The sequence below is a fragment of the Neolamprologus multifasciatus genome, chromosome 15, assembly GCF_963576455.1.
Source record: "Neolamprologus multifasciatus chromosome 15, fNeoMul1.2, whole genome shotgun sequence".
Classification (NCBI taxonomy): Eukaryota; Metazoa; Chordata; class Actinopteri; order Cichliformes; family Cichlidae; genus Neolamprologus; species Neolamprologus multifasciatus.
In genome coordinates, this window is record NC_140453.1 from 3,557,037 (window position 1) to 3,667,316 (window position 110,280).

The 110,280-nt window shown below is 41.6% G+C and overlaps 3 protein-coding genes and 1 long non-coding RNA gene across 5 annotated transcripts; 1 reads left to right on the forward strand and 3 right to left on the reverse strand.

Annotated features, from left to right (window-relative positions):
* Nucleotides 1-55,987: 55,987 nt before the first annotated feature.
* On the forward strand, nt 55,988-57,547 carry irak1bp1 (interleukin-1 receptor-associated kinase 1 binding protein 1). The gene is made up of 4 exons (XM_085134008.1): nt 55,988-56,328; nt 56,906-56,987; nt 57,071-57,201; nt 57,289-57,547. The coding sequence occupies exons 1-4, from the start codon at nt 56,057-56,059 to the stop codon at nt 57,545-57,547; spliced, it is 744 nt and encodes a 247-aa protein (XP_084990134.1). The 5' UTR covers nt 55,988-56,056.
* Nucleotides 57,548-57,956: 409 nt separating this feature from the next.
* Nucleotides 57,957-61,858, reverse strand: LOC146501313 (uncharacterized). Its single transcript, XM_085134009.1, has 7 exons — nt 61,718-61,858; nt 61,309-61,450; nt 61,012-61,101; nt 60,717-60,811; nt 58,375-58,535; nt 58,173-58,289; nt 57,957-58,096 (listed from the first exon to the last, which is right to left on the reverse strand). Exons 2-7 carry the CDS (start codon nt 61,431-61,433, stop codon nt 57,974-57,976), a joined length of 711 nt encoding a protein of 236 aa, XP_084990135.1. The 5' UTR covers nt 61,434-61,450; nt 61,718-61,858; the 3' UTR covers nt 57,957-57,973.
* A 412-nt stretch (nt 61,859-62,270) lies between these two features.
* On the reverse strand, nt 62,271-106,429 carry phip (PHIP subunit of CUL4-Ring ligase complex). Of its 2 annotated transcripts, none has more exons than XM_085133992.1 (40): nt 106,236-106,429; nt 106,064-106,122; nt 105,949-105,978; nt 105,738-105,797; nt 102,294-102,444; nt 101,957-102,055; nt 99,433-99,593; nt 95,997-96,218; nt 95,071-95,171; nt 94,112-94,182; nt 93,677-93,777; nt 92,853-92,893; nt 91,427-91,525; nt 90,127-90,283; nt 88,497-88,631; nt 85,331-85,459; nt 85,004-85,229; nt 84,474-84,617; nt 81,659-81,842; nt 81,457-81,559; nt 81,191-81,328; nt 80,944-81,041; nt 80,602-80,809; nt 80,347-80,457; nt 79,986-80,093; nt 77,646-77,770; nt 76,503-76,585; nt 76,283-76,394; nt 74,116-74,177; nt 73,860-74,033; nt 70,651-70,771; nt 70,450-70,575; nt 70,184-70,259; nt 69,928-69,987; nt 68,689-68,841; nt 68,053-68,205; nt 67,738-67,949; nt 67,404-67,648; nt 66,961-67,104; nt 62,271-66,868 (listed from the first exon to the last, which is right to left on the reverse strand). In XM_085133992.1, the coding sequence occupies exons 1-40, from the start codon at nt 106,273-106,275 to the stop codon at nt 66,165-66,167; spliced, it is 5,526 nt and encodes a 1,841-aa protein (XP_084990118.1). In that variant the 5' UTR covers nt 106,276-106,429; the 3' UTR covers nt 62,271-66,164. The 2 variants fall into 2 exon arrangements, with proteins under 2 accessions (XP_084990118.1, XP_084990117.1); XM_085133991.1 differs by having other exon boundaries at nt 73,860-74,015; nt 106,236-106,336.
* On the reverse strand, nt 78,497-79,979 carry LOC146501315 (uncharacterized). Its single transcript, XR_014869581.1, has 2 exons — nt 79,599-79,979; nt 78,497-79,046 (listed from the first exon to the last, which is right to left on the reverse strand). It is a non-coding gene; the product is annotated as an uncharacterized LOC146501315 (long non-coding RNA).
* Nucleotides 106,430-110,280: the final 3,851 nt, after the last annotated feature.

Sequence of the window (110,280 nt, forward strand, 5' to 3'; positions counted from 1 at the left end):
ACAGTACACCTGAAGCTGGGCAAACACTGCGATTTTCAAACTGCACGATTGGCTCGCATGGGTTATAAGTTCGTAGGTCACGATGCAGGATCTCACACTATACCGCCCGATGCTCTGATGCGACCTGAGTCACACTGTGCCTCCATAAAATGAAGGTTATAACAGAAAATCTGTCGCTCGCTCTCCCTCTCTGTCTTTCACTCACACAGACACACACCGCCATCAACTTTGCTAAATTACTAATGACAAACATGATCAGGCAGCTGTGATTGAGCAGCAATGTAAATCCAACTATTTTCACGGTTGTTGTGGTCGTGATAATTTGGTGATGCCACATCGAAAAGGCTCGGATGAGCTTTCCAAAGTTCTACAAGTTGTGCCTCCATCGCTTGTGTCCAGATCACACGCTGCACAGCCGTGCTGCTCCGTCTTTTTCACCGACGTTTACGTGTTTGCGCGTGAGCAGTGTGAGCGGCTGCGGTGACACCCTCACGAGCGATTGATGATCGGGAGCTGGTCGTGAGGTGTTAATCGCTTCTCGTTACCCCACGTATACTACACTATGCACGATGAAGGCCAAAATCGGGCCGATCACGACTCAAAAATCGGCTCAAAATGGGCCAAAAACCGCACAGTGTGAGCCAGGCATTAGACCAGCAATGTTTGTGCCTCTCAGAGAAAGAAAAAAAGGCTGCAAAAGTGCAGGGAAGAATGGGAAAAGGAAAACACCTGGCTGGAAAAGTTCACGATAACACCTATAAAGCGCACTGCACTGTGTGCCGGCGCACTTTTTCCATAGGCATGCTTCTAATGGTGGGCACATGAAGAACATGAGGGGCGTGAAAGCTCGGGGAACCCTTAACCAATTTTTGTCTACCAGGCCACGGCAGAACCAGATATGGTAAACACTGGTTTGTTTGTTTTTAAACCCTCTGGTTAAGGTTAAAATGGGCATGTGCAGTGAATATCAGCGCTATGTGGCCAGAAGTGTGATAATATAATTTATTTTGTGTAATAAACAACTGCAAGGATAGATGATTACAACAAATAGATGAGTAATACATAAAAGTAATACATAGATGAATAATGATGATGAGTTATGATGCGTAATCATGGGAACAAGTGGGTTTACAAACGGGAGCAAAAGCTGAAATAATGCCTCTGCTGAAGCCAATTGCACTAAATGCACTAAATGTGCACTGTTACAAGAATATTTTTCTTTCTATTATTTTCTATTAATTTATATAATTTTAAGTTAAGCAGGACAGAGTTCTTTTAAAGAAAGATTTACTTTTATTATCAAAAGTTAAGCATGACAGGCTTCTGTTTAAGAAAGAGACCTGTTTTATTGTGTTAATGTTGTCATTTTGAGCTAAAAATAAATGGCTAAATGATTTTTGTTTCCCATGTGTTGATATCACAAAGGATACGCATCTACTTAAATCAAATTCAAGTCAAATGGTTAAAAAAAATAATTTCACACACAAAAAAGAGCTAAAAAATTCACCACACTGGGAAGGGTGAAGACAACTGGGTCGCCCGGCCCTGGCCACGAGGTGTCCCTTATTTATTTCTCAGGGAGTTGGCAACCCTATTCACCACAAACAAGACATTTATCATTAATCGCCACTGCTGTAAGTCACTTTTATAACATCTGTTTATATTACCAACCACCCAGCTTACCTGTAAAGACAGAAAAATGTCTGATTAATCAGTTCTTTCGGCGCGCAGACCGTACGCTGCCTCTTCACTACTGACACTACTTCTAGTGTAGCGTCAGCTACCGATGCGTACAGGACCGAGCGCCCTCTGCTGGTGGAACTTATACAACAGTAAAATTGACATTACAGTGGCCTTACTAAAAGAAAATGTCTCTGAGCATAAAATAAAATGGGGGGCTACTATTTTCATGTCTCTGTCTTTAACATAGTGCCACACAAGCACTTTGGCGACAGTGGGAAGGAAGAACTCCCTTTTAACAGGAAGAAACCTTCTGATACAATGCTAATGGAAGGCTAATCCTCTGGTTCAACAGTTTATTTATATAGCACAATTATACAACACTCACCTCCAGGCGTTTTATATTGAGAGCTTGTCAGATACAGAAAAAGCCTCCATGTAGCAACAGTGGGAAGGAAAAACTGCCTTAACAAGAAGAAGCCTTCAGCAGAACCAGGCTCAGGGAGGTGAAGCCATCTGCTGTGACCGACTGCAAGTGAGGCGAGAAACAGTCGGACTGGGATCTTTGTGTAGAAGAATCATGGCAGTGGCTTGGGAAATTTATACATACAGCTTGGCTGAAATAAGGAAATGTAGGTTTGGATTTAATGTTAACTAAAAGTTCAAAGCTTTAACCCGTATAAAACACAGTTTTCGGTTTGGTAATACAGTATTTTACAGCTGTTTTCTGAAGTTATGTACACAAATCTGTGAAATGTTTCAAATTATAATGTACTTTATGTGTGCAATGAATCCATTTATGCTTTTTTTCCTACGGGCCAATAAAAGCCAATAAGAGAGGGCAAAAAAATAAAGCAAAGGAAATGAAGAATCAGGTCAATGAAAAGCTCCCATCAGGAATGACTTACTGAGTCTCCTGTCACCGCCTCATGTTAGTGCTCTTCATTCCCACGACCAAGACGCTGCAGGACATGCTGCTGGGAAGGATACGGCGTTCGGATACCAATGTAGCATGAGCCCTTCTTGCAATAAGAACCATACAGACAATCAGACAAGCGTATACGTACGCAGCGAGTGTGTACGCGCGCGCATATTCATGATATCATCTCCCACTGCTGCTGTTTCCCACACCTCTCCATCCGGTTTAGACCCACGACCAAATAAACAGCATTCACACTCCATCCGAGTCCGCACACACACACGCACACACACTCACCTATATGCACAAATACAAAACCTTGTGTGAGTAATTGAAATAAAACAGTGTGGGCAGAGGTTATGACTCAATGGTTCCGGCAATATGCCATAAAATCTGCTCACCCACAGAAATATGGTCTCTCTCACTCTCCCTCCATCTTTTCATACATGGATTCACTTGTCATCAATATATGTTTAACATCTAACAAAAATACCTCTGTGTGTGGATTCTTGTTGGACTTTTAATGAACCCTAACAGTTCACCTTTTCTTACTTTTCAGCGTTTGAATTGTGATGGTCTAGTATGACAACATCATTGGGGCTTTAAAATAATAAATATGCCAAGAGAAGGGCTGCTGAACTGAGTTAATGTCATGTAAGGTTTATAGCTGACTGTACAATGTAAACACATGCCATGCCAGTCCTCTGAGATATGGACATGTGGCTACACGGTGATGTGGCTGAGAGCTAATATCTACGTTTTGGAAGAAGATAAAGATTTCCAGATTTTTTTCTTTAGTTTTATTTTTAGTGACGGTGCAATTAAACGCTGCAGCTTACATGTGAAGAATAAATGCAAAAGTCATGAAAAAGCACAATTGAGATGTAAACCTAATATAAAGGGAGCTAACTTAACTGTAGTTAAAACTTTAGATGATCTGATCTGCTTCAGAAAAAGGGCCCCCCCCCCCAGCAGTCTCCCTCTTCCTCTCATTTGCTTTCTCTCAGTGCTAATCTAAATTCCTCATGAACACCTTCCATCAGGCGGCCGATGATCCGTGCAGAGCGCCCTCCCTGACGAGTTTCATCACGGCTCCAATACACATAGACACTTACGTGCAACACACACTGCACGGAGCCGCGAGCCTTGACCTTTGACTTCATCGCCCATAATTCCAGCGTGTTTGGATCCCACACACACTGGCCTCTGAGCGCTAACAGATAAATCCAGAGGACTTTCACCAACATAAACAGGAGAGGCACACACAGACACCACGAGGCGATGGTGTGCGTGCATGTGGCCGGGACGCTTCTCCCCTTTGAGACTCAGATTTAATTTAGGACCACAGCTACGACTCTCTTGACTGCTATAGGCGTCATGCCCTGTAACGACACGGGGGCCAACGGAAGAGAGCACGGGAGAGCAGGCAGACATTTGTGAAAGTTTGAGGCTAACAAGTCTAAGGTAACTTTTTTCAGCCGGTAAAAACAACGGCGCAGGCACCAGACCTCTCATTTATTCAGACTAATATGCTGCAAGCTTGTATTTGTGCTCAGTACCAAAGATTCCTTCATGCATAAATAGAACAGTCTGCTCATCTAGCTCAGTAATATTGAACTTTTATAAAACATTTAAAAAATTTAAGGAGTTAAAAAAAGATCAAAACTAAAAATATCTCTTCTAAAAATCGGATTTGTGATTAATAGAAATGTTACCAATGAGCAAGTTCAGCGTGCTGCTACAAAACCCCAGATTTCTCTTTCTTCACTTATTTTTAAACCTTTATTTATTTTTTACTGTTAGAGGAACAAATCCAGTTATGCTCTTTTGATTGCATCGGCGCACGTTATCCAGATCTGCAGAGAGTTACACGGTCAAAAATATAAAATTAGTAGCTGGACGCAAAATGTCTGCATCGACCTCCTCCACGTTGTCGTCTCTGTACGTGTACCGTCTCACCTCAAATCCAATTAGCACAACAGAGTGTGTGTTGCGTGCATGCGGGCTGCATGGATGGATACATATAGCATGCCTCCAAAAAAGCATGTACATCCGCGCGTGTGCGTATGTGCGCTCGCATCTGTTGTTTCTCTGCCTATATGAGTCTAAATGGGGCCGTGTTTAAGCCTTGTAAACACTAAACATAGTGGGGCTGTGACCAGCACTCTGCCACGCTGCTTTTGATTAGCAGGTTACAACAGAGTGATCAGAGACAGCCAGGCGAACGGAAACCAGAGAATGTGTTTTATGTGGACCTTATTTTAGCATATATTTCCCAGAATTAGCTCCAAACGTGGCGGGGGTAATTTCAGACACGGGGATGTAAATGCTAAATATAACACGGCAAACATCTAACAGATGCAAAGACAGAAACTAATAAAATGCCAAGGTTTCCTTGCCAAGTCTGTACATAAACGTGCATTGATGTGGAGCGCATCCGCACCCACCCAGAAAAGGCGCGCACATGTAGCAGATGATGTGGGGGCAGCATAGATGTTGCTATAAGCGTTTCCTGTAAAACAATTTTCCCTGAAAACAAACTTCTAAAAGATGATCGTAGACATAAACGAGATGCCTGAAATACAAGCATGTGTGCCCGTTTCTATTTGTGTCTGTGCGACAGCTCCGGCTAACAAACCCACTCTGACCGAAGCTCTGAGGTGTCTCATTATCAAGTTCAGAGAGTTCCTACCATACAGAGGTGCTAACCAAGATGGCATGGAAGGATCAAAAGGGGTCTAGACTGAGCAGCCTATTACCACTATAAACAACCACGCACACACACACACACACACTCAAATCTTCAAGTACCTCTTACCCCCCGGATCAGCCCTCTTTGTGCTTCTGTTGCCCTGTTGTTTATGTCTGTCAGCAGCTTCCCCTACACACACTCCAGCACCACTGGCACAAGAGCATATAAGGAGTCAAAATAAAGTTATCTGAACGTAAACACGGACATATCGCAAAGACCGGGAACGAAGGGAGGAGGAGGATGAAAGAAAAGGGGGGGGGGGGGGAAGCCAGGGAGAATTGTTATCTGTTGCCATCAGCAAGAGAAAGAAGGTGTTGAAAGGAGAAAGCCCCAAATCCTACACATCTGTATCTGAAAGAGCAGGAAATGCACATTGACACAAAAGGAAATTAACACCCCGTAACCACAAAGCACATTAGAGCAAAAAACACAAGAAACCGCTACAGGTAATCGCAAGTTGGGGCAGATGCCATGGGTGTGTTTCAGCAGCAGCCAGCGAGGCGTAGGTGACACCATACAGTCGGTCGGGATTACTGATATAATTACACTAACGCAGGCAACACAACACTGTCCAGCAGCAAAAATCGAGTCGGGGAACGTTGTGTGTGAGAAAGCTAACGGCCGGGCTGCGACAGCTTTGTATAAAACCAGCAGAGTGTGGGGCAGGAAAGGCCAAATCACTTACATATTTTAAAGACTTCAAGGGGGGAAAGAGAGGAAATGAGTGGAGGGGACTAACAAGGGCTCTACGTGAGTGTGTTGTGAGGGTGACAGCATGCTGGCAACACCTCCAGAATTAACACCTTATTATTCACACATACATCATTATGTGTGTGTGTGTTTTTGTGTGGAAGGAAGCAAAAGAAGGGTTGTTATTCGTCCTTTAAAAGTTTTGCAATCTTTCTTTTCACAGACTTTGACGAGAACTCAAGTCCGAGCACTAAACTGTATTTTAGTGAAAGTGATGCGGACACTTGCATGAGGTGAAATTAGGTTTAAACGAACGTTTTGCTGATGCCGTTCACAGGAAGTGAGATTAGATTTGACCGACTCATCAAAGCGAGGCCCCATTAGTGCTTAAAAAACCTACTGAAAGAAAAAAGATGATCTTTTTAACAAACGCGGTGTTTCCTCAGATGATTCCCAGACTGACGTGTTTCAGTTTTCAAATGATACGAGCGAGGTTCGGTTGCGTTCGGCGCTCGGTTCACATCGTCCGTTTGAAACATGCGGCGTTTTCAACATTTACCCTCAGCTTCATGGTGCATGATAACAAAAACACAGGAATCATACGTAATTTAATAAAACTTTTCCTTCACTGCGTTTGAGGCGGGGGGCGCACAAGAAGGGCCGATGCTTTCTTTTTGAGGCACGGCAGCTCTGCGTGTTTACTGAGTAGACCAGGAAACTGGAGATGAACCATGATCTCCCCTTCCTCTATGCAACTCCCTGTGTGAGTACAGACCCAATCATCACCCGACCTAAACCTGTACCCCCCACAGCCACGTCACACATGCATTTCAATGTTGCATGCAGGGCTAACCAGTTAGCAACTGTAAAAATGTGCCTCAGTCGTGTGTTAAATGTATCTTAGCTTAATTGATGATTGTATTAATGATCAAACTGATAGATATCTGTGGATTCAGCAAGCTGGGATCATAGGTTATAATGGTCGCTGCCACTTCCTCTAAACCCTGAGTCATTTATAACAGCAACTCAACAGTTCCCTCTCACAAACTCCACTCCTCCTCCTCTTCTCACCGCGCCCTCCCTTCCCTAACCTCTCTCCTTCTATCTCTTCCCCTGCACCTCCCTATCGCCCGTCTCTCCTCCCCAGTCCTGCAAAAACTGTGTGAATAACTTCAACCTTCATACACAGAGGAGATAAGTGATAAGTGTGTGTGTGTGTGTGTTTATGAGTGTAATTAATGAGCTTGTGGGGGTGAGGACATCGTGTCAGACGGCTGTCTCCATGTGCAATCAGTTGTTACCTTAGAAACACAGAGAAAAACCAGATTTTCATTACAACACGACGCAAATCTTTGACGGAGGCAGACGAGCAGCCACTCTACTTTTTCCAACATTTATCCTGTTTCTGACCTTTTAATTGCACACAATCAGGGAGACAGATACACTCGTTTATCTTCTTTGTGGCTTTCCTCTCTGTGATATCACAAAGTCTGTATCCACAGCTATTAGCCTCAACTTTGGGGATTGCTCGCTGTAGCTGGCTCTGTCCGGCCGCTGTCTGTTGGGTGAGGCCGCCGTTATTTATCACCCAAAGTTAAAATGGAGGGGGGCTCGCCCGGCGCCCGAGCCTTATTAGTGAGATTTACAGTGTGCAGGAAAAGCTCTCATGGGGGGAAACTCTGCTCTAAGCACCATCAGCTGTTCATCAGATAACACCCAGAGCAGTACATGGTCCATGCATGGGAGCTCAAACACATACACAGAAAGGTGCAGCGGAAACGTGCCAATTTCCCACTGGGTTCAAAACATGGACCGCAGTGACCTTTCCACTTGTGTAGCGGCTGTTGTTGATGGAGTTCAGTATGATTTTTCTTTTCTTTTCATCCCATAAACGTACTCATAACATTTTAATTTATGTTTTTTTTAATCTTTAAAGTAATAAAGTTAATTATATTTTACCACTATGTTGCTTTCTTTCTGTTTTACTATGAATGTCAAAAACATACGTGGTGACTGCCAGCAGCATGCGTTGTCCATGTTCACTCGATTTTTAATCATCATTTTAATTGCATCCCTTCTAAAATTAGCAAAGCACAAAAAAGGTTTTAATACCGATGAGAAGACTCGTGCTGACACAACTAATGGCAGAAAGCCAGTGAGGGATCAGGTTATTCACAGTTTTCTGTCATGTGACTTAAGCAGAGACCTGAAGGCCAAACACTGTTAGACCACGCCCCACAGAATAAAAAATATATATATGTGAGCAAAGTGCAAATTTTGGGTCCACATACACTAACTTATTGCAGTATTTCTGTTCTCTTGTAGATAATCTGATGATAAAAGGATGTAAAATTTTAGACACTGATATGTATTTTAATGTGAAAGGGTCAATACACTAATTTGATATCAGTCTGATTGATGGAAAACTGTCAGTTTTTACGATGACATCATAGAAGCTATGTTAGCAACATTAGCCTGATAACAGAAGTGACATGTAAACAAACTAGACAGAAGATAGTTTATCTTCACCCCCGCCCAAATTAGGTAATTACCTTATAAGCAAGCACACATCAGTGGGAAGGAAGAACTCCTTTGCAACAGGAAGAGACCTCTGGTGAAGCCATTTCCAGGTTCCCAGGAAAAGGGACGCAGAAGGCAAAAAATCTGAGCACTGAGACAAAACACACACAATATTATCATCACTGAAATGTGATGAAAGTAGAGGCCTCACAGGGGAGGTATCTTAGGCTACGTTCACACTGCAGGTCTTAAAGCTCAATTCCGATTTTTTGATCAAATCCGATTTTTTGTCTGCTCGTTCACACTACAAATAAAATGCGACAGCAAACGCGCTCTAGTGTGAACGCTCAAAGCGGCCCGCATGCGCAAAAGAAGACGTCACACACAACGCGCTCTGTTTAGACCCAGAGCAACAGTATTGTTCGACTGATGGCCTTAATATAAAGACTTCGGACTTTACTTTTCCCAATTTTTGCTTTAAGTTATTTTGTTATTTACATAATAATGTAAATAACCTAATAATGATCCTTATTGCTGTTTTAGAGGAGCGGAGCTTCAAAGGATAGCTGCAGATTTCTGTCAGAATCTGCAGATTATACAGAACAAATAAAATGTTCACGTTCTCCAACGTTGTCTTCCCAACAGTTTCACCGGATGGCCAGTACGCGTTCGCGATGTCTTCTCCGGCGCTGAAAATTGGCGTCTGTCTTGTGTCAGTGACGTAAAAGACGGATTTAATGCGACTTGACCGTTCACACAGCAGTCGCTTTCTGAAACATCGGATATGTATCGGATTCAGCACCACATACGAAAGTGACCCAGATCGGATTTGAAAATATCAGATTTGTGTCGTTCACACTGTCACACCATGATGGGATATGGGTCGCATAGGGTCAGAAAAATCGGATTTGATGCGCTTTCGCCTGCAGTGTGAACGTAGCCTAAGATCCAGGAAGTCAAGATGATATTTCATTATTACTCATTTACATAGTTTGACTTGTTTATCAAAGAACACACCTTGTAAAGCTGCAGTTAATTCTTTACTTCTTGCTTGGCATTAAATCAATAAGTTAAAATAAAATCAACAAAACTTGGAAAATATCCTGGATGTGACTGAAAAAATGCTCAATTAAAGGTGTGAAGAAGTTTACTTTTGATTTTTCTTTGTAGATGAACATTAAGTGTATGTCAATAGGAAGCTGTAGAAACAAGTCATTGGTATATGTTTGGTGAACATTAAAAAGAGCTATAACACTGAGATTTGAGAGGTAAATAACAGGATATTCTTCATTTTGTAAGCAAAGGTTAGAGATGATTAGCAAACATTAATGTAAGGTTTCCTACCACAGATCTATAAGGAGTTCCTGTAGTCAGTGTCAAATACAGTAATATCTTGATTAGATTAACACAATCTTGTCCCATAAATCTAACTGAAGCATTTTGTTTCCAATGTCTGGTAAAATATTCCTAAACTTTAAATGACTTTGTTGCCACTTTGAGAGAGATTTGCTGGAAGCTCAGCCACATTGACTTTTACACTGTGTTCATGCAAATCAATCAAATTAAAAGTAGATTAATTTGATCATCAATAAAACAGACAGCAGCCTGATAGCAAACATAAAAAGCAAGCAAATCTGTCACACAGCCAACATCAGCTGAACAACCATCAGCTGAACAACCATCCTGCGATCGTGGCTCAAGAGTTGGGAGTTCGCCTTGTAATCGGAAGGTTGCCGGTTCGAGCCCCGGCTTGGACAGTCTCGGTCGTTGTGTCCTTGGGTAAGACACTTCACCCGTTGCCTACTGGTGGTGGTCAGAGGGCCCGGTGGCGCCAGTGTCCGGCAGCTTCGCCTCTGTCAGTGCGCCCCAGGGTGGCTGTGGCTACAATGTAGCTGCCATCACCAGTGTGTGAATGGGTGGATGACTGGTTGTGTAAAGCGCTTTGGGGTCCTTAAGGACTAGAAAGCGCTATATAAAAACAGGCCATTTACCATTTTAACTGAACAAATATGGTAAAACTAACAAAGAGGAAGAAGTTTTATTTTTCCCTCCAGGTGGGCATTACTATCATAACATGATGAGAAAACTATGAAATGCATTTGTGAGTCAGACGACCTGCAGAGAGGGGAATATCATCTGTGTGACCCACCGTGTACCTGAACAGCGCTGGGCTGTGGAGGATTTTTGTTTCAAATATCTTTTATTATTAGGAGCAAGTATCATGGTTGTTACAAATTGATAGAACTTATGCCCCTTTTTTTCTCTAAGCTTACAAAACCGACAAATAAACAACATCAAAAGAAAGAAAGAGAAAAAAACAAACAAACAAAAAAAAACCACCCACTATGGGCCCCAATCCCCCGACTGCCAGAAAAAAAGAAAGTTTATATTTTCCCAAGGTATGTAAGTAAAGGATGCCAGATTAATTCAAAGTCTTTTACATTATCATTCATGGTATATCTTATTTTTTCAAAATGAAGAGTATTTGTAAGTTCTGTAAGCCACGTCTTTAATACAGGAGTCTCTTTGCCTTTCCAAAGCTGCAGGATCAGTTTCTTTGCAATAATCAATGCATATGACATAAACCTTTTTTGAGAGTGTTGTAAGGGCTGTGGAGGATTTTTGGTGTCACAGTCAGAAGTACAGCCCAGCTGACCACTGTAACTGAAACGGCTTCTTTTAAATTTTAGAAATTACAAAGTATCACAATGAAAATGCATCTCAAGTAGAGTCCCCACAACATCAGTAACACCACTGGTAGGAAATAAAAAGCACAGAGCACAAATATAAGAGTTTAGTGTTTATATGTTTCTGAGTGCAGGCTTTGGCTAAACAAGATATGAATTGCTCCGACAATATGAACAACAATTAGCTGCATGCCAGAACATTAATTGGTAAGTCATTTTTGTATTTTTCCATCTAAGGTTATCAAAATTGTCCTAATTTATTTTTTTTTTAATTTATTTGTTTGCTTTTCTTAATATTGTTTCAATTAGTTCAGGTTTGGGCCTTTTGATTGGCCAGACCAGGCTTTGTAAAGTTGCCACTTGTAAATGTTACAGAAACCTACTAAAAACCGAACAATCAAAAATTACAATCATCAGCATTTAGGTAAAATAAAGATTTGTAGTTGTTTAGTATATCTTGTAATTAATTTGAGGATCTAAATCTTCTTCCACTAAATAATACACAATCAACACAATAGCTTCTTTTTTTTTTAATGAATTCTGATAAAACTTTGTAGGGGTGTAGAGTGGGCTTACAACCATCAAGGACTTCAAGGTCACCTTAATGATTTATTGGTCAAAAACTGATTTAAAAAAAACGTATAAACATTTAAAATATCATATCATGTTTGACCTCTGAAGTTATCTGGAGGTCAAAGTGGTTAAAATGTAATATAGAGCTATTTAAAAAATATGTTTCTTACTCCCATTGTGTGTATTGACAACATAGAGGCATATAGGAAAAGATATATTATTATGACTTATATAGATTACAGTAACAGCTTCTAACATAATAATTTAAATAAATGTTACTGAATAAGAATAATCTATTTGGAAAACAAAGTCAACTTTTAATGAAATGAATCAAAAAAGATAATATAAAATAACTGTATTCAAAATTATGTCACGTGTATTCAAATGGATTTCAACAGAGAAAATAACAAAGACCTGAATTATGTGCTTTTTTCAACTAAAATTTAATACTGACTTTAAAGTAAAAACTCCCCAGAGAGTGAGCCGGTGGAGGTTTGCGCTCTCAGGGTGTTTATTTTCCCTGCTTTGGGTATTTCTCGTCAGGAGTGGGTCTAACAGTGCATCTCAACTTATTTCCAGATACAGACACAAATAGCTTGCGGTAATGTGCTGGCCGCTGTCACGGCCCAAAAAGCCCGTCTCACCCACCTCAGTCAGTCCAAGTGTTAAATAAGTGCTTGCTATATCTCGTGTTGCTAAACGGTAGGCTTGCACACTCTTATCGGGACCCTTGAGTGCTGTAGTGGGTGAGAAAAGACAAACAGGGTCTCTGTCATGTGTCTCTGTCACAGTCTCTGCGCTCAGGATCTGGCCCGATAGCCATCGAGAGCATCATTTGTCACTTACTACATGCGTAAGTGTCGCGTGACAAACAGACACCCCGGCTGCAGTCGCATATTTAGCCTACGCGTACACACGCTTGCTAACATCTCTCAAACATTTAGTGCTTTTGGAGGGTCACTAAAGCAGTTTGTGCAACACGTGCCCACCTCACATTACCCACAAGTAGAAAAATGATTCAACAATAAGTGCCACTGATTGCACTATAATGTTATCAAACTGCCCGGCAACATAGATTTTCTCTGCAAAATGTGTTTATTGAAATATTTCAAAATACTGGAGCAGGCGTTGCAGTTTTACTGGCATCAGACAGGCACAAAGCGCTGGACCAAGACCGCAAATTCTGATATCAATTCAAGTTTTCAGCTGTGATGTTATATGTATGAGGCCACTAATCAGATCCTGTGGAGCACTTTCGCTATCATCCATATGCAGTAGCTTTTTTCCTTCCTTCCAGACAGTGGCGGTTGTGTGCTGGATGTTCCTGTCGAGCCGTCTCCACCAGAATCCAAAGGAGCCGGAGTGATTTCTTAAGCTGTTTTCTTGGCCTTGGCTATGGCTACGACAGAGAAAGTGTCTTTATGTGAGTTAGTGTGCGTCTGTGTGTGTGTGGATATGATAAGTATAATGGGGTTATGTTAGAATCAGTTCCTCTGCTCCACTGAGGCTGAGACAGAAGGGCAGGATGCGGCAGAGAAACAAAACCAAGCATGACTTTGTGTGTGTGTCTGTGCGTGCGCGTGTGTGTGTGTGCATGTGTGGGAATACAAGCTGGCTGTATTTACATGGCAAAAGTTCATTTCTATCCTTTGAAGTGGGGAGTATCAGTGTCTTAAGAAAACACACAGAGGAAAGGCCAGTTGGCTGGGTGTGCGTTTGTGTGTGAGAGGGAGAGGAAAGAGAAAAACAGAAAGAGAAAAAGAAGAAACCATTAATAACTTCTTTATCACAGAGGTCTCTCTTTGCCTTCATCTTCTCCTCATCCTCCCGTCATCCCTCTTCTGCTCCCTAATCTCACCGTCAGCATTTCTTTCACTACTTGTCTCATAGCAGCAGAATGATGGGGCTTGGTGACTCCAGCCATCATAAATATGACAGCGGGCATCTTCATTAATGTGAAACTAGCCCCTCCCATCTTCCAGTGCATGTCTATGTGTATTTGAGTAAGCCTCGGTAGGGATGTATGCGTTTCCCCTGTCCTCACCCTTATCTTCGCTATATACAAAAAGGTCTCGTCTCTTCAGAGAGGGGAAAAGATTATGCATACAGAAAACTGTCGGAGAGACAACATCAGACTATGATAGATGTTAGCTGGGGTGAGAAAGAGAGGTCACCATATCAGAGGCAGCCGTTTTTTTTCTTTGGGCATAAAAATAATATCTCATTCACCCTCAGCTGTTGCTTGTGTTTTGTGTTAGGAAATGTTAGTATGAAAAATTAAGATGGTAAACATAACGTCTGATGACAATCAACCTTGACTTTAAGCATGTTAGCATGCTATTCAATGTATAAAAGATGGATGTGGCCGCCGTGATACAGACTGTTGGTTAGTGAAGTCCCATCTAAGCAACCTTGACTTGAGCATCTTGATCAGCTCATCAGGGAAGTGTTTACTGGCCTCATAGATCAACTGTGATGTTTCTTTGTGCCTGACTTCTATCCGGTCTTTTAGTCTGACATCATTAGCCGTGCCTGGGCCCAAACACCGCTGCAGGTCCCTAAGTCATACGATCACCACGGCATCACTGAGAGTTAAAACTGTCTAAATTCTTGAATCTGTAATAAAATGATCAGCGTTGCTCTACCAGGTGTAACAATTAAGTTTAACATCCAGGCATCCATGAAAACAGGATTTATTGAATTTAAAGTTAGACGTTAGCGGGGAGTTAGCTCGCTAGTTTCCATCTAAATATAAATTACCATGTTCTGACTGAGAGATTCTGAAACAAATTAACATGTACAGCTCTGGTATCACTTCTGATATAAATGATGACAGGGTTACTGAAGTTTGGCTAGCTGGTATATAATGATGTGCGTGGTGGCTAGCTACACAGCTATGTTAGCATAGCATAAACACAGCAACGCTGGAGGATGAACGCTAACTTTTTTCCACTCGATAAAAGCTAACGTGAGGGTTCCCGATGGTTAGGGACAAATGCAATCGCATGGCAGGATGCTGTAAACGGACCAAACTTCAGTCAGGAGAAAAACTGAGATAATCCATCCACAATACGAGGTTAGTCATTCATATACTGCTACATGGGCTGGGCTGTAGTTACAGCGTAAGGGTTTAAAAACTGAGCTTTAAAAGGATTAGTGGCAATAAAAACAGAGTGATCACTGACTGTTTTTAGGCGCTTGTTGAGATTAAATAGAACAAGATACAAAGAATTAAAACATGTTAAATACACAACAGCCTTATTATTAAACTCAGAGTAGTTTGGGCCCGGAAGCAGGATTCATCACTTCATCACTAAAAGACCGGATACAGTCTGACTTCTTTTTGCAGTCTGAGATGTTCCCCCTGCTGGTCATTAGAAAAAACACATATAAAGCATCCCAAGGCTAAGTGTATCTTTCATATGCAGTCAATAACGCTGAAATGCATTTTTCTTTTTACATTTTCTCCCCACATGTTTAAACACATTTGCAGAAACTCTAAACCCAAACTGAAAAGATTTAACCGCTTTGTTAAAACTCCACAGAAGTCTTGTAAAAAGAAACATGGCACCAAAAACCATGTTCTGTCTTCTCAACACTCTCCTCCTTCCACCAAAACAACACCGAGTTATCTTACAGGCGTTGATTTGATCTGCGGCATCAGTGGAGCTGTGCTTAGACTTGAGTCATATTTCTGATGCATCGGTGTCACGTTTTAAGAATTGTGCTCAATTCTTTGCGTCTACAACTCTCAGAAGCACCTCTGCCTGCACTACACAGCATTAGCATTGTTTCACACCATCACCGGTGTGACCGTCTATGCTCCATCTCAGGTTTTGTGTCACACTACATTACTGCAGTTTCTACCTACAGTTTCTTGCTTTTCATCCAAGCAAAGACCCCTCAGCCTTCACCCTGTGAGCTTCACGTCATCCAAAAAGATCGCCCGTAAAAAGTTTGACAGGCATTAGAGAGACCTCGGACAATGACAGCGCAAGATCACTTTCACATACCATTTGTCCATTAATAGGAATAAAGGCACGCCTGTACAACAACACACTCTCAACACGTGTGCACAGGTTTCACTAACTTTATGACGTCTTGTAATATTTTTTATTGGAAGCGAGAGGGGAACGGAGAAAGATAGGAAGAGTGAGGCAGACAGATGGAGACAGAGAAGTGGGGAGGTCGCTCCATGAGCCAGTATCTGCAGATAAAATAATCTGGTTATTCTCAGCAGCGCCAGGAGGAGACATGCCTTGTACGTGGCGTGGCTCTGTGAGTGTGCGATTAAACGTGTCTATGTGTTAATTACATCTACAGGGAACAGATACGTTACATGAACTCCAACTACATGAAAAGCTGAAGAGAAACGGTGGGTGTGTTCACTTTGAGTGTCCTTTAATAACTGCTTCTTTTTGATGTAATCATTAAGCCGTGATCGTACGCATATAAATGTTATTTACTGCTTGTTTGTGTCCTGTACTTTACAACTTTTTATACTTTTTAAATGCTGTTACTTTTTATCACAGTTTCTTCACATACACAGGAAAATGTGATGTTGTGAACTTTTTCCTCAGATTCTTTGTCTAAACTCAGCAAAATAAGAAGCACCACATATTTTACGATTTTACCAAATACAATATGCTCGGTGTCTTCTCATTTTTTCTGTATGGCAAAAATCTAGAAACAGAAAGTCTCTGATTCATATTCTTTTAGTGTTGAGGCCAGAAGTTGGTAAACCTCTTGCAGGCCTGGACGAAGATCACTGTACCTCAAATGTTTATGGAAAACAAGACTGAAGTATTGAGTGGATTACACTGGTTGATGAAAGTAATGTCAACTGCCATTTTTACTGTAAATGTTTTTTGGTTTTTATGATGGCCAAGCGTTTTTGAACATTTTTGTGGAATCACAAAAAACACAAAGTCTGTGCTGTTTTTCCATCCCACGAAAGAATCACTATTTTTCTTGGTTTTTACTGATTATGTATGTTATGTATATTATGTAATTGATCTCAAAGAACTTTTCTACTTAAAATAGTACTACTGCACAGTGACGAAGTATTTGGCTCCCTTCCTGATTTCTTAGTTTTTTTTAATATTTTCTATTTAGGTCCTCAGTCATTCAAGTCATTGATATCTAAGGAGCTTGGAATGAAAAGCAGCTAAGACCAATAAGAGATACATAATGGATGACGATGTTGTTCAGGAACAGCAGGTCCTCGATGAGACAAGAATCAGCTGTCCATCTGCATCTAAAGGATAAAGGTCGCTCTTTCGAGGATGCCAATGTTCACAGAGAGAAGACAGACGCTTTGAAAGAGGAGTGAAAGAAGCCATCTATGTCCACTGTCAGTCACATGACAGGGTGAGGCAAGATCTCACAATAGTTTTACCCTTAAACTCTACTGATGATGACCAGCGATGGGAATAACGGCGTTACTAACGGCGTGTAGTTAATGTGTTGTCTTGTGTAGTTAGCGTGTGGTGTTGTGGATAGTTTTGTGTTGTGTGTCAGAACAATGAGGCGACTGCTGTCTCCAGGTAGAAACAGCAGTGATACACCTGCTGCTGTCAGACCTGCAGGTATCAGGCTGTGATGTTCTTCTTTACAGTGGACAGAAATGATTTTTTTGGAGTGGCACAAATAATTTGTGCAGCATCTTATTGAAGAACAGCTGATTGTTCTGTAAATAGTTTAAAATGGTTATTTTTAAAAAAGGTAAACGGATGCAAATAACTTTGTTTGCAAAACTTGTGCATTTGATTTTAAAATTGACAACTGCATTTAAAGTTATGAAAGTTATGAAATATGATTCAATAAACATGTTTGTGGTTGTTATAGTAAAAATATAACTTTTTCTACTCGGATTTTATGTTTTTTGTCTGATTTTAGATCAACTGTGTTAATACAGTTTGTCAAAATGAAAACATGACTGTAAATTCAGACACGTGAGGTTGTTCTGAAAAGGATGATACCAAACAAGGCAAAGTAAATAGTTTTAAAGGTAAAATGTGGAGGAAACATCAAAAGTAGTAAAAAATGGCCAATTATACCCTGGACCCCAGAGGGTTAAACTTTTCTTTTTTTTTTTAAGTAATGCAATAGTTACTTTTCAAGTAATTAATTACATTTAGAATCTTGTAACATAGTTGCTAACTCAGTTGCTTTTTTGAAGTAGTAACTATAATTAATTACTTTTTCAAAGTAACTTGCCCAACACTGGTGATGACCCACACCATTTCTCACACCTTGGCTCATGTGATGAGGCAAATGATCAATAGTGGGTCAACGACCCTCTTAACTCCCCATGGGGCTTAAAATCTGGGCCCACGTGGCAACGAGTCTCTCATATTGCTGTGCAGGAATTTTGGCCCTCTCTTCTTTGCAGAATTGCTTTAATTCAGCCACACTGGACAGTTTTCCAGAATGAACAGCTTGTTTAAATTCATACCAAAGCATCGCAGTCGGATTTAAGTCTGGACTTTGATTAGGTCGCTCCAAAACCTTTTTGTGAGCAGTCAGAGTTGGACTTGCTGGTGTGTTTTGGATCATTGTACTGCTGCATACACTATGTGTGCTCAAGCTTCAAGCCATCACCTTATGATTTTCTGGTAGAGAGCAGAATTCCTGGTTCCACGAATTACAGCAAGTCATCCAGATCCTGAACCATCACAAGTCATATTTGACGTTTAGCGTGATGTTCTTTCAATGAAATGCTCTGTTAGTTTTATGCGACATGTAATGAGACTCAAAGCTTCCAACAAGGTGACGTTTTGTCTCTTTAGCCCACAGAATAGTTTCCCAAAAGTCTTGGAGACCATCAACATGTTTTTGGTTTTTTTTTTACAAATGTTAGACAACCTTTGTTGGTCTCTCTGTGTTCAGCATTTACTTCCACCTTTTGAGTTCTCCCATTTTGCCCAGTCTCTTTCATACTGAGGCGCGCGAGGCCTGCAGTTCTTTAGAACTTGTTCGGGGTTCTTTTGAGACCACCTGGGTGAGTCATTAATGTGCTCTAGGAGTCATTTTGGTAGGCCAGACACTCATGTAAAGGTTCACCACTGTTCCAAGTGTTTTCCATTTGTGAATAATGGCTCTCACTGTGGTTCACTGGAGTCCCAAAGCCTTAGAAATGACTTTGTAACCCTTTCCACGCTGACAGTTGGTTACTTTGTTCCTCAGCCATTTCTTTAGATTGGTGATCTGAAACAGTGTAACAAATAAGTGTAACAAATATTCCAAAAACCCAAAACAACTAAGAATCACAAAGGAGCCAAATCTTCTTCACAACACTGTATGTATCCACAACTCTTGAAAATGAACCAACTACACTAAATCTTCATTGTTTAGGTAAATCAGTAGCTAAATAGAGCTACGCACTAGAGTACCTCCGTTTTTCAGAGCTGTGATAAACAAACGGGACATTTTATTCCCGGGACATCAAATGCTGCCATTTTGGTATCTCGCAGAGACACACGAGAAGTCCTTTGCCATGAAGCACTGGATCAGAGCAGAAGGGAGACAGATCTGTCACTCCCACCTCATCACATTTGTAAAGGATCGTACCGGGTAGGCGTCAACCTGCAGGATTAATGTTGTGAAGTCTTTAAGCCAAACTGTCATCTTTTATTAAAGTTCATCGAGTAGTTTTTAGTGACAGATGTAAACAGACAGTGAAAGGAAAACTCACACTGATCAGCATATAAAAACTAAAACTCAACCAAACAAAGTGAACCTCGTGGCTGACAAGTGTGCAGCTACTTTGTAGTTCATTAATAAAGTGACGTTATGTATTCAGCTCTACCATAGATGGTGAGTCGAGGCCGTATCAGCAAAGAACACCTTTTGTGTATTTTTATGTTTGTGGGAATGGGATGAGAAACTTTGAACCAGAATAATAAGAAGGGTTTTTTATGTTGTTTTTCTGTTGGAGGATCATTGCATGAAAAACCAGTGAGAGCCACCCATCTGCTAATCTCAAAATCAGCTATTTTCAGCCAGTAATGTCGATGCCCTTATGTTCACGCAGTGTTCGGAACCCCTGACAGTCCCAGAAAGTTGCAGTCGTCACAGCTTTGGTTCAGTCGATCAAACCAACCTGTAAACCAGCAGGTTGTCTGGCAAAGAAAATACAACTTTGTCCAGTTAACTCTCAGTAGGTCAGCGTGCTTTACATGCTGCGAGAAATCTGGTTATCTCTGATGCTACTGCAGTAACTGTCAGCTCTGCTTGTGTAGGCCTCATGTTTTTAAGCCTGAGACCAAAAAAAGATACATAAATAATCTATTGCATCTCTGATAAATCACATAACACCACTATATTTATTTGGTACTCCTGAATATTGATAATCTCCTTACAGCCCTTTTAAAGGGAAGAAAAAAAGCTAAAGACATCATTAACATTACATTAAGCTCACTCGTCTCTTCTGCATGTCCAGGGTTATAAAGCCTCTCATGATGTGACATTCCTTTCAGTCCTACTTAAATATCCTACCACTACTACTTACTGGCTGCATTTAATGACATTCAGATGATATAAATACTTCATTTCAAGGTTTCTGCTCAGGAATTAAATGAGACCTTGGCTGCAATCGTCACATGGAGACCTACCAGCAAAGAGGGCCTGTGACTTATTTCGGGTGCTGAGCCATAGCTTAAGTAACCACTGTCATTGACAGCATTCAATAAGTCTATTTCCAACTGTTTTAGTGGCTCAATTTTCACTGGCCCATTGCAAACAGATTGTGGGGTTAAGGCCAGGAAAATAGTCATAGGTTGAAGTTGCATCCAAGCGTTTTAGAGTGCAGAACTTCTGATGCGGGGTCAAACTCTTTAATAAGCTACTTCTGTTGACATAAATTATAAACTGAAAGGATTTTGTTACAGTTTCAGTCAAAAGAATTGCAGGAGCAAAAAGCAAAAGTGGACAAGTGTTATGAATCACATAAACTTTTCCATGCTAGTATACAACCTTGCTGTCTGTCTGCCCTCTACCTTTGTCTATCTGTGTCGTTTCAGCTCAAAAGCAGATAAAAAACCGACAGCGCTACACTAAATCTCTATCGCTGGCTTCTTTCCTTTTTGTTATCTTGCACTTTTTATGTCCAAAGCAGTATTGCAAGAACATAAAGAAAAGAAAAAAGACAAAGGAAGACATGTAGAATACCGATATGCACATCCCTTGCTCTGAAAAGCCAAGAAATTAGCTCCAAAAGGCCAGGACCACATGAGACTGTGGGAGGTAGGTGGGGTGTTGCTGTCTCTCCATTTGTCTGTGTGTCTTCAGCAAATTTGAGGAGCCTACAAATGTGTGTGACTGGTTTTATCATCAGAATTCTTAAAATGCTTCACTCTGTCTGCACTGATATCATAGCCTAACCCTAAACAAGCTATCAACAGTCACAGTTCACCAACAGCTATCAGCATTATCATCATCACTTCATGTCATCAGTATCATCCTGGACCCCACATTCACCGTGGTACTGCAGCTTTGCAGTAAACAAGGTTGCAGGTTGACGGGGGAAGCCTGAAGGATGAATTACAGAAGAATTTTAGAGTTTTATATCTGCAGACAGGAAAAAGCAAGTGAGTAAAGCTGCTTCCTCTGGTACAGAAATACGTACCAGGCAGATTGGAAATGCACCTGTGGGAGTAAAAGTGTTTTCAAACCCCAGTGATGCGAAGGTCAAGAGTGTCAGTCAGTTGAAAGACAGCAGAAGCATATTTTCAACAGGCAGGACTGTTAAGTAGCTAGATAACCGAGTGTTATCATTAAATACCTTTGAAGGCCACGTCACAGCCTGGGTAGGGTACGGCTGGTGTTCATGGAACTGATAAAAACAAAATCTGTGTTTAAGAAATTAATGTCACTTTGTCTTTTTTTTTTTTTAACCAAAGCCAGCAAAGTCCGCTAATTACGTCCTGTTTGCTGGTACAAAGACAGCAGCTGAGGAGGACTGGTTAGTCAAGACGCACAGCACAGAGTCAGAGTCCACAGAAAAAGGCTGACTGGTTTTAAATGAGAAATGTGAATGCCTTCATATTTAAACGTATCTTTACTTATCTTGTAGGCCAGATAAGTAAAATCTGCAAATTAAATCTAATGTTAAATGTTACAGTCTGGTTCTCTACATCAGCACTTTGATACTTTCTGAAGTAAAAGTATCATTTTGGAAAGAAAACTCGGTATATTTCCAAATTTACCAGTTTTATACATAAAATTAAAATTTTATTTACTTTTTGATTTTATTTATTTATTGTTATATTTCTTCAACAGTGCAATTTAGTAGGTTTGAAACACTTTGTAGTTCTTTAGCGTGTCATATCCAGCTGCTAGTTTTAGTCTTCCAGTCACGGTTATCTATCAAATATCCTCAAGTAAGACAGCAAACTATTGAATGCCTGTTCACTCCCAGGAAATCGTTATTGATAAGGCGCGCCCCTCCTCCCGCTACTCTTTCCTCTCTGTTCAAAATCCCTCCTAGAAGATGAGGATGTGCTTCCTTACATTTTGCTGAATCTTGGCTTCACATGGATTTCGAGCCACTCCACTCTCCCACCACTTCCACAGAGGCTTTTTTTACCACTTATGATACTTTATACAATTCACCTGGTCTGAAAACACCAGTAATCGAGTCTCTTTGTCGTGGGTTAGGTTTTCTAAAATGGAGCAAAAGCTAAAAATGTTTGTTCACTGGTTGCTTTTGTAGTCGTTTTGAACAGTGATGCAAAAATGATGTTGCCTACCCGTTAAGTTGGATACATTAAGTTTTTTAAGCATTAAATATTTTTTAAAGTTAAGAAAGAATACGAAACTTTTGATATTTTATATGTTGTTTGTTGTATCTACAGCAGTACGCACTGTTACGTACAGAAGTCTGTCACATTTTTTCCATTAGAGTTTGTTAAGAGATTTGAACTTTTAAACCAGGCAAGGCTTAAGTGTTCTCGCATGACTATAAAATACAAACAGCTACATGTGCTGGCTGTGTGTCATTGTGTGCGTCTGCATTTTAGTCAAAGTGCTGTGAAGATACACAGGCATCTTCACAGCACTTTGACTGGAATCACGGCACACTGAACGCCATAAAACTGAAGGTGAAAATTCAATTTTCCTCCCTCCTAAGCTGGTGCTGGTTTTGTTATTATGTAGGTGATCAAAAATGCCACACACTTTCTCTCGTTTCCTCACACACACACACACAAAAACCACAAGTCCCTCACAGGCCTATACAGACCTGTCTTTAAGTATTAAAAGCACCTCCAGGACGGACGGTTGGGTCGGGAAAAACCCAACACCATGAAAGTTTAGCTGAGATCTCAAAGCAAGACTGTACTTGTCACATACAACCATTGTTAGTGTTACTATTATTATTATTGTTAATAATAATCTTCCAGCATGGCTGTCATATCAAACAAAATCACCACAAATATGACAGCATTTCCTCAAGGCTTCATTCTCAAAGCATTTTTCACTTTCTCCAAGACGCACGTCTGAAAAATATTCTCAAGTTTCAAAGGAAATACAGCACAGCCCACCTAAAGCTTAAAACGGGTTATTGCTGAAGCAGCTGAATGTTCCACTTTTGTTCTTAGAAATATTAGATAAACAGATGATTTCTGTGAGTTATTTGGTCATAAACTCACTCTGGGTCATTTTTTAGACAGAACATGCACTTTAGTTTGCCACATGGGTTCAGCAACAGACAACAAAAACGACCGTGTATGTGTGCAAGTGTAGATATTATTCATCTACAGTGTAGATATTATACATCTACACTTGCACAGAGGACTGTCAAAGTAGAGTTCTTTTGTAATTTGGTAAAGGACAACATTTAGCATAAAACTAAAACTGTGGTGTATACCAATATAAAAACACATTTTTCTATCAAATCAGGAAGTTTTGACACTCCAAGGCTACGTCCACTCGTACCCGGGTATTTTTGAAAACGCAGATTTGTTTGCACCTTTCGTCCACACGTAAACGCCGTTTTTGGTCACTGAAAACTGAGATTTTTAAAAACTCCGGCCAGGGTGGATATTTTCTAAAACTCCGTTTTTGCGTTTATGTGTGGACGAGAAAAACGGAGAAAACGCAACATCAAAGGTGTGCGCCTTTTTTTGACGTCACAGTGTGCGCCACGTTATTGTTTCGGTAAAATGAATTTCTACAATACTATTAATTTTACTCTCTGCAGTGTTTAAATGCTTACATATACACACACAGTTACTGTCCCTCCACACATACGACTCGGTTCTGCTTCTATGCCCCAGCTTTGTTCACTATTTCCCACCGAGGCTTCTAGACTTCTGATTGGCCAACATTTCTGCACGGTTAGGAATATATCGCCACCTGCTGCTTTGGCATGTTCCTAGCAGCGTTTTCCTTCATTCCTGCCTTTACGTGTGGACGGGATTATTTTTTAAAACAAAAACGGAAAATCTCCGTTTTCAAAAATACCCGTGTACGTGTGGACGTAGCCCAAGAGAGCTCCAGCTAAATCCCAAGGGCACAAGCGGGATGCTGCATCCCTAGCAGCTATGATGAAGGTGGTCTGCAGGTTTTTTAAGAAGATGATCCCATATTGGTCAAATTTAAAACATACGAGGGTTTCTGATGTTTCTGGGCCACTTACCTCAGCTTTTTCCTGCCCTTATTTACAAAACGAGTTATTAACTGCAATCTACAAGCAGTTCAACATTAAAAATGGACTTGCTTTACTTTAAAAAAAATCACATGAGAAGACTCATTTAGCACAGAGTGGGAGCCCTAGTTTAGCGTAAAAGCTTAAACCAGGCAGAAATAGCACAAAAATCCAATATGGAATCAAAGCTTTTCAAACGCTCTCTAATTAGCCCGTTATATCAGCTTGTTTAACAGATACAGAAAGAGAAATGGAAAAACTTCCATTTGTGGTTTTAGGTGGAGTTGCATGCTAAAACTATTTCTTGACAAACAACAGGCAGATTGTTGGGCACTGTACCCAGCGTCTTCTTGTTTCAGTCGCCATGTTCGGCCCCACCGCCCATCGTCTACAGAGCAGAAAGCCAAAATCAAACTCTGCAACCCTGATGGAAGGCTGATTGTTACTTCAGTTAGAACTATAGGCGGTTTAATCTTAATGCTGACCATATCTGAACTCCGGCGAGTTTAGCGGGATATCAATCTTCTTGTCCAACGTTAAGAAAAAACAGGAATAAGTATATTTGTCAAAATGCCGGCCGACTCCTTTCCCATTACTGACACAGAAGAATGTATTCAACTGTGTTCAAGGTGCTGATGCATGCCGAGGAATGCATGCAGACATTTGGTGTAATTCTTGGGAAACAAAGTCCACAAAATAAACAGATTCGAAGTTGACACAACTACAAAGTGGAAATCATCACATTGGCTGAACCACATGAAACAATAACTATTAAGTCATTCTCCTGCCCTCTTAAAATCCATAATATGTTGAGTCTGTTAATCGTTTCCTCACTTGCTGGGACATGATGAAATGTGCTGACAATCAAAATAGCATTTGGTTTATTTTCTCTCCTCATGGTTACCCTGTATACATGAACATAAAACATGAAATGCAACTGCTGGCACAGGCCTCAGAACCCTGCCAAGTAATGAGTGCATGTGTGTGCGCTTTTACCCCGTTGGGCTTCGGATTGATCGTGATTGTTTCCTTCTACGTCCCTTCAAAAAGTTTTCATGTTTCTCAAGGCTGAAACTTTATGTTGACTGTGGTCTCGGGGTTTGGTTATTTTTGAGAGCAAATGCAGAGGAAAAATATCCCAAACATTTTAACGGCCTTTCTTCAAAGGAAGTCGACTCTCTGTTGAATTTAATTAACAGACAGAATCGAGATTGCTCTTAAATAGCTCGGCTTTTTACTGTGCTTTTAAAAACTTCAACATAAAAACCACATTTAGCAGTCATTAAGTCCACGGATCGCCACACCACTTTGCTTAAGTACAAAATTAGGCTAAAATGGGAGAAATCTTTATAAACGTAGCGGGACATTTTTGGGACTCGAATGCAGACGTGTGCACCCGAGATACTCTGCACGGCTTTTAACAGCATCACAAAGGTAAATACGGACATTATAAAAGAACAGAAATGACCCTGGTCAACAGAGCAGGCGTATGTACAGTGATGGATTCGTTCTCCAACGGGTTTTGAATAGTTTGTTTAACCTAAAAAAGCATCAGACAAATAATCACGTCTGAAGAAACCTGAATCGGCGGTTGATACGTGCGCCACAGGATACATCAAAGATTTGTTTTTACGAATCTCATAACATCCTCGCTCCTCTCACTCGAGGCTACATGTTACACATAAATAAGGTCAAGCATGTGCAGCTGCTTCACCTCCCATCTGTTTAACATGAGAAAGAGCTCCCTCCTGAGGCCGTTCTTGGCGCTACCCGTGCTTTTCCCCGGAGAGACGAGAGAAGAAGCGATCCAGATGTGGAGGAGGAGAAGAGAAAGGGTGCAAGGGCAGGTAAAGTGACAGGACTTGTACGTGTGTGATGTCTTCATTGGTCCGGTGCGTGTGTGTGATGACTTAATGCAAGTCCCAGCGGGCTGCAGATTTTAACAGAGCATGGATCACAATTACTGTTCCTCAGAGAGAGAATGGCAAAAAAAGGGACATAAACGTTCTCTCTCTCCAAGTCTCACTCTTTCTCATACATACACACACCACAGGCAGGCACACACACATACATCTGCTTTGTTCCTCAAGTCCGGCAGCTGAAATTCCCATCAGAACTTTTACATCGTAAAGCCCCATCATCATCACTGCAGCCTCTCTTTGGTTTCCTCCTTTGTTCTTCGGCCGCGCTCTCCATTCCTTCGTCCGTAGGTCACACACACTCTTCTCTTGCAATATTTATTAAACAGAAAAGAGCTGTGTTTACTTTCAGCTTCAGAAGGAAAACTGTCGAGAGAACTACTGCGAACGCAGGTTCGTGGCAACAGAAGGTTTTCAACAGATTAGTGGATGTCAGCGGGCCTCGGCGGCTCGTTCGGCCGCCAAGCGCGCCATCCAAGAAGAAAGAGGGTAAAGGTTTTATTCGTGAGAATGCAAAGCTCACCAGAAGAAGATCATAACGCGTTATAATGTGTTGGCAGCAACGTGTGAAAATATACGCGCTGAGACGATCTTTGTTTAAGGTGCCAGAGCTTCACTAGAAGTCTGTTCGGCACGCAACAGAGCGACACAGAGGTGACGGCGGTGATGACTAAAGCAGAAGTAACATCAGATGGTGAAGGACACACACGCGTGAAATAAAGCACCTCGGAGGCAACATATTGCCAGCTCATTACATTCACTTGCACAGTGGCCTTTAACACCGCACACCACCTAGAGAGCTGCGTGGCCCCCCCACGCTGCAGCGTCATCTCACACACACCGACCCAGAAAACAATCTTCTTTATGTGATGTGTTTTTGTCACATTAGCTACACTGCACAGTTATATCAGAGGCAGAAGTTACACCTAAATCCAGTGGTTACAATTATTTATTGCCTCAAACTAAGCCGATGCAATAAGACATAGTCGTGCTGTGGCACACAACGGTACTGTCCTGGGTCGCAGGTCAGAGGTCACAGGTCCCACTGACATTCTGCTGACTACTCCTTCTTCAGCCAATCATCAATCAGCTTCCATTATCAGATCACATAACTGCAGCAACGAGCTCTGTCAGCAGTTAGCTGAAGGCCAAGAAAAAGAGCTGTGTGTGTGTGCATGTGTGCATGTGTGTGTGCGTGTGTGTGTGTGCATTCCAGGCCCTGATGTGGTGTGAGGGTCAGGGGTGAGCCGTATGCAGGCCCTCATCAGCTCTCCTGGGAGGGAGGGGGAAGGCAAGTAAATGCACACTTGTTGACCACTCACTCTGTTTAAGTGAAAGAGTGTAACGATGAAACAGTGGAAACATGCAAAGAATCCACCAGCAATCAGCACCGTTGTTCTTTGCTGGTGGTTTTGAAAACAATTAATTTGACTAATAATGAACGAATCATTTGAATTTAAAAGCTGTGGGTTGCAACAGTGAACTCATAATTGTTACATCAAGGGGAAAGATTTTCTTTCTTGAGTAATAGCCCTCCAGGTTTTTCTTGGACACTGTCATTTTGCGTCCAGTCCTTATACCTGACCAGAGTTGACCCGTCTACTGTAAACTGAAGTTTCATAAGAAACGTCTCTGTGGAAGGAAGGAAGAGGGAGAAAAGCCTGGGATATGCCAAATCACACAAGAACTGGAACAGGTCTTTATGGAGTGATGAAGCCAAATGTGACGTTTTTGGTTGAAATCGTCATCAGTACATAAACACATCAGTGAGTGTCTACAGCCATTTGTAAATCATGATGGAGTCTATATCTTGGTTTGGGGCTGCATTTGCAAAACCATCTGCAAAGCGTTTGATGCATGACAACGATACTAAACAACGGCCAATGCAGAAAACTGCACACTGGAACACCATCCGTCATGGATTGGCCTCCCCATTACTGAAGCAGTGCAGGATCATGCCCAAAAGTTGGTTCTGTTCATCTGGATGTAGCATTTTCAGTGGGAGAGATGTTTCATATTTGCATATTAATGATCAAAAAACTGATTTCACAGCCCATTGTTCCTTCAGTGGGCTGGTTTCAGTCATTATGCAAATGCATGTTTATAAGATTGGAAACCTGAAGTCAGCTGAGACTGAAGAAGTCACCTGGATGAGTGACGAAACGTTTCTCCCACAAAACGCTACGAACAGAATCAACCTTTGGGAATTTACTTACCTGAATGATTGAGCATGCATCGAGAACTGTGGGATCAGAACAGAACAAAAGGCAGAAACATCCAAAGAAGAGCTTTGAATGTCCTTCAAGAAGCCTGGAGAACAATTCCTGAAGACTATTTAAAGACATGACAAGAAAGCTGCCCAAGAGAGTTCTGGCTGCGTTGCAGAATAAAGTTAAGCATCACAATTATGGACTCTGATTTGGATCCATGTGATTGGTTGATTAGCTATTTTCATTAAACAGTTTAATTAACCGGCCAGTGAATGCATACTGAATTAAAAAAAAATTCCACTTATTTAAAACAGTCAGGCTGGCAATCAAATCAAGCTAAACATCAAACAGATGTCGTTTTTACAGGTTAAATTCATTCACTTGTTCCCTATGTGTTCAGTTTTAAGTGAAAATAAAGAAATATAAATGCCATTTTTAATCAACCAGAAGTATAAACCTACATTACCGACTTTGTGCTCGTTACCTTCTCTGTTCTGAACACAGCCACTAAGTTCCTTCACTGTAATTTTCCGTATAGAAACCCCAGAGTGAGAATGTCCACCTGCACAAAATTGAATTTTGTCCACTTTCCCTCCTTTCATCCTGTGTTTGGCTGAGTTCACGCACACATACTTCTGTCACACACACACACACACACACCCCTCTGCTCTGCTTTAAAGCACTGCCTATCCAAACAGGAAGGTGGCCTCTGCCCCTGCAGCAGTTGAGGGCACAGCAGTGGAGATTTCATTAGTCACAGCTAACAGGCAAATTATTCGCTTCAGCACACCTGTAAAACTTTACTGTGTGTCAATCTCACACAATCACAGACACAGCTTATAGGTGAGAGTGGGTGAGTTTGTGGACCTGTAGGTGGGTGTTAAAAGATGGGTGTGTAACTAACACACACACACACACACACACACGTTTTTGTGTTAATATGTGAACTGTGTCGGTCGGGCCTCCCTGGGTATGTGCACATTTTATGTCCAATAGTATGACTGGCATGGGTTATTTATATTTAAGGTAAAGCAAACTCAAAAGCCGTATGATAGTTAAATAGCTGTAATCAACTTTTAAAACACAGACTGAAAAACAAAGTGTGGGGATGCAATAAATATTCTTCACAATTTTACACACAACACCACGCTGGGAATTTCACCCAGAGAATACTGGATCGAAATAATGCCAATTACCAGGAAGACACTCAGATCCGTTATACTCGAGACGCGGGTCAATGATAAAAACAGATTTAAATAGTTGATAATAAATTGTCAATGTAAAAGCACAAGCAGAGATACAAATATACAAGTATTCTAAAAATTCAGAGCGGAGGCTTACCAGTGTGGGGGGGGGACAGGGATGTGACCAGTGTTGGTCAAGTTACTTGAAAAAAGTAATCAGTAACTAATTACTGATTACTTCCCCCAAAAAGTAATCCCGTTACTTTACTGGTTACTTCTTTTCAAAAGTAATTAATTACTTAGTTACTTAGTTACTTTTTAAAAACACGATTTACAACCTGAATAGGTGATAAAGTGATAGATCTTTCAGCCCAATTCTACTTTTTCTGCATAATCATCATACAAAATGTAATCAACTGGAAAAGTCTCTTTTTTAAACTTGTTTTATTAGTTTTAATCTTTTAACTTTATGCATCAAGCAAAAATTTAATTATATGCACCATTCTCTGACTGGAAGAAATTTGTTTAATATTTAAACCTATTTTCTGCACATTCCAGCACATAAAATAAAATATTTTTTGTGTTTACACTCACTCTTTCAAATAGATGCAAGTAAAACACAGCAGAAAATAAATAAAGTCAAAGACTAGCGGCCCTTTTGCTCTATTTTCACCCGTAAAGCAGGATTGGGGTAGGCGGAGGTTTACCCTGGTGCAGGTGTGCCGCGGTCAGTGGAAGAATCCGCGAGTTTCTCTGTGAGTTTCCCATTACGTCGTAGCTACTCGGTGCTTGTTTAGGGTTTTTTCGCTGTAAAAAGAAGTTTTCTTCCCACGCACAACGGACACTAATGCTTTTGTCACTTTTTATGGAATCAAACTTAAAGTAAGGTCAGTACTTCCACGCTTTAAACGCTGCATGCTCATACTCTCTCCGTACTCGATATAGTATCCAATGTTGATCTGAACGTCGCACTCGCTTACGTCACTGTCATGAGACATTCTTGCAAAAAAATCATGGTTTTAGTAACGCAGTAACGCAGCGTTCCTACGGGAAAGTAACGTAATCTAATTACCGTTTTTGCAATAGTAATCCCTCACTTTACTCATTACTTGAAAAAAGTAATCGGATTACAGTAACGCATTACAAGTAACACGTTACTGCCCATCTCTGGATGCCACACACAGAACAATTAAAAAAAGGAAAACTCACCAATACACAAGTGCAGCACACTATCATACACTCACACTAATACAACTGAAAAACACAGGTGTGTCATACTCAAAGGATCCCACCACCAAAGCACCTCAGTCTCCTCCACGTCAGGCTCTCTGCATCTGAGTAAAAGAAACAAAGAAAGTTATAACGTGTTCATAAAAAACTAATATGCACACGCTGGGGTCAGCCCAACTGCAGAAACACACTGATGATCCGCAGCTAGAAAAAGGGCCTCCTACCAGTGGTGTGACAAAAACCAAATTACAAATCAAAACAACAGAGAGCCAGGCATACAAACTAAATTAAACCTTAAATCTGGAATAGACGAGTCACTGTGTTATTCCAAATTGTCCCCCTGCCCCACTACTCCAATCTAATAATTAAGTCAGTCACATGTACACCGGCTGGCAGCAGCAGGGAAAAAGAAACCTTGCAAACTGAAACTAAAGGAGAAAGGCAAAGCAGCAGCACCTCTGTCAGGAAAAGACGCCCACACTTCCTGCAAGGTGTCATTCCATACATATTTACTAAAAGAAAAACAACATCAAGCATGGATTGTTACAAATCAAAATTACACACCGATCAACGGCGGCACTCAATTTACTAACGAGGTGGCTCGTAGGAGGCTCCGGCAGCTACAACCTATGAATAGCATTAGTTTACCACCGAGCGGCATATACACATGCACCAAATAAACACCTACCAGCCACAATGGAGGCTTCAAGAAGGTGATATCTGTAATATGAGTAACACCAGTCAACACACGCACCACCAAGTCAGGCTGAGACAGCAGCGACGTGCACGCAGCTCCTACCTGCAACACCGGGGGAAGTCAGGTGACCGAAAGGATTCGGGGATGTTCAGATGGCCGCTACTATTTATACTAGCGCCCCTGATGCGCCTGACTCAAAGTGGGATCAACAACCTGTTCATCTGAGAGATATCACTTTCATCAGTAGTTGAACTTGGTCACTAAACCCTGCTATTTTTGTGATATTACTCAAGATTTTCATCTTGTGAAAGTGCAGGTCTGGTCACTACAGGCCAAAGTTCAGCCACCATCTTTTTTCCCTACTTAAGTAATGGCTCAGTCACACTAAATGAGTAAAAACAGTTTGGAAAATTAGAGACAGGTTGCACAGGTTTCCTGGTGGGAGGCAATGTGTCTCTAAACAACCGCAGTCCAACTCTGAATGACTTCAATCACTGTCAGGCTACGTCCACACGTACCCGGGTATTTTTGAAAACGCAGATTTTTCTATGCGTTTGCACCTTTCGTCCACACGTAAACGGCGTTTTCGGTCACTGAAAACGGAGATTTCTAAAAACTCCGGCCAGGGTGGATATTTTCTAAAACTCCGTTTTTACATTTACGTGTGGATGAGAAAAACAGAAAACGCAGCAGGTGTGCGCCTTTTTTGACGTCACACTGTGCGCCACGTTATTGTTTCGGTGAAATGAATTTCTACAATACTGTTACTGTTAATTGTTCTCTCTGCAGTATTTAAATGCTTACATATATACACACAGTTACTGTCCCTCCACACATACGACTCAGTTCTGCTTCTATGCCCCAGCTTTGTTTACTTTTTCCCCACCGAGGCTTCTAGACTTCTGATTGGCCAACATTTCTACACGGTTAGGAATATAGCGCCACCTGCTGCTTTGGCATGTTCCTAGCAGCGTTTTCCTTCATTTCTGCCTTTAAGTGTGGACGGGATTATTTTTTAAAACGAAAACGGAAAATCTCCGTTTTCAAAAATACCCGTGTACGTGTGGACATAGCCTCAGACAGACAGGCGATGGTTTACAAGTACTTGCTGTCCAATTTATGGAGGCAAACAGATCGCCAACAGGTTGCAATCAATCTGAGTAAGTCATGATGGACAACTTTACACTATCCAAATGCAAACTGATCTACTGACTCTTTTTCTGTTTTCTTCAAAACCTTCTTGTGGTAACTTTTCTTTTAGGCCTTTGAAAGCAAAGGATACATTTTCAAGTTACAACCACGCAGGCTTTCATCCCTCCAATTTAATAATGGTCTTAAGTTGGTCACATCTATAAAAATAGCCAGTTTCAGCCACTATGGAGTCTTCTTGCTGTGAAGTCTTCCTTTTAGCGACTACAGAGGAATGAACATCTATATAACAGGAGAATTTTAGTCAAAAATTGTAAAGAAAATCATTGTAAAGGCAGACACGTCGGCTCTTTAAAGCATGAGTTGATGGTGAAATGACGCACAGCTTCCAACTAAACATTTAGTGTCTCAGGGTTTAATTATTTTTTCTACACGACCTCTATTTGAATGTTTCTCATTTAATATCCTTTTTTTAAAGCCACACGTGCTGAGGCCCAGAGAAGAAGAAGACAGCATTAATCAAAAGCCCCATTCACCTGTTTGAGGGTTTAGAGTTTCTGTGTTTAAAATAACCTAAAACAGAAAGATGAAGGAAGGCCACCGATGTGCGTATGTGCAAAGAGGCTTTGAGGTTAAGGGAAATTCTCACCATTTTACAGCAAGTGCCAAAAATCTGCATCCTGCCTGATGAATAGAGCTGGAGAATCACACAAAAACGTCCACACACAGACACCGGTACCCCCTGTCTGGCAGCCTCTTTGTAGCCATGTTGTGATTGTATCAGATGTGGAGCGATAGAGGTTTGAAGTATGGGGGTGTTGGTAGGGGCATGTGTGAATTTGTAATGTGCTTATACTGGAACCGCAAAGACAGGAGATAGGGGCTCCAAAGCGGTGCTATACTCCCACGCGCTCACTCAAAGACACACACACTAATACACTGTGGGGAGTGGAACTCTAGCTCCCTGAACTCCTTTCATCTGAAGGTGGAAGTGAGTGCCAGGTTTCCTGGAGTCACACCGAGATACAGCACTCTATATCCTCTGCAAATCTACTGCCTGCTGCCCGTGTGTGTGTTTTTGTGCGTTTGGGTTCAAAGACTTAAAGTGTACATTGCTGAGGTGAGCTGTGTCTGATCTCTCGAGCTACAGCATATGTATAGCACCTCACAGTTTGAATTGTTGGACTAAACCATATAGCACCTTTTGTAAGGGGGCTCTGCAGATGTCGGAGTTAACAGAGAGGATTTTTTAAAACGTTGCTTTACTGTACCTGCGTTGCTGTGATGTGAAGGCTCAACATGCATAAGAGATCAGATGGCCTCCATGTGTGGTGGTGACTGAGGTCCCTGAAGGTCACCAGAAGCTAAAGGACAAGTAGCAAATGGTGTCACTTAGCTTAACGGCAGGTTAGGGGTCAAAGGAGAAATGCACGGGACTGTTGAACTGGACAGCAACAAAATACCTACAGCACGCTGCACTGTGACGGGAAAGAAAACATCCAGTGTGGTCCACAAGGGATTTTAAATCAAACAATCAATGTTTAACTGAAGTGCAGACTTTTAACTTTAATTCAAATTACTGCAAAAGGTGTTTATGAATGGAGTTTTTTTGTTTTGTTTTTTTGTTCTCTATTTCCAGAGGCTCAAAAGTAATTGGACAAATGTAAGGATTGTTTTAATATTTGGATGAAAATTCTTTGAAGTCAGTGACTGCATATACATATAAATATGAGTGTGATGGGTCCTAACAAAGGGTCGATATCTAACAAGTAAGGTGTGAGAATGTGTTTCAAAAATGTAACTGTGCACAGAAAGTGTAACATACTGAATTCTTCAGGCAGATAGAGACAAGAACAACAAGCTCTCAGTCCCAGGATGTCGAATACTGACGTTTATGGCATGAGTTGACTTATGCTACTCAAAGCTGTCAGCAATTATCCTACCTCTGTGCAACTGATCATTTCCTGTCTGCTACCCTTAAATCCCTGAGACAACAAGAGGTCGTTATATTAACTGTGGTAGTGTGGTTAGGCTCTTCTTGCTGTGTGTTTTTGCCTTGTCGTTTGGATCAGTGTTAGTGATTGGACTCACCTCCTCCTATGTGCAGGTGCTTCCAGTCTCAGAAGACTGTGAGACGGAGAGAAAGCTGTCTCCCTGTGCCGCGTTCCCAAACACTCCAAAACAGCTTCATCAACCTGTTTTCCTTCAGTTTCCACAATAAACATGTTGAACTTTTAATCTGTGGCCAGTGTTTGAGTCCAGCCCTCAGTCTCAGCTCGAACCAGACCACTATTATTCATTGATGATGTGGCTGCTGTGCACAGGGCTAAAGTCTCAGCTCACGTTCAGCCCAATGCTGAAGAAACTGATCACAGTGCAAATGGATGAGGCCTTTCAGTTTTTTGAGTGGTTTAACAAAACTTTTTAATCACAATTTCATTATTGTCATACAACAGCCAGCCTGTCCTGGGAGAAGGACGCTATGTAAATACGAGATGCTGACACATAAACACACAGAAGACTTCCTCTTGCTCACTGTGGTCGTGGTATTGTGAGGGTAGCTGGTCTAGCTCCTGTTTCTGTTTCTTCATATAATATTATCAAAGCATCTCTCTGTGTCTGTGGATCTCAGAAAATCCGCCCTCACTTCCTGAGCTGACGTCCTCTCTTTATCTCTCTCTCAGGCTCTCGCTATCTCACCTTCTCTTTCACTCTTACACACATGCACACACCACGCATGGTGATGAAGGATGGTAACCCTCCTTTCCCCGGTCTCCTGCTGATTTACACACACCCTCTTTGACAAAGCACCTGGAATAACACCTCAACACACACTGGCACACATACCAGAAAGACAGAGCCGCTCTACTGTTGCTGTGCCAAGATAACCACGAAGCAAAAATCACACAACAGGACTGTTGCATTAGACATGACTGTGGGATCATTATGCAAACAAAAGGGGGTAAAAACAGTTTCCTTGTTTCTCCTCATTAAGCCATTACCACATAAACTCTCAACATACTGCAGCTGCGGGTTTAAACTGCATATCTTTGACCAATACACCACATCAGCAACATTACTGTCATGGAACATTTCATGAGCTTACATGATTCATTTGACCTTTGTTTCACTTGCTCCTTAACTTCTTCCTCCGCCAAATGGCAGACGCGAGGCCCCACTGGGCAAGTCTGAGCTGGAGGACACAGTGGAACAAATGGAGCAAAGAGAGAACGAGAGAGAAGGCGAGAAACGGCGAGAAACGGCAAGAAACGGCGAGAAACAGCGAGAAACAGCGAGAAACGGCGAGATAGTGAGAGTGTTTTATCTAATGTGGAAGAAGGACATTGGCATGATGGAGAAAAGTGCTTAACTGCATCTAAATGTGCACTCTCTGGGTGTTTTTGCTATGTGGGCAGGAGAGTGAGTAAAGACACCAATCTATGAAGATAAAGCCCATCCTGGTCAGTAGGAGGAGGAGGAGGAGGAGGAAGGGGAACTGGAGGAATAAAAAGATAAGAGAAAAAAAACAGTGAAGCCATTCATAGAGCTTCGGGGAACGTGTAGCTTTGTACTGGGAGGAACTGAGTGAAAGAGAAGGAATTAAAGTGATTTTTAGGAGCTACAAAAATAATAGGATAGCTACAAAAATCAAACGGGGCTGTTTGATCTATATGGAGATACATATACAGTGTACAGTGTGCCATGCGTGTGGTCTCATGCTCTCATCCTGTTTAGGAAAGAGAGACCCCTGCTTCCTTTGGCTCTGAACCCACTGTTGTGACTACATTACAGCTCCTCCACTGCCCCCCCCCCCCCCCCCCCCCCCCCAGCTCCATATGTCTGCCATACTAAAACCCAACAGCAGCCCATGCACACACGGCTACACCCTTTTCAACAGCACCCTTTCTAGCTTTTAATTAAACACAATTAAGGTAACAGTTAAGGTTTAAGAGAACACATGAGAAACGCTGTGCTCTTTGTTGTCATTTTAAAAGCACATATCTGCTTTTAAAATGATTATACTATAGCAGGTCACTGGAGGAACAAGTTCTGGATGCAGCGAGTCAGAAGAAGCTGTGTCCACAGAAGCAGGAGAAGTGACAGTAAGTCCACAAATTTGCTAAACACTGCTCGGTAATTTCAATATTTCCCTGTTACCAGATTTAAATATGAATCCATTAAACTTTAGCAGCGTGTAATCAATTAGAGATACATAAGACTGCTTATGGTGTATGAAATAGTTCAATGCTTTGCAAATATTTGGGGGTTAACAGTGATATACCCTGTTTCGGTTATTCCTAGTGTTTCTTTTTGACAGCACAGCAACTCATAACACAAATAAAAGTCTATTATTTTCTTTCGCTTACTAGCTTGGATGAGAAGTACAATCTTCCTAAAAAGCACATTGCTATATTATGACGGTTGTGTTTCTAATGTTGCTTAGAGCCTAAATTATGGCCAATGGGGACACGTGTCTTATAGCAGGTCACTGGAGGAACAAGTTCTGGATGCAGCGAGTCAGAAGAAGCAGGAGAAGTGAACGCAGGTAACAAACTTTGCTTTTTGTGGTCAAATTTTACTCAATAAGTTCCACCTGATCCTACCACCCAGTTAAAACAAAGCAACAAAAGGAGAGGAGGAACCATTGTGCCTTTTTTTTTTGATTGAAACTAGGCTTAAGAGCAACTTGGCTCTTCACAGCATTAACCGTGCATCACTGAAAAATGGTGTTAAAGAGTACCCAAGGTTCTTTAACCTGACATCAAGTGTTCCTCAACAATTGAAATATGAGACAAGTTGATGGTGAAACTCTTCTCACTAGTGTTATGTACAAACAGAAAGACAGCACATCACAGAAAATATGCCAAAAGCCATCTTAGTCATATCTCTGGGATACTAGCTGCTTTGATTCCCAGGAATGTGAATCAAGGTTATTATTGTTAACAAAAACTAACGAAATAACGAAAACTAGAAGTGAAAAAACATTTTCGTTAACGGAAATAAAAATAAAAACAAATAAAGGAAAACTAACTAAAACTATAATGAGTGCTCACAAAACGAACTAAAATTAACTGAATTTATAGCAAAAATGTGTTTAGTTTTCATTGATGTGTGCGTGTCATACAAGAGTCAAGGGTGAAAATGAAGTTTAGTTTCCAGGTTTTTTTCTTGCTGTGTCTCATTATGCCAGCAGGTGGCAGCACGTTAGTCGAGTCGTCTGTGTTGCTGCTCCATCCACGCGCAGAATCATGTCAGGAAAAGTCGCAAGAAAGCGCCAGAGTGCAATTTGGGATTACTTTGAATATGACTGTGTTTTGGATAAAGCAAGTGTCTTGTAGTGGAAAGAGACAAATTATGAGGGACATTTCTAAAGGGGAAAAAATCCCACAAACCTTAAAGTGCACTTGAAAAGCTCACACAAGAAGGCTAACCTAGCTTACCTAAAACAGAAGCTAACCCCAGGCAAGGCAGCGTGATGCATCCCGAGACAACAGGACGGGGATATCTACACAACTGTGTGAGTCAATTACCTTCAAAAAGTTTATCAATTCACTTGAACCAAAATTACGAACACCCGGTGCTGCGAGAGTTAATAGTCTCATTGGGGCCAAGATATACATTTTATAGTTGCCTGGTATCAATGGTTGTTCATCTGCCTTTATTTATTTATTTAAAGAACCCATAGGTGGGAATGTGAGTTGTCTGTCTCTGCGTGTTAGCCCTGCGACAGACAGGCGACCTGTCCAGGGTGCAGTATGGTAGCTGGAATAGCAACATACCCAAGATAAGCAGAAGAGCATGACTGATATGATGAAACTGGGATTTTGTTACACTTAATTATTGCAAACACAACTAAAACTATAACTGAAACTAATCAAAACTAAACTGAAACTAAGGATTTTCAAAAAAATAAAAACTAAACTAAACTAGCAAACAATTGGTAAAAACGAATTAAAACTGATATAAAATTGAAAATCTGAAGTCAAAACTAAATAAAAATAAAAACTAATGAAAATTGCAAAACTATTAAAACCCTGATGTGAATGGATTGTTTTAGCTGCTACTTAGACATCTTGATGGAAAGAAAAATCCTCTGCTTTACCATGACACTGGCTTCTTTCTACAATTAAACCCTTTCATTTTATTTTGAACCCATCATTCAGTTTCCCAAAGTAGGCGGATGAATTGTACAAAGGCACCGTCCCAGCTGAAAATGAGCAAGAGACGGGGAAGAGCCATGAAAGAGACTTATAAAAGATTCATGGTCACATCCACACCTTCAGCCAATCTGGGATCACTAATTAACCTAAAGACTTACTAATAAACCAGTCCAACCGTTGTTAAAATGTTGCACCAAACCAATTAACAGAAACTTACACATGTTTTTGTTTACAAAAGCGAAAAACAAGATGCACAGCTGATTAGTAACATTTCAAAATCTTTGTGGATGCATGACCGAATAGTAGACGAAGCCAGGGAAACAGTTTCCCTGTGGTTTCGGTCGTTATCCTAAGCTAACAGCATTAACAGAGTGGAGTCGCATTGATCTTTTCATTTTGTGCTCTCTTAGAAAGACAGCGAACTCGGGAATTCCCCCAAAATTTGGAAACATTTTTTAAAGGAAAAAAAAAAAGCTTTTAGATACATAGTAACATCTTTGTCTTAGCAGACGAATAGGACATATACACTGGCAGTGAGGGAAAAAGAGGAAACCTGGAGTGAATTTCTTCATGTTTACCCAAAATATACAAAGCCCAATTCCCTCCTTCCCAGCTGAGCCCTCACAAATCCGCCAACCGCTTATCAAATTAAACCCCCATTAGCAGCATAAACATACAGGCTCACACACACTCGCACAAACAAGCCATTACCAATACAAACATGCTTGTGCCTCACACATGTTTAACTACCCTTCCTGCTCAGAGTGTGTTACAGGCTCTCCAAATAATCGTTCGCAGCAAACTCGACTCGTCTTCACATACAGGTAAACGGCTCTGCGCGTCACACACAGCACGGCTTCTTCACCTGCGTCTTAATTGTCATCACTTGTCGCTCCGTGCGTCCTCAAGCATTTCAGATTTAGCCCCATATTGTCACACCTGATGAGACCCGGCACCCAGCATGGAGTCGGCAGTCTAATTCTTTCCATGTGCACTTGTTAACATGTAGGATTTTCTTTGCAGCCACCATAAAGCAGAGTGCAGGTAACACAATCTCATGAAACTCGGCTCTGTCTGCCAGCTGCCAAAAGGATTTACCTCGTGATGTGGTAATGTAAGCCCCCAAAGTAAGACACCGACGTAAAAAGGACAATTTCATTTGTCCTTCTTCTTCTTCCTGTGTGGCCCCGAGGGGATGGCTGGCTAGCAGTCGAGGGTGAGAGATTGGGGAAAGCGGAGAGTAAATGGAACGCTTATATGCACTCCATCAGCATAAACCAATCAACAGATGATTTTCAGGTGGACGCCAGTGTTTGCGTGCGTTTATGGGGCACGTCCAGGGTACGGATATAGCGGGGGGTATTGGAAAACCCGGGGGCAGAGCTTTTGGTAAAAGGTAGCCAAAAATTCAAACTCTGTAAAGATTGTTTATGCATTAACTCAAGCAGCAGAAGCCGAAGCTCCCTCGGTATGTTTCAAACTATCTTATCTCGTCCATAAAGTTCGTCTCAATAACACCAACTTGAAATGAATCCCTCAAACGTAATAGAAAGTTCATCAGGAGTATCTTCCATTCTTCCCTCTTATTCAACTGATACAAGCAGGAAGGACCGTGTCTCAAGGTCTTTGTAAATGTATTAACAGTTTGCCAGAACTTCTTTCACACATCATCAGTAGCATGAGTTATTCTGGAGGCCTGCGGAAACAGAGGGAACTCGTGCTTCGCTCTTTTACTCTGCATTTGGTTTTGTTTGTAAGACGTTTATGGTCATTTGCTGAAACGTGCTGAAAGAGCCGTTTTGCTGCAGACCCACATTTTAAGTGAAATTACATTACTGACGTTGCTTTATAGTCTGGAGACTTTCCATGATCATCCAATCACCTCTACTTAACTATGCACCCTCATAAAAGGTGGATTAGGAAGCCATTTATATTGTTTATTTGCATGCTCCATAGAGATACACTCTGTGGCTCTTAAATGTTTGGAAAAGGCTCTAAACAAAAACCCCGTAGTCCTGCCTGCTTTCGTCCTCCTCTTTCCTCTTCTTCGTCTTTCTTCCTCCTCTCTGGAATTCTACTTTCTCTATTCTAATAAATCTGAAGGGGCCTCTTCCACTTTTACAGGAACAGCAACTCATTAAATGGTTGATTTCAGATGGCAGAGTGTGAATGTTTTGAGTTAACTTTATTGATCTGCGAGTGGGTCTGTGGGCCAGAGAGTAACGGACGTCCCCTCCAGCACATGGGCAGTAGATTTACACCTCTGCATTTAAAGACACCGCTAAACCCAGATGGCTGCAGGCCTGCTCTCGCCTGTGCCGCGCTGGCAGGGACACTGTGGTTGTCTCTGCTATACGCATACATAAACACGGCAAAATGGGGAAAAAACTATTTTACTCACTTACCTGCATGAATGCATCCTCCAAGGGCTGAAGTGACGAGTAACAGCCTGTGAGGCAACACCTGGTTTGCTTCTGCCACCTTGGAAATTCAGCTGCGGCTGTCTGCGGCACACAAAGAGGTCGTGTGGCAGTCGTGCAAAACAGATTTAAATTACAGAATAATTTATTTTAGCTGATTTTCATTCACAGTGAGAATGAAGGAGAAGCTGCAGAGCCCGGGGTAAGTGGAAGAAACAGAAAACAGATGAAATCCAACTGAATCAAGCCAAATTATTTTACTCTTCTGTGACATGTTTTTGAAATATGGCGGTTGCTCTTTGAGCGTGACCTAACAGTGACACTTAACCCTTTAAGACCTACCATAGAACCAAGTCCGCCAGAGCTTATATTATATTTTTACATGCTGTAGTGCCATTTTTGGGAGCATTTCAATTTGCTATACATCAATACAACCATTACAGCCTAAATTTTAATAATATGTATGCATTAAGTGCATAGTAATTACATAAATTGCAAAAACGTGCAATAAACTACAAAAAAATTGAAAATCGTTTTTGTTTTTTTAACATATATTTCTAGTTAGAGAAATTTAAGAGGCTTATCCCTCAAAACTGTAAATACAAAAAAGTTGCACAAAATAGTTTCCCACCACAGGAAATTTATTTTGAGTGTCTTCATAGTTTTATTTTTGAAATACACCAATTTTTATACACTGAAAATAAATATTATAATGCAAATTTGCAAAAAAACAGCATCTGCATCAAAACAAACTATTTCCAGCAGTGCAATTTGAGTCCTAAGCATCCCAGAAACGACACATAAAGTCATAAAGTCAAACATAACTTTTAAAAACACCAGTATAGGCTCATGAGGCTTTGATGGTAAAAAACTACGTTTCCGCGAAAATGACATCACTTCCGGTTTCTGGCAGGTCATGGCGGACATGCGATAGTTCGCGCTGATGGACGTAGGAAGTGTTATGAACAGCTGGTCGGATCGGCAAAGCGTGTTTCTGGAATATTATGTTTTTGTTGCTGCAAGCGCTTTTTATGCAGTTTTTGCAAAGTTATATGTGGAAGGAAACTGTGACCGAGGACAAGCTGATGGCATAAGATGTAAGTACAACTCCTCCGGTTTCATATGCAAAAAAAAATTATTGCGCTAGCTCACGTGGTTGCAGAGCTACCGGGATTTAAAAGTAGTTGAGCAAAACGGAGCGTGCTGCTCTGACCGGTTTTAAAGGGTTAAGGGGGAAAAGGACCTGAAAGACAGTCCAGTTTAATTAAGGAGTGTTTTTTAGATCCTGCAACTTGTATTCGTCCTCCCTTCACTGTATCAGCCAGAGAGATTTTGGTCTGTCTCCTATATATATTACATCACTCGCTGAGCATGAGCCATTTCCCATAAACCTCTGTGGTCCCCAGGGTTTCCCACCCATGAGATCAGGGAAACGGGCAGGGTGATTACAAAGAACCAAGACTGCATTTTACCAGTAGTGAGTTCAGTTTTTATCTTTTCTGTTTCTGTTCAGCCATCCAAGAGGTTCCTGTGGGAGCCAACCACGCAGCACATTTGTTTTGCATCCGTTTCATGCTCATTTAGTCATGGAGTCCTCATCGCTGTGTGCCGGATTAATCTGTTTAGACTGTCTCTTCCCTTTCTCTCTGCGTATCGCTGCCTCTCTCGCTTCCCCTCAGGGCGGAAAGCTGTGAGGCTGTAAGGTCCTTCTCTTCCCACAACTGCTCACAATCACCCCTGTGACTGTTCGCCTGTCAATCACTTCATCACATCAGACCCACACTGTGCAGATCGAGCCTGCTGGCATACAAACACATATAATACACCGGGACGAAAAAAAAAGAAAGAGTTTACGGGGGGAGTGGAGAGATGAAGGGGGTCCTGTCAGCACCTGCTGCGCCTCACCGGAAAATGTGCACAGATGCACACACATATACACACACCGCAGAGCACGACTCTGTGAAGGTACCTCTTTAATATTGGTCGTATTTACTCAGCCTCCCTCTATGTTGCCTCCAACCATGCTGACCTACAGTGTCAGCGAAGCTACTCTGCTGAGAACCACGCTGCAAAGCGCATACATGCAGAAATGACACGGAGGCGCACAGAAGCATGTATGTGCAACGAGAAACAGGAAGGTCAAACAGCTTGAAAGACACACAAACATCTAAGCCACCCTAAAATCAGGTACTCTCTATGAGCTGCGCAATCACACCGAAATATAGACGTTACTGTTTCTCAGATCGCTTCTTATGAATGCTCAACCTCCCAATTAATTTCATCTGTTTCTGTCCAAACCACACACACACACACACTCAGATGAAACGCACACACACAAACACACACACCGAGTCCATTAGGCTCATGTGTTGGGCCCAAACCACGGCCCAGAGTGCTCTTTCATGGCTCCATCATTACATCAATAAGTCTTCACATTAATCTCAGCACAGCACACAGGCTATTACCAGACCAGCCCTGCACCACAGAGGCTCGCTCCGAAGCAGACACAGAAAAATAGTAGACAAATATATTCTGGATACTTGAAAAACACACTAAGGCGTGCTCGGTTTGTGTGTCCACTTCTGAAGCTGCTTAAACAGCAGAGGGTGAATTACGTATGCCTGAAGCAGTTCAAATGCATGAAACCGTATCTAGATATATTCATCTCCGTCTGCTGTGAAAAGACCTCAAAAAGACTTAAAGAGTATGTTTTTTTAATGTAAATGCTGATTTAATACACAGCCCGAAATTATTTTTGAGGAGCTGGTTTCAATAGCGACTAATAAGATGCTTTCGCCAGAGCCTTTTTGAATCTGTGTAACATAAGATCATGCCCTTTTAATAAAGCTCTTGAGAGTAGTGTGGAAAAAAGAAGCATGGTAACTCTTGAGAGATTACCTTACATTGCTTATTATTAAATCAGTCTTCGGTCTGCAGTAAAGAGCACCTGTAAGAAACAGCGGTTGCTTAATAATCAGTGGGATGAGCTGCTGAGGCAGCTAAGGCGAGGCGGCCGTCACAAACACGTCATCAATCGCATTTAAAATGAAAAGAAAATGACTCGAGACATTCAGAGAAAGGAAGGGTAGAAGGAGAAAACGTGGAAGAAAGGAACCGAGTGGGCTTGAGAGGAGGCCACTTCTGTCTGGACAGGAAAGGGGGTTTTTAACCCCTGACCCAGGTCCACTTTTCGTCTGTGTGTGTCTGTGTGTGCGTGTTTCTTCCCTTAGAACAGGTTCTTTCTGACACTGGTACAGGGACAGATGGTGCTTATTGTCATGGCAGTCCACGCAGGTGCGTATGCGTGGGGTTTCCTGTCCCAAGGTTCAGGAAGGCAGTGTGGAGGGGTGTTTATTATTCGCAGTGCCAACGGGTAGCAGATTCCTGTCGTTCCCAAGAGTCAGGAGGAACGATAGAGGATGGAGGGAAGGGAAAAAAGTGTGTGTGTGTTGGGGGGGGTGATGGATAAATGAAGAAAGTCAAGGAGAGAGTGGTAAGCTGTAAAACTCTGGAAGAGCGTCCGCTTTTATCGCTCTGGATCCGTTCTTGGATGAGAAAAGCTGTGAAGTATGTTTTTCACTCGTCTCTCATTCTCCGCCGTAATAAAAGAATAAAAGAATATTGCCTCAGAAACCTCCACTCTTCCCCCGAATGGCGGCCTCAGCGCCGATGACCTCAGATATTGTTCCGCTGTATTCTTTTATTCTCTTTCAGCGTTTTGGGCCGCAAATGCGAGACGGGAGAACGAAGAGGGGGGGAGGCGTGGCGGGAGCGGAGAAGCTGGGGCCAAGGGTCACTGCTGCAGAGTCTCCCCTGAAGGCAAGTCCGCTACAAACGGGGTAATAATAAACGTTTGTCGTTTTGAGTTTCCAAACCCCACCGCCCCATTACTCTGTCATGTTAGTCTGCAGGCTTCGACTCTTTCACCAAACACACTCGCCTCGACCCATCGAATTCACAAACGCAATCTTAAACGCACGTTCTACAAACTGTAAATCAATAGTTTGGTTTTGGTTAAGTCACTGGACAAATATGTTGTAATCGTTGTCCTCTGAACTCTCACAAGAAAAATCTAACATTACTAACGCCACTTTTTTGTTGTTGTTGCAAGGATTAATTCAAAAATACTAAAAATCTGAAGTTAGAAGAGCAAATTATTATTTTTTAAATGACAATCATATCTACTAAAAACTCCCAAACCTACTAAAAAATAATAAGAAACCTATTTTCTTTTCTAAGAGTTAACCCCAAGCTCAATAAAAATTAAAACTGAAGCATAAAATTAAATAACCCGAACTGATTTGTCCCAACACATGTAAGAAACACATCGACATTTAAGAAATATGTCAGTGCTGTCCGTCTGATCCCAGCTTTGCTGTTTGACTTGTTTGTTTTAGTGTTTACTCAGGAATGTCAGACATCCGAGGACGCGGCAGAGAGGAAGGTCAAAACCGCAAACCTCCAAAGGCTCAACAAACATTATTAAATTCTAATTTGTTATAAAATGTTTGCGGAAAGTGGCGCAGTAAAACTATTAACGATTTCACTGGTTTATGCTCTGCGGGAGCGTGTTCCCTTTAAATCCAAACTACACAAGCCTGATGATTAAATTGGGCAGGTTTGCATATTGAGCTACAGTGCATCATGTTAAGAAACATCACCGCAAGAACTGAGTGCCATGAAAACATAAAACAAAGTCGTAACTGAGGAAGCAAAAATTTAAAGGTATAAAGGAACCTAGCAAGAAAAGCCACAGGGTGCAAAGTTTGAGCGGACAAAGACCCTCAGAGCACATGACCTAAGATGATTTCGTTGATCGTAACTTTTTTCTTTGGAGTCATTTTTCTCAGTAGAAGCGTGTGAGTCAATACCCTGATGAACGACACATTCACCGAGCTTTAGAAACAAAAAGTTGATAATTAGAAAAAAGCTCCCGAGGAGCAGAGCTCTGGTTATTTGAGTGCATCATTTAGCAAGAATTCTGAGATCAGGCTTTCCACTTTTATCTGTAAAAAACAACCAAAAAAACGAGCCTGATCTATTGTGTGGAAGAGAACAGAGGAACAGCGCTGAAAGGGCTGTTAAGTCAGATAGATCTTTTGGCACCCTAACAGACATAATTACTCTAATAATGACGGACTATACAATAGCCAATATCGCTGCAGCCTGCATGAGGGGAACATGTGTTGCTGCTATGTGTCCATTTGTGTGTACGCTGTGTACTCATTAGCGAAAAGCCTCAGTGCAGACTAGCTCCAGTTACAGTAGTAAACGCTGCCTTTGAACTTTTAATGGAGCCCTGAAACCCAACCAGGCCTTAAAAACACACAGATCTGCAGCAGAAGACAAAATGCAGAGAAAAAGGGGAGAAATGGTAACAATAAATAAATTCACATAAAATGCAAGCAATGTATGAACGAAGACAGCGAGCTAAAAACCCGCCGTGAGATTTAGATCCACAACACTGTGATAACATCCAGGCACAAATGCTATGGTTTGGTCCATGTTAACAAAGCAGCTGTTAATTAGCCAACTAATGAAGCACAACATGTTAAATAATCGCACAGCTGTTCACCTGCTGATGGACACGTATTGTAGCTTCATGCTGGAATATCAGGTATCTTAAAATTCTCATTTACACACATCATCATCATCATCAGGGCCCCTGCTCTGTGCGGCACCTGTACCTGTGCCTGCATGCAGTGATTAAATCGCCAACCGGTGTGTGTGTGTGTGTGTGTGTGTGTGTGTGTGTGTGTGTGTGTGTGTGTGTGTATGTAAGCCAGTGGGTATTTATCAGGGTGGGTGTTTGTGCTGCACAATCTCCTGGTATGCATTGCAATAAACAGATGTTGAGTCTTTATGAGGTCTTTACAACAGGTTCAGTGTGTGTGTGTGTGTGTGTGTGTGTGTGTGTGTGTGTGTGTGTGTGGGAGAGAGAGAAAGCCTACATGGGCCTAACATGGAAACCTCTCATCAGTGAGCCAAAAAAAGACAGACCACAAATGGAAATAAGCAGGAAATGCAAATGTTAAGAGAAATACTGCTCATTAAAACATGAGCAGTTTAAACCATTGTGAGAAACGTTAGCAAACAACAATGACAGCAATGCCACCTCTGCTAATTGTTTTATATGTTGATTTGTCAAAGAAAAACTGGATGCCACTACAAAATCTGAATTTTAACTGCCTCAGTGCGTCTTCCCAGTGGGTAAGCATGCAGATTGCGTTATCAGCATTAAACAATAAATTACACGTGTGCTTTCCCTGCTATCGCGTCTCCAAATCTCTACTGAAGGCTCGCTCGGCGATGAGAGCGGGGAAGGCTTGTGAACAGAACTGTTTATTTGACTATGAGCTGTTTACAGAGATGGACGCTGTGGGGCTGAGTGACAGCATGAGAAAATACCTCTGATAATATACTGACATGCAGAGAACTCGGCAGTGAACCTGACTCCTCGCTCAGCTCTCAGGACCTATGGGCATCCCTCCACAGCTAATCGGAAAAAAACATTTTTAATCACGTTCCTAATTCTATTAACTCTTAAAATACCACGATCTCGACTTATCCCAGCAGGAAAAGGCCAGGTGTTTAAATAATATTACCGTGGCTTTGCAAGTGTAATGGCTATCTAATATTTGCTTTTATTATTAGACTTAGTATTGCAGTATTTAAAGCCTTCGTCACACAGGCCTACAGATCGGTCAGTGAACATCTGGCAACCACTGGGGGAAAATATATATTCCACAACTGGTTGGCAAGTGGTTGCAGGAGTTGCTGCATGTCTGTTAAATCAGCTGCTAAAGTCCAATTCACACAAGCCTAGAGACAAGTCAGTGACCCCCTGGCAACCACTGGTCGCTAGGGAAAAGTGCGTACTCCACATCCGCTTGGCGAGCAGCTGCTGGAGATTCCTGGCAGTCAGTAGCATAAAACCGGCCACAAAGAGCTGAACGGTGCTGCACTAAAAACCTCTTAGTTGACTTCTACAGTCGCCAGTAGTTTCTTCCTTGATCTCTCGGCCTGTGTGACTGAGGCCTTATGCAGATGTTTGGATAGGTAAAGAACCACCTACTGCTTTTCAGGTCTGACTGAAGGATTTATAGAATATTGTCAGTACTGAATAGTTTCATAAAAGCAACTCGTTTGCATTTTACGTTGTTAGATGAGTGCTAGAGAAACAAATTCATCTTCTAGATCTTCGTGGTCGTATGTAAGTCTTATAGCGTCGTACTAAAAATATCATATTACATGAGACCACTTTGTTTTCTGAGAATGAAAATGTTCCACATGGAAATGTTTACTTACTCACACTCTTGGACAAGCACATGTAGCTAAGACTTCACCATCCTTTTTGCCGCTTGTTTTTCTCTCTGCCCTTCCTGTCGCACAACAACATAAAGATGATGATTTAGAAATGTTTCAATCCTTTTTCAGATCAAATTATTGAACTTTCTCAGTTATAATGATAGTGAAACATTGAAACGAGTCCATCTCATTTTAACAGCTGGGCCTGCAGGTACAGAATACCTCCTGCTGACAAAACAATGATCACCACCTGAACCTATTGTTAAACAGAGCTGAATACTGCTGCTTTTATAACCAATAAAAGTGTTCATCGGAAGAGTCTGGAAACGTAAACATTGAAAAATCTCCATTTATTGTGTTTTCTCATTCTATCAGCATCTGTTTTTAACAGGGAGAGAGATTTGTGCAGGGAAATAAAAAAGTGAAACTTTACTTCTTTTTTTTTCCTCTCCCCACTTTCACAATAAAGTTCTAGACAGATGACAGCTGTGGACACACAGAGTGCAAGCTGCATGTTTTATCGCCTTCACCCATAAATAAAAAACGCAGAGTGGAAGAAATACAGTCAAAACATACGATTTATGGCAACGGGCACAGAAGGGAGTCTGGAGATTTCTTGGACAATATGAAAATAAAACTGCAATAAAACTGCACGGGCCTTGATTGTGGTCTATGGAGAGACATGGAGGGACTCCAGCGCAGCTAACTTTATTACTTCATCTAAGAGAGAGCAAGAGAAAAGGAGGCACACATCAACAGATTCAGACACTATTACAGTCAAATCCTTTACCCAAAGTGGCCACAGTCTCCATCCAGGGACCCCAGCCCCCTTTTTCACCCAGCAAAAAGGGGCACAGTAGAGGACAAAACCTTCCAATCGAGTTTACCCAGCTCTGTATTTACATAAACCTTTTACAACTTAACTTCATGGCAGGCATCATCAAGTCTTAAACTGATGGTAGTTGTATAAACATTGTGGGGAAAGAAGAATTAATGTTTTAAATAGTAAAACGGACTGCTGTTTATGTAAGTGGTTGGTAACCTTACGGTGATTGCCAACTTAACAAATAATTTACCACCGTTTTCATTTCCCACAACATCACACCACCCAACTCTGCTGCTCTAAGCATTTAAATTCGCTTTGAGGGAGCCATCTTTCTCATCTGGGAGGCGGAGAGGTGAAAGGGAGACGGGAAAGCGTGCATTTTTTAAGCGATTGGAGCAACAGATAACTGGGCGCTAGGCGAAAACAGCCTGATAGTCTGCAGGCCACTGAAAGAAAATGCTCCAGACTTCCATGGAGATTTAGCAGTAAGAATCTTCTCCTTTTCCCTCTTCTCTGAAAATAGGCTATTATATGGTGTTGCATCTTTCTTGGCTGGAGCTTCGCAAAAGATGTAGGGTTTCAGAGAGCATACCGGGGGACCGGTGAAACTGGAGACAATATCAACAAATACGGCCTTGTATTTTTAGGTTGTGATTATAAAGCTCATTTCACAGTTTAATACTCCGGGGAAGCCAAACAAACATGGTTGTATAAAGAAACCAGCATCCAGTATTGGATCAAATCTCTACTTCTCCCAAATGTCCTGGACATACAAAAAAATATGCACATGCAGTATATATACTTAGCACCGAGCCTATGATTTTAATACCACACACTGACGTACAACAGGTTCTCTTTTAGCAAAGGAGTGATTCCTGTTATTTACTTAATGCATGCTATTCTGAGGAAAATGAAGACACATAATTAATTACAGATAAACTAGATCAAAACTGAATTTTTTAATGGATAATTTTCTTTTCATATTTATATTTTTATTTGGTTAATTAAAAAGTCCTTTCAAATATCATGAAATACTCCTTTGAAAAAAATATAAATAAATACGAGAAAAATAAATTTAATACTGCCAGAAAACAATTATTAGTACTTTTTTTACTCTTTTTATTGGCCTCTTCATTCATCTAATAGAAGCAATTCAGTTTTAAATTATAGTTTTACATCAGCGGGAAAAAAAAAACAAACTACGATGCTATTTCTTTAAAAAAAAAAATATTTTTTTTTAGATCGGACAACAGTGTATGGTGCGTTAAAAAGGCATGACCATTTGATGCATTTTTGTCTGTCTGATTATCGGTACTTTGCTGGCCCCTGCTGACCAAACAGAACAGAACATTTCCACTACTGATACCTTCAGTTAAAAAAACAAAATGCAGATATCATGTAAAATAGGCTGTCAAGTAATAAACTGTACTTTATTAGGCTATGATACACCTAAAGGAAAACTTGCTCGCATGCCCCCTAATTTGTTTAAATTCATCTTGTTGTATATACTCTTGTCTGGCACATCTGGTGCCAAGATCAATAAAAGGCTATTTTATTTTATCCCAATCTATTTAACATTTGCACATTTACCTTAGTTGGTTAATATTTTATTGACTAATTATTTAATTTTGCTTCTCAAAACTGTTACAAATAGCTAAAACACACATAAGAACATGAATTTTATGTTGTTTATGTTTATGTTTTAACATGAATTAAGTTTTTTGTGCTTTGACCAATGGCAGCTAGTAGCTTAGAATTAAAGTTAAAAAAAATTAAGTATTAAGACATTTAAATTGATTAAATTAATATTTTTTAAAAAGTCTTAAATTACTTGCGATGTTGTATACAGAATTGGAGAGCATTTGTTTCACTAATAGCAGTGCTCTTTTCAAACAAGCTAATTGGCTAACTTTTTGTCTTATCAGCTAGCAGTGCTAAACCAAGGTGTAAACACAATAATATTAGAGCAGTGCAATTCAAATGTTTGTATTTAAAAATAAAAAATAAGACCGTGCCACAAAGCAAAATTTAGCTATTTATGGTTTGCAGTTTTTTTTTCTGCAGATATATCAAGAGGCCTGATTTATCCGCTAGCTTAATTAGAAGAACAAACAAAAGCGTGTTAACAAGAATTGAAAGCATATCATTGCAGGTTTAAATAAATTAGCACTTTATTGTTATTAAAGGAGATAGTGTTTCTTACCATGGCCTGGCCATCTACACATGGAGTGTAAATGTAGGTGTAATTGTAGTGTTGAGTTTGGCCAAAAGTTTCCGTTACCACTGTAAATTACTGCTGCCTTATACATACGGAGCTTGATTGTTGATTTGTATCCATTGTTGACATCAATGCATTCTCAAGCCTTTTATTTATAGGTTTAACAATCTCACCTAGATGCCAAACACCTGAAGCTAATACTAAGTTTAAAACAAAATCCAACTCTTCAGCCTCAAACAGCTCTTTGAAGGGCTAACAACAACAACAACAACAATAATAATTGATTATTATCATTATCATTATCATTATTATTATTATTATTATTATTATTATTATTATTATAAAAGTGCAAATGATCGAATGCAATGCAGGTAACTATACTTACCTTTAACCTGTGTAGTTTAAGCCACCTAATAACTAAATTAGGTGGCTTAATAACTGCATCTGCGCCTGGTAGGGAAGCCTTTTATTTCCCTGACATGTGCATTTCACATCATCTTAAATTCTTTTTAATCCGTTGACAACTACCTTCTCTCCGTGTACAAATGGGCTGGATTAACCCTTGTGATGTCCACGGGTCATTTTTGTCCTCTAAAGAAATCTTTTGCTATCAAAAATGTGTTTTTTATTCATTAAATGGTCTGAAAATAACAGAAGTTATTCATTACTATACTATGCGTGATTGGAATAAGTTTTAAGTAATTTGATTTATTTATGGGGTTTTTATTGGATTTTATAACAGCTGCTGTCCTCAGGGGTCAAAAATGACCCCAAAGTACAAAGTGTTGCAAAGAGCCGTATTTTCACAACATACTGCTTTCAAACATCTTTGATCTTGGATCACTGATGTGTGGGGTCAAGCACTGGTCATAACAACCAAAACAACAACAACAACAGGCAGCACAATGAGGAGGCAGGTGCTCTATATTCAATGAAAGTTTATTTACACAGCACCGAATCACAACAACAGTCGCATCAAAGTGCTTCGTATTGTAAGGTCGACCCTACAATAATACATACACAGAAAGTAGCTCACAAGCCTCCATTGCACTAGAGATTTGCATACTTTGATGAGCATACATTTTTTTACCATGTTGTGCAAAGCAATGAGCAGCAGGCCAAAGCACATATTGTCCTCTAGTATAATGAGGAGGGAGAATCAATGTTCAGGAAGATCCAGGGTTAGAAGATAATGAAAATATAGCCAATATTTAGAGCACATGTTAACCTTTCTCTGAAAAAGCACATCACCCACCTGCAGAAGTGGAAGAAGGCTATGAAGTGAAGGAAAGTGATGAAGAATCTGAACTATGTTCAAGTAGGTTCTCAGGCCTCCAGGGCTTGGTAGTCTGAGGAGCTTGGAAAGAAAGTGACTGGGCTTCTTGAAGTTTCTTGAATTTTCAGGATGTGAAACTGAAATAGAAGATGTGTCAGAGGACTGCACATCTTCTATTTTAATTATGATGAAGACAAAGAATCAAGCAGGAAAGAGGAGTCAGCTGAGACAGAGGAGTATTTGCAGTAATGTGAGGAAACATTGATCTGGTCTTCTATCCTTCCCAGTGTCAGACGATGCATGACTCTCTCATGTGCCTCAGAGAAAGACGATCTACCACAGTCCAAGCACATGTGCCAGGTCCCATACTCCTTCAGTTACTTTTCTACTCGAGTACTGAAAGCATTACACACAGTGTATTCTGCTTGTATTCTGCCTTTGAACGTTTACATGCCAATGGATGCATCAGAGACCAAGTTGGGGTTCAGTAACTTGCCCAAGGACACCTTGGTAAGAACTCCAGACTAGAGCACACAGAGATTGAACCAACAACCATCCAATCAGCAGATGACCTGCTCTACAGCCAACTCAATGACGAACAAGGAGGGACAACGAGAGAGGAAGAAAAATGGACCGAATGCAGCTGTAGGCATATGTGTGTGTGTTGATTCTTACTGCCGAGCATCCAGTAGAGTCGCTACGGCCAGTTTATGACATCCTGAGTCTGGTAGAGTAGTTTTAAAGGTGACACAAGATTAATCATAGAAGCACAAAAAGGATATCATTTCTTGATAAAGACACAATAGATGATCATCGTTCATGACACAAACGTGCTCCCATTTGAGGTGTATGGAGCAAGTGGGCGTGTCTCCTGCTGTGATGTCAGACCCTGGTACTGATCTGACTGTATGAGCACCAAGTCCCCTTCAGAGGACTCTGTCCAACAGAACATCCAAGTAAACCAGGGATGAGATAAAAACATGGGCAGCATGTGATGCAGGTCCAGCTGTACATGGAACATGCTAGTGTACGATGGCAAACCGTCTCCTGCAGTCAGGACACGCCAGTTGTCCCTAACATTGCAGAAGGTTTCCAAAAGAAAACAATCACCTGTAACAACTTGTTTACTGTATATGACCCTTGGCCTGCAAGTGCAGAAAGAAAGCTGTCCATGATGGGACCAGTGCAGAGGAATAAACCTGAGCTTCCTCCTGATGGGACCAGTACAGAGGAATGAACCTGAGCTTCCTCCTGCACTTGGGTAAAACATGGACACGCCTTTGTTCTTGCTTCAGGCTCTCATGTGTTCACTCAGACTCATGCCCTGGTGTCCTATCATGCCAAAATATAGAAAACTGTCAGGTAATGAGTTGGAATAAAGTTGAATAAAACCTTGAAACACAGAGATGGATGATATTTTATACTTCTTGCTTTATAAACAGTCAAAGCAAACGGGGTCATTTTTGAGCCCAGAGGACAACAGATGTGATTATTTGCTGCCAGTAAAAAACTTTAAGTAGTTTAAAAACAGCTTTCTAAATTAACTTTGACATAAACCCGTCTGTGATCATCTGTTAAAGCAACCGACTCTGGTTGTGAAACGATAATCACGATAACTGATGATTTAATTTATTTTTTACCCAAAAACAAAGAAAAAAAATCATTTTTATGAGGTTTTTATCAGACTTAAATTTGAAATGGAATAAAAAAAAATGTTTAAAAATGTTTGAATTAAGTTTTAATTAAAAGTGGGGGAAAAAATCGACTTCATATTAATTAAGTATCAATCAAACCAGATGGGGACATTTTTGACCCCTGAGGACCACAGGTGTGATTATGTGCTGCCATATAAAATTTATAAATGGTTCAAAAAAAACTTTCTCACTAAAGTTCAACATACAGCACTCTGTAGTTATTCAGATAGTCAAAATTATCTGAACATTTAAATATTTTATTTTCTCAATTTGTTTTTGCTCAAAAACACAGTGTACTTTATGTAAACAAGGTGTGGTGGCCCTAAAATGTAAAATGTTGGGTAAATTTTGTGTTAATGTGTTGGTCTTAAATAAAACTAAGGTGTAACACTGAATTGATTGACAATTTATAATTTATACTTGAAAAAACAGTCAAATGAAGTGGGGACATTTTTGACCCCTGAGGACCACAGGTGTTATTATGTGCTGCCATTTAAAATTTATAAACGCTTGAAAAAAAACTTTCTCACTAAAGTTCAACATACAGCACTCTTTAGTTAGACAAATAGTCAAAATTATCTAAACAATTAAATATTTTATTTTCTTGTTTTATTTACACTCGAAAACACAGTGTACTTTATGTAAACAAGGTGTGGTGGCCCTAAAATGTAAAATGTTGGGTAAATTTTGTGTTAATGTGTTGGTCTTAAGTAAAACTAAGATGTAACACTGAATTGATTGACAATTTATACTTTATACTTTAAAAAACAGTCAAATGAAGTGGGGACATTTTTGACCCCTGAGGACCACAGGTGTGATTATGTGCTGCCATTTAAAAAATTTAAATGGTTCAAAAAAAAAATTCTCACTAAAGTTCAACATACAGCACTCTGTAGTTAGTCAGATAGTCAAAATTATCTAAACAATTAAATATTTAATTTTCTTGTTTTATTTTCGCTTAAAAAACAGGGTGTATTTTTTGTAAACAAGGTGTGGTGGCCCTAAAATGTAAAATGTTGGGTAAATTTTGTGTTAATGTGTTGGTCTTAAGTAAAACTAAGATGTAACACTGAATTGATTGACAATTTATACTTTATACTTTAAAAAACACTCAAATGAAGCGGGGACAGTTTTGACCCCTGATCACCCCAGTTGTATGGAAATCGGGGGGACATTATGAGGGTTAAGCTTTCGCCGCACTAGAACAGGTAGCCTACAAATCCCAAAGACCATTGCGGCTATTGCTATAGCAGCGGGAAGCACAACGGCTGTCGTTTGTGCTTAACCCTCCATCATGGAAAGTCAGAGTCGCGTCTTCGCGGCGATAGTACCGGCCGGGCGGGAGCTCTCCGGTAACGAAAAAGAGCAGGGGCTGGAAGTAAGAGCGGTTAGTCGGCAGAGTCCCGGTAAGTGTCTACGGGAGGTCCAGGTGACAGGGACAGCGGAGGTTCACTGCCAGGCGGACCGAGCATCGGTGCGGGTCAGCGTGGGTAACAGCAAGGAGTCCGTCAGCGAAGCAAACCACAGCGTTTCACGGCGACTTGGATACATTTTACAGGCTCTCAGGTGAGAAAAGAAGTTGGAGCGAAGCAGCAGCAAACTGTAAAGTTAGCTAGCTACTGTTAGCATTATGCTATTACCGGTTAAAGAGGCAGCAGTGAGAGAAGTGCGTCTGCAGATACAGCCAACTCGATGAAAAGTTTATTAATGGTATATTTAAAAACGAGAATACAACTAGAAGAGTTTCATTTCGATTTAAAATAGCCCCTTAAGAGGACGAGAAATAACCGTACTTATTTGTCCTACTGCTGTTACAGCTGCATGCAGGGGCGGAACCTGAGGGTGGCCATCACAGACTAAACCCCTGCTACCCTCCATCCTTGTATATTTGAAGTCAGTGATTTTGGCAAACTAACTAACTTGGATTTCAGTGCTTGTAATAACGTAAACTGCACAATTACTTCAAATTTGCAGAAGTAGCACATTAAATATGCTTGCAAAGCAATTGGTGTCCAGTAAAGCAGTGTTTTAAGTTGATCCAGTTTTGATTTGTTTATATTTCTTTTAAGGGACAGTAGCTAATTTTTCAAAGTACACGGCAATTTTTGTGACCATGTGTTTATTTTTAATCCATTCTCCTTAGACAACATGACATCAGAGAAGAAGACACTTCAGTGAGGAGGTTTCTCCACCGAGACGCAGACATGTATCGGATGGATGCAGAGGTCGAGTATTTGGACAAACACCGATGAACGTGCAGCACAGACGTGTTGAGCAGCATGTGACCGTGCTGTAATATATCTTATAGGTCATAGTGACTTTCTCAGACTTTGAGAAGATGGAGCGAATATGTAGCATCCTGCTGGAAAAGCTAGACAAGAGCGTTTCTGTGGGGACACCAGAGTTCTACCACAGTGCTGAATGCCTGAGTCAAATGAGGTATGAAGAAAAACAAAAACACACAACCATACCTCTTTATTATTTTCATTAAATGGTGTGATCGTAACTAGCCTGTGTGTGCTGCAGGCTGCGTGCGTGTGTGTCTGCAGTCGAGAATGCTCAGCTGAAGGCCAGCAAAGTCAGTCAGCTCCTGGGACAAAGTCTGGGACCCCCTCTGCTGGTTAGAGAGGACGAAACCAAAGAGTGGAGGAACAACGAGGACAACGGTGGTGGGGAGCAGGCGTCTGCAGCCCCTTCTCACTTTCCCAGCTTACCTGCAGTCACTGCTTCCTCGCAGGTGTCCGTCTCCTTCAGCCTCAGAGACACGAGCAGGAAAATGAGATGACAGATGTAATGCTTAAAAAAAAGTAGTTTTAATTCAGCCAACACTTTCTTGAAATAAAAAAATAATTTTATTTTGACTTTAAAAGCAATTTAAAGAATCTCAGTCTGTCAACGTTGTTTTTTTACATATTTGGTAGACACTTTAAATTATGTTGTATTTGTAAACTTCAGAGAAATAAATGTAATTCAGAAGCGTAGTTACATTTCTTCATCTTTGATCATTTATCTTCAACTCCGTTAAAGGCAGGGTTCGATGATCACTCTTAACTCCTATTTTTACTTGAGCGGGTCGATGACTCTTAAAGACGGCATTTTGTGTCCACTCGTTGGACTCCAGTTGACAAACAAAAAGAAGAACCAGGCTGAAGAAAACCACAGAAGCCAAAGGATGAAACTGTCTCTCGGCTAAGGCTTTCACACTCCAGAGTCAAAAGTCCTCGCCCTCATCATCCTCCTCGTCTTCTGGGTAGAGCTCTCTGAGCCAGGGCTGCATAACAAAGCGTTTCCCATTAAAGTGCGTGAAGTAGTTCTCCAGGGTGGGAATGTCCGGCTGGAAACATCCAACAATAAGCCCAAGACCTATTTTAATATATATGATTGTATGCGCTGTGATTTTCAGGACTTACCCTCATCCCCGTGATGCGCTCCAGCTGTGTCTGGGGCAAGTATGCAACTATGACAGAGGAGGGTCCAGGTCCTCCAAAGATCACCTTGTAATGAGGTGTCTTTTCTGCTCTTGTGTCCTATATGAACACACGCTTCCATTACTAACACTTAAATGATTATATTACCAATAAATGATCAGAGGAAGTGAAGGAGGCTACTGACATCAGAGCCGGAGTACATTCTGTCAACCCATTCAGGAGGAGCTCGCAGTTCAGGGTCCCAGCTCACCACTACTCCAACCATGTGGCCTTTTGTCTCCAACACCACCTCTCCGACCCGCAGAAACACATACGAGGGACGAGGGCTGCGCGCCGTCTTGGATGCTGATGTGACAAAGACAGAGAAGAGATTACAGAACTGACATGACATGAATAAGATCTGTTTTTAATGAAAAACCACGATCAGATTTCTTTCTAGAAAGCTCTGATGTTGCCAGGCAATAAAACTAAAATCTAGAGGTGGGAATCACCATACATCCCACGATACGATATTATCACAATACTTAACGCACGATACGATATTATTGCAATTTTTTAAAATATTTTGCGATATTCAGATTCTGTACATAAAGGTAAACTTTATCAATATTCATTTTCTCTAATATCAAAGTCCAACTTAACTGAACGCAACCATCTGGTACAATTATAGCTATTCTGAACTATGCAGTTTATGAAAACTATGCAGCCCCTTCAGCAACTGAAGAATCTGAAAGTAAATTAAAACAAAATATACTTTTACATTAAATAAAAAAGTTTTAAACTTAATTAAAATAAAACATGTCTTAAATTAAAATAAGTAAACTGTCATGTTTATTGCTGCCAAAAACAAGTTAAACACATTTGGACAGTGAAGGAATGTCAGGATTCTTGCTCAGAAAAAGGATCAACATGCTCTGAAATCAGAGCACAAAAACCTTTTTGTAACAAAATATCGATTTCTGCTGTCCCTGTATCGATACATTATTAGCAAACAAAATATCACGATACTACACAGTATCAATTTTTCCCCCCACCCCTACTAAAATCCCATGATAATTTCTAATATGACCTCGGTAGGTTTTCTGAGTGCACAGGCTGTGATCAGCTGACCTGCTGCTCTTTGTGGATTTACACAACTGAATTCACCAAGACGTCAGCAGATGTTTCACAGCTATCCTGGCCGCTATACATTCCCTACACTGTTTATAGTATCTTTGCATTAGACGGTTGGAATTCAGTGAATGAATCTAAGCATCGTAGTCTTAAATGCAAATTCTCTGCTACACTTCATTCTTTTTTCTCTCCTTGCAAATACAGAAGCTGGACCCATAGATAGCAACACATCGTGAGACAAACTGCACACAAACAGTTTGTGTGTTTGCTGATGTTTGTCGAGCAAACACAACATACGGATACGAGCACTCCTTCCGGCCGACTTTAAATCCTGAGCATAAATGCTATAAACGATACTGTTGAACCAAATGTAAGGAATAAAAAGTACAGATTTTTGGAGGTAAACGTTGTCAGAAAAACAAATACTAATAAGGTGATTGCCAAAGTGCTTAGCTAAAAACCTGTTATATCCCAACATGGTGTGGAGTGATTCTTAGGGCAAAAGAAGCGACGGGCCTTAAAAAAATACCTACAGCAATCCAAAGTCACGAAACGGAAGAAAATGCTGCAAAAACCTGACACTGGGCCCGAGAGCTGCATCTTCAGCTGATCCATCTAACGCCATGGTTTGGGGCTGCATTTCATACAGTGATGTTGGGGATCTTGTCAAAACCAATGGACTTACAAACAGCAATGTACCATCATCATCATTATATTCTGATCCACCACAGAGTAGCATCTGGAAAATGTGTGACTGGCAACAGCTTTAATTCATCAGAATGACCCCAAACAAGCAGCCAATGCAGTAAAAGCACACCTGGATAGAAAAACCGTGGAACACCATCAGTCATGGATCGGCCTCCCCAGAGCCTGAACCTCAACACTACTGTGGGATCATCTTGACAGAGAATAGAACAAAAGGGCAGCCAACATCCAAAGAAGTGCTTTGAATGTCCTTCAAGAAGCCTGGAGAACTATTCCTGAAGACTACTGAAAGAAATAACAAGAAAGCTTGGCTAAAAGAGTTCAGGCTGTGTGTTGAAGAATAAAAGTATGCACACCAAATATTGATTTTCAAGCTTTTTAGGATCATACAAACTCTTTTGTCCTCATATAATGTATTTCCATGTATGTTTCACTGCATCTATTTCCTATTTTCCTTGCAAAATATAAAGATATCAGGGATGGTTTGAGACTTTTGCACATTACTATAAATGTAGTGCTTTTCAAAGTGCAATAATTCAGGAGGACATGTAAAATTAGAATTAAACATCCATTAGTTTTTGGTAATTCATTGCACTCGATGGGGATGGTGAAATTTCACATTAACCTATGAGAATGAGGATATGGACAGACTGTATCACATGTGGCTGGTTAAAAATGGTTCAGTATAGCAGAGCTATAGACACAAACCTCCAAAGAATCCCAGGTCATTGTCAAAAAGCATGGTCTCCAGGGGAGGTGACCCTTGTCCCGCTTGATCTTCCTGTCCCAATCCAACCAGAGACCTTCAGGAAACAAACACATCACCAGTCTCTAAATACAACTCATGTGTTTCCATAAAAACACCAGAAATCACTTTTTGAATTTGGATTTGAATATGAAACAAGATTATGCAAATAACTGTAGCCTCAGATCCCGAGTGAGCGAGCGATGATTCAGGTTAAATTCAGTCCTCATTTGAATGCCATTCATCTCAAACACTCACATGGCTTTGGACATCTGCTGGCTTGTCCAGTCTGACCATGCAGTGACATTCATGTATGATTTTCTCCATTCTCTCCATATTCGAAGCAATCTGAAACCAAAAATGTTCTTTTTATTAGTAAAACAGAAAGAAAACGACCACAACAGTCCTTAGTCTGTAAGTCCCACTTTATCTAATAGTTCACATAAAAGGTTACTGTGTGTCATTCACATCCAGCCAACTGAAGGCGTTTTTCCCCTTTTTGCAAACCTCGATGCGGTAAATAAAAAAAGACGGTTTTTGGCGCACTGATCTCACCGCGTGGTCGCATGGTAGCGCTGCGCCGCCGAGGAGCCGCTCCACCGGGAGATGAAGTACTGCGCGGGCACGGCAGAGAGCAGCAGCGCGATCTGCAGCACCGCAGAGGCCCTGAGCACAGGCATGACCGCACAGCTGGCACCTGCCCGGAAACCAAAAGTACATGCACGAAAGTGAGCGCCAAAATTAACCTAGGCGATAGCTATATATATATATATTAAATCAAATAAATATAGGTTTAAGTTTGTTGAGCGTAGGCAACTACTTTCAGCTCAAACATATGTTTATGGCGGCTGTTAGATTATTATAAAGTTGTAGCAGGTAAAACTTTAAAGGACACGTGACCCCGCAGGTAGGTCGAACCAGGTAACCGCGAAAGCTCTTTACTAACTCTAATTGTGACACTTACCTCTTGTTAAGCTCTAAAGTCTTCCCTCCGACTGCGTGTCGAACATTGCGTTTGAGTGAGTCTGCTGCGCGTGGAAACCCGAACACAGCGGCGCGGTTTCACTTCTGTTTTATTTACATAAACCACACTCCGGCCCATGTCGCCTCCAGCCACCTGTGTATTTACATTTTGGGAAAAATTGCCAAACAGGTATTCTAACCAATAGCCGCAGCCCACGGAGTACCCAAGGACCTTTAGCGGCTCGCCACGTCAGGAAGAGCCGGAGGTGTGGGCTCCGAGGAGCGGGAGGTGATTTGTGTGCACTTACCGTTTCCAACGCTAGGTGGGAGTGTTGTTCATTCTTCTGCACCTCATTTCCCACCTACAGCTCGAGTGTTTGTTCATTATCATTATTATTTTATCTTTATACAACAAAGAAGCAACAAGCATTAAAAGTGAATATGGAAACACAACTTTTTATTCACTTAAAATATTGGTATGAACTAACAGGACAGCAGTACTCCCCTACACATACATTCTAGCCTTATGCTTCTTTTTTTGCATTAATTCCTTTATATATATATTTATATTTAAAAAAAAGTATCCAAACTAACAAAGACGACCTCATCAATTCACATGAAAAAGACCCCCTCCCCTCCTCTTCTGAAAACATACCCAAAATTCTTCCTGGTGGCTAACATGAAGCCCCTTCTCTCTCTCACACACTCTCTCACACACACACACACAGTGACCATTAACCAAAGACTGTGATGCCAAAACAGCACAGCTCTGCCACACATTAGCACAGGCCAGTGTGAATGTTTACATGTAGCGTCAAGCTAGAGGTGCTGCTCTGAGCCAGTAACACCACCATCCTACATTAGAATCTGAAAACCTAACAGCATATATACCTCCACCGTATAAAGAGCTGGATACAGATGTGTGATGTTTGAATGGCTTAACACCCAAAGTCTTGCTTATACACCAGTGAGTTCTTTTTAAGGCCCCTTTAAAATGATTAGGTTGCACACATTGATCTGCCACGGTTAAGGTAATATGACCAGCTACGCTATATCAGCGCATCTACTTTGCGATGAGTACAGGTAGTGTGATGATCTGATGAACAGGGTGTCACAGCAGAAATAACCACATCTGATACCCACTGCATTCCCACTTTGACTGTATTTCAGTGAAGAAAAAAAAATAGATGGAAAAAATATACAGTATCCTTACCATCACCTTATTGCATGGGGATTAAATGGCTATGTAGCACATCAAAAGTTCCTAATTTAATATGGCCGTGTAACCGATATCTCACAGTCCCATGTAGTTCTGGAGGACTGTTTATTTTTCAGCTGGCTCATGTAAACACATTAAAGGGGATCTATTAAACTTCTTATTTTCTGATATATTTATATACTGTTATAATTAATGACATCAGGATATGTTATGGTGGCCCATCTGAGCCACTAAACACTTTGTTTCCAAAAGTTTTTTTCATTTCTTGGCTCTGTATGATGTCAGCGAAAGCCGACACCTCCTTATACGGTCATTTGAGCACAGAAGCTCCGCCCACAGATTGTTTGTTTGCAGGAGACACACAATAAAAGGAAAGCTGGCATAACAGCAGAGGGAGAGCTTGTTTAAGACACTGGATCAACTAGAACTACACCAAGGTCCAGTAGAAGGTAAAAAGGATCATTCTGAACTGTGAATTAGACAAAACTATTGTAATGGAGTACATTACAACAGAATACATGGACATGGACGTCAGAGTAAAAGGTCCCCTTTAAAAATAAAGTCATACCTCAAATTTGAGAATCCTGGGTCAAAGCAAGCCCATCTCTGCTTTCATCACATGATAAAAATCTTTAAATCTTTGTGTTTCTGAAGAGTTTTTAGAGTGTTTTTTTTATTAAAGCCATGAATTATTACAATAAAGTTTCTCCACAACATAAATATTATCATAGGCAAATATAACCTTGAAACCTCAAGAATAAAATTCATTTTCATGTCATTTGTGGAGGATAGTGTCAGTGTTTTTAGGCAATTTTTGAATGAAACTCTTCACAAACACAGCATAAACAAAGCAATTATGAACCACCAGAACATCTGAAATAGGTGTGGCAGAGGATAAAAAACCCATCTTCACATATGCGGCCACTTGTATATCGTCCTTTATGGCAGGGACACAAACAGAAAACAGCCAACGCGTCATACGTAAAACAGCTCAACACACTCACGATGGAGACAATAAAATCTCTTTAGAAAATAAAACACATTCAAAAGCCGTGTTCTACAACTTCAGTGCCCAAAGACAGAATTTGGCATTGACAAATCCATAACAACAACAAAAAAGACACTGACAATAAAGATGAACAGATGAGATATATGTTTAGTAATATGTGACGAGACCTATGAAAAGAACCAGGTGTATATTGATGCTACCATCCAGTTCCGTCCAGTCAGTCCTGCAACACGAGTGGAAACTCATGGATTCTGGCATTCACTCACTCCGTGCTGTGGGGAAAACCCCCCCAAACAAAACAGAAAAACCCCCACAAAAACAAAACAAAACCCATCTTTATAAACTCTCACCTGTGTGTACAAAGAGTGACATAATATGTTTGTCCCGTCAAAATGTTAATGTTTCGGTCTTTTCATTATTTTCCTCACGAGCCTGTCAAGTCTAATCCGCTCCCGGAAGTCCAGTTTCTCTGAACCCAGTGACGATGACCGGGAGATCCGAAACGATAACAAACGCTAAAAAAATAAAGGCCCCAAAGAGGAGAAACCAAGGATTCAATATGCCAGAGTAGCAAAGGCACACAATCAGAAAGATGAAGGTAAGACTTTCTCCGGTTTGCTTTCAGTTCAAATTCAGTCCGATCCCAGTTTGATCCGTCTCCTTCCTGTTTGCAGCAGGCGTGAGAAAGTGCTAGAACATGCGAGACAGATTTGCGTGTGTCTATGTGTGCGCGTACAAGTTTGGAGTCACCGTGGAAACATATCGACACTTTAAAACTTTATATGTTTAAAGATTTTAAAATACACATGGTTACTCCCTAAGACTGCATTGATAACCGGTCTCTGGTAAGTGCATCTCAAAGCTAGTCACCCGAAGCTCCGCCCCTCTGTACCTTAGGTATAAACTGACAATAGGTTGGTTATAGGATAATATATCGACATGAGTAATGGTATGCTTACAACAACAGTAAATTTCTTTTCAGCTGCTATAAATACATTTCTTTGAGAGGTTTTCACAACGATCAAACTGTATGCCACTGTTTGCACGCTGAAATGACACGCTCAGTTGTGTTATTAAAAAAACAAACAAACGAAAAAAAACATACACGCATTCCTTCAATTACCCGCATAGTCACAACTAAGTTCGTACACAAACAGGCACATGTACTTTGCAGGGCAGAAGCCAAGCACGCATACACCTACATGCACGCACACACCCATACAAAAGACATAAAGGCACAAGGTATTGCTAATGTTGAGGACGCTTTGAAACATGAACTAGAGAGACATAAATGACCCTTTTCACCCATGCATCCTTTTTCTCCTCCTCGCCACAGTAAAAACAGCATCAGGAAAAGGAAAAAAACATTGCTTCCTCTTTCTAATAACATGCAAAGAGAAAAGAAAGGAAAAGAAACACCCACACACATCAATAGTAAACAAAACCTACAGATCTACAGTACCTCCGAAAAGGTACACCATTTGGTATTTTAGCGCAGACAGATAGATCAGCCAACGTGTAAGACTTCCGAAACAGAGAGCAGTGATCACGTACAAATCTTAGAAAAAGCAGAGAGCAGGTTGTATAAAAAAAGACTGGGAACAATGAGGAAGGGAGGGAGAGAGGGGGGAAGCGGGCAAAGGACGTTGTTAGGCCAGCGGTCCCGTCGTCCATTACCGCGTTCAGCTCCGTGGGCATCTTCCATCTGTCCGGCGGAGACACTTGAAAAGTCCTCAAAAATAGTAAAAGTTCGATAAGATACATCTGGCCTCCTCGTGATTTTTTTTTTCAAGTACTAAAAGTCTCCAACTACCAACAACTTTATCTGACAGCAAACTGTGTACAAGGTCAGAAGGAGACAGAGTGGTTCACAAGAGAGGAGTCACAACACCGTCGACATGATGTGAGTCGCGCTCCTGCGGGATCCAACATGGATCAATAATGTAGGAGGAGCTGGAACACGCGAACATGCCATCGGCTGTCGTACAGATGTGCTTACTGGGCAAGAGAGGAAGGTGAAGGGGGGGGCAGCGACAAGGAGTGGGCTGGTAACTCTTTGCTCTCCTCAGCTTCAAATAGCAGCAGCTGAACCAGCGACTCCGTGGATGTACGCACACATACGCACACACAAATGCATACACCGCTAAGCGTGACTTCCTCCACTCCGCCCTCGCAGTCCTCCTCGCGAGCGAACACGTCCCAGCCTGCGTGGCTCCTCTGTTACCAGCCTATCAGGTTGGCTTTGGCTTTCTCTGTCAGTTTGCGGACACGCCCTTTTGAGGAGGTGCCAAAGGTTATTGATGAGTCCTCAAACAGCAGCTGCCTCTGCTCCTCCTCGGAGTCCTCCTCCATGTACCAGGCTGACCGTCGACCTTGGTTACGTGTGCGCATGGACCCTCCTGCCTCGTCGCCTGCCTCCTCCTCCTCCTTAGGAGGTTCTTTCCGGCTGGGTCGTTGGGTCTGGAGCGGAGGCGTGCCCTCCTCGTTGGCCCTTCTGCTGCTCCTCCTCAGTGGCGAGGGCTCCGGTGACTCGGGAGGAGGAGCGGGTTCCTCGATTCTCACCACTCGGGGCCGGCCACGCCGTCTCGGCGTCGACGCCATGCCAGAGTCCGACAACACTTCCTGTGCAGAAGACATGCCGCCTTCGTCGCCTGTAGACGGGTCGACCTCGTCGTCGGGGGTGAAGCTCCTGCGGCTGCCGCTCTGTCTTGTGTCCTCTGCCTCCTGCTTGCTCTTCCTGCCTCTCTTCTTGCCAGGTGGGCGACCTCGCGGTCTTGAAGGGCTGGCCGGGGTTGACACCTCTGGTGGACTCACTGGCGGCTCTATTCTCGACTTCCTCCCCCTTCTTCCCACACCTAGGGTCACGTGACTACCGTGGCCATTCAGGTGGACTGTGCTATGAGATGAAGTGCTGCCAGGAGAGCCTGAGATGGAAAAGAACAGAAACGTAAATGTTTACGTCCTGATCGTAAACCTTTGCTCTACACGGTCACTTCACTGTGACGTGATCTCTTACCTGGTGTGTGTCGAACAGGTGTCCTGAGTTTCCGTCGAGTGCTGCCGCTGCTACTCTCTGTGGGTTGGGAAGGTGTCACCTTCTCAGGAGCTGGTGATGACGAAGCTGGCACAGAGTTATGAGCCCGCAACGAGCGAGTCGACTCTGGTAATGAGAAGGAGATAGGCTAGGTAACAGGCGAGGAGATGTAGTGTGCTTTCTTGTCCAGCATCAGATAAGAAAATCAACATCACTTTGGTTAGCATAGCTTAGCATAAAGGCTGAAAAACAGGCAGTGTATAGTTAGCCTAGCTTTGTCCAAAGGTAACAAAAGGTGACTGTCAGCGACTCGGACTCACAAACTTATGTTGTGTGTGTATAAAAACCAAAATGTAACAGCAACATGCTGTGACCGACTGCTCCTTTGCCTGCTGCAGTGACTTCTGTGACGTCTGTGATGATACCTGTTGTGCTCGGCGTGCTGTTCGTGACGTTATGTGATGAGGATGAGGAGGGTAGCGACTGTGTAGTATGGCGCGCAGCGCTACGCGTGCGTCCTGGAGCTGGCGTTTCGGCTTTGCCGTTGACCATCTGAGGCGGCTGCTGCTTGACGGGGATGCTCTGCCTCAGAGAGGAGGGTCGTGAAGGGACGGGCGAAGGCTCCTTCTTTGCGTTCACTCTGGACGATACGCGTCTCTTTCTCTCTGGGCTAGAAATGAAATCAAAAAGTAACCGAGTGTGACATCAGGTTAAAAATATATATATTTAAAGCTGCAGAGAAAGTTAAATTTCATCTACCTGGACGCGGTGCTGCTTGCAGGAGATTCGCTTCTCCTCCTCCTCCTCTTCATTACGTGCCGTGTCTGTCTGTCTGTAGTGTGTCGTGTCTGTCTGTCGGTGCCTTGTTTGGTCAGTTTATCAGTCAGGCCGTGGATGGCTTTGTAGTCAGCCAGGATGGGGCTGATATGCTCCTCAAACAGGGCAGAAAGCCTTAGGCTCATACTATAAATCTGTAGAAGTTAAAAAAAATTAATTTGAGGATTTAATTTTATGGAGCCATAAAATCTATATTATAGGCATAATGAGCTGTAAATGTGTGTTTGTGACCCTCACCCGAGACTTCTTACTGGGCGTGTAAGCTTTGGAATTACTAAAAATGAGCCTGACATCCTTGCAGAGCTCGATGGGAGACTGGTACTTTCCTTCCGTCAGCGTGTTGAGAACAGTGCCAAAGTCCATCGGTGATTCAACTATTTGCAGGTAGTCCTTGAAGAAGCAGAGGGACAGTTGGGATATTTCATCTTTCATTGAATTGTTTTCAAAAGATGACAGAAAGTAGAGAGAGAGAAATGGGAAAGAAGTGAGAGAATAGAGAGGTTTGAGGTTTTTACTGTCAATGAGCTGAAAAGGAAAAAAACCTAAACCAGAAGTGAAAGAACTGCATCCTTCTTCTTTTGAAGAGAACTCAAGGCCACTGAAGCTGTGAGTCAGTTCACATCATCTCCTTCACAACCTGAATGAAGAGGCCTTTGCCTCAAACAGCACTCATCATAATTGAACTGGAGCCACTTGTGCTCCAGACTGTGTGATTCAAGGACCAAACAGGGGAACTGAAAACACAAATCAATGTGATTGTGATGGAAATTTACAAGGAGCTTAAAATTTACATCAGCTCCAGAGAGTTTGAGTCTGAGCTCGCAGGTATGCACGCACATAACACAAAAAGCGAGAGGTTTGTTGCATAGTTACCGGGTACTCTTGTAGGTCTACAGGTTCTCTGAAGGGCTCAGAGTCTTCACATTGAAAGATGAGATCCAGCAGCTCTTTGCAGCGTCCCTTCCACGCGTGAGGGTCGTACGAATGAGGTCGAGCTCGCAGCTGGCGCTGCATGGGTCGACGGGCCTGTGGGAATTAGTAAACAACCAGTAAACGGTCATTTCTGATACTGAAGCTGCATCGACACTGACACTGTATCCGCTAGGGGTGCAACGATACACCATATTCACGGTTCGATATTTTTTCGATACAAAAAAATGTTCATGCTTTTTTAATTTGTCATTTATTAAAATTATAAATTGATATTTTGACTGAAAAGTACAGTTTTTAAATTTAATGTTCCTGAAACAACAAAGTAATAAAAAAATAAATCTATCTGATCGAGAAATCACTCATCTTTGGAAAAGAGAGTTAATTACAGAGAAATGGCTCTTTCCAAAATAAAAGCTATACTATACGCTTCTTCTGGGCTATATTCTCAGCAGCATATTAAACATATCAGGTCCCCATAAGGAGAATCATGTGCTAACGGCTGTCTAAATGACTCGGGTAAAGTTTGTAGCATGCGCTTGTTGTTTTTGTCTGCTTCCACTTGTCTTTGCACTAGGATGATGTCGGAGTAAATATTCGTTGTGTTCCCACTAGTGCTGTCAGCGTTAATCTCGTTGAAATGACGTTAACGCCACAACACGGCAAATCTCCGTTAACGAGCTACCGCGGATCGCCCCGTGCGTGGGGCTGGACGGCCAACACGTTAACGAGCTAACTGCGCTAACGCACTAGTTCCCACCAATTGAGCATTGCGTGACACATCCGACATACTGTTTTACTTTTGTCCATGACGCGCTTACCTTCAGGGTCATACTTCACATGAAAACCAAAATAGTTCCAAAGGCCAGATCTGAATGAGGGTGGGGGAGGTTCAATTTGCCAGGTTGCAACGAGCTTAGCTTCTGTCTCGCTAGCTTGCTCTGCGCTCAGTGCATCTGCGTTCGACTACTCAGCCTAGGCTGCACTGTCGAGCGCAGATCCACTGAGCGCTCAACACAGACAGCATCATCAGAAGAAAAGTTGATAAAATAAATAAAAATTTTTGTATTGTTCGATACATATGCGTACCCAACCGAAAGCACTGTATTGAACGCTTCAGTATCGATACGAGTATTGTTGCACCCCTAGCATCCGCTCGTGTGAATCTGTTACATATGTTACCTTGTGGTTTCGTGTGGATGTTCCAGGAGTATTAGTATCTTCGTCCTCTTCCTCGTCATCCTAAATAGGATAAAAGAAAAATAATCTAACATGTTTCTCTGTCAGCTTAATTAATTATATTTTTTAGCTCAATAATTTAAAAAAAGAAGGAAAAAAAGCGAGATTAGTGTCTGTTTTCAAAGCTTTCCGCTTAACGTGCCCGCGTCATCGTGTGAATGAATGCAGCGTAAGCATGCATACAGACAGTCACACACACCTCATCTTCAGAGTCAGAGAAGGTCGCCTTCTTCATAGTTTTATAGAGCGGCATGATGTCTGTCAGACTTTGGTCCCTGTGGAAGAAATCAGGAGTTATTCCTCTGTGATAGGACAGGGTCAATGATCTAAAAAATATTCATGTCTAATTATTAAACCCAAAAAGTCGACTGTTGCAGCTGTTGGGAAAGCTGGAGGACATTGCAGATGATTATTTTAACATCACGTAACTGTGATTTAGTAACGCTCGACATTAAATGTGCTCACTTAATGAACTGCAGCATGAGGTCAGAGACAAACTTGGCGGTGGTGACGATGAATGACCCCGGCTCGTTGAACGTCTGGGCGTTGTGTTCTATGTAGCGAACCTCCCACATCAGAGAGGAGAGCCGCCTGAAAGGAAAACGCAGCTGTTACGGTCGGTCTCTTTCACACGCGCTCTGTATCTGATAACCCGAGAGGACGCACCTGTAGAAGCGGTTCACCAGCCTTTGGCGTATAGTGCTGAGGTCAGTGACGTAGGCCACTACTGTGCAGTACGTGGGGTACGCCTGCAGGTCCACTGGGAAGGCAAACGGTGCTGCGACATCTGTGTTTGTTGAAGCAAGTACGTGATAAGAGAAATACACATGAGTTATATTAGTGGTGCACATGAGCCAATGGGATCCACATTTGGTGTTATGAGGAATTAAATCAGTTTAAACATAACAGAAAAACACAAACTGATTTATTTTTTATTTTCTATGGCAGGATGGTGTGCATGTGCTTCTTTAATCCATTTGCTGAAATTGATTTTGATTCGTTTCCAACAAAAGAAGCCCTGCAACAGCAATGCAAACACTTTCATCCTGTTTTTCTTTCTGCAGCTATTCTGAACATCCCTGTCTTAATTTAGATGTTTCCAATGGAGGAAAATATTTGATAAAAATCCTGTGCTGCAAAAAACAGTCTGCTCTTCATTACGATTACTTATTTCTCTTCATTTCCTTTCGCTATCGGACCATCGTGGAGGATGTTTCTGTCCCTCAAATGCACTTTGAAGATGGCTGGCTCCAGACCCACATACCATACCCGGAACCTTTTATCATTTATTACATATAAATACCACGTGTTAGCTCCATTTAACACTGTTAGGGAACAAAATCTCTCTCTTTTGGCATCTTTGCTTCCTGCACCCTTTCATCGCATCCTCATATCTCTGTTTAACTTTGTCACTGGATGGAGCTTTAGCATAACTGGAAAACATTCCTGATAGTGAACCATGGGCTAGATTTAGGACAAAACCCTTCCTTTACCTTAAAAATAGGAAACTTTAAGGATTTGTCAGGGTGTCAGTTTTGTGACTGAAAGGTTGGACTTGGTTCTTTTTGCTTCTAACTTTATTGTTCATATATTTGAAGATGTTTTTTCACTCAGAACACAAAATCAGTTGGAATTTGAATTATTTTATGTGTCTATGATAGTTTGCAGTAGGAGTGCTGATTTACTTGGAATGCCTGGGGAAGAGGTTATCAGCACAAACACATAAAAGGTTTGGGTGTGACGGCTCAAAGCTGCGAGGGCAGTGCCAAAGCTCTTCACTGAATCCTAACACTGAATGTTGATAGTGGTGTTTTTGATGAAACAGCAGAACTTGGGATAACTTAGTGTGGAGCATTGTAGCTAGGAGCAAAGGCAAAATACAACAGACAAACTTTGGATATATCACAGTCAGCACAGTTTGTTTTTACAGTGACTAGAGTGATGTGCAGTGTTTCAGGTTTTTAGGTACATTTCTACACAGAGATCGGTTCATAAGGAAAACTGCAGAGAGCACGAGAGCACCTGCAGCTTTGCTCATTTTACTCAGCGCACACACGGAGCTCTGCAACAAGTTATTTTTATGCATTTTACTTTTTTATCGCTCTACAATAGGATCAGTTATAGAAAACTTTGAAATGTCTAGTAGTACAACGATGTTTAGTGTTAGTATGTGTGTAGTAGTGAGGAGTAATGTGTGTATTCTTACAGAAAAAAAGAGCAACGTGACCGTTTATAGATGTGGTGCAGCTGCAGCAAGTTCATTAACAAGATTGGAACCTGATCCCTGCTGATCCCCATGTTAATGATTTGACTGCACAGGTTTGTATGGTGGAATCATTCTTTATAAAGCAGCCCTGCTCTGGATGAGTCCTGAACACAACCCAAGCTCTTTGATTTACTCTGAGAACGACTCCCTCGACTTCCAAGACCCCTCGGAGCCCGCTCGTTTCTAACACAGTCCATTTCCCTCATATCAAAACCCAGTTGACATGCAAATTTGCGCTGCTTTTGGTAGATTGCATTGGTCATTATTTAAAAGTACCAAGTCTTTATTTCATATTTAGCAGAGTCGTACGTTGTACATACGTATATTGAATGTGACACAAACACAAATGGAGAATGTAACATTGCATTTCAATAAATGTAACATAAATGAAAATCAAAAGAATTGGGACAGATTTAGAATTTTTTTTAAACATATAGATGTTAATAATCGTTGCTTGTGAAACGATGTTCGTGCAAAGTTTCGTTTAAATCGGCACACCGATTAACCCTTTAAAGCCGGTCGGAGCCGGCTTACCATCAGGGCCTCATGAGCCTATACTTGTGTTTTTAAAAGTTATGTTTGACTTTATGACTTTCTGTGTCGTTTCTGGGATGCTTAGGACTCATATTGCACTGCTGGAAATAGTTTATTTTGATGCATATGCTGCTTTTTTGCAAATTTGCAGTATAATATTTATTTTTGTTTTTCCTGCAGTATATAAAAATTGGTGTATTTCAAAAATAAAACTATGAAGACACTCAAAATAAATTTCCTGTGGTGGGAAACTATTTTGTGCAACTTTTTTGTATTTACAGTTTTGAGGGATAAGCCTCTTAAATTTCTCTAACTAGAAATATATGTTAAAAAAAAAAAAAGATTTTCAATTTTTTTGTAGTTTATTGCACCTTTTTGCAATTTATGTAATTACTATGCACTTAATGCAGACATATTATTAAAATTTGGGCTATAATGGTTGTATTGATGTATAGCAACTTGAAATGCTCCCAAAAATGGCTCCACAGCATGTAAAAATATAATATAAGCTCTGGCGCACTTGGTTCTATGGTAGGTCTTAAAGGGTTAAGGAAGACATGAATACATACTTATATAGATATGTTATAATCAATATAGCAGGATGGGCTGGCTGACTGTGTGTTCATAAATTAGCCATATAACCTGCCACTCCCACATACTTGCAGCTTCAGCATCACACCAATTTGCCCTGCTAAGTAAATCTGAGGCCAAGCGTGCTGTGCAGTGAGAGCTCGTGTGTGAATCTGTGTCTAATCCCCAAACTGTCACTAGAGGGAGCCATCACACCATCTTTCTTCCACTAGCAGGCCTTCAGTCTGTTCCTAATGTGTCATTACATCACTTAACGGGAATTCATGAAAGCACCTTAACATTTACTTCACTGTGTTAGCAGCTTACTCCTTTGAGTCAGATGATCCAGGCCCCTGCCTGGTTCATCTGACTCATGGGCTAAGAGTGGTGACTCACACTGGGAAGAGTCATCCAGCTGCTACCTTACAAGAAATACGCCCTCATGGCGGAACTTCATATCACCGCTTATGTGGCTAATGTTAACGGGCGCTTCGTGACATCATACCGAGTATGCAGAGCTGGTCGATGGCTTTGATGATGCGTTCGCACTCCTCGGCGCGTGTGCGGCAGCCCCATTCACCGTCCAGGGGAACGTACAGCAGCTCCTTCTGCTCCTCCTCGATGAGCGGAACACTCTGGCCCAGCTCATCTGGAAACGTGGCTGCAAAGACATAAGAAACTGTCACAACTATAAGCTGTTAAAACTGAAGGAATGAGTTCTTTGTTGTTTTTCAGATGAGCACCGCATTTCAGATTCCTACCATCATCAGGGATGGGTTCCATATCCCAAGGACTCATCTTCTCTGTGTCTCCATTATCCCAGCTGGATGGGAAACAGGGTTGGATTATAATCATCATCATCATCATCATCACATTGTAATCTTAGTATTTTGTTAGTTCTTTTGTATTTTAAAAAGTCGGCATGTAGTATTGAGCACACCGCTTCATTCTTTAACAAGGTTTCAAATAATGTTTGATGGCGAAGCGCTCAGTAAACACACAATATATGTATCAGTGGTTCAAACTGCAAAGTCACAGCAATGCAAAAGGTATTTTTAAAGTTTTTCCAAGCCCCGAGGTGTTTTGTGCAATAGCGAGGGTCCGTGACATGCAGCATAATCACAAGCAGCTATCTGTCCGAGTTTGTCCAAGCAAGTAAATTCCTGTTAAGTGTTAATGGGAATATTTTAACGACAAATATTCTGTTGGTGTTTCAGGATGTAAGAACTTGAAATCGTTAAATAATAGTATTCACTATTATCTTTTTGTACCAGGAGACCAACTGGACAGTAGACAGAGAGGGAACTGATTCGAGGGTTTCACACTTTTGCAACAGCCAACATCAAAGAAAACAAAGAAGACCAAAAAAAAAAAATCCTGGTTGAAATTTCTCTGACTCATAGCGTGCAATTTTTGGGGGAAGTTTCATGGTGTCACTAAGAGGTGGCACTAGCTCTATCAAGTATGCCTCGTCTACATTATTGTATGCCATTGTTGTACATGACTGTAGTGGAGTCTAGTGGTGATTACATCATCTATACTTTGGCTTTCTAACCTATTGTTTCAGCGTCTCAGAGATATTTCTGGCATTCAGAGGAAAAACACGTCAAGTATGTAGTGACTGTCATCATCACCTTTGAATCTGATAACAGTCAATGTGACACTTTGCTCCTCTTTACTTCCTCTTCCTCACCATCACCAGCGAGTTCTTTTGAATGTGATTCATGTTGGTCTTGTTTGCGTCATTCCTTTGATCTCATGTCTTTGTTTCTGTATGCATCTCTGCCTGTGCACATTTTTGTTCTTATATAGGCTGCCTTGCAGTCTTGCCGATGCAAGACAGTCCTACCCAGTGTTGGTCAAGTTACTTGAAAAAAGTAATCAGTAACTAATTACTGATTACTTCCCCAAAAAAGTAATCCAGTTACTTTACTGATTACTTATTTTCAAAAGTAATTAATTACTTAGTTACTTAGCTACTTTTTAAAAACACGATTTACAACCTGAATAGGTGATAAAGTGATAGATCTTTCAGCCCAATTCTACTTTTTCTACATAATCATCATACAAAATGTAATCAAATGGAAAAGTCTCCTTTTAAAACTTGTTTTATTAGTTTTAATCTTTTAACTTTATGCATCAAGCAAAAATTTAATTATCTGCAGCATTCTCTGACTGGAAGAAATTTATTAATTTTTAAACCTATTTTCTGCACATTCCAGCACATAAAATAATTTTTTTTTGTGTTTACACTCAGTCTTTCAAATAGATGCAAGTAAAACACAGAAGAAAATAAATAAAGTCACAGACTAGCGGTCCTGTTGCTCTATTTTCACCTGTAAAGCAGGAGTGGGGCAGGCGGAGGTTTACCCTGGTGCAGGTGTGCAGTGGTCAGTGGAAGAATCCGTGAGTTTCTCTGTGAATTTCCCATTACGTCGTAGCTACTCGGTGCTTGCTCGGAAGTTTAGGGTTTTTTTTCACTGTAAAAAGAAGTTTTCTTCCCACGCACAACGGACACTAATGTTTTTGTCACTTTTTATGGAATCAAACTCAAAGTAAGGTCAGTACTTCCACGCTTTAAACGCTGCACGCTCATACTCTCTCTGCACTCGATATATGATCCATTGTTGATCTGCACACAGCTGTTGTCACGAACGTCGCACTCGCTTACGTCACTGTCATGAGACATTCTCGCAAAAAAATCACGGTTTTAGTAACGCAGTAACGCAGCGTTCCTACGGGAAAGTAACGGTAATCTAATTACCGTTTTTGCAATAGTAATCCCTTACTTTACTCGTTACTTGGAAAAAGTAATCAGATTACTGCCCATCTCTGGTCCTACCTAATGCGAATGCGACGGATTTGTTGTTATGCCAAAAAGAAGTGCAACCCTGCTGAGAACAGAGCAAATCCAAGCTGTGGTCATACCAGACATTGTAGCACTGGAACAAGCTGTCAGGATACTGGGACTGGTAGGGCTCCTGGCTCTCAATGGTCCCAAACCACCAGGCATCATCGATCACTGACCGAAACCTGTCACCTATGGAGACATCACATTACTACAGAGAACTCTGCAAAAAAGAAAATGAATGTCATATACGATATCATTTATATTTGAGTGAAGTCGCACTGCAAAGGTAAAACTGACCTATGCGCCACTGCCTTTTTCTGGCGTTGTCAAACTGCTGCCGCAACACCAAGAAGTCGATTACATCAGGCATGTCGTGGTACCTGCAAGTAGTCGAGAGATTTGTAGTAGCAGTTCACTTCTGTATGCATAAAGTATATGCTATCTGCTGTCAGGAAATATCACTGGAGTCAGTGTTTTTATGAATAACCTCTTGTCTTGTGTAAAGATATGAAACCTGCTGAAATGTGAGTTTTATAACTGCCATGTTGCAAAGTTGAAGAGAGACCGTATAACATGATATAAGACACGAGTCCCGTAGTGTTTTAGAAAGATTAATGACGTCGGCTCATCTTAAAAGCTGATAAATGTTTGGCATATATTGCAGTCTTTTTACACCTATGCACAAACTCTTTTACAACAGCAGTTTTTCCACAGATGATTTTAGCCACAGCCAAAGAAAAACGATCAGTATTTAAAAGCAGCGCACACATTTTTGTATTTCAACTCAGAAATAAACTTTTCTACTTCTTAAAAGTATCAACCAAATTGGTACTGTCAAGTACTGATTTGCATGCAATCAGTTGGTGCCAAATTCAGGTATTAGAACACATGTGGACGAAAGGAAGATGAAGAGCAACAATCACACAGGCCAATGGCAGCAGCGATGTGCAAAAAGCAGCCTCGGGTGGGGCTACGCTTTTCAAAACGCAAAGCAGGCAACACAAAGCTGGCCGTGACAATGCATCTAATCTGGGGAAGCACCTTGTCAGACTCAAGAATACATCTAAAAGCTGTGGAGTGTTTGACATCTTGAAAGCCAAATACAGCAGAGGTGCTGTTGCCAACATATGAGCCACTGAACCCACGGATGATGGTCGGGACCCCTACATCTTCTTCAGGTAATTAGGTAGCTGGATAAAAATGTTTTATGTATTATTTTACAAAAAGCTGCACTGGAAAAAGGTATAATTGGGAAACAGTCTCAAATTCCCCAAATACCGGCTCTGGTACCAGCATTGCTTCAAACGTGAAAGCTACCAAACCCTACTGTTAGGGTAACTAAGTAAGATAACAGAGCTGCATTCTGACTTGCAGTCAGAGGCCAGATATGAGTCAGGAAAAACCCTGTACTCTTATGTGGAGGCAGAGAGAGACACTTACTTCATAGAGAAAGAGCCCCCGGTTAATTTTCCAGTGTCTGGGTCCAGAAACGCCAACTTCAGGCAGCACAGCGTGGGCAAACCCACCTCATACTTGATGCCAACTATCTTCATCAACTCCTGCTCCTAATGCCACAAAAAAGACATAACGAGCATGTTTGAGTTCTCAAGACAAAAAAATAAAGAAAATCATCCTGAAAGTCGAATTCAATTCTCTGGTTTCGATTAATGATTCCTCTTTTAGTTATTTCTTGTTATTTCCTACAGGAAAGCCCCAAGTGAAGTGTTTGGTGTGTTTTTTGTTTGTGTGTAGGGTGTCGGTTTGTTTCCAGCTGAGAAAAAGTGAAACCTAAAGGTAGAAGTCTGGCTGTACAAAATACTAAGAGAAAATAAAAAGACGTCGTAGAAGAAAATGCTGCATTTCATACACTACGAGCAGCACATTCACAAGGAAGCACACTGTGCCCGCAATGCATTATGTTCTGCTGTCTGCACAGGAATTGCTATTTCAGCTTCCTCGCGCAGAAGGACAGAAAAAAAATGAAATGTATACCAAATATAAAATGCAATCCTATAAACTGTTGCTCTCAAGTGTTAAAGTGTCTGAAGGGGGTGGCTTTCTTTTCATTCTTCCGTAGACAGCTCCATATGCAGTTTCTTAACCTTTTTTTTATGCTCAGTAGACAAAAATAAGATTAAACTAGGAGTGTGAAACCAGACGTGGCGGAGATAAAGAAGCCACACCGGTGAAAGGTTTGCAGCAAAAACTGCAACAAAACAGCAGTTAATGATTACACTAACATGTGCGTGAATCCCTGGGTCCTGCTATGTATTCCTAGGAGGACAGTGTCATTTTTTATTTATTTGCCTTATTTTGTTTTAATCGTGTCCCGTCTGGCAGCTTTTGCAATCACAAATAGGAGCTGAGTGACTGTTGTGCCAAACACATTTTGCTTTTCCAAGATCAGCTCTATAAAGTCTCTATAGGATCATCTTGTTCAGGGTTTAACTGTTTATTTCTTCATTTCTATTCATGTTATTCCAGTTATTACAAATCAACACTCTTCTAGTGGTTTGTGTGTGTGAGAGTGTGAGAGAGAAAGAGAGAGAGTGTCAAGTGTGAGTGTGCTTGTGTGTCTTTGTCACCAAATGTACTTGAAAATGAGGGTGGAAAGCTGCAATGATGGCCCTCAAGAGCCCAGGCAGACAGAGATGGATCCGGGAAAACCGGGTAATCCCCATCCCTGCAGGACAAGGAGGGAGGGCCTAGATGGGGCGCCCAAAGCCAAGGGGCGCGAGTCCCAGATGACCAGAGGCAACGGGCAGCCGACTCCGCTAGAGGCCAGTCATACTGGTGTGAGCCGAGATCAGGGTCTCAGGGCTCCATGCGCCAAAGAACCACCTGTCAGGGTCCCTGTGCCTACCCGGTCGGCTCAGTATGGCTACATATGTTTTTATATTCTTTTTTGTCCCTTCCCCTCTTTCCCTCCTCCCTCTGCCTGGGCGGAGCTCACCTGTGGGCTCCTGCCCTTGGCCCACGCACCTGGTCGCAATCACGCACCTGTGGCTCATCACGAGTGTTCCAGCTCCTTTATAAGACGGCAGCTCTGTGTTTCTCGTCGCTGGACCGTTGCCGACCCTCGTCAGTGTAAGCCCAGCTCAGTTACTGTGTTTTCACAGAGATTTGCCTTATGATCCCTTCGTGTCTCTGTGTACAGATTCCCTGGACCAACCCCTGTGTTACCTGAGTGATTGGAGTGTGAAGAGGAGCGTGAGGAGTGGACCGAGTGTGTGTGTGTGACTTTCGCCGTCTTTCCCGTTCGTGTGTGGACCCCGGAGCCCGGCTTTCCCCTCACTTTTGTAAATAATCACCTGGTGTATCGTAATAAAGACTCTTGTGCTTTCAAGACCTAGAGCCTGCGCGTGAGTCCGTTCAGTCCCGTTGTGACACCACCCCGTACCCGGCAGATCGCAGACCACCAAGGAAGTGGGTCAATGACCACGCCAGAACATCCAGCCACGCGCACCAACAAATATCCACATCCCAGTGGGAGGGGGTAGAAGCACCCAGACGGGAGATGTGAGGAGGGTGAACCCCTCCCTACATGACCATGTCCCACACGGACCAAAGCTCAGCAAGCCCACAGCGTCTTTTTAAAAATTTCTCATGGGCTCGCCTTTTTCCCTTTGTTTGTCTACATTCTTAAAAGAGAAATGTCACTGAAAATATGACGCCTTCAAAATGTCAGTGAAGCCAGGATATAACTGCTGTTCACTGCATATTTAGGAGAGAGGCAGCGCTTTTCAGAGAAACGCTGCTTTGGTTCAGATTGTTTCTTACCCGCAGCTCCATCTTGTGCCACGGCTGCTTCTTAGGATTGATGCTGTAAATTTTTTTCTGTTTGGCCATCTCCACGTAAGCTTCATGGCCCTGTCTGAAGTAGTACACCTGCACACAAACACACATATGCAAAAGAATTAACGGCTTTAACTGCACTTGTAAATTCCTTCGGTGCGTGTTTGCAATGTAATTACAACTACATGCTCGAGATGTGCCCTTTTGTTTTCATGGGTGTAATGACCGTTAATGCCACATGAGGTCTCCGACTTGTGATGCAGACTTTAGTCCTTGTTGCCATGTAAAACATGACCCTGTGCTTTGGTGTGAGCAGACATGTGGTGAAGATGCGGTCGGCGTGTACCTCGTCGCCCATCTGGGGTATGTAAGGACATCTCCGGGGGACCGTGTCCGTGATCCAGGCAGAGGGAAGCCATTCCTCCAGAGTTAGCCCTTGCTCCTGAAACTGCGTCCTCTGCAAGACGCACAGCAGAATAAATATGACACATACAGTGCTTATAATCCGGCGTGAAGCAAAAGACCTGACTGAATTAAGTTCGTTCATTCGTCAGCTTCAAATAACTTAGGAGAAGGAAAACGCTCATTACTGATAACAAACCTTCCTCTTCTCCTTTGGCTTCTTCTTCTTTGGTAATGCGCCATCTTTATCAGCTTTGTCTTTCTTCCTTTCCTTCTTCCCCTCCCTCTTCTTCTCCCCATCCTCCTCTGAGCCGCTGCTTTTCTTCTTCACTTTAACGCTCTTCTTGGGCGGTTCAAGGTTGATCCCGGCGTCGGCTGTCCAGTCCGAATAATCGCTGGAGTAATCGCTGCAAATACATCACAGGGCCGAGATTAAACACACAGATGTGCGGCGTCTGCTCGTGATTTGCATTTAGTGCGCGAACACATCGTCGGGAGATGAGTGACGTGATAAATTGGAGATACGCTCGGTGTTTCTTACCTCGAACTACTATGCTCATCTGGCCAGGGCTCCTTCTCCTCTTCATCCTTCTCCTCCTCTGAGGAGTGCCCGTTGATTTGCCGTACCTCCACCTCTCCCTGAAAACACATAAAAAATTAAATTAGGACACAAAAGCAAATGGACAAAAAAAGACAAAGAATGACAAAAATCATTATAATAAAACGTAAAATCCTCAGAACATCAAAACTATTCACTAAATTCGTAACAATGCAGTATGAATATGTACCTCTGAGGTGCTATCATCCTCATCTGCAGCCTCAGCACTCTGCCGACTTGTCTCTTCCATGGCAGCGCGGGTTTGATAGCCGTGGTTACCTTGGCTCCTCCTCGCTTCGTCTACCACGCACTCTGATGTCGGATGAACCTGGAAAAGCAAAGAACAGAGTTGAGTGTAACCAAAGTCCTGCGTTTGAGACATTTCTGGTTAAGAAATTCAAAATTAAAAGAAAAAATAGCCATAATCTAGTCGAACAGCTATGCTCATGAACTCACCCTGCTCTCCTTGGGGAGAGAGTGGAGAGTACGTCTTCTCCTTTCTGACTGATAAATATTGATCTCTTCCTCTCCTTTAGCTTCACGCCAGTTCACCTGTCTCCTGCGCACACACAGATCACGAGGTTCGTCATATTTAGGAGATCCTGTGCCCCAGAGAATGTGAGAACGTGTTTGTGTACATATCTGTTTCAGCAGTTACCTGACAGAGGCTTCTTCGAGCTCAGGGACCAGCACCCTGCGGCTCCAGGCTACCAGATCTCCCTCTGTGGCCATTTGGCTGCGAGGGGCGTTGCTGTGCATCTGGCGGACTCCCTCGATCTGCCCGCTGCGCCGTAGACCCACGTTGGGCGGGGAGTGCACCTCAGTGGGAGATCCCACAGATCCTGAGGGGGTGGGGGAGGAGAGATAGGGTTTCACTTAAACTGTTGCACAGCACTAAATAAATGATGAGACCAGTAGCAAAATCTCAGAATTATTTCCAGTAGACCTTCTGTTAAGGCGTGACATATGGGACACTTCAGTGCATCACGGTAGAAAACTTTGATATAAAATGAAAAAATAATGAGAAATAAATTGGAAAAATCTGTAACTAGAAATTATTTGAATTATCAGTAATAATAATAATTAAATCTGAGCTTCTGAATTTTAAAAAACAGATGAAACTCATTGATTACATAAAACCCACAAAATTATCTGCAGTTTTCTTCCAAAACTGAACAAAAGTTAATGATTTTCTTATTTAAATTATTTTCAAAAAAAAGAACAATTTTCCATTTATTGATCTCCCGTGATTAATCGACTAATCACCAAGGACTCAAACACAATTGGTTTGCAAAGGTAAGAAATAGGAGTTTAAAAAAGACTTTTTTAAAACGTGACTTCAAATAGTAGAGAGTCGGTTATTAAGTATTTTAGGAGCCCAGCTAATCTGCTGACTCTGGGGACATAACACAGGCTCAGGTGCAGCCAGTAGATATACAGGCTGAGACTTCCTGTTTCATCGACCAGTCACTGCTTAAGAATGCAAATAAATTTAATGCAGCTAGTAAAAAGCTTAATTGTCTTCAGCTGATGGTTTGAGACTGAATTTTTTTTTTTGTCTCCACACTGGCCGTTTACCAGCATGTACCCATGTCTGATGTCACTGGTCAATAAAACCAACACCACAAATGGAAGCTGGGAAGCTTCCGGTCCAAAAAATGTTTATCTTTGTCTACAGATGTCTTCATATTTACATGCACATATGCATGTAAATATGAAGCATGCCTAAAGTGAGAACCAATGTTAAGTATAGATGTGTGTCAGTTTTTGGGAGTGAAATTATGGAATGGACTAATGATGAACTGAAGATGTGTTTTTCTTTGTCATTCTTCAGGAAGATTTTAAAAATTAGTATTATACAAGGTTATAGAAATTTGGTTTGTTAAAAATTTTTTGTGTTGATTTAATTTTTATTTTTTTATTTTTTTTTTATTTTTTTATTTTTTTTGTTGTTGATTTAATTTCTTGATTTATCATTGATTTCTTTTCAAACTGTTATACAACTTATTTATCAATGCTATTTATTTTCTTGGTTAAGGATTTGATTATTTCTATGGGGGTAAGGGATAGGATAAGTATAAGCCATAAGGCTTCAGCCTATTCCTTTTTCGGTTACTGTTTAAGTACTTTTATGTAAAATTATAATCTGTTGTTGTTGTTGTTGACTGAAATAAAATAAAATAAAATTCAAAAATTCAAAATTCAAAAAACATATCAGTTATTAAGCCACCGACTGATGGTCCCTATAAAGGGAGAAAAAGTGTTCTTTCATAATGCAGTTGGCTCACACTCTATTTTCATGTGCTACCACGGAGCACCAGAGCTGAGGACACAAATAGTTCTGATCTTCTGTACTCATCACTCTGGGAATTAATTGACCAAATAAAAATCATATCCAACAAACACACATTACCTACTCTCAGTGTGCTCTGTGAAAACAGGTTCCCTGCATTCACTAACTCTTTGAGACAGGGGGGGTTATTACATTTCCTGTTTAAAATCCCACTGAGACACTTATTTACATAATTGCAGTTGTTGCAAATTATGCATTATTTCATTGAATAATAATAAAAAAAACCTCTCTTTACGATCCACGAATGATGTTGTCAACCTAAAGGCTAGGCTAAACCCGGTTTTATCTCGCTCTGAACTCGAGATTGCTAAACATGCTTTTATTTCGTCACGCTTGGATTATTGTAATTCGCTGTTTATGTGTCTAAGCAAAGGTTCTCTGGATCGTCTGCAGGTTGTGCAAAACGCTGCAGCGAGGCTTTTGACAAAATCCTCCAAGTACTCACATGTGACACCGTTATTATCTCAGTTACACTGGCTTCCTGTTAAATTTAGAGCTGATTTTAAGATCCTGGTCTTGACCTACAGAGCTGTGCACGGACTGGCACCAGCCTACATCTTTGATCTGCTACAGCCCGATGTCCCTAGCAGGTCTTTGAGGTCATCTGATCAGGGCTTACTTGCTATAAAAAATACTAAGATGAGAACTAAGGGTGACAGAGCTTTTGCCACTGTGGCCCCGAGACTGTGGACTCTCTCCCCCAAACATTAAGAACTGTGGACTCAGTCGCTGTTTTTAAAAAACAACTCAAAACTCACCTTTTTAAAACTGCTTTTGGTTAATTTTATGCCCGTTTTATTTTCTCTTTTTAAATCTTTTTATGACTTGTAATCTTATGTGCAGCACTTTGTGATTCTGTCTTGAAAGGTGATATATAAATAACAATTTATTTATTTATTTAAAGGTCTGAGAAAACTACAAATACATGTGCTGTTAATTCTACGAATTAATCGATCACAGCAAACACGTCTGCTTCAAGTGTAAGATGATGCTCCAACATATTAGTGCTGCTATGGATGGATGTGAATAATGACTGAAATCCATGAAAATGAGAACAAAAGAAATTTGGGTGGGGAATGAATCAGATTAGTTAGCATCGCTTTAATGTCATGACTCCTACCTCTGCTGGACCTGGTGTTTGAGGCAGCAGCAGAGATGTCATTGGTCCCCAGTCTTTGGTCCTGTTCCTGCTGCAGCCTCTGAATCATGGTGTCCAGAGGACTGGGACCATCCACCGCCTGTTCACTCACCACTTGATTCAGGCCTGCCAGGAATAGCGCAAAAGTGAGACAGAGAATTTAAAAAATGAGCTTAAATCCAACCATTGTTACAGCCATGACGAATACAACTGTGTCTAATAACTTAACTATCTCTGCTGTGCCTTACTAACACATTTCATTAACTGCTGATTGCTTCTGTTTATATCCGAGCCAACAGCCTTCTGAACTCTAATCTTAATTGCCATTGCTACTGTAGTTTCAATAAAAGCCTCACATTGAGCTCATTTAAAGACAGATAAGATTATTGTCAGGCTACGACAGCACAGATAGATGGCCTCTGATAAGACAGACGACAGCATCACCTCCAGGCAAATATCTAAAGCGCATAAGCAGAACTCCAAAGAAAGAGGTCTTATTTGAGCCTGAATACCTGAGGAAGTGACCCCCATCTGAGGAATCAGCTGCTCATCCCTGCAGTCCTCCCTTCCGGGCACCAGCCGCTGGTATCTTGGTGGATGTGGATTCCCATCCACATCCACCAGGAAGGGAGGGGGCATTAGGTGTGGAGCTTGCTGAGTTTGTTCGTCCAGCACGTAGTTATTGGCATCCCGGATCAGTGGCCGGTAGTCGGTATGGAAGAACATCTGATCTGCTATCTGAAACAGTTTTGAGGTTGAGAGCGTGCGGCGCTGTTGTTATTACTAATAACATGCGATGAGTTGTCGTGTATGTGCATAAATATCGCAGGTCGGTTTACCTTGTCGTACTTGCTGCTGGAGCCGAAGCCAAAGATGAGCAGGTGACCGTGGGAATCGGTGGCTGCAAAGTGCTGCCCATCTGGACTGCATTTGCAGTCAAACAGCGCTCCGTGCCCTTGGCCCTCAATCTATCAAGGGTGAGACAGAGCGGAGGGGAAATCTTAAAACTGCACTGTAGCTATTTGCGCTGCATGGGCACAACCCACTATTAATGTCTTGTCAACAAGCCAGCAGAATTGTCCAGAAAGAAATATGCACACAAAGAACAAACATCAAACAGTTTGTAGCACAACAGTATCCTGTTTATGCAAACCGACATGAACTATTCCCCAAAAGGAGGACACCTGCAGAAAGCAAAACTTCTTCAACAGGAAACCAGCAAGAAACCCCTGACTGCTCTGACCGTCAGCCAGCTGCTGCTTTTGGTTTGATCTGCGGGTTTTCCTTCATTCTCACAAAGGCTCCATTCAACTACAAGATGGAAATATGCCTTTATAGTTTCTCACGCTTCTCATTCATGCAAAAGTGCCAAACTCAAACAGACTACTCAGTTTTATACACCTTGCATGCGTTTTTGCCCAACTGGATGACAGAGTTGTTGGAAATTAGCACCATAATTTTGCTACAATAGAAATACCGATTCAAAAGAATTCAGGCTTAAAAGTGAAACCAGGTCATCCTGTAAACAGCCTCTGCCGTCCTGCACTAGTGACATCGTTCAGAGAGTCTGTGCAGCAGGTATGGGCCTCAACAGCAACTTTGAAGCCCTGCGGTTTAGAGGAGACCTTGTTTCTGTGGTCTATGAGTGGGCTGTGTCCTCTGTTGGTCCTGGTAGTGGTCAGTGAAATTTGTTTTATCGAGTCCAAAGTCACCACAGGTGTGCACCAGGAGATTTTAGACCATTTCATGCGTCCACCCACTCACAAGCTTTATGTAGAGGGAGCTCTCCCAAACGACTACCAAATGATTCGCTGACCATGTTATCACAATGTTATTACTGTGTGAAGGCCCCTATAACAGCAACCTGGGATTCAACAACACCTCAGCAGTGCCCGATCTGATCACCTCCATTCCAGCCCACAGTGATGCAGTGATATGCAGTAGGGCAGGGCGATATGACCAAAAATATTTATCACGATATACATTTGAAAATTTGCGATAACGATATAACTGACGTTATAATTGACACTAGACAAAATACTTTACAACTCCACAACTTTATTAGTGCAAAAACCCCATCAATGTATTTTCACTTAAACAAGCAGCTGTTTTTATGTGCATTAAAGTTACATAAAAATGTAACAGTGCAAATTCCTTGCTGACAGTTTAACCAAAAGGCATTTCCAGTGGAAACCGGTCGACATATCCTCAGCATAACCATGTATAATATCCACAAAACTTAAAGGTTAAACACACACAATACCGTAATATTACGTTGAAGCACAGTACGTATCACTCCGCGAGGTGATACGTACTGTCGGAGCCGTAATGCTCCGACAATCCATCAAGCGGTGCGGCTTCGTAGCTTAGCAAAGTCGTACTGAAACATCTGACAGAGCGCCGTGTACATAAAATCGTTTTATGAACCAGAATTCATACATAAGGCACACGGGATTATAAGGGGCACTGTCGATTTTCAGAAAAATCAAAGGATTGATTTTAAGTGCGCCGTATTTTCCAAACAACACGGTAATAACGACGGCCCGCTAGCATGCTCTACCAAAAATAATGATTTGTTGTGTATCTGACGGACGAAAGCTAAACCAGTTCCACCACTGAAGTTGCAGCATTTTAACAAACCAGTTCTGGTTCTTAACGATCCGCTTTCGCTCTTCTCATTCTGCGTCGCCGCCATGTGCGTATGTAAACATCGGCAGTGCGCATGCGCGTTTTACCCATATTCTATCGCGATGTTTCATTTTCCTATCGTTGCCCAAAATTACACCGGTATTACCGTGAACGGTATGATATAGCCCAGCCCTAATATGCAGGCAGCGAGTTTAAAAATGAACATACTCTCCAGAGGCTGGACCGATCTTCGGGGTTCAGACAGCTTTAAAAGCTACGTTATTTACATCACTGTGTAAAGTCAATGAGAGCTGATCTCTCTAATAGGGTCATCTCAGGCTCTGACAGTAAGCCACACCCACCTGCTGTTCACATTTTCTGCTAAAGAGGGGCAGCCAATTAAGAGCAAGACGTCTTAAAAGAGGGAGGAGGGAGTTAACAGGGCTTGTTGCAGGCAGAGGATGAAGTGAGGGGGTGCACTAAGATAATTAAGGATTATGCAGTTCCCTGCCTGTGTGTCCTTTCTGCTTGTGCTAATCTTCCTCTACATTCACCTTTACTCTTCAACCCTCTTTTGTGGTTTTTTCTGTCCACAGGGAGGTTTTCAAAGTTTGATCAGACCCAATGAAAAAACTGCTGTGGTAAAATTATTTTTCAAGGCATTGTTTTTTAGGTTACAGCTGGGCATTTTTGACTTACTACTTTACTTCCCATGCATCTATTGTCCCTATTGTTGTTCCTCCAACCAAAAGACCCATTCAAAGTTAGGAAAAACCCTGACAAGAGGACGCTTTTCAGGAGAAGTCTCACAGCAGGTCTCAGCCTGAAACTTGGGCCTTTTCACATGCACAAAGACTTTGTGTTGTTAAGCAACACTATTCACTGTCTATGACCAACACCAAGATTTGGCCAAATGACCAGCTCACTATGTGAGTCACATGTTCTGGGAATGTGGTTAATGCCGTCCTTGGTTACCATAGAAGCAGGAAGCAGGAAATACTACAATAATTAAAGCACTGGATAAATTTGTAGAGTGGCATATGTGATTCATTTTGATGAGAGAGCCACGAAGGCACCAAGGGAGGTGAGAACAGTAAAGAAAGCACAGAGAGAAAGTGAAAGTATAGAGTTGGGAGAAGGTCAACAGCGGGTGAAAGTGAAATAAAGGGTGAGACGGGGAGGGGAATGGGAAAAAATGTGTGTACGAGAAGCAGAAATATGCCTGATAAAACCACATATCTATGCAGATAAACAGAGAAAATACAGTTAAAAAAAGTACAGGGAGAGGATCGAGATCTGGACACTTGTGAATGAAACAGAAGCGAGTGAAAGGCGATGACACAGGGCGAGGAGACGTTCTATGGACGAGACGCTCACCATGTTGAAATAGGAGCGGATCTTCACTCCTCTGGCTAGATCCCACACGATACAATTCCCATCATGCCCCGCTGAGAAAAGGATTCTCGGATCAAAGGGATGTGGCTCCAGAACAAACACTTCATCCTCGTGACCCTGTCGACCAACAACACGAACATCTAGGATTAGATTAAGAAATAAGAAAAGAGAAGCAACAGCCAAACCTGACTTTTTATGCTTAAGCCCACACACAGCTGAGCATATTTTGCATTCCTCTCACTGTTAGTGTGCAAACCCACATGCTTTTTAAGTTAACAAGTAAAAAATTCATGTTCATCTGGGTTTTTTTTGCTTTTTTTATATACACTGTTTTCATCAAATGTTCCAGTTTCATCACTGCGTCACCAAGGAGACTCTGACAGCGTGTTAGCAACTAGATTTCTGATCAAAAGATAAAGTAAAAATGATGAAAACAAGGCCAAGAGCCAAGTAGTGAAACAGCAGCAGCCTAAGATGACCCTAACAGCAACACTGTAATACAGAGAGAGATACATTTCGGTGCTTTTTTTTCCTGAGATGTCACACACTTTGGATTCCAGCCAATCATTTTACCTTTCCAAGGATAGTAGGCGGGCCCAGGTACGTACGTTCTTTTAGAGCAGAGCTACAGATTAAAAATGCCCAAGGCGAAGCGGTGATACTGTGCAAAGGAGGTAACTCCTTGAATCTGATGAAACACCTGGCGACGCATAGCGTTTCTTTAAAAGCCGAGAAATGCGCCGTATTTGAGAGCTTGCTGCGAGACCTCACACCGAGCACATCTACTGCGGGTGTGGTGCCTGTTATCGGACCCGGAGTTAGCAACATCCCCCAAAAATCCGAAGAGGAGAGTCCTGGCCCCTAGCCCTGCCAGTGTAGCAGAAATGATGAGGATGATGATGCAGCAGCAGCCGTTCTTCTCTGCGTGAGTAGCTTAATGTTTGTTCGTGTGTAATTTACGTTGAGTAGGCTAACCACGTTATTACATTAATGCATGTAAGGTGAACTAGCAAACACAGTTGTAGTTACATGCGGCTGTCTTCTTGTTTGATGGCAAAAAGTGGAAAACAGCTAAACATGAGAGGTTTTTGGACAAAGTTTGTGTTTTTTCCATTGTTTAAGCTGCTTCCAGCCAAGAGTGATGCCATAAATCCCCTATAGCTGTAGAAAAGGCTAACATTGTTATCTTTTTACAAAAAAAACAGCTGAACATGAGAGGTTTTTGGACAAAGTTTGTGTTCTCCATTCTTTAAGGACCGGTTCGAGCATCGTATAAGCACCGGCACCGTTTCAAAAGTACCAGTTTGGCACCGGTATCAGATAAAACTTAAACGATACCCATCCCTACTCATGTGCTAATAGGCTGTAAGTCTGCAGGTTTTTTAAGTCACAACATCCGAAAAAGTGGAAATCTGTAATAACATCAACATGTGGATAAGTGAATAAGAGGGTTTAACCTCTGAGGGCCATGAATGTGTATACAGTGTGAACCGGCAGTGTGTTGTGGTCCAGTCAACAGTGATCTGAGCTGTTACAGAATAACACACAACACTGAACTACGATATTATGATACACATCTTTGTTTGTGTCCGAGTGTCAAGTCACCACATACCATCAGGACATGGACCAGATTTCCAGTGATGGAGTTCCACACTTTCAATGTCAGATTGTTGGCCGCCGTTATCACTGTGCTGTCATGGCGATCCCATGCCACCATGGTAACCTTCAGCTTGGTCACCTTGTCTTCCAGCGGCGGAGGGTTGTACTTCCTGAGGGGGAGAGCAGTGATGCCGTTCAGGACTAAAATGTAAGCCCAACTAAGGTCTTTCTAGTTTAGTTTACACATAAAAATCAGACACAGAGTCGTTGCCAAAGGTATTAGCAGCAGCATCACTCCAAAATTCAAATTTTTATTTATTTCCAATAGAAGTTCATCTTCACTATATCACAGAAACATGGAAGAAATCATCTAAATAAAAACTGAGCAGCATACTGCATGAAAAACAAACTCTGTGCTACTGCCAAATGTTTTGGCCATGACTGTGTATCAAATATGAAAATACTGTAAAAACAAAACAAAAAAAGTAGACGCAACAAAAAATTTAACACATCTTTTTCTAACTACATTAGTTATAAGTTTAAAAAACTCAACTGTCCTTTCCTTTTGAGGAATGTATTCTATTTTCCTCAGTCCCTTTTTACACCGTTAATGAGAAGCCAGACCAATCTGACAGTTAGACCTTATCTTTCTGCAGCTTCAGATAACTATTCACAACCCCAGCTGTTCCTGTTTACATAAGATGTGAAAATCAACACATCCAAAACATCCCAATACTTTTTGCTGCAATTCCCAGACTTTCTTTATTTTACAGACCGATTGTAGGAGCAATGGTTATAGATTTAACTAATTAAATACTTTAAGTAACTTCTTGTATTATCCAAGTTGAGGGCATTTAGGTTTTGTTTTAGTTGACCTCATTGCTGCATTAGGTTTGTTGCGTTGTTCAGGCAACAAAGACATAAACAGTCTGTCAGTGTACTCTACTCATGCACCGTCTGGGAATAAATCTATACTCTGTCTAGGAGCAGTCAGGTAATCAATCACCATGTCACACTTTATCCCACAGGTGTGAAAGAGATTTTTCTTTAACTTAACGATGCAGCTTCTCTATATTATGCAGTAGGTCATTGTACTTTAAATACATAAAAGCACGTGTAAAACACTTCAAAACTCTGCATTTTTCATGAGAAGAATTCATCACACACTGTAGCGTTCAATGCAGGTGATTGATTATTTGAAAATGTAAACTGACATCATCACCTCCAGGATGATCCCAGCTCACAAGGTTTATTCCAAGCGCAAAAGCACTAATGGGAAGGCCAGGCCTTGACAGCAGTGCAGAGACACATACCCGGGTAATTTGGTCTGCATGTCCAGCAGAATGCTCTTCCAGCCCTGAGGGTGAAGCTGCCAGATCCGAGCTGTACCGTCCCTGCTGCCGCTCACAAACCTGCAACGCAAGCGCGCGCGCACACATTTATGTGACTGAAAATATAACACTTACTTTGAGATCAGCTTCCTGCAGTAAAATGGTTCCCTCCGTCTCCACACATCAACAGTAATTACATGTACCCCCGGATCTCCACCTCTACCACCCTGGCTCTTTGCATACACCGTCTACACCTTCCTCCCTGCTTAGATTACAGCAACCCAGGGGAATTACAGCTGAGCTTGTTTTTCTGCACTCCGTCTAGGTACACGCAGTTTAATATGTCGCGCACAAGCACAAGTGTGTGTCTGAATGTGTGTTTGTGAGAGACAGACACACACAAAGAGTGTGTGTTAGACATTAAGTAAAGCTGCTGACATCATCAAGTTTTATCACAGCACCGCGAGGTTCACAACGCAACAGTGGTGCAGAAAAATTAACTGCAATAACTATGTACCTCACGCACACACAAGCACACACGTATCTGGTCGTTCAGTCTGACGTCACTAGCCGTGTCTGGGCCTAAACTCCGCTGCAGGTCCATATATCAAATGATCACTATAGCATTACTGAGAGTTGAAAAACTGTCTAAAGTCTTTCATCTTTAATAAAATGATCAGCGTTCTGCTCTACCAGGTGTAACAATTGAGTTTAACATCCAGGCATCCATGAAAACGGAATTTATGACATTTAACGGAGTTAGAAGTTAGCAGGAAGTTAGCTCGCTAGCTTCTATCTAAATACAATATAGCATGTCCTGACTGCGGCGGTTTGGAAATAAATTAAAACGTACAGCTCTGTTATCACTTCCAACATAAATGAAAACATAAAACTAAACAGCAGTAACGTTTTTGGGTTACTGAAGTTTGGCTAGCTGGTATATAATGATGTGCTACGTGACCGCTAGCGACACAGCTAAGTTAGCATAACATAAACAAGCTAACTTTTTTTCCTCTCGATAAAAGTTAACGTGAGTGTTCTCGGTGGTCAGGAACAAATGTAATCGCATGGCAGGATGCTGTAAACGCACCAAACTTCAGCCAGGAGAACAACTGAGATAATCCATCCACAATACGAGGTTAGTCATTCATATACTGCTGCATGGGCTGGGCTGTAGTTACATGCTAAGGTTTTAAAAACTGAGCTTAAACAAATGATTAGCGGTAATAAAAGCCGAGGGAGGTCAACAGTGATCACTGACTGTTTTTAGGAGCTTTTTGAGATTAAATAGAAGAAAATACAAAACATTAAACATGTTAACAACACAAAAGACATTAAACGCAGACTAGTAGGATTCGTCACGTCATCACGTAACGACCAGATAGAAATGCAATCTGTGTAAACTCACCTGTCACTGCAATGTGAAAACTGGATGCTGTCAACTTTGTCCTAAGTAGGAAAACATGAGAGACAAACGTCAGCGCAAGCCTATTTCTTATTTAGTTAGCGTTAAACTGTATTTTCAGCAAATTAAAAAAAGTCAAATAACGAGTTCATCTCAGACATTTTCAATTACAATTCCACATTTCATTGACAAGAACAATATTTGTGACAAATCGTTTCAAATCCACCTTTAAAGTTGACTACTATAAGAGCAGCTTTGTATTTTTCACATTTCCGAATAGATATTCCTATTTTTTATTTATCCTCTCAATTCCTCCTCTTTGGCTCTCTTCACAAACTGAAGGTCTGAACAGCAGCTGATGCTCATAAACAGAGCAGTATGTCTGGAATAACTATATCCACTCTTGCTGCGATCATACACAGGCAAGAGTGGAAAAAACTGTCTGTTTGTGCACATGTTGTATTTGTTATTTGAAGCATCTGTGGTTAGAAGAGCATATACAGGACAGAAAATAAGAAAGATATTATAGGTCTGCTTCAGATGTTCCTGAGGAGGTTAATATATGGTTGAAAACTTCAGAAGCCAGCATGTATTTTTGCTTTTATTGTTAAAATAAATCAAATGGAAAAATCAAGAGGAGCTTTCACTGAAAAAAATAAAATAAAACTATACAGCTACAGATTTGATCATTTTTAGTAATATTCTCAGAAAACTAGCTCAAATCTTAAACTTGTTCAATAAGCCAACACAGTGCGCTTGGATTAAAGCTGTTTTTGTAGTAACTAAATAATAAATAAATAAATAAAAAGGGCTCCACGCTGACTCACCGTATGGGACTCAAGCTCAGAGATCTTTTCTGGTTGGCCTGAGCCAAAGTAGTATACCCTGATGATGTGGTCCGTGCTTCCTGTGGCGAGGAACATACCACCTGGATGCATGTATTTTTAAAAGAAAGAAAGAAAAAAGATTAGGGTAATATTTGTTTCACATTCATTGGTTTACCTCGGGGACATTGGTATACATTAACTATTTGCAAATGTGCGTGCTTTTGCAAACCAGTAATTTTTCTAACCCTTAAAATTGAAATACCCACAAAAAACAGACCACAGTCATTCCACGTTTACTGATAAGGAGCAGCAGCCGCACAAGCAGTGACGCACAATGTGTGCTGTTCTCCAGTTAGTCTGAGTGAGCATCTTGTTCTGTTTCTCTGTCAGTGCTCTGGAAGCATGCACAAAAACACCACAGTGAGCTGTGTTCACCTGCGCTGAAGGAGGAGCAGATCATCTGGACGCCGGGTCGAGAGCGCTCTGTGAATTTACTGGGCCTCTGACTGGACACACACACAAACACACACGAGAACAAAATCGTTTATAACACAATTTAACACAAAGAACTACCACCTTGTGTTTTTAATAGAAAATGTTTTACATTTTGGCGTCTTGGCTTAGTTTGGCGTGCTTTACATACTGCACCTAAACATTTCTGAAACTGCCCAGTTGGCCATTAAATACAGTGACAATTATAAATTCATGTGTACTTAAGATCAATACAATCTTTTACACAAATAAGCCTCTTTCAGACATGCACTCCTTTCCATTCATCAAAATGTATCAACTTCATGTCTCTTTTTAAAAAACAAAAAGCCCGTGTGCGACCGAGTAATTATTTCAGTGCAACATATGCCTAAACTGCAAGCAGTCGAATTTACGTAATAAGATTACACCGCACTGACTTCCAAGGGCGTGCACGGGTTTCTAGCCAGTATATAGAGATCCATTAATGAAGCAGAGGCTCTCTGCATCGAGTAGCAGAGACAATATGGGGACAAGGTTCACAGAGAGGTAATATGAGAGTCAGGAACAAGCCAGTGCAGGTATCAATAAGGAAGAAGATGCAGGAGGCTCAGATCAACTTCTAAAAATAAAGATAAGTCTTTTTACTCCGCTGAAAACTGCGTGTCATCTCATGCCAGATATCGCATCCAAACCATGGCTTTCTACATCGCGGCTGCGCAATTCACTGAATGAGGCCGTGAGGAGCATGAGCTCAAAAAGTGACCTTTATCTGAATGACAGAACGCTGTCACTTACAGATTGATGAGGACAACTGTGTCATGTATGCCGCGTCTGAAAAGGAGCTGCAATGACGTGCTGACAAAATGCTTGATGCACAAAGTGTGAGAAATGTTTGTGCAGGTGAGACCGTGTGTTTTTCTCACCCGAACTTGAGTGTCCGTGCATCCCACTGCCAGAAGCAGATGGTGCCATCAGCTCCGGTGGAGGACAGGTAGCGCTTGGAGCCGCTACAGAGAGGAGAAAACTGCAAACACAACCAATCAGAGGTTAGCGGAATGAACAAAGGACAAAGACACACACAAACACAGTCGCTCTCGCTGGGCACTTCATTAAGTATACCTGTTTGGCTGCTTCTTAAAGCAAATATGGAATCAGCGAATCGCATTGATGGGCTACAGCAGCAGAAAGACTGAGTGCCACTCCTGTCAGCTACGAACAGCAAACTGAAGCTACAATTCTCATGGGTTCACCAAAACTGGAAGAATATTGTCTGGTCTGATGAGCATCAATTTGTAACAACCAGATGCTGGGTCAGAATTTGACGTCAACCCATATTCTGATGGCTGCTTTCAGCAGGACGATGACACAAAGCTCCAATCATCTCAAAGTGGTTTCTTCAACATCTCAATGAGTTCACTGGCCTCAGGTCAGCCTCCACAGTTACCAGATGTCAATCCAGTAGAGCACCTTTAGGATGTGATTTTTAATACAATGCATGTGCAACAAATCTGCAGCAGCTGTGTGATGGTATCACATCAATATGGACCAAAATCTGTGAGGGATGCTTCCAGCATATTGTTGAATCTCTGCCATGAAGATTAAAAGCAGTTCTGAAGGCAAAAGGCTCCAACCAGGAGCTGATAAGGGTGACTAACAAAGCATCCAGTAAACTAAAAGCAGTTGCACAGATAAAACTTGACACAAGTTAAACTGTGTGCTGTAAACACAAAAACATTTATATAGATATATATTGCCTGTTAAGTAAAAACTTTCTACAGTAAAATGCAGTTTGTGGTGGCTTCTCCCGGTCTGTAAAGAATATGAAATAAAAACAGCTTTAAAACAATACCTGCAGTGAGGTGATGGAGGCTGCGTGTCCCTCCAGGACAGCCAGAGGAGCGCAGGTTTGTAAGCACCACACTCTAATGGTCTTGTCACAGGAGCCGGCGGCAATCATTGTGTTCTCATAGCTGACGGCCATGTCGGAAATCTCGGCGGCGTGGCCGCGCAGGGTTGCCAGCAGACGCCCGTCATCTGTCCCCCAGATCTTCACAAGACAGTCGTCTGAGCCCTGGGACAGAAAGAAAACACCACCGCACATGAGTGACGATTCACATTTGAGATCAGCGCATCTGCTTCTGCTGCAACGGTTCCGGGAAGACAAATTAAAAATGTGAAGTTGAAGAAGATTTCTAACATCTATCTGGGACTCTCAGCAGATTGGCAAATTTGGAATACAAACAGAGGAGGGAAGGAGACTCTTGAAATGTAAAAATAGATTAATGATTAATTTGCTTTTTGACAAAAAAGCTACAATGAACATCTCAAGGCACTGACGGTGCATTTGCATCCACTGTAACCAGCTTATTATTAACCGGTAAAGAGAAAAAGAGCGCAGCTGGCATGTAAACACATTCCCTGGCTAATGTTATCAATGCAAAACAACAGTGAGCACTGCCAAATGAACACGCACGCTGTTACTGTGGTCTGAGAATATCTTAGGCTGATTACATTTGACTCAGTAGACTGAGACTGGATGTGATGACACAGAGTCGACTGTTAGAACGGAGGGACAGAAAATAGATCAGGCAGGAACCAACTCATATCCTCTTACTTTGTAACAGTTTTGTAGCAAAGTAGAAGCAAATAATAATTCTATTAATATTTATAAATAATTACCAAAATAAAGCTTTGTTAGTGAAGCATATACAAGAATTGACACATCCTGAAGTTTGCTGACGACAGTCAGTCTTCTAGTGGGGGACCAGTCAGGCCATGGACAGGTTGTAGATGATTTTGTGAATTGGTGTGATGAGTCCTTCCTTTCACTTAATGTGTCAAAAACTAAAGACATGATTATTGATTTTAGGAAGTCCTCTTATAGCTCATCACCTACTATCATTAAAACTGCCGATATTGGGATAGTTGAGAGTTATAAATATCTAGGTGTGGTACTTGACCATAAACTGTGTTTTGAATCTCATGCTGATGCCACTACTAAAAAAGTTCAACAAAGACTGTTCTTTTTAAGGAAAATGAGATCTTTTAATGTCTCATCTGAGATGTTGTCCTTGTTTTATAGAAGTTTTATCGAATCTGTGATGTCCTTTTGTATCGTTGCCTGGTTTGGTAACCTGACGGTGAAGAATAAGAATCGGTTGGGACTTCTGGTAAAAACTGCTAGCAAAATTTCAGGCCGCTGGCAAGATGGACTTTTGGCCATTTACAATAGAAATGTGCTTAGAAAGGCTCATTCTATTATTAACTGTGTGAACCATCCACTTCACAGTGAGTTTGAGTTGTTGCCTTCCGGCCGCCGTTTTAGAGTACCGAGGAGGAGGACTAAAAGACTCCAGGTCTCTTTTATCCCTACTGCGTCTTGTCTCCTTAATGGCAAAAAATTGTCCTTGAACTTTCTATCATTATTATTGTTATTATTATTTTATAGTATTGTTCTGTTTATTTTTAACCTCCTGCTGCTAAACTAATTTCCCCGTGTGGGACAATAAAGAAATTGAATTGAATTGAATTGTTAGCTCAGATTCTCCTTAAACACTCATAAGTCTGCAATCAAAGTGCACGATCGAGTCTTCAATGGTGAAACCACCTTTGGGGAGAGTGCCTGACTGCGATCCAACTCGCTGACGGTTAAAATGCTCATGATTCAACATGTTGCCAGATCCATCTGTTTTTTAGTTAAGAGCTCAAAATGATTTAAGTAACAGGTAACCGCGATGAAGACGCGAAAGATACACAAACACAAATCCACTTGTTTTAAAAAGCCAGCGATTTCAGGATGTAACGCTTCATAAAATTAAACTTCTTCACTTTAAAATAAGAATTTTTGAGGATCAGACACTGTTAATGACAGTGTTTCATTTTATGTGCTCCAACATGCACCTGAAACCTTTTTTAAAAAAAATCATAACGCTTTATAAAATAACTAACACAGTGCTGTATGTTAAGTATCAGCTGACGTATTGGTTGCCCCGAAAGCCTTGACCTTTTATAACTACAAAGCATTTTGGGAGACCTGCCACGCCGTCTGCACCACCATAGATTTAAGAGCAAAGTGCAATCCTCCCTGTTTCCTCACAACTACAGATAAGATTTTAACCACAGTCACAAGGACAACCAGCACAACTGTTCTCGATTTGTCTTTTCAAGCGACCACAAGAATTGGCTGTTTTTAAAATGATGTTATGCAAATCGATATAACTGACTGCAAAGCTGTTGTTGGACCAAACTCGCGTGCACTTGTTCACCGAACACAACAATCCCGGCGAATCTTTAGGGCGCACAAAACAATCAATTAATATGCCTGAAACAGCATAAGAGCCTGAGCAAAAGGACTGACGAGATCTAAAAATAAGAACATATATAAATAAAAATGATCTCGTGATAAAAGGAGGGGAAAAAGTAGCGGAGAGAGAGAGGGGGGGGAAAAAAAGGAGAGAAAGAGAAAGTGAGGGAGAGCAAGAATGAATTTTAATTCTGGCACTTAGCCAGCGCCTCAGAGGAAACATTTTCTCCAGTTATGATGAGAAATAGCAAGATGAAGAGTGGGGGGGAGGGAGGAAGAGAAAGGAACAAAGGAGGGGCAGCATAGCATGAGGACGGGGGGAGAGAAAGAGAGATAACAGGAAAAAAGACACAGAGAGACTCAATCTAACCCCCTCCTCCTCCTCCTCCTCCTCCTCTCAGCAGCCAGCCATTTTTAGAGATTTAAGAAGTGAAAGCTGAAAATGGTGTAGAACAGCAGGCAGTGTTTGACTCAAGATTCCAAACAGAAGGACGGCAACATTAAATCAACATTGTCTCATTGTTCCTTCACCATTTAACACGATACCAGAAGCTGTACCTCTCTCAAACTAGGTGGAAAAGGCATGCGGCAAATGTATACAACGGGCACCCAGGGGGCAAAGGTCAGCTTACTTCTTTTGAGATAAATGCTTTCACTTCATTACCCGTGACTATTATCATCGCACAGCTGTCTGAGTTTTTCCGACGTATAACCCAACAGGTTACAGCTGTGAGTCACTGAGTAAAAGCGTCCTACCACAGTTAGGTAAACAGTAATTACCGCCTAGCAGAACCGTTACAGCGTGAAACGCAGACGCTTGTGCGTCTTGGTGAGCGAGCGGCACCTTGTAACAATCTAACAGAGTGCGAGACGTGACTCTAAACAAACAGCAGCAGCCACAAGAAATCAGACTCGAACGGGCTCTCGTTCACAAGCTAATGTCGACGCAACGTCGAACAAAAACGCGAGTGGGAAAACTTACGGTGAAGATGCGTCGCCCCGTCCTGTCGAAGGTCACGCAGTACACGGACGACAAGTGTCCCAGGATCCTCTTGTGCATCTTCATGTGCGTGTACACGGCCGTGGGCACCAGCTGACGGAGACGGTAGGCGCCATTCAGTCGACGGCAGAAGCTCGTCTCCACTGGATGTCAAGAAAAACATGCACGTTAGTACGGAAAGACACGAGTGTACAGAATGTACAGATGTAAACGTCACTAAATATACATTAAACTGACAAAAGTCTCCACTCGTCTGCTTCCCCATGCACACTCCAATCTTAATGCAAAGAGTTTAATATCCTGTCAGTTTAATATAATAATATAACAGCTTCCCACAAGGTTTAGGAGTTTGTTTATGGGAATTTTTGAGCGTTCTTCCAGAAGCACCTTTGTGAGGTTAGGCGCTGATGTTGGATGAGAAGGCCGGGCTTCATCCCAAAGGTGTTTTATTAGGTTGAGGTCCGGACTCTGTGCAGGCCAGTTAAGTTCTCTTCCATACCACACTCAATCATCCATGTCTTTATGGACCTTGCTTTGTGCAATGCTGCGCAATCATGTTGGAACAAAAAGAGGCCATCCCAGAAGTGTTCCCCCAAAGTTACGAGCATAAAATTGTCCAAAATGTTTTGATATCCTGAAGCATTAAGAGTTCCTTTCACTGGAACTAAAGGGCTCCCTCAAACCCCTCAAAAACAAACTTTATACTTTATACTTGGCACAAAGTAAACCCAAACGCCAAACCCAGACTCGTCCATTGGACTCGTCCACAGAACACGACTCTGTTCCTCTAGAGTCCAGTGGCGCCGTGCTTTACACAACTGCATCCGACTCTTTGCATTGCGCTTGGTGGTGTAAGACTTGGATGCGGCTACTTTCATGATCCATAACCGTTTCCATCAAGCTCTCTACACACTGTTCTTCTGCTAATCTGAAGGACACAAGTTTTTACAATAGAGCATAAGAATGCTGAAATATTTTAAAGTAGGGCTGCACGATTTTGCATAAAATGAGAATCATGATTTTTTGCCTTAGAATTGAGATCACGATTCTCTCACGATTCTCTTTTCCAGTATAAATATTTATTGCACTTATTAACTGCACATCAGCTTCGTAACAGTTGAGACTGAACATAAAAACAATAAATAAACATAAAAACAACAAATGACTCACATTTTGTCGTTGCTGCAAAACGTTGTACTGCTTGAAATTGCGTCTCCACCGTTGCTCGACACTGCGTGTATAGAGCAGGTAGTGCAACAATAGAAAAATAGTTGCGGGACGGCACTGTGTAGCGTTTGTCTAGGGTGTTGATCATTTTCCTAAATCCCTCGTTTTGCACAGTGTTGATGGAGCCATATCTTTGGTCAGGTGATAAGTAACAGCCTCCATAATTTCTTTGTGCCTGTGGGAGTTCGACGTGTATAGGGAAGCGCTGTATAAGGTTCCCGTTATTGATGTTTGGGTGGTTGACCGGGACGGATTTTCTACTGTCACTTTCTCGTCATCCCTGACGTGCTCTCTGTTGTTTTTTCCCTGCTAATTTTAGCATCACACGGCACAGCTTCTGTATCACGTGGTATAAGGCTCCGCCCTTGTCATTTGTTGAGCGGGAAGAGTGAGCGCTTGTTTTCATGCAGATTACGTCCCGGATCAAAATGCGGTACAATCGTTGTTGTCTTTTCTTTTCTTTTTTTTAATCGTTGTCATTTGGAAATGAGATCGCACATAAGTATGAATTGAGATCGCGATTTTCTAACGATTAATCGTGCAGCCCTATTTTGAAGTGAATTATTAAAAAAAAAAAGACCTCCATCTTTTCACTCTTGGACTTATTAAGATTGGCTTTGTATGATTCACCATTCAAAATAATCCTCATTTATCTTATTTATCCTCCGCAGTACAACCCTCTTCTGATTGGGTGTCCCTGACACACAGTAGGTTTGAATGTAGCTGAGTAAGGCTCCTCTGCGCTGTATCTGATGCCGGTGGTATAGTTGCTGCATCTGCTAGTTTATAGAGGGTCCTTGGGTCCTTCATGTTTCATGAGATGCTCTGTAGAGAAGTGTCCATGTGACCTGCAGTTTTGTGCCAAAATTCGCATGAATGCTTCAGATGGATTCCAAGAGGACATGAAGGACTACTCATCCATAGTGTCCACAGCTGTCCATGTGCATCTCCACAAGCAAGTATAATCCTGGACTGAGATGGTCGTACTGAGCACATCCGCTCTCACTGACACTGACATCAGATCCAGGAGTTAAAAAAAACTGTCCAAACAGCGCTCTTATACACGTCTGGAGCCGGAGCTTTTGGATTATTTGTAGATGCATCCCCCTGATTTTTGGAAACTTTTGCCATGTTTATTAAGCGCGAGGTGAAGCACAACAAGTCCACTTTTTAAAAAAAGATCCACAAGTCTGTGTGCGAACATACAGACTTCTTTAGGCAAATAAATACTTGGCCCAGTCATTTTGGCCCAATTTACCAAAATGAATGTTTTCCTTACCAATATTCGGCGGGCTCCCGTAGATAACAGGTGGCTCCGGTGGACGTCCACAGTGCAGCGCAGCCAGCGCTGAGCCTTTCCACACAACATGTTTGCAACCTGGAATTTACACACACAGCACAGATGCATAAGCACAGCTATAGTTAAGTGGGTGTTGTGCATGTTGATCTGGATGTATGCAGTCATATTTGCATAACCACGCAAATGTATACATTCACCCTATGTCTTGGTAAGTCAGCACTTACACGCAGGAAGACACAGGCATTGAGCGAGTGGGTGTTTTTGCGCGTGTGTATATTTAAGTATGCAAATGCAAATGCACTGCACGTGAACTCACTCTTGGCGGTGCGGAGAAGATTCTGTCTGCCAGCTCCTAGAAGGCTGGTGAGTCCAGGCACACTGGCAGGGACCTCCCTCTCCAGCAGCGGACAAACTCTGGTGCAGACCTGCAGCAGGTGGTCTGGCGTGATGTGCCTGTAGAGCTTTACCTGAACGCAAGCATACACTTGATTTAAATCTGTCTTCAGGCTGGTAAATGACCACAAAAAACAACTACTGCTAGTGGGGGGAGGGTGGTAGAGTTTAAAAAAAATTAAAAAGGAAGCTGAGAGAAATGTGCTCAAAGAGCTTTCCTGCCAAAAGCTGCTGTGTCAAGACGTCAAACCCCCACCAGCTGGATGATTTCTGCTGCTCCAACCCGACGACAGTGGTGTGAAAAAGAAAACGTCTCAGTGGAGGTACAAATGGGTTCCACATCACTACGCCAAATTTCACACAAAAATCTACAAATCTATTGGACACATCAGGGGGTGAAAACATGTCAGAAGGCAAACAGTGGCTGCAAAGAGTTGGGAGTTCGCCTTGTAACCGGAAGGTTGCTGGTTCGAGCCCCGGCTTGGACAGTCTCGGTCGTTGTGTCCTTGGGCAAGACACTTCACCCGTTGCCTACTGGTGGTGGTCAGAGGGCCCGGTGGCGCCAGTGTCCGGCAGCCTCGCCTCTGTCAGTGCGCCCCAGGGTGGCTGTGGCTACAATGTAGCTTGCCATCACCAGTGTGTGAATGGGTGGATGACTGGATATGTAAAGCGCTTTGGGGTCCTTAGGGACTAGAAAAGCGCTATATAAATACAGGCCATTTACCATTTACCAAAGTAAAGGGAAATTGAAACTTTAATTTCAAATTCAAGTATTTCCAGCAAACAGAAACACTGAAAAATCCAGGCCACTTCCACAAATGAGTGTTGAGAATCTTAAAGTAAATGCCCCTCTGCTCTCTGAGTGTGTCAGAGGAAATCACACTAAACCGCTAACAGATAAACTAACAGATAAGATCCTTTTTTTTAAAAAACTGCAAAAATAAAGACGTATTTATACACTAAAATGAAAAAGATGAAGGCTTTTAAATGGTGCGGCTCCCAGCAGCATACGCACTACAACAGCAGAGAATTGAGGGAGGGGGTGTGGCATGCAACATAAGAAGCAGAAACCTACGCTGTTATAAACACACAGCTTCTCTGATTCCACTGACACATGGGGACCCTCCTGTGTGGCCTACTTCTAAAGAAACATGCACGCCTGAATGAGTGGAATGGCACGCACGAGCCGGGATGAAAGCGAGACATGGAGGGGAATAATGCAGCATGCAGCAGTGTGTTTACTTGGAGCAAGCCAGATCGCTTTAAATGTATTCACTCAAATCAGACGTGCAGTCATCGGCTTTGTTTCAGACACGTAAGCCTGAAATTAAACAATTATTCCACTCAGTCACACACACACACACACACACACACACTTTCTCCATTCCTTTATCTATCTCTGTGACACACACACACACAATTAATGACCCCTTAATTGCTTTCAACATCCTTGCTGGTTCACAGACGTGATCAGTGTTTCTAAGTACATATCAGCCCCTCTTAGGTACACGCAGACCCACAACTGACACACACACACTAAACTAAGTGATGTGCAATAACAATTTGCTCCATTTTCCTTCCTTCTGAAGGGTAATGGATAACACTCCCCCAGCCACGGCTGCACCATCACAAAGCACATGGCCCCACACCACTACAAGTTACCCTCTATATAATCATTATTAGTATTGCTTTATTATTATTATTATTATTATTATTACCATCCTGCTTTCCATTCATAGCCCTACAAATATCTTTCACCTCAAGCATCACTGCCTCTGACATAGATTTGCATTCATTAAAATGTATTATTACTGACAATTAATCCATTAATAAATGAGTCTAAACACATTTGTGCTGATAACGATGCAGGCTTCCACTTCCACTCAAAAACACGGCCGTATTTCATTGCGCTTCGTCTTCCTGATCAGTTTGAAATGCGACACGAAAGCAATCGAACATCTAACAAATCCGCCTTCGTTAATTAGCCGCAATTAATATCGTTAATTATTACAATATCATTGTTGAGTCCTCATTGATGCCCAACCCCCTTCTTTAACAGCGTCTCCCCCCCATAGACATCTAACTACAAACGCCCACAAAAAAATAATAAATAATCATAAATAAATAAATAAATCCAGCCGATATCCTGCCCTCCTGCCTCTAACCTCCCTGCTTCCGCTTGGTCTAATAATTAAAACCCCTCCGCAGTATTTTTTTTTAATACGGGAAATTATGCACAATAGACTGGAGGCAGGCTGAAAGACTGGGGACGGGAGGAGGAGGAACGGAGAGCCCAGCGAGCCAAGCAGGAAGAGAAGAAAAAAACACACACACTCATACGAGCGGGCAGAACGACGCTGTCAATAATTTCTTAAACCTATACATTTACACGGCGATCAAGCTGCACTTTACGCCATCTAGTTCCGCGTGTGCTTTGGGACGTGAAAACGGAAATCGTCCCCCACAAACATTATCTCGTAGATTAACCAGGTCGCTGTTTTTTTAAAATCAGTATTAAAATAAAACTTTTAAAATAACACAAAAAGGAAAAAAAGATAACGGGGAGTGCGCGCTTTTAGCAGGTCTGTCTCGGAAACAAATATGTAAGAGGATGGTGAATTCACTCCACGCCCCCATGCGTAAAAACGCCGCTTTCAGGCGAAAGCCCCGTTTGTTTACATGACAATTAAGCGCTCCAATTAATAGCGCGATTATAAGACATCAAGCTGAACGTTACCTCGCATCTTCACACCGACTGATCCTTCCTCTGCTTTTCCGTCCGAGCTCGCACCAAAACAACCCTCTCCCCCAAAAAATTAAAAAATAACCACTCCACAACAACCTCAAAGAACAGGGGGCGAGCCGTGACTCCGGCTATACTGACTATACTCTTTATATTCCCCACGAATAAAAAAAAAAGTCCTGTTTTCTAACTCTTGTGCCCCCCTGTGTGTTTTCAACCCATGCACACAAATTATGGTTCTTGCAGGACAAGAGCGCCTCCATCTCTCTCTCTCTCCTAGAGGCTCGTGGCGCAGGGAGTCCCTCCTCCGGATCCTGGCGCTCCTACACCACAACACTCATGACGTATCAACATTTCACACACATTTTTCACCAACAACTCTCGCAACCTTTTGGACATGCATGGCCACCAAACTCGCACACCGTGGCGCACACAAGGTTGGGACCCGAGCCCCTTGTAAGTGCTCCAAAAAGAGCAGCTTCCCTCCCCCTAAAGCCTGCAGCCGACTCGCCCTGCAAAGTCCTTCTTCAGTTTGTGCTCCACCACCTGATTTAAAAATTGCGGGAAATTCAATTTTTATTTTGCTCTCTAAAAACTTTTTCCTCAGTTATACAGCACCCTTACCAAATTTTCGTACGTCCCGGGGTGTTCCTGCCCCGTCCAGTCCAGCCTTTTGGGCAGCAGCTGAGGTGGAAAAACAGTGTGGACCGTGATCATCCCGTTTATAGACGTTACAGGTGATGTTTTAAAACAGTAAATGGTAAATCAGAGTCAAAGCAACATCACAAAGTACAGTGCAGAGAGAAGCATCACTCTCGTGCTGCTGACTGCTTACCTCCTTCTCCTCCACCTCCCTTATCAGGGTCTGAAAATAGCATAAAAATACAGAATTACACCTCGTGACAATTGCCGACATATTATAAATTCTCCTAAAATGCGAAAACACCAACCTCGGCTGCTTTTTGACACGGTCCAGCTTCTAGAAATCGGGCTATTAGGAAGTACAGTTCTGGTATGGTTGGAGGGGGAGAAGAGGACGGGAGCTGCGTTAGAAGAGGGCACCGAGGAAATTGGGGGGATATTACAACGACCGTGACATAGTTTCCGATCTCCTTTACTCACCAGAAGTCAACTGCGCGATGTGTGTACTGTCTGAAGCCATTTTGGTGTTGTTTGCCAGGGCAGCGCCAGAGCCTGTGTGGTGGGTCTAGGTGGCTGCCCTGTAGCTGTCACTGTTTATCCACCAGGAAGAGGCTGCCTCCATTCAGCTTCGCTCGCACGAAGTCCCGGCTGCGGGAGTATACCTCCGCGGAGCGATAATTAGTGCGCGCTGAAGGCTTCACCCCGCCAAACACCGCCTTCCTTTAACAAAGACCGAATGGCTAAATTGTGGCTGTACTGAGCGCCGGCTGGGGCGAATTTCACTTACGACCGGTTTGCCGTGGAGGCATGTTTGTTTTAATCCCCCTCCCCCTCAAAGGAAAAAGCGCAAGCCCTCTGCGGAAGAATACAGGCGCTGTGTCTCACGTACGCCGCCGTCGAGGGGAGGTAGAAATGGCAGCCTGCTAAAGGAGAGGACACATTGCTGCAGAATGGCTGTTATTTTGTAACTAGACGGCATTTATCACATTTTTATTCATTAGAGTCCATTCCTCTGTCATTTAGTGTCTATTGCGGATTACCACAGCCTAATTCTTGCCATATTTTTTTTCTGTATATTCGTAGCTGGCGGGTTCAGAACATGGCTCCCGTGTTTGAGAGGGATTTACAGGCGAGCAAACGTTTCAGCTTAGTTTATCATTATTATTTTTTATTATCAAACACCACAGCTAGCCTGCTCTCTTATCAGCTCTCCGTGTTCTTGCTGCTGGTCTCGCTTGTCGTAACTTTGTCGCTATTGTGTAATAAGATGTCCTAGCTAACACACCCACTCTCTCAGGGAGCCGTTTGGTGGGGAAGTCGTCCATTTCTCTTCCAAATACTACCAGGCAATAAAATGGGGGAAGGGTTGGAGAAGGGGAATGCAGCTTAATGAATGAAACCCCGTGAGTTACAGCAATTTAATGGCAACCGAGACACTGAGACAAGGCACACACATCAAGGGGGATTATCAAGGAAATGCATGACAGGATGCCTCAGTGACAGCTGTGAATGAAAAAAAAGGAACAGCAACTCTTTGGTGTTAATTTTTACTTTTTAAAGTAAACTCACAATAATATTTGCGCAAGGGACGTACATTATAGTTTTATTAAAAGCCACTTCACCAATGACAAACAACCCCTCCTGGTCTAATCTTACTTCCCACATTTAATGTTTACTGCTGCAAGTAAGACACAAATGAAAGTGAAGGTAAATACACACCGCACGTGTTTCAGATCATTTTACAACAGTTTGGAGTTTTCTTTTTTGAAATATTTTACCACATATCTTCTGGGTTTTTTTTTCTCTTTTCAATAGCCTACATGTGTGACGTTGCCTATGTGGTATAATTGAGCTAAATTGAAATATTCACATCCACTTACAGTTGCATATAATTCAGTCTACCTGCACAAATGATTAACACTAGTACAGAAACATATCACCTCTACATTTTAATTTCTTTAATTTCTTCTTTATAAACTATTTCAAATCTAATGCATCAACAGTGCATCTGGGAAGATGCTATAAGGCTTCGTGCTTCTAAGAGTCAACTTAATTTTTTTTGTCTAATTTAAACAGAGTAATGCCGTTCTATTTGTAAAACTAACAAGGTGTAACTCAAATAAAATCAAGTGTAACGCACACAAATTCGGTCTGTATCGACACTTTCCACAACTGTCATTTATGTTGCATCGTTTGGCAATTACGGGTTCATTTTGTCAACGTTAAACACAAATAATACAACGTTTATAGGCTGCCAGATGGACAGGAACTCAACAGAGAGTGTTCTCATCACCAGTGGCTACACCACCTACCATTATTCCATGTCAAAAGCGTTCTGGCAGATAGGTGGGTGGACGATTACTCTGAGAGGAACGAGCAATATTTGAGCTTTTCAGAAATCCACTTTAGTATTCTGACCCTCCACTGACAGACTTTTCGATCTTCTCTTCCAAATGTGCGCATCGTATCAGGCCACATTAAACTCGTCCATCCGTGGACTTCACTGATCGGGTGTAATTTGACCAACAAATTCTGTATATATTTTTTAAAGCACAGAAAAAAAGTTAAAATAATACTTAAAATATTTAGATGATCAGTTATGGGTTTTTCAGCCTAATCATTAACTTGTATTTTACCGGTTGACCTGAACCCTTATGACTAAGTTTATTGTGTGGGGGCTGACACCACCACAAGGAGGCAACCTCACCATGTGTCACTTTACGGGCCAAAGAGGAGTCAAAGGTTATGAAAAGATGCAATCAGTTACAGATTTTCTTTTACTATAAATAGCTCACTGATAAATACTGATCACATTAAAAAAGAGATCTGAAATGGTTTGAGGTTATCTTGACAACAGTCCACACAGAGATACTTGTTTATCCACACCCTTGCAGATCCACACCCTTTACTAAACGTTGCCAGATAGCTTAAAAATCCTGTGAGGTGTGGAGAATTACTTGGCTTCAACACTCTTTCCCTGCTAGAGACAATCGTCAGACAATCAGGACTCTGATGTCTTCAGTAGTTAGAAAACAGAAGTTTCAGCTAAGTACTTTTGCAGCCACGTAACCTTTCTCATATCTTTAGTCTGGATTCAATGGTCTTCTCTGTGGGTTAATACAGTGGCTCTTTTTTAAGTGTCATGATCAAGGTTAAGTAAAACTAGGTGTGGTAAAACATTTTAGTTAACCCCAATGAAAATACTAAAAAATAATCGAAAAAACGTGAAAATAAATATTATAGCGGTCAAATCTTTCACTACTTTTGTTTAGACTTGTCATGTTTACAATACTGTGAGTCTGCTACGTTCACAGAGGGTTGTGTTTGCATTGATACACTTTTTCTGAATTTCTGAAATTGTCTCACTTTCAAATTCCCTGCATATTTGAGTAAGTAAAGATGCTACAGCTGACAATGAAACGAATAAAACCACCTGAAACATGAGTCAAAAAAAAGGTAAATAAAAAATTAAAAAGTAATAACAAAATATAAAACTATATCGCTAAGGGTGGTTCAGTGGTTTGCACCATAACCTTGCATCTAGAAGCTCCTGGGCTGATGTGCCCTGCTTTTGGCCCCATGACAGCTGGGATACATTGAAAATAAAATTCTGGTCAAAATGCTTTAACTAATTTAATCACATGTAAATTATCCACATAATTTTATATAATGCAAAATGATAAATTTAATCAAATCTGCTCGAAAGAGATTTACTTGATTGGTGTAGATTCGGCTTCTACAGCTCAGGGTTCTCTGTCCTGTGTTTGTCTTTTATGTTTGCGATTATTTTAGAGCACTTTGGTCGGCCCTGCTGTTTTTTTAAAGCACTTTATAAATAAAGTGGTATGGTTAGGTAAGCATTTGGATAAATCAAACCTTTTATTGTATATATTTCAGTTTCATTTTACTCAAAATGATTGTTTCATGTTTACTGAAGGTGAAAAGTCATTTTTTGGGAGTTGGCAGCACAACCCTAAACTGGTTAAGTGGTTCAGAAAATAGATACATTGTTGTTTTACAATGAATTAAACGAACTTGTAAATTAAACGTGACCAAAAAAGGACACTAGAAGGACATATTTGCACAGAGTTGGAACTTTCTGATACATTGCACTCATTGATTCTTTGTCTTAAGTAATTTTATGTATATTTTTTAAATGAACCTTTTGAAAACCCTGGAGGTCCCACAGCAGCACACCAAAGTACCTATAGGGGTGACACTGGGTTAAAAGGTGTTTCCCACTTAAACACATTATAGCAATATTAGTGTTTTACAGCATCTAACAGCTGAATGGTGATAAAAAAGCATCATGTTGTTGACCGAGGCTCATCTCAGTACAGTTTTGTCTCCTCAGTATGTGGCAGTACCTGCACAGACATCATTTCACCTCTACATGCTAGAGGGGAAAGGAACTGGCTATAGGCCCACAAGTGTGAGTGACAGGTTGTCCTGCAATGGAGAGACCCAACACTTTCACTGGTCCCACCACTCTGGCAAATGCTGACCTTTCACTTCCTGACGCAGC

Coding starts and splice junctions, on each gene's coding strand:
- LOC146501313 (XM_085134009.1), bottom strand. CDS start 61,433: ATGCCTGTGCTCAGGGCCTCTGCGGTGCTGCAGATCGCGCTGCTGCTC. Junction 61,102..61,308: donor CGCTACCATGCGACCACGCG/GTGAGATCAGTG, acceptor TTTTGGTTTCAG/ATTGCTTCGAATATGGAGAG. Junction 58,097..58,172: donor AGCGCATCACGGGGATGAGG/GTAAGTCCTGAA, acceptor GGATGTTTCCAG/CCGGACATTCCCACCCTGGA.
- irak1bp1 (XM_085134008.1), top strand. CDS start 56,057: ATGGAAAGTCAGAGTCGCGTCTTCGCGGCGATAGTACCGGCCGGGCGG. Junction 56,329..56,905: donor TACATTTTACAGGCTCTCAG/GTGAGAAAAGAA, acceptor CATTCTCCTTAG/ACAACATGACATCAGAGAAG. Junction 57,202..57,288: donor GAATGCCTGAGTCAAATGAG/GTATGAAGAAAA, acceptor TGTGTGCTGCAG/GCTGCGTGCGTGTGTGTCTG.
- phip (XM_085133992.1), bottom strand. CDS start 106,275: ATGGCTTCAGACAGTACACACATCGCGCAGTTGACTTCTG. Junction 99,594..101,956: donor CGGGAGCCCGCCGAATATTG/GTAAGGAAAACA, acceptor CTTGACATCCAG/TGGAGACGAGCTTCTGCCGT. Junction 76,586..77,645: donor GGGGGCTCTTTCTCTATGAA/GTAAGTGTCTCT, acceptor GACTACTTGCAG/GTACCACGACATGCCTGATG.